Below are 144,179 nucleotides of genomic sequence, written 5' to 3'. Positions count from 1 at the left end.
CAATAGCTTTTTTATATTCTTTTAATCAAGATTTCTTCATAGTTTGTTATTAGAATACTTATCATCATATCCTCATTTAATTGTCTTAACAAAACAATATATGTATATTACCAGTAAAACAGTTTAGATTGATCGAGCCCCTGGAGTGATAACCACAGTATTTCATGTCACGCCCAGCCCCTTTCCCATTACGAAATCCTGGCTAAATGAAACAATATATGTTGCCACTAAAATAGCTTAGAATGATAGAGCCCCTGGTCTCATAACCACAGTATCTCATGTCACGGACCCACCCATTACGAAATCCTGGCTACGTGCCTGCGGCAGTACACATACCTTACATAGCATAGCAATATACTCTATAAATTTACGCAATCAAGCAAACCGGAAAATGAATTTCCTGTGATATTAAAGTGGGAAGTTCTAAAAGTAATCATTATTCATTGTCCATATTTCTATCAGTACTTTCGCCACAGACAGAGCTGCAAGACTAATAGAACTGGAAATTAGAGATTTCATTCCTTTTTTCTCTCAGACTAAAATACTTCTGCATTTTGATAAGATTGTCATTCTTTTAAATATAAGTCCCCTATCCCGGACTAATTCTGGCTGGGATCCTGCTTTTTAGGGATGAGCATAGGCAAGTTGGAGATAGTTTTATTTGAAACTTGACTCGACTCGAAAAATTTTCTCCAACTGAAGTCGAGCCTATTCAAAGCAAAGCAAATATTCGGTGTAGTTCTAAGTATTCTAAAAAAAAGACATGAGGACGTGAGGCACAATAATAATAATAATAATAATAATAATAATAATAATAATAATAATAATAATAATAGTAAGAAGAAGAAGAAGAAGAAGAAAATTGAAAAATTCCCTTCTTTCAGTCTTTTATCTTCATTACTGCTCTTTCATATATCCTCCTATTTTTTTCTTTTCTGTTATAATACGAAGTATAAACATGAAAGATGTTTTTTTTGTGTGTGAATACTAAGAAGTACAGTATTTGTTCACTGGTTGAATGCTCACCGAAGTCTAGGAGACAAAGATGTCATTCACGAGGTTCCCGGTTTGAGTTCCGAAGAAGCATGTATTCAGGCTTGTGCCAAAAATGGTTAAAAATTATCGTGCGCCGGTCATGCAGGTTCAAACCTGTTCGGCCCGGGTTGGACTTCGGCTTGAGGTACCTCTCTGCCTTGATACTAACGTAAGCAAATACTGATATTCACGCACACAAGACAAGTTTTGACGAGGCTGTCTTGTCATAAAAATTTATTCTCCTCTCGTTATGGAGATAAGACGAGATGCTAGAATCGTCCCCTCTCGTGAACAATATTAAAACTGTTCCACATTACTGCTTACGTTTCTCATAGCTTTCGTTTTCCAGCCACACTCTAAGCTACAAGACTAATAGGACTAGAAATTAATTTCACTCTTTTCTTCTGTCACACTAAAAATCTACAAATTGACATATTTTTTTAAAAAAATATAACTCCCCTATCCCGGACTAAAATTCTGGCTACCGTAGTTTCGAACTAATCCGTGCCTGAAAGCGTAAATCTTGTCGACTCTCAAATCTCGGCAGTTTGTTAAAAGAGATTTTACATTTCATGTTGTTATTTCTTTGTTACAAAAACACTTTTGGTTGCCTCTATTCATGGTGAATTACTGAGCTTTACATTTACAATTATTGAAAAATGAATAATTAGTTCTAAACGTAAAAAATCATAACAGTTAAGTAGAATGCGTTATACATGCCCAAAAGTAGGAAGGTAATGAAAATCTTGTTTATTTGTTGACACGTGCAAACTGAATGTAAGTGACAAATGCTTATTCAATATATGTTACCCTATCATGAAGTCGCGGTCGGAAAGACGGATTGCCGCAGTCGCCGGTGGCGAGCTGCCGGAGGCAGGCGGCACAATGATCTACTTGTTCAAAGTTGCCGACCTTTTGCCGAGGCGGCAAGCGGTCGAAAATCGTAAAATAAAATGCCTTCGCTGACTCTTTGCCGACTGTTCCCAACCGTCAGAGTTGGCAAAACAGTCGGAAAGGCCTCTTTCGGACCCTCTGCCGACTCCTTATGCCGGCCTCTTTTCGACGGCGGGGACGGCGCATTTACTGCGCCTTTACGACTGCTTGCCGACTTCTCAGCAAGCCAACTTTCCGACGGCGGCGCCGGTGCATTTGATGCTCATTTCCGACTGCTTGGCAAGGCAACTGTTCGTCGCGGTCGAAAATCGCGCGGAAAGACGTCAGTGTCCGCGGCATCTGGTCGGCATGGATAAATTGTCCGACTGTAGGCGGCAGGATCCTGAGAGACACCATATTCTTGTGCGGCATTACCGGTTCTGCTTTCTGGAGATGGGCATAGGCAAGTTGGAGCGAGTTTTATTTGAAATGTAACTGAAGTCGAGTCCACTCAAAACAAAGCGAATTCTGTGTGTTTTAAGTACTCTGGAAGAATGTGAGGCACAAGAGTACGAAGGGTCATACAGGACTTTATTGTTCACTGCACTGCAATTATGATTTCTATACCTCTAATAATAATAATAATAATAATAATAATAATAATAATAATAATAATAATAATAATAATAATAATAATATGAAGAACAAGAACAAGAAGAAAATTGAAACAAGTTTTTTTTCCTTTCTTTCAGTTTTTTAACTTCGTTTCTCTCTCTTTCATATATCGGGCCGCGGTGGCTCAGTGGTATAGCATTCACCTCTGAAGCATGTGGTCCCTGGTTCGATCCCAGCTCGCGCCAAGTGAAGTTTGTTTTCGACAAACACCATGTGCTTGTTTTTTCTCTGTGTTCTCCCGTCTCCTCCCACTTTCTTCATTCCACCTTTTGATTCATTTCTCATAATCACCGTTTTCTTTAGCCTAACTGGCATAACTTTGGGACGTAAAACTCAAAGATTTCATTTCATTTTCTTTCATATATTCTCCTGATGGGCTGCTTTTTTTCTGCGAATACCAAACAGTACAGTATTTGTTTACTGGTTGACTGGTGGCCTCGGTGGTCGAAAAGTCTAGGAAGCAAAGATGTTATTCACAAGGTTCCCGGTTCCGAAGAAGCATGTATTTCGGCTTGAACCAAAAAGGGTTAAAACCTATCGTGCGCCGGCCAAACATGTCTAATACTTATCGGCCCGGGTTGGACTTCGGTTTGGACTGAAACATTTGACCATTACCTTGCTAGTAAGTAAATACTGATATTCATGCACACAAGACAAGTTTTGACGAGGCTGTCTAATCATGATTTTCTTTTCTCCACTCCCTATCGAAACAAGTTGAGATGCTAGAATTGTCCCCTCTCGTGAACAACATTAAAAATGTTCCACATTACTGCTTAAGTTTCTCATAGCTTTCGTTTTCCAAATAATCAGGTGATCATTGATTTCAAAAACAGTGTAAACGATCTGCAGGGGCAAATTAAATATTGAACTCGATTCGACTGCAAATTTAAGCTCAAAATCAATGAATTGGCTTGGAACTCGAATCGGGTAAATTACCTCTAACTCGACTCGTGCTGATCCTTACTGGTTTCAGATGTTCTGAATTTGCAATCTCCAATTGTGGCAAGCTTGATTGTTTGTGGAGACAAGTATAACAGGTTAGAGATCTGCAGAGAGAGAGATAACTCTCCTATTGTTATATCACTTCTTGCTTGCTGTACATAGACAAGCAATAAGCATACGCTTTCTACGCGTCATACAAACACCTTCAAAATTACACTCTAGTAGTCGTGTTCTCGTTAGCGTATTGGTAAGGAAGTAACTTTTTACTTTCTGAATGTTCATAGTACCTTTTCGTAATTCAAAAAATTCTCTGCACTGATGTAGATTAACAAATGCCGAGAAATACTCGTATTATAGAAAGTAGCTAGATATGTGTAATGCCGTCGAGGTGGAAAGAACGAGTAATTGTTACGTTGTATTCGAGTGCAGACCTTATTATATCTACATACACACACACACACACACACACACACACATACACACACACTGTAAATTATTTGTATTTAATGTTGGTTTCGTGGCACAGTAGGTAGTGTTTCGGTTTACGAGTAAGAGGGTCGCTGGTTGGAATCAATTCTACCCCATTTCTATTTTCTAAAATATTATAATTTAGTATATTTTTATAAATATTGCCAGTAGATTTTCGTTTGTAATTATGCCTTATTTCAAACGCGCATACATTTGAGGATAGAGGTAAAGGAAACAGGAGATAATACTTGTTTCCCTGTTTTATAATGCTTTTTAAACTCACCTTAATGTAAACAAATCAGGCATGTAGACAATTTAACATATTTTGGGTGGAATAATATTTTGGTTGATTGGCGTTTCGCCGCGTCTCTGTCTCTAGAGGGCCACTGGTGGTATAATTTTCAAAACACAAGTGGCGCCACCCCGGATCGTCGCTGAGGAGCCGCCAATACTCGGCGAGCTGTCGCTAGTTCCCCATCGGTGGTCCACCGACGCTTACAGCATGGAGTTGCTTCTGAAATTTAATTACGTATCATGATATCACATATCTCATATTAATGTTGAGTTGATTTTGAGTTTAAGGTCCCTATCAGCAGCGAGGCTATATGAGACGTGGACCTACCGATTAACTTGGAATCCAAATCATATAAGCTCCCGCCGGGAATCGAACGCAGGTCTCCCACGCCAAAAGCGCGTACGTTAACCGCTTAGCTACAAAGGAGCTCTCTCATATTAATGAGTCAGAATGATTAACCATATATTTTCACTGGACACTGAGTGTGGCAAAGGGCGTAATATTGGATGCAAAATGTAATGGTTAACTTGTATATTTCCATTACTTGAAATTCCAAATGAAAGTTTTGTGATCGAGACTTCTTGTAAAAAATAGTAATTTTTACGCGAACAAGAATACGTGCTTCTTTGTAACAGTGAAAATTGGTTCACTATAAATTTGCAGTATTCTAACTATAAGCTTCGACTTTGTTTATTTCCATTAATTACATTGGAAATATGTTTGATCGTTGAAAACCACCCCACGCCGTAAGCGTCATTGGACCACGGATGGGCAAATAGCGACATCTCGCCAAAAATTGGCGGCCCCGCAATGGCCCCAAATACGTCTTGAAAATTATACCACCAGCGTCAGAGAAGCAACGAAAAGCCAATGAATCAGGAAATTATTCTCCCAAAATATGTTAAATCGCCTATATGCGTAATTTGTTTACACTAAAGGTGAGTCTAAAAAAACACTAAAAACAAGTACCCTGGGGTGAGCGTGAACCACCGACATTGTGATTACTAAGTGCGTGTTCATAAGACTTCGCCACTGTGGCGACGAAGAATAATTCGCCTGTAGAGGGATAAATGGCTGAGGTCTTTTTAATTTGGCCAATAAGAGCTCCTTTAATCGTATATATTCGACGATAACAGCTCCGGATTAGATAAAATGCGCTCGCCATGTAATTTTATTACAAAATGATGCGTGTCTGTTTACTTTATTTCATAGTTCTACCATATTAACTTTTAATGATCGGCGACAGTTTCCACTTAAATTCATACAATTATAAGCACTCATCTCAATATTTTTTACTTCATGATGTAGAGGCAGGGGTTACTCTTGACCCCGGTGATCACTTTAGGAACAATTCACCAGGAAAAATAATATATAATAATAACTGTCTGCACATGGCTGGTGATAGTTCGTGTTGATCCCTTTGCGATTCTACGCTACGAAACAAAGGAGCGCGGACCAAAATGAAGTCCTCGCTGTTACGCGGTGGTAACTTCAACACCCCGACTCTAGATATCTGTTTAGACCCGACGAACTCTGCCGCCAGTGGCACACTAGAGGCAATACTTCGGCACGTCTCTGTATCAACGATCAACATTTACCGGCATATGGGCCAATAGATGTCGATGTTTACGGTATGGGGTAATTAAACAGATCTTTTAGAATTAGCCCATATTTAAAGTTTGTTAGCATATGTAACCTACACTGTAAGAAATTTACAATGTAATTTTTTGCAATTGTGTTCATGTAACAGACAAATTATAAAGAATTGCACCTACCATTCAAATGTAACCCATGTCCCCATGTGCGTTTGATATGAAGTCTAATTCTGAGTGAGAAATAAAAACAATAAAGAGGATTGTGTTGTTTCACGCAAATAATAGTAATGAAAAGCATTATTATTATTAGTAGTAGTATTAGTATCAATCAATGTGATTTCACCAAAATTAACAGAGAATTACTCACAAAATTCAAAGAAGCTATGTGCAATGCTTTCTTAAAAGCATCCCATACCAGGATTCGAAACAACTATTTTTGGATTTAGAACACCATGCATTACTGATTTCACCGCGCAATATCAGACTGAGATTGTTATAATCTGTTACTTCGTATTACTTACTTTAAAGTACGGAATAGGTCTAAACGTTGAAGATAAAGAGAGAACAGAAAAGACAAAAACATTATAACATTATCTGAATTGTAAAATATTGTATTGAATAATAACAGTAAAGTAGAACAGTGTGCATCGTTTCTTATGTTTACTATTGATTTGAGAAAGAACTAAGAAAAGTGATAGAGTGCTAAACTAAAACGAAGGTTTAGTTTTTCATAATGTCTACTTTTACATGAATGTAGCCTTTCGTTCAAGAATGTTACTTTCAAGCTATTCCAATGTGGTCTTCCTAGACACAGGTAAGTAGAATATACCTCTGTCCAGTAAATCTTGACGGAGATGCCATGGATTAGGGGAAAGGCGCTGAGCCTCAAATCAAGATGTTTGCAGTTCTAATCTCCCCTATAACTGATATTTAAAAAAAACAGTTGAGAATGTTCCAAGAGACTTGCCAGAACGAACTTAAAAAGAATGGACAGATGCAGTGGGAAAGATAACTATCGTTGTTCCTAGATGAAAAAGTAAATCTTTCATCCGCACCTTCTTCTCTTTCTCGCAGAAATTAGCAAAATATCATCTCTCTATGACTTACACTTCTCGAGATATGGCTGCTTAAATATCTAGAAATTCGAACTTTTTGGCCAATATCAGAGGAACGGTGCCAAGTTGGCCAGTAGACAGTTAATCAGTGGCCACAGGTTACTATTTGGTACCAAAATATTTTATATCCTCTTAAGTATTGAACAACATCAATATCATCTCTCTACAAGTTATGGTTCCCGAGCTATGGCTCCTTAAATATCTAGAAATTGGCCATTTTTTGCCAATATCACGGGAGCAGTAAGTCATGGAGATATGATATTGGTGTTAATCAATGCCTAAGAGGATGGTAAACATTTTGGTACCAATATTAATTGGTGGCCATTGGCGAAACCAGTGGCCAGTTAGACAGTGGCTACCGGTTACTATTTGGTACCAAAATATTTACCATCCATTTAGATATTGATTAACACCAATATGAACTCTCTATGACTTACGGTTCCCGAGATATGTCTCCTTAAATATCTGGAAATCGGCCATTTTTTGGCCAACATCTCGGGAACGGTAAGAGTGACGCAAAAAATTGAATCACTTTCTTTGATAGTTTTTGATGCTCTATCAAATGCAGGATCCAAAATTGAAAAAATCGCAAATAACAGACAGACAGTGAGACACTTAAACATACAGAATTCAGTAATGAACTTTTAAGTTCATTCAGCATGGTTTCTTCTATATAGTAATTGAAACTTCTGCATTCAGATCAAGTTAAAAATCTTCTGGAATATATTTGTTAGCCCTGAAACGGGCTGTTTTGATTATCCGAATAGTAGGGTGTCCAGTGTCCATTGGCATTAATAATCGCCTGGATCCTTCTCGGCATCCCTTCAATGAGAGTTTGAAGGTAACGCTCACTTTCAGAAACTTCCTCCCAGGCATCAGAAATTTCATTCCACAATTCTGTTTCCGCAGTAGGTGACGGATTAGGCCAGTGTTCCTTCATAACGTTTTCGATCGGGTCATGTCGGCACCACGTGGGAACCAATCCAGAACATCCAGATTGCTCTGCTGCGCCAACCAATTCGTAACTACCCGAGACATATGGAAAGGTGAATGGGAGCATGACATTTCGAAGAATGTGCACATACTGTTCACCCATTAGGTGTCCCTCTACCTCACGGAGTACTCTTAACAGCTTTGATATCAAGAAACCCCAGGATTACACACAAACACGCCCATAATGCGGTCTGTAATAGACATAACGTGGGGTCATGCCTGGTTCCTTTTGGTCTACACGCGACAACTGGTCATGCGCTTTCAGGGACAAACACGCATTCATCTATGAAGATCACATCGTTTCAATTCCAATGCCTCTTCGTCTCTGCAAATTCAAGATGCTGTCGAATATGACCCTATGAAAGGACTTCCTTTCTTGCTGCATTACAAGCATGAAGTCCCGCTGTCCTAAGCCGTCTTCTAGCAGTAGATCGTGAAGCAATGAAATTCGCTACCGCTACCTGTCTGAGGAGCGGAAGGTCGTATGTGGTCTCTGCTGTGCAACAGCAATGAGTCGATTATTCTGCTCTTGTTCTGCTACACGTTTTCTCCCACTACCTGAACGTCTAGCAGATTCTCCAGTTTCCCGATATCGCTTTACCCATCGTTGAGCAGTCCTTATGGAAAATCCAACACTTATCACTGATTGTGCGACGTTGAAGCCGACATTTGCGATGGCTAAAATGCGATCTTTGGATTCTCATCCATTGTCTACAACCAGAGACGGCGGAACTGCCTGGGCTGCTTGCGCTATAGCCCGATCAATATTTAGGGAAATATTAATTGAAACATTCACGACGTGTTAAAAATGATAATAGAAATCAAATAATGAATAACCACTCTCAGTTTCTCCGTGGAATTAATTATTGATAGATGTAATAATAAAAATAACGTTCTAATTCCAAAGACTGTGTGCTGCTTTTGTTTTTCGTCCATGATCTTCATGGACGACTTTTTCCTTTTTTTCTTCCGCTTCCAACTACCACGCAAACACTGAAGAGACAACATTCTGTCAAATAAGTTAGAGCATAATAACAGGAGCATTGACAGTATTGTTTCTTTTTCGCTTTGTTGCTTCTCTGCTTCTCACGCAACCATGTTGAACTCAGTGTCCATCGAGTGAGTGACAACGAACAGATACTTAAATGTACGAGAAAAAAAACTTGATTTTTCGGCACCCTAGAATCAAATATAGTAGAACAGAGCTCTTGCTTGCTCCACAAACTTCTGCTTTTCTCTCCTGCACTTTGTTTAGGTTAACTAGAGAACCTCCTGCTTTGAAAAAAATATGGAGAACACTAAAAATTATAGATCTCCTTTGCTGGCGAAATATCTTTTCATTATTTCTAACGTCACTCATGATGCATATCCCACGAACGAACGAGTAAGAGAAAAAAGAGAATGAGCTAAGACAATAACAAGTACGTGTGTAATAGCATATATTTTTACATTTTCCTTGGCAGAACATTCATCCAAACAATTACAGGAAAGTAATATCAGTGATGAAGCTGAAGTGATGAATAGACGAGCAGAAGTAACGAAGCATTCCTTCCAGTCCAAATTTAACGACTTTGTTGTTTTTAAGATAAAGTTTTCAAGAATGCACAAGATTTAACTTTGAGTCCTACATTACGGCAGAGAAGAATCCCTAAAACGCTTGATACGGCAAAATACGACACTGATCATGTTCAGCATCGAAAGAATATTACCGTGAAAAATGCTTTGAAGCCTACGACTTGGTCTTAAACACCACGATCAGAAAATTTGAGAACTATATTTTCTCTGTTCCGTAGGATATTTAACAGTTGCTGATTAATAATACTAATGGAAAATCTGTTCACATATCCCCAAATTTAATCTAAATGTATTCAAAGGACATACATTTTGATATTTAAAAAGCACAGTTAAAGATGCTTTTCTCGCTTCACCGAAGCAAAAATGATTCTTTAAACGTCATTGAAGGTGTTCAAGATCTGGTTGTCTTATTGAAATCTAAACCAAAAGAGATAACTCATTATTTGTTTTCGGAAGTTAATAAGCTAACAATGCTTTACCTTACTGTTCCTATGACTTCAGTGACACCAGAAAGATTATTTTCGACTCTATGAAGAATGAAATCATCTTCGGAGTTAAATGACCCAACATAGATTAACTACTTGATGATTCTTCATTCCTACAAAGATCTTCAAGAAGAAGTTATGAAATAACCCAGTACCATTGCCAAGGAGCTCATATTAGTTGAGGTGGTTTTGAGTTTAACGTCCTTTCAGCAGCGAGGCTATATGAGACGGGACCTACTGATTAATCGTGAAATCCAAACCACATGAGCTTTCGCTGGGAATCGAATCCTAGTCTTTCACGCTAAAGGCGCGTACGCTAACCGCTTAGCAAAAAAGAAGATCGGAACTCATATTAGTAAAGAAAAAAGCACATTATGGGAATTTCAGTGCAAACAACTAAGTACGACGACTGTTAAATTAATATTTTTCATCTTGAATATATAGTGATAATGGTCAACCTTATTTGATAGTCATTTTTTAAAAATAATAGCATTCTCTTTTCTGTAACTCACTACAGTATACAAGTTAAATTTCACACAGTGTGCATTGAAGAGGGGAAGGGATTACAACGTACGATGGACTTTGCTTCCTACCCGATGAACAAAACCTTTTTTGTGAAATTCAGCCCGGGCAAAGGTTTCCATCTTCCGCCGCCACTCTCTACAACAACGTAGTTTGATTAACCTGTTGCAAAGAACCTGTGTGATTGACTGATAGCTACGCAATATATTGATAGAATGAAAGTCTTAATTTTAGTACTGAAGCTGCCCTCAGGCAAACACCAAGCTGCCCGCAGGCGTGGCTTCTGTGCCTTGTTACATCGTGTTAAAAAAAACAGACACAAGGTCAGTTGCTTAGTTCTTTGTAAAACAACGGAAAAGGCTTTCTTTGTTTTTTTATACAAATCATATTTGCCAAATTGTTGTTGGAAGCCTCTTTATTCCCTATAAAAACAATATTTCCAGATTCACGGAAGCCCACAGGAATTGTAATAGAAAGTTGAAAAAATATCTTTATCATTCAGATCCTATTATTATTATTATTATTATTATTATTATTATTATTATTATTATTATTATTATTATTATTATTATTATTATTATTATTACTAGTAGTAGTAGTAGTATTGGTATGAATATTATTATCGCATAATATTTTTCGTTAGTCCTCAAAGCAATTAATACTTAGCAGCACGGGAAAAATGTGTGGGAACGCGAAGGGACGCCGTCCCCCACCTCCAAAAATATGTACGGCGTCCCCCCAGTTCCTAAGAAATTCCAACGGGCAAAGATAGGCATGGGGGACGGCCTGGCGTCATGCCGCTACCTATCGTTGTCCTACCTTTTCAGATTCACTTTTACCCCAGCTTAGCAGGAAATCGATACCAGAGTTATTAGAGCAGCTTCTCTTTATTGATAAAAATTGTAATTTGGCAGTTATTAACAGAAATATTTCTGTGTTCAGAGGTAGAAGAGAGGGGACCTTGGAAGTTACTATTGCTTCGTATAACAATGAAACCTGCGTTCAACATTGACTACGTATAATTCAGGGAAATTAAAAAAAACAAATGGTTACACCTTTTCAAAAGTAAAATTAATATAATTACTCGTACTAAAAATACATTCATTGAAAAACTCATGGGTAGCAAGTGCACCCTCTTAAATCCGCTTAAGAGCGTTGGAGTCCAAATTGAAATAAAGTTAAAGCATGGAAGACCCAGGGATTCCCGGTGGGAGCTCATGTAATTCGGAATCGACGATAATTAGTAGGTCCTCATCTGATATAGCTTTGCTGCTGAAAGGGACGTTAAGCTCAAAATCAACTCAAGAAAAGTTAAAACAATGAGAAAGTTTTCAACTGTTCTGGCGTATGCAATTATATGCTAAATAAAACTACATACACTATTTGATAATGGAAGCATCGTCAGAAATACAGTATCCAATAAAGCAAAGTTTTCGAGGGGGGTTTGTCTGAAGATGCATACACATATTAAAAATAGTTTTAAAAGGTGCGTAATGCAGAAATACTATTTTATCGCGTGTGAACTTGAGGCTTTTAGAGCAGCGAGTTCTGACCACACATTAACATCCTTGATCATAATATTGAAACCCAGCTGCAGAACCAGGATATGATCAAGGGATGGGCTAAACCATAGTTTCCAACGTTATCCACTGTAAAGAAAGTAGGATTGAAATCCATTATATCCTGTGTATATCTGAGCGTCAAGTGTGGGAGGCTATAGCCCCAATAATCTTCTCCTTGGATCCGCGCCTGTTGAAACCAATTCATATTTCATAACTTCACACGCGGCACGGTCAAGCACTGAATCTACTGAAATCTTGCTACGTAATAATTATTGAGTGTCTGCACTTTTTCTATTAAAGCTCATAGTATATTCTATCATAATATAAATTGTCACTCATGTAGTGTGTGCAAATGTAACTCATGATAAAAATGTTTTGTTTTAAAACAAAATGAAACGGCTGAGGTCCACTCTGCCGAGTAGAAGATATGCTATTTATTAAATCGCCTAGCAACCCACTTGGCCACACCTTAGGTTACACTCTTCACCTTTTTTCATGCTATCTAAAGTATCGGTTAATCTTAAATTCGCATTGCCAATTCGAGTTTTCTAAAAAGAATTATTATGTTGCAACTTAATTTGGATGTAAAATCCTGACTTAATTAGCATTTAAGAACTTAGCAGTGTGCATTAAAACGATGACAGAAATATAGGGAAATCTCAGTTTCAAATTTCATGTCTACCTTGATTCCAAATACCTATGCTGTCATTTCTTTCAATGTTTGTAGGAGCCAAAAGTTACAATTGATCTAAATTTTCCGCTTGTATCATCTTAATTCCCACTATTTATTCATAAAATTTTAAAGAAATATTAGTTACTAACAAGTAACACTTCCGAAATGCAACACTCCGATTTTGATAACATTTGGCAGGTAGATACTACACATGAAATAAACGAATATGTGTTTTCTTATTTTCTGCGGAAAAATGGTTTTAAGGGGCAAAAGCCCCCACCCAAATTTTTGAAAGTTGATGCCCGAAAGGCAAAAAACAAGTGAACCGAAGTCAACGAAATTGTACACACATATTGCAAACATAAAATGAGGGAATAAGTGTTTCGTATTTTCCTGAAAAAAACGGTTAGGTGGGGCACGAACCCCTCCAAAACTTTCATCACGAAATAGTAAAAGTGCTAGTAACAATACGTCAGATGCGTGTAAATGACGTGAAAAATTGCAACGAAACTTTGTGTATGAACAATACGCAAAAAATAAACGAATAGGTTTTTTATTTTCTGCGGAAAAATGGTTTTAGGGGGCACAAGCCCCCATTCAAAATTTTGAAAGTTCAGGCCCGAAAAGCAAGAAGAAGTGCACCGAATTGAATGACATTGTGCACAAATATTGTAGACGTAAAATGAGATAATTGAGTTTAGCATTTTCTTGGGAAAAAAGTGGTTGAGTGAGGCAGGGACCTTCTAAACCGTTGATTACGAAATATCAAAAGTGCAAATAAGCATACGTCAGAAGTTCCTAAAGAGTATGGAGAATTGCAACGAAACTTCGTATAGGTACAATTTGCAAAACAATAAATGAAACGTGTTTTAATTGGTGCGGAAAAACAGTGTTGGGGCCTAGGCCCCATCCGGAAAAAAAGTAAATATTATACCCTAATAGTGCATGAAGGAGTGGACCGAAGCAAATGAAATTGTGTGTAGATATTATATAGACCCTAGGTAAAAAAAAAGACCTTTCGTGTTTGTCAAGTGTCCGTATCCGTTTTGCTTCAAATTTGGAACATCAACAGCAAACTGAAAATAAATCGACACGTGTTTTTGTTTATGCGGAAAAACATTGTAAGGGTTAAAGGTGCCTCCTGAAATACTATAAAATACGCTTGTAGTTGGTTTGCCAAATTTAAAGAAATCGGATGGAGACACTTGTGAAACACGAAAGGCCATATTTTACATATCCAATATCTACACACAGTTTCATTCGCTTCGGTCCACTCCTTCCGCCACTCAACGCCTCGGTCCACTCAACAGTTTCTTTTCTTTTCAGGAAAATACGAAACACGTATTCCCTCATCTTACTTCTACAATATTTGTGCACATTTCATTCACTTCGGTCCACTTCTTCTTGTCTTTCGGGGTCAAATTCCAAAATTTTGGACGGGGCCTTTTTCCCCCAAAAAAATAAAAAACGCATTGGTTTATTTTTTGCGTATTGTTCATTCACAAAGTTTCGTTGCAATTCTTTATGTCCTTTACACACACCTGACATACTGCTACTGGCACTTTTGGTATTTTGTGATCAAAGGTTTGGAGGGGTCCGTGCCCCACCCAACAGTTTTTTCCAGGAAAACAGGAAACCCGTATTCTCTCATTCGATTATTTTATGTGTAGTATCCACCTGACAAATTTTATCAAAATCGAAGTGTTACACTTCGTAAGTGTTACTCGTAAGTTCTTTCTCTTATGAACACTCAAAAAATGCATAACCAAAACAAAGTTATTGCGGAAAAGTGTAAGTTATTGTACTTCAGTTGGAGAATCTTTTTCGTATTGAGTCAAGTTTCAAATAAAACTTGCTCCATTTTGCATCTACCCATCCCTAGAAAGAAGGATGAGTAGCGCCAACAGCAGATACGAGCTAAATGTATTCAAACTCTGCTACACAAGAGCAGGGGCGGATCCAGGGGAGGCGATCGCCCCCCAGAAAAGGAAACTTTCTTATTTTATATATAAATAAAACCCATCCCAGAGTTTGGAGCTCTTGAAAGTCTATGTAGCAGTATTACAACCCACCCCGCCCCTAGAAGTCCATCGTAGATCCGCCTCTGGACAAGTGTGTGGGTGAATAAACACTTATTATTCACATTCGGTTTGCACATCTCAACAAACACGACGTAAACAATATTTCCATTCACTTCCATCTACTACTACATTCTACTGAACTGTAATGACTTTTTTGGTTTAAAAATAATTATTCATTTTCCAATGATTGTAAATCTTTAAGTTCAGAAAATCACCATGAATAAAGTCAACTAGAGGAGTTTTGTAACGAGGAAATAACAACACGAACTGTGAAATCTCTTTTCACAAACTGCCGTGGTTTGAGAGTCGACAAACTTTGCCGATTACCTCGAAACCCCGGTAGCCAGAATTAGCCCAGGATAGGGGGCTTAAATTTAAAAATGAAAATCTCAGCAAAATGCAGAAGTCTTTTTGTCTGAGAGAAAGGAATGAAATCTCTACTTTGTAGTTATGTTAGTCTTGTAGCTCTCGGTCCGTGTCAAAGTACTGATAGAAATATAGCCAATGAATTATGACTATTTTGTACAACATTCCACTTTAATATCACGGGAAATTCATCTTCCAACTTGCTTGGTTGTGAAAAATTATAAAGTGTATGCTATGCTAGGTAAAGTATGTGTACTGTCGCTGATTTATGATGACATTCAGAAACAGAAGTAAAAGGTAAATTACCGTAATAGTTTTCTGTTAATAGTTTTATATTAAAGGAGAAACGGAAAACCTACTTTTATTTTAACATTTTTGGCTTAAAATTTCTATTCGGGTTCACACCCTTTCCCCTCAACATTGGATACGGAAATGGAGAACATATTTAGAATTTGATTGTTGATTCCAATATATTTCAGGCATCACTTCTCGGACCTGGGCCTGTGTGATATGTCGATATATCGCTATCGTCGATATTTATATTATTATATATCAACACTCGATATCGCAAATATATGGACATGAATATACAATTCTGAATCTTCGATATCGATATTCGGGGTGCGAGGTATAGGGCCCCCTAAGACTTGCGATGGATGAAGAAATAAAATTTACTTTTTACAAAAACGTCTTCTAATAATTTCTTTATTCCCACAAACTGCAATGTAAATAAATTCACATTTGGAAATTTGCAATATTATATGGTGCAATTTCTTAGGCGCCAGAACTTTTCTGTTCCACCCCCCCCCCAAAAAAAAGAAACAAAAGAAAATCACTTCCCAAAGCAAGTGCTTCGAACTTTGAACTAGAATTTATCATAAGAAAGCTTTTTGTTTCTCTCTCGGAGATTTTCATCCCTTTTGGCCTTTGGGACCGCTCATTGACAAAACGTGCACACATGCTCTTAGGCAGTCAGAGATTTTGAAAAGTGAACGACTTTTTAATAATAATAATAATAATAATAATTATTATTATTATTATTATTATTATTATTACTATTATTATTATTATAACGATGGGGTTTACAACTAGGGTCCCATCTCTTTATCTTGCACAGAAGGGCCGCAAGTCTGGTACTCCAGTAGTGTCCCTTATTCTGTGTTTCTTTTTTTCGTTTCGTGTAGATGTTTGTTTTTGTGCTGTTAGGCTTTTATATTAAACCTTCACATTATGTATTTTTTCTTTTTTATGACGTTCTTTTTTGGGGGGAGGAGAGAAATGCTTTCCTCTTATATCTGTTTCTTGCCATTCATCTTGTTTGAACTGCTTAAGTAAGATTATTTTGATGTCATCCAACTCCGTCACGATAATAAAATTGTCATTCTTAACAATTTATTTTATTGTCTTATTTGCAGTTTGCCACACTGATATATTTGTGACAAAATTGAGGTTTGGTCCAACGCCTTTTGAATTCGCAACCAACCCAACCGCCGAGCTTTTTGGGTTGCCTGCTATTGCAGGAAAGGGAGAATTGCAGGTGGTAATGCACTTTTGTAGTCGTGTATACAATATACCGCTGTACGGAGAACGGATTTTTCTCAGTGTGAGTTATGCCGTATTGTCAGATGATTAATGAACTATTCATTTATAGAATATGAACAAAATCGCCTGAGGAAAGTACCCCTCATAAATTTTCTCAGAATAACTGAGTTACATTATATTGTCAGGTTATTAATGAAATATATATTTATGAAGGGCAACAAAATCGTCTGAGTAGCTTAAGAGAATCATCCGAAATAAAATATTCCCAAGAATAAATTACTTCTTGTATATTTTTTCAGAATAAATTATTTGTATCATACTGCCAGGTTATAACTCAAGTATTTATTTATGAAATATGAACAAAATCGCCTCAGTCATTTCCGAGAAAATCGTCCAAAAAAAACCTCCACCGCAAAAGAAAAATAAATAAATAAACTACTACTTCTAGATTTTCCCAGAGAAATGACATACCACAGTATGAGGTTATTGATGAAATATAAAATCGTTAGAGCAATTTTTGAGAAAAATTTTGTTTATACAGTATTTCTTTATTTTTAATATTTTCTTTATTTTGTGGAAAAACATACCCCATGCCGTAAACGTCGCCAACACCTAGTGGTCCACTTGCCGGTAAATGTCGATCGTCGCTGTAGCGACGCGTCGAAGAACTGCCTCTAGTGTGCAGGTGGCGGCAGGGTTTCGTCGAATCGAAAGAGATATTTAGAGTATTGAACTTACCACCGCGTAGCAGCAAGGACTTCATTTTGGTCCTCCCTTCTTCGATTCGTCGCGGAGAATTGCGAAGGGACCAACACGAACTATCGCCAGTCATGTGCATGCGGTTATTGTTATATATTATTTTCCTGACGAATTGTTCCTATAAAGTGAGCTACGGGGTCAAGAATAACCCCTGCCTCTACATCATGAAGTAAAAAATCTTGAGGTGAGACCGTATAATTGTATAAATTTAGATAACTACTGCAGCCGATCCTTTGGAAGTTAATGTGGGAGAATCATGAAATAAAGTAAATAGATGCGTGTACATTTTGTTATAAAATTACACGGCGAACGGATTTTATCTAATCTCAAACGGTTAACGTGGAGCACTCTGAGTAGCTGAATTAGAAATTGCTCAACGATTTATGCCTCTACAATTGACATTTTCTCCATTGCCTCCGTGGCCGAGTCCGAAGAGCACGCGCCTAGTAATCCAAAGGTTGGTGGTTCGCATCTACCCTGGGGCACGTGTTTTTTACTTTGTTTAAAGTGCTTTTTAGACTCTCTTAATGTAACGAATTAAGGATATTTAACATATTTTGGGGGAGTAATTTTGTTGTTCATTGGCGTTTCCTCGCGTTTTTGACAATGGTGGGCCGCTGGTCGTATAATTTTCAAAACGGAATTGGTGCCACCCCGGATCGTCGATGCGGGGCCGCCAATTTTTTTACGAGATATCTCTAGTTTCCCATCGTTGGTCCTCCGATGCCTACGGCATGGGGTAGGGTTTGTTTTCAGCAAACTACTCTTAGTTTTAGAGATAGGACGAAAATTCGAAAAAAAAACTTTGAGAATTACATGAAAACCTGAAGTGTAAAAGTTGGTTCAGATACGTTAAAAGATATGACCTCTGGACGAATGTACGTCGGGGCAAACACACGGACAAATGTCAAAACAATCACTTTTTTTCGGTATCATAAGCCATGAAATGTGTAAATCTGTTGGAATCTCGAATTCGATTTTTTTTAACAATCACCATACTTTCTTCACTCCTTTCGCCTCTCGAAAGTAAAACACCATAAATTGAAATATGGTACCATCTTGCAAACTGCAAATATTTTACATAGCGTTGCATACCAAATATAAGGTAGGTGCAGGTAAATACGCCATGTTAAGGATGTTGGATTTTTTATGTCCTTAATTTTCATGAAACAAAAAGAACAAGACGTGCGTTGCAGAGTACCTTTTCCGCGTCTAGAAAACATTGTGGCAATGAAGCTACTCACTTCTATTTTGTACCCAAGGTAAAAGAAAACAGTATTACGAAATGGCGTATTTACCAACACGTGCAGATAGTTACGCCAAGTCTAGGATACTACTAGAAATCTGTAATAAATCTTGCAGCTGCTTACAAAATCTGTATTATACGAACTCAAATATTACCACACAACATGGCTGAAGCAAAGAATAGAATAACCAAAGTGCAAGATGAAGATAAAAAGATAAATTGTAAAAACGATAATCTCCAAAGTTGAAATGAAACCCCAAACTGAAAAGTTTTATTCCATAAGAAGATAAACAAACAGTGTCACTGTACTGTCACTTAGAAAACTAAACTGACATTACATGGAACATATGGTACAAATGAAAACATCTTTGTCTTCTGCAGTCTGTCCTGCACAAGCCCTGGCGTATTTCGCTGCACCATGCTTGGTATTGATTTAGTAGCCATGGAATCACGAATACTGAAATTACACTTACAAAACAAAGTGTTCCTAGATGGACACGAAATAACTCGTACATTGCTGTAAACAATGGGCAATGTTCTGAGTAATCACGGTACTAATAACGGATTCTTATCTCTATGGAAATAATAACGTCCTTTCACGGAACCTTCCCGAAGCACACAACACTGCACAGCATGGCGGTCTCAGCGCTGTTTCTCAAAGTATTCATCAAATCGGACCTGTACAAGACCGTGGCACATGTTGGAGGCGCATTTTAGCGGGTCTCGTTGGAAACGTCCCACCAATGAACACTTGGTGTATTTAGCTGCACTGGAATATATACCTGCAGTTACCTTATAATTCACTCTATGGCTTATGGAACCCGGAGGTTCAATGCCGCAATTCACAAAAACTCTCCACTGTCTTCTGTCCTTAGCCAACTGAATCCAGTTTCTACTTTCTATTCCTATTTCTGCGAGATCCATCTTAAGAGTATTTTGAAAACATTTCTCTTTTCTTCAATTCTGGCTACCTGACACTCCTAGACTTAATGACCCTAACAATGTTAGGTAACCCGTATAAATTATGAAGTTTTCGCCATACCCTAATCCCATTCCTTTTGGGTCCGAATAGTTGCCTTAGGAATTAATTATCAAATACTTTCAGTCTACGTTCTTCCCTCAAAGCAACCGACAATATTTCGCAGCCATAAAACAACAGGCATAATTATCGTTTTACATATTCCGAGTATATATCCTTTATAAAAGTTATATATAAATTTAATCCATCTTTTAAAATCCCACTCATCGAAATTTTCTCTTAATGAATATCAGTATCCTTTCTTTTGAAATTGTAAAATTATTCAAAGTAAAGCTGCATATCTGCAGGTTTGTGAATATGTAGAGGAAGTGTGGGTACTTTGGACCCCCATTTTTTATTTTTAAACAGAAATTTGTCAATATACACATGTATTGAATACTATTAGCAGAAAACAATTCTTTGTTTATTTGTACTATATTTGAACACAACAATTTCACTTACGTTGCATTAGGTTTTCAGTTATTCCTTGTTAAATTAAAAAATGGTGAGATTTGCCCGTTTGCAAAATGGTCTTGTAAAGTAGACTCCCGGATCACAAAAACATAACTAATAAAAGTAGACGAACAATAATTAAAATAAAAATGTACTATGCGCTCTTTAATTACTTTCATGTCAGAACAATTAACAATTAAAAATTATTTGAGCACTACTTAGCTATCCCGAGCTGAGCAATATGTTATCTACTCTTTACACAAATCACAAACATAAAACGCTCAACATCTAATAGAGTGCATGTTTCATGCCACCACTCAAAACACTCTACACACTGTATCCACTTTTCACCACCACAATCTTTACTAAATATTATACCTTAAAGAACGCAAAAGGCATCATTACTCTCAAGTTGATCATCATTCGCAAGAGTAGAATGAGTGCTTCTTTCGTCGCGTCTGAACCGTGTCCGAAATTTAAACGTCGAGATGATTTTAAACATTTAGTTTATACTGCTAAAACTTGTCTGAAAGGGCTGGACGTAATAACACACGCAGACCTCGTAGCTCTGACACGTCCACCACGTATTGCAGATGGAAGACATGGTGGTCGTGGTAGCAAGACTTGGGAAAGAGGATCTCGAAATCCGGAGTTCGGTGACATGGAAGGTTGACGTATCGCATCAGAATCCATAGGCATCACTGATAATTTCATAAATTTTACGTTATTCGTGTAATAAATAGTACCACAAACAATAAAACACTCTACTGAAAAGATCGAGCAAAGTGCACGTTACTCCAGTTTAGCCGCCATATTGGGGCCCACTTTAGCCGCCAACAGGGATGTTACATGTTTCTTGAATAAATTACATGATATTCATTTTAAGGTCACACCAAGCAAATGTAACATACAGTGATATTTGATTCGTGATACAACATTGTTTATGTAATCCTACATGTACAGATTATAAGAAGAAAACCGTAAACAAACATACCTTTGAAAAATATTAGAATCTTCTTCACACATATAATAACATCTCTTGACTCGACTTCAATGGCCTCCTTAATGAAAATTTACGTAGATGACTGGGGACGAAAGTGACACCTTCTGATAGTATTACCAATTCGCTGTCCTTATTTATTCCGAAAAAAAGGGGGGGTCCACTTTACCTGTTCGGGTCCACTATACCCGCACTTCCTCTATGTATAGGAATATTTGGTTTCAAGTTAGCTACAGCCAGCATAACAAAAATAATACCGTAATATGTAAAATCATTTAATAGTAAACTGTTTCTCGTCAAGAATTGGCTTTTGTTACAGGGCCAGATTTAAGTTGTAAATGTACACTACTTAAAATGAGAAACAAACAATGGAAATAGTAAAAATTGCCGAAACATTCTGCCATCAGCTTTCCGTTTGGGGCTTAAAGAAAGCGGAGTATTGCAAAAGCAATAGTTTAAGTCGATTTTCTGAAGTTGAAGGAAAATGATTTACCAAGCAAAGCAATATAACATTTGTCAAGTAAGGATGAAAACAGAAGTCAAGAAGAGAGAAAATTCTTTTTCCTGCATACTACTTGCGATCCTCTAGATACGCCCTGGAAAGACACCCTCGGGTCGTTGGCGACCCCATGTGTGTTGACTTACGCATCTGCGCCTGGGCTAAATAATCTACATAGTTCACGATTTGTCTTTCAGCGCTTCAGTAGTGGTCAAAGTAGAAACATTTGATTGTTGGTTCCGCAGTTTTTTGTTTTTTTTTTAAGTGCAGCTGGGTCGCATACGACCCGAGGGTGTTATTTGTAGTACGAAAATAGCCTTGCTGGAAATTTTTATTTTTTTATTCTTTCGAACTCTTTGCGGCTAAAGTGCAACATATCATGGTGTCAATAAGTAAAAGACTCACAGTGGAAGAAACATCTGCAATATTGAGTGAAATAAGATGACTGTATTGCTTATGCAGTATATGTGCTCAACAGCGCATTGGAATTTATGACGACTGTAAAAGGTGTGAAACGACTTTTCAATAATGCTGTGAACAAATCAGAATTTTCAATGTGAATAATTTTGACTGTTATTGGAAAATAATATTAACATTTGTATGACTATTCAAATAATGTCACTAATGAACAGAAAATTCTGTATTCATCTAACTGGTGACCTACCAGGCTATGTCTATAATAATAACCTAACCTAAACTAACCAGTTGCAAAGATACCTGCTAGGTTAGGTTAGGTTATAGTTATAGATATAGGGCGGTAGGTCACCACTTAAAAGATTACCGAGAATTTAGTATTAAACCATTAACCCAATATTTGAGTTCAATTCTTAATCAATCAATTGTATTTATTAAAGCTGTGAGACTATGAGAAATTCCATATGTATAGGAGACGTGTACACATGTTTTGGTCTAATCTCGTTAAATAAATTAGCACATAGTACCAACTCTTACTCGACTAGTGTTTTCTAAACGTATACATTTTGTAATTGATCGTATATGACCCCATGGTGTTCTTTGTGTTGTGATAATGCTATGGTGTCCTTCCAGGGTTAAAATACCTTTGCCCTATGCATCACCGTTGTCAGGGGTAAAGAATATTGTTAAATGTCACTTTGAAGAGTTTCAATGAGATTCGTTATTTTGGTACTTATTGGTGCACCCCCGTCAGAAAATCCTCGATCCGGTCCTATATACAGTGTGTTTCAAAAAAACGCCGACTATGTTTGGGAGGTGATTCCTGACATTAAGATAAGATAAAAAAGTATAGACCAATCTGGGTGCACAAATGCTTCATTTAGGAATTATAGGGTGCCGAAAACATGAAAAAATGAACTTTAAAGGTCTATAGCTCCAAAACTATGGGACCTACCGTAGTCGGGTCAAAACTTAACTGAACGAAGTAGTATGTGACATATTCAAATATCCATGTTTCAGAATCCTTCGGTACTTCCACAACAATTTTGGTAGAGGTAGTTTCTGAGTACTTTAAATCATATGCCCGTAGCCAAACTCCCTCTATAAAAATTGTTGTGGAAGCACCGCAGGATTCTGAAACACGCATTTTTGGATAGGGCACATAATAGTTCCTAAGTGAAATCTTGATCCGACTATGGTAGGTCTCATAGTTTTGGAGTTATAGATCTTTAAAGTTCATATTTTTTTTCATGTTTTCGGCAGTCTATAACTCCGAAAGGAAGCATTTGTGCAACCAGGTTGGTCTGTACTTTTTGTCTTATCTTGGTGTCAGGAATCAATTCCCAAACGTTGTTGGTGTTGTTTTGAAACACCCTATATATATATAAATTTTTCTTCCTATTTACAGTACGAACAACTAAGTGATATTGCCATTCTTAGCATGGGAAGAAAAGCTTTGTACTAAATATATGAAAGGTGCATTTTAACCCTTTTTAACTCTTTTTCCATCTCCTTATCGTGCATATTTGTATCGAAATTAGAAACAGACACCCAGTTGTTAACTATCTTCAAAAAATCCTTTCAAACGGTGTGGTCTTTTGTTCACGAGAAGTCCTCCCCATCCCTCCCCGTAGAATATGCATTTCAATGCAAGTGTAGAACTAATTATGAATAACCAGATCAATCCAAGATTTGTTTAAAAATTATTTTAAACAGTTCGACCATGTTGTCACTTTCGTCATTTTATGAATACAAAATAGAAAATTAAAATATTACAGTAATGTTCCTCTTTTAGAGGCAGAATTTAGAAAAAAACTGGGACAAATCTCTACTTATTTTCAAATAAAAATTTTATTTACCTACCTTGAGAGGCTCGTAAGATACACATTTGAACGCCTTTCCCCTTAGGATATGAATTTTGGTCGAAGTGACAAAATAAAAACCAGGATCTAATTATGCTCAAAAATTCATCTCAAAATGGTTCACCCGTTTTCCCGTCATGATGAAACAGACAACGTCCATGTTATTGTTAGAATAGCATAGAAAGTGCGCTCCCGCCTTAGAAGTGGAATTTTCTAAAACGTTGCACCATATGGCCACTTATTCAAATAAACAAAGTTTCATCTTCCGAACATGAGGGTCTGGTGAGAAATTTTAAACCATCTCTTTCACTCCCTTCAGGATATGTATTTTAATGAAAGTGAGACGATAAAATTTGGCTCAATCCCAGTGGTAACTACGGTCAAAAATCATTTCAAATTGTTCAACCATTTCCCAGTGAGAGAGAACGTCGAATGCTGGGAAAAAATAGAAATTTCTCCCTCCCTCATTTTTGAAAATGCTAGGATACTTGTCGAATTATTTTTAATAACTAAAACCTAACTTTACGGCCTACGGAACCAGGAGGTTCAATGCCACGTTCGCAAAAGCTCTCCATTGACTTCTATCCTTAGCCAACTGGATCCAGTTTCTTTGTATTTCTATTTCTGCGAGATCCATCTTAATATTGTCCTCCCATTTGCGTCTAGGTCGTCCTAATGGTCACTTTCCGATTGAATTTCCTGTTCGACACGAACCACGGTGTGCAACTGGTGTGCGTGTGATAAAGTGATTTCTGGACAAATTTACGTGTGAAGTGTTGTGTTCTAGTGTGTGTGCCTTGTACCGTAGTGATATATACGCCTCGGTTAGAGGCAACTGTAAACAATGGCCGCCGCTTCGGGCGGGAATGATGTAACTCTTGATTCCACTACTTCACTTCCGACGACAATACCGATTACACCTTTAGCAGACCTGCACCAACCTCCTAGCCCCGCTATGGAAGTTACAGTTATTACCGATTCAACTAACCCCCCGCCAGTCGAACTCACCTACAAACCACATCATATGGCTCCTTACGTTATACACATTACATCCCAAGATCCCGCCAAGCCTGTGGGCAAAACTCATCCCATAGCTCTGGGACGGGCATTATTTAAGGCAAATGTGGCTGGAATACAGCATTTCGACACCATTGGGCGAAATTTAATTAAAGCTACTTGTGACACCGTCACAAATGCCAATGCTTTATTGCACCATGAGTTACTGACACAACAAGGATGGAAAGCGTATGTTCCCCGTTATGCCGTTACCTCCATGGGTGTGATTAAGGGTGTCCCCACGGACATCACTATGACGGATCTTATGGCGGACATCCAGTGTGGTGGAGCAAAGATTACTCATGCCAGACGCACGTCAAGTGGGATCTCAACAACCTGCACCTGCTTCTTCTGCTACAGCCGTCTTCACACCGGCGTCTTGTCCAACAACTACCCTCCCCTCGGCTCAATCTTCTACCAGAACTCCCACCACTACGGTCGTGCTGACGTTTGACAGCCAAATTTTACCTTTGGAATGTACTCTATACTACTATCGATTCAAGGTCACCCCATATGTTCCTATGACTAAGCTGTGTCGTAATTGCCTTCGATACGGGCACTTAGCCAGGTCATGTAAATCAGCCCATAGATGTCGCCAATGTGGCCAATCTCACGCCTCTGACAAGTGCACCAACGCGGTAGTGTGTCTTCATTGTGGTGCTGCACACACTGCTGATGACCCAACTTGCCCAGAACGGAAGCACCAACAACGCCTCCAGGAACTCATGGTCAAATCAAAAATATCCTACAATGAAGCTCGCCGTATGCTCACCCGCCACGCCTCTTATGCCCAAATGGCACAAGGGGCTTCTACCTCGGATGTTGCTCCTAGTGCATCACCTCGCTCTTCAACTTTTCACTCATCTGCTGCTCCTAGACAACCACCGACTTCTCCCAGACGATCTTCTTCTTCAGCAAACTCTTCTACAATAGCTGCAGGACGCGCAGCTTCCATGGGCATCCTTCCAGATGTACCGTCTTCCAAAAGACGCAAGGGTCTTTCCTTCTCCGCAGCCTTGTCTCCTCCGCGACAAAGCGCAGCATCTCAAGAGCAACAAGTACCACGTAAAGAACTTGCACGCACGGAGCGCTCTCCTCGTTTGGATTCTACACCTACTACACTTATTACTACGAACCATTATAAAGCCATTCGCAATGTCCTCTTTCAACAACTAGTTACTACGAATCTTCTTACTGATGCCGATCTACAACCAGCGTTGACCACCATATCTCATATTCTAGGATGGCCAGACAACAACTGATTAAAATATTACAATGGAACATTCGGCAAGCACGAGGAAAAATTGCGTCTCTGTTCTATGTATCAACCCACAGTCATTATGCTTCAAGAAGTTTGGTCCTTCCAGAAATTCCACCTTACGTTACCTGGTTACAACATTATACAGGAAAATCGTCAGGATTGTTATGGCGGTATAGCCTTGGGGATCCGCAGAGGATTGCCATATACGTCACTTACGGGGTTTCCCCGACTACCTTCTTTGTTCAACCAAATCCAGGGAGTTCGCATTGGTGCAATCAATTTCCTGAATATGTATGCACCGCCTGACCACCCTCTTCCAGCGTCATACTGGATCCAACTGTTCGATAAATTCCCAAGGAACACTATCATTGGTGGCGATCCTAACACCAGAAGCCTTCTGTGGGATGAGATCACTAACGACGCGGGTACGGAGCTGGTCACTGCCTTAAACCTTAGTTCTTATTTAATAGCAAATGACGGTACCTATACTCGTTTGCCCTCACTACATGAACGGCCCAGCGCTTCTGATGTCACACTCCTCAGCCCGCATCTGTACCTGGTTCATACATGGCAAGTCCACGGCTATACCTACAGCAGTGATCACTTTCCTATTCTCTTGTCTCTTCACCTGGCACAAGATCTTTACCAACCGCTCGATATAGAACATCTGCTACCGAATGTCCTGCCTCATGTACCTCGTCAATTTCAGACAACTACGTACGCTCAAAAGATCCAAGAACACCTACGGAACGAGAATCCAGCTCCTTTTCCACAGACCGCTAGGAGTTTGCAGGTTGCAATTACCTCCGCAGCGCGAGCTGCGTCTGCGATCCCGACGTCTTCGTCGTCTCCGGCTCGTACACGCCGTACGCCTCATCGTGATCCACCCTGGTGGGATGTCGAATGTCAACGCCAATGCAATTATCGGCGACGCTGCCAACAAGAGTACCTTCGTCATCGAACCAGAGACTCTTATATCCAATACAAGGAAGCACACGCCCTCTTTCGTCGGCTCCAACAAACCAAGAAAAAGAACCATTGGGTGCAGTTTTGTCAACGCCTCACATTATCTACTACTCCTCGACAGTTATGGTACTATATCAAGACTAAAATGCATGGGAACTCGACACCTCTCTTCCATTCGACTCTAACGCCGGACTGGCTGGACGCCTTTCATGCAATGGTTACGCCGGTTACTCCCCTCCCAGATCGTGCCATCCATCAGTCACGCCTATTTCCACCTGTTGAGGACCACTCCATCTTACGTCCCATCACATCTCCAGAACTACATCGGGTCCTTTCTACTGCGCCATCGACTGCTCCTGGACATGATAACATTACCTATCAACACCTTCAAGCTCTTCCTGCCACAGGATTGGATCGACTTTTACAACTATATAACAACGTTCTTCGCACCTCCCACGTTCCGCTTACTTGGAAACACTTGGTCATACCCGTTCCGAAACCTCATATTCCCTCTGGGGACCCAGCTAGTTATCGACCCATCACTTTACTTCCCTGTATTCTAAACTATTCGAGAAAATCCTGCTTCAGCGCTTACTGTGGTGGGCTGAATAGTACGACATTTTTCCTCCGACCCTTGATGGCTTCCGTCAAGCACGTAGTACACATGATGCTCTCACCAGCCTTGTCACGGATATCTGGTCTACTTTCCAACGACGAGAATATCTCTTGGCAGTACATATCGATTTAGCGCGTGCATACGATAGTGTCCTATTGGATGTACTCATTCACGAACTTTCTGCTCTCCACGTTCCAGCTGGGTATCTTCGGTTTCTTCACAACTGGCTCATTCACCGCCAGGTGTCGGTGAAGATTGGGCACCGTTCTACTCAACCCAGGACAGTATCGCAAGGACTTCCACAGGGCTCGGCTCTTTGTCCCTTACTATTCAACCTCTTCACCGTCACCCTGCACAGAGAATTACGAATGCAACTACGTATTAATCAGTATGCTGATTATTTTTTATTATATGTCCGTACTCCGACTGTGACACACGGAACTCGTACCCTTCAACACGCTCTTCTTACCCTCAACACCTGGTGTACAGACCATGGCCTTACAATTAACTGGACGAAGAGCAAGTATATTGTGTTCACTCGCAAACGTCGCAACGTCTATGAACCTTTGCATCTTCCAGAGGTAACGCTTACTCCGGAGACTCACATCACATACCTTGGAATGACCCTGGATCATCGACTCCATTGGAATCTACAGCTCGCTTCGCTGGTTACCAAAGTGCAACCCGTCCTCAATTTACTGACAGGATTGAGTACTAAACAGTGGGGCATGGATATACGGGCCCAACTATGCATCTATCATCAATGCCTGGAGGGAAAAATTCTTTACGGTAGTCCTGCCCTATTGCCCATACCCCGAAGACTCAGAGCTACGTGCCTCCAGCTGCAAGCCAGGGGACTCCGTACTATATTCCGACAACCTCGTACCGCCCCGACCATGGCCCTTCTCGAAGAAGCAGGTATAATTCCATATCAAATCTATGCCTTCCATATAGCTAAGCTATTCCTCTTGAAGCGTATGGCTATGATAACCTCGCCGATCATTCCGAAAACGGAATTATTATACTCCTGTAATCGCCAGAAACGCTTACCTTACCGCCACCAACTTCCTTGGACCTACTTTGCCTACGTCAAACTTCAACAATGGTGTAACTACATTCATCGAGGACCTAAACTTCTTTATTATCAATCTCCCTACCAGCTCTGTTTAACTACCTGCCAGGTGGAATATCCCTTTTGTACGCCTCATGGACAACGCACCGTTCCTACATTCCTGATAGCGCCTTTATGGGAGGACTACATTACTCAGCACCACCCAGAGTCTGTCTTCATATATACAGACGCCTCTAAGCAGTACCGAGCAGGACAACCATATGTAGGTATTGGAGTCTACATTCCTCACATTAATATGCGCATAACCCAAGCATTACCTGGCTATACGTCTATCTTCCTCGGAGAAGCAATGGCGCTTCGAACTGCACTCCTCCATGTGCTTCGTCTACGCTTAATTAATGCCTGCATATGTAGTGATAGTCAGAGTGTTCTACGATGCCTCCAAACCAGTGGTCGCCAGCTGCAGGACAATTGGATCTTCCATAACATCTTTCAACAAGTACATCAATTACAAGAACGGGGATATCAGGTAACCTTTTTATACTCTTATTCTCACTGTAACATTCCTGGCAATGAAACAGCCGATGAACTCAGTAAACGCGGGGCTTTACTACAGCCTCTGAACCTCAAACTCCCGGCCAGTAACTTTCTACCACAACTAGAAGAGCAAAGACACCGAGAGTGGTATAATTTTCAACGCCAGACACGAGGAGGACCAGGAAAATATTACTGGCAGATTGAACCATCTCCTACTACCCGTAAATGGCCATATTCCTCCTCCTGGACACACGCACATCATATTTTATATACTCGCCTACGGCTACATACCGCCTAAACTCCCTTATAGAAGTACCGCCAGGGCCTTCGGGATACTCCCCTCTGTTATTGCTTACAGGAGCTTGGTACCCTAGAACATCTCACTTATTCTTGTCCTTGTACGACACGATATCGTCCTGTCTTTCTTAGCTCCCTGTACGCTCTACTTGGTTATGGACCTTTTCTTATCAGCACCATACTATCGCTGAAAAATACTACTGTTATCTATCATCTCCTACAGCTTTTCCTCCTCAACCACCTCGACCTCTGATTTGCGTCCTGTGGTCCCAGTAAAATACATCTACGCCATGCAACTAATCTAACCTCGTTGTAGCAAGCATATGTACCACCGTGGCTTGTTCAAGGGATTCCCAGGAACATTGAAAGGGAGGAACCATGTTTCCCCCACGAGAGAGAGAGAATTTCCTGTTAAAACTTTGAAAGCGTTCCTACTTTCTTCCATTATGTCTACATGACCTGCCCATCTGAATCTCCTAGACTTAATAACACTAACAGTGTGTCAGTGTTGTCAATTTTGGGGGAAAAAATCGCTAAATCTAGAGATTCGACTTCTAGATAGCGTAATTTTTTTTTTTTCCGATTGGCAACTTTCTTGGTGATTTTTAAATGATTACGAATCACTTACAAATCTAGCGACTTTTTGTGCTACCAATAATTTGTCCTGCGACGAAGCTTTGTTAATTCAAAGCAGTTATAATATCATTGTTTTCTTTTTATTTATTTAATCAGCACAAGTATCGACAAGGAACTCCGCTTTGTTTCCTATTACCCCTTGCCCCGTAATGAGGAACATTTCGAACCTTTAATGACCTTTAGTATGCAGACCTTCCTTTAACAGGCACAAATATAAGCATTATCAATTGGATGCCGGTTAGGTATAGAAGCGTTTTTTTGTTTTGTTTTGTTTGTTTGTTTTTCACTTTCGTGCATTTTTTGAATTTAATTTTAGTTTAATTGAAGTGAAATAGATCGTAAAGTAAGAAATATATATCGTAGTAAAACTAAAATTATTGTTAAAGTAGTCTAATCTAAATGTCATTGTTAGTAGCATATAATTCAATTGATTGCGTTTTTACTTGTACATTTACTTGCTCTGTATCTTACATAGCAGTATGACTTGAAATTAATTACAGATCTAGTGTAAGAAAGAGAGAAGTGGGAGGGAATTTTATGAACTATTTTTGGCGACTCTTCACCGAGAGTTGGAGTCTTCTCATATTCCATTTAGCAACTCTTTGTGTCAATTTTTTGGCAACATGCAGTGTTTGGTAAATGGTGTAAATTATGTAATTCCTCGCCATTCCCCATTCCCGTTCCTCTTGGGTCCGAACATTCGTCTCAGTATCTTGTTCTGAAACACTTTCAATCTGCATTGTTCCCTCAGACTAAGCGACCATGTTTCGCAACCACAAAGACATGATTATCGTTTTATATATTTTTTAAGCTTCAGATTCCTCGACAGAATTCACGACCACAAAAGATTTTGAACTGAATAATAACATAAACTGCCTGCTTTTGGTCATTTAATTTGTTCATGAATATGGTTTTGGTCTGTTAATACTGATCCTAGATATTTGAAAATATGCACCTTGTCGAAAGTATTTGATATTTCTAATGACGAGTTTATATGCCAAGTTTCATTTTTCTAACTTAAGAGGCTCCTGAAACACGCTAGTTTTGTTTAATCGAAGTGACATGACAAAAACACAGTTTGAGGTAGGTAATAACTATCTTCAAAGATTCATTTCAAAAGCTATAGGCCATTGTACAGTAAATGTATGTAAATATTGCAGTTACAGTAAATGAAATGAAATGAAATCTTTAAGTCCTACAGTTATGCTGGCTAGGCTAAAGGAGACGGTGATGATGAGAAATGAATGAAATGCTGGAATGAAGAAAGTGGGAGGAAATGGGAGAACCCCGAGAAAACCCAAGCACACGGTGTTTGTCCATCAGAAAGCTCACTTGGTGCGAGCTGGGATCGAACCACGGATCCCATGCACCAGAGGTGAACCCTCTACCAGTGAGCCACCGCTGGCCCTCCAGTTACAATAAAAGGCTACGATATGCATTAACACGATACGTATAATTCTGAACTAAAAATTGTGAGTATTGAATGTTAAATGGATTCAAGCTCTTTCCTCAAGTCACCTGTACAATATGAAATGATTAAATCAATTCGTCAAAATTGTTGGCCCATGAACTATAATCTCAGAAAAATATACTTTGTTTAAACTTACTAAGATCCTAACACATATGGACTAAGATGCAAGTTTCTGACTTACATTTGACTAGTCTCAGGATAGTCAGAAATATTGCGTTTTATTTCTGTTTTAAGCACAATAAATTTGATTTAAATCACAGATTTAAATATATATATATATATATATATATATATATATATATATATCATTCGCTTTAAATCGTGATTTAAATCACTTTCACTTAAACCAATCAATCCTACTTATCTTGGTTCTTTACCAGATTATTGCTGACATCTTGGTACAAACATGTAACTTATTTATCGCATGATACGTATTATATTTAAGTGGCAGAAAAATAAGTATGATGTAGACTGAACCACGTATAAAAATAATAGTGAAAAAAAAAAAATTCTTCTGTATAGGAACAGTCTCTAAAAATCATGTTAATTAGATATATGCCATTTTTTTTAAAATTCTTTTAAGCATGGTCCTCATAATGAATACAAAAGAGGAAAATTACTTTTTCTTTAATGCACTAAATGAACATATTGAAATCTTCGGTAATAAATATATCACCTCGCTTCCAAAGTGAATTGTACGACCACAGTAGATACAAGAATTTATATGGGATTGAACGCCCTTACCATAATAAAATATCATTATTTAATCTTTTGGGGGAAAGGGTTTACGGAAATAATACTACATCAGTTGATACTATGCATCCTAGTGTAGCACACAATGAGAAAGGTTTAGAGTTTCGCGTTTCAGAGTACAAAAATGGTTATTGTTCTTATATAAAGAGAGGAACAGCGCACCACAATACCTGTTCCAGCATATGTATTTTAATGTTGTAACTGATTCCTCCTTTCATTAATATATATGAAATTACAACCGCCAAAAAATGTTCTCAATATATGGACACTGAATTGTCCAAGCACAATAAGAGGTTGTGGTACAAGCCATGTGGTCTGAGTGGAGAGCACAGACTTCAGAAGTGAGAGGGTGTGTGGCTGTTCTGGGCAGCTCAGTGGTTAAGGCATCGGCACGGCATACCTAAGATACGAGGCTCGAGTCCTGGTTCAATCACTGACTTTTTCACTCTCTCTGTGTTATTGAATTAGCACCTACAGAGGATCTGATGTGTAAAATCATTCGGTTGTTTCTTCATTTCATTAACATATACGTAAAACTAATGGCCTATATGATATCTCTATAGCCTACAGAACCCGAAGTTTCAATATGAACAAAAACACCAGAGGTGCAAAAAGTGCAGCCAAGTTCGTCAGCCTCAAAAGGTGTTGAGATGAGGATGGATGAGCCAAGTTCTTTGGACACTGCATCTGAAAGGAACACTGGAACTTGGCGCGAGGTGTCTAACATATTCGAATACATTAAGATGTCTGTTCCTAGTTTCACGGCCGGGACATTTCAGCCCTAAGGCTAGTGGTGACCCCCAAATAAACCACGCTCACAAACACCATCCCTAAGGCTCGTTAACATCATTTACCATGACACTTCGTGGAGGAATATAAGTTTTCCTTATCTGGGTTTCGATATATTGTATATGTGCCTTAGCTAAGTTGATATTCCTAAGGTTGGTGGTGGTCCTAAACCCACCACCACTATCTCTAAGGTTCCTTAACATCATTTTCCTTGACACCTCGCGCCAAGTTCCAGTGTTCTTTTCAGATGCAGTGGCCAAGGAACTTGGCTCATCCATTCTCATCTCAACACTTTTTGAGGCTGACGAACTTGGCTGCACATTTTGCACCTCTGGTGTTTTTGTTCATATTTCACTTCTTTTTGTAGTTCACCATGTCAATGTCGTATGTTGGGATTCTCAATTGTGGCATATTGCTGGATTTAAATTTAAAATTGTACATTTTTAAAGGAGTCATAATGTGTCACATGCAACATTAGTTCCCAAGGGCTCTCCCACCGGGAATCGAACCCAAGACCCTGTAAAGAAAGGCGCACATGCTAGCCGCTAGCATAGCGGGGAGGATTTATTCTATTAGATATCTGTCAGAGTGTTATGTCCAAACGAGATTCTAATTCATTTACCCGAACTACAAAATCACGATCGCTAACATCTCATTTTTCATTACCTAACTACGAAGAGTATCAACAGGGCCCAAAATACTTGATCTGATCCTCGCTGGTACATCACTAGACATGGCTGGTGTTTCCATATACTTAATTTTTCTCTTCCATTCCACATTGCGAAATTACGGAGTTCAATACATAACGGAATCGTTCCCGATTTCTGATTGTAAGTTTTTTTTTTTTTTTTTTTTTCAATGAAAAATGTTCCATAGCAAATTCATTCTCAAGCCGTTATAGGGTACCTTCATGGAGAATTTCGCATCTTTATCTCATTAAGAAGTACCTAATGGCTATAGACAGTTTTTCGCCCATAAAAATTCCCATAGTACATTCCTTAAATTTGGAACCTTTTACTTACACAAATCATTACGTAAGGTAGGTACTATTATGCAAAGTTTCAATTCTCTATCTCATTTGGAAGCACCTAATCAATGATGAGTGAGTAAATGAACCGATCTCTGTTTGAGTAAGGACAGCTTTTCGCCCATAGAAAATTCCATAGCACATTACTTAACTTTCGGACATTTTTCATATTCAAGCCATTATAAGCTACCTTCGTAGACATTCACATCTTCATCTCATTGGGAAGTACCTAATGGCTGCGGACAATTTCTCGCCTATAAAAAATTTCCCGTAGCACATTCGTCACATTTCGGACTTTTTCCATGCTCAGGTCATTATAAAATACCTTTATGCAGAGTTTCACGTCTTATGTCATTGGAAAGTACGAAATCAAGTGATGAGTGAGTGAACCGGTTTCTGCTTGACTAAGGACAGTTTTCACTCATAAAATTTTTCCATAGCACTTCCTTAAATTTCGGACCTTTTCCATACTCAAGTCATTATAGGGTACCTTTATGCAAAGTTTCACGTCTCTATCTCATTGGGAAGTACCTAATCAACTTGATGAGTGAGTCAGTGAGCCTGAAAACTGCATATTTTAGGAGTCCAGTACTCGAATATGGTTGAAGGTATGAATGTGAGATTTGGCATATGAGTACATCTCTCGGATATCTCCTTAAATTCTAAATTTCATGTTTCTACCCTTAATAAAATCGTTTTTACAAAGCCTCGAAATCGGCGATTTTACCCAAAACTCTTGTTCGTGTATAATATGCTTACGGCAGTGCAGGCCAGTTTTCAATTTCTTCGCGGAATTTGGCTGCCATGCACTGCCGTGCATGTTGATACCACAATCCAAAACACTTTCAACTTATTTGTCTTTAGCCAACGGAATCCAGCAAATAAATTAATTAACGACCGAAGCTTCAGCAAAGTGTAAATAAATGAAATCTTTAAGTTTAACGTCCCACGGTTATGCCGGTTAGGCTAAAGGAGACGGTGATAATGAGAAATGAGTGAAATGGTGGAATGAAGAAAGTGGGAGGAAACGGGAGAACCCCGAGAAAACCCACGAGCACGGTGTTTGTCCACCACAAAGCCTACACGGCGCGAGCTGGGATCGAACCAAGGACCCCAAGCACCGGAGGTGAACGTCAGCAAAGTGTAATCAAAGAACACAGACATCATCTTTTTTTTTATTACACCGTGCGCGTAGGTTTTCTCAGAGTTCTCCCGTTTCCTCCCACTTTCATCATTCCACTATTTCACTCATTTCTCATCATCACCGTCTCCTTTAGCGTAGCCAGTATAAGTGTGGGACGTAAAACTTAAAGGTCTTTTTTTGTTAAGATTGTTTTAACAAGTATTATCTGCTTTTACATAATCTTTCTTTGGATTTTTAAATATTTTTTTTCTGAACACCGAAATGTACTTATTTTACATTTTTTTTTAAAAGTTTGATGACGGTAACGTGACAATGTTACATTATCGAAACAATTACGTAAGTGTTGTTAATACATTTAGTATTTTGGGTCAGTTCTGTTTTATTAACACACGTTGACTTCGCAAAGCTATTTATAAAAACAAATATTCAAAAAAAAAAAAAAAAAAATACAAAATGAAAACATCACAAACCAATACGATTAAAACAGAGTTGTAGTTGACAATTTCAACTGTCTTCATTTCAAATACATAAGCAAAGAAATTTAAGTTTCAAGCTATCTCAAAAATTCCACTAGAGCACTAGAACCACTAGAGCTCATCGTAAATTTATACAAGCAACGAACAACGCGAACAGATTATATGAAAAAAAAAAAAAAATTACAGGTTCATGTATCCTGGGAATGAATTTTTACTTTCCTGTCTTACTGGATAAATTACTACTGTCTCCTACAATCACTTGACTTTCTCACACACCAGCTTCTGGATTCTTTGCCACACACTCTTCTTCTGAAGTTGTTTCCCACCTGAGTGTAAAATCTTCATCTTCTTCACTTCCCTCCTGATTCATTTCTGGAGTTTTTAACGATATTCTATCGAAAGCACATTTTATACCTGATACATCCACTTCAGTTTCGTCTTCTAGTACCACATCAGAACAGCGTAATCCAATCTCAACTTTTTTTTCTTTCGAAGTATCAATATCAGAACTGATTTGTGAGTCCCACTCAATCGCCTTAGTGTAAGCTGACACAGCTCCTTCTCCTTCAGACGAACAAACTGCTACGTCACTGTCCGGTGATTTAAGACCTGGTTCACTGAATGTCACTAGTGGCGATTGTTCAACCTCATGTTTTGATTCAATAGTGTATTTTAACTGGTCTGCCAATTGCAAAGAGCTCGTTGAAGGATCATTGCATATTTTACAGCGTGAGAGTGCTTGATAGCAGAAACTGCCGATCTGGAACAAATATGAAACAGGATATTAAATGTAATGTAGTTTAAGACTAAATAATCACTAATAATAAAGATTAATACAATGGATTAAAAGAATCAATCTCATGATCTACATTACTCAGTACTATGATTAACTCTTTCGCTGCCACCTTGATTTCACCTAATGTGCCACTTTTTTTCTGCATTACTTCTCATACTATGATGTGCAATCGCTATAATAATATTCATCAGAAAATGATAGAGATACATCTCCATCATTCGAAGGTTCTTCTAGTAACGACAAAAATTCTTGGGCATCATGTAATTAAGCATTAGATGCTCGTTTACGTTGACAGGAACGTGAGCATAACGGCCAGTCTTCCGCCATCTTGGCAACAAACTAGCTATATCTAGCGGAAACCAAGCGCACTACAGAAAATGACCAGGCAAACACTGTGTGCCAGCACAGTATAAAAGCTATATATCTGCGTGCTACTCTACAGAGGAAGTCTACAATGAGAACTACCTCTTGACGCCAAATGGCGTCAATGGCACACAGCAACAGGTATGAATGACTCCATATGGTGTCAAGTGGCAGCGAACAAGTTAAGAAAACAATACAAAACTTGCATGCGGAAACTACCCCTCACTCACTGCAAAGAAAATTGGATTATAATGAACGTACACTCAAAGCACGAAATTTACATTATTTGGAAAAGTAACATCAATAAAAGTAATGCGTATGAATAATAATAATAATAATAATAATAATAATAATAATAATAATAATAATAATAAGAAGAAGAAGAAGAAGAAGAAGAAGACATGATGAGCTGAACTCTCAAGCTTCTCAGTGTGCAAAGCTGTAGAACGCAGTCTCAGTTGTTAAGCCGAGCCTCTCCCTGGCCACCAAATATATCGACCTTCATTTCCCTGGCGATGGGCTATTTGTCTATCAAATTTCGTTCAGATCCGTCCAGTGGTTATTGAGAAATAAAGTACCATATACTAGGGATGGCCAGAACCGGTTCCTGGTGGAACCAGTTTTCGGGTCTGAACGGATCCGGTTCTAGAAGATCCGGTTCCGGCACCGGTTTTTCGGATCCAGGTCTGGAACCGGTTCTTCGAATCCAGGTCTGGAACCAGTTCCGGAACCGGTTCTGAAAACCGGATCTCCGAAACTTTGTGATCATCCTTATCATAAACCCGAGCTGCTGGCAGGCTGTGAACAGTGTGCTAGATGAAATGGTGAAAGCGACAGGCAGGCGCCCAGGCGGCGACAGCTTGTCTCATTTGGCTAAATAAACTGGGTAACTGGCAAACTTATTGGCTAAACAGGCGAACTGGCCAACTCATTTGGATAAACACCCACTGCTTTACCAAAATTTTTTTCTGGGGGCACAAGCGGGTCTGGGCGGGGAAGAAACAAGCGCATGGTCCTCTTTGCATTTTTTTTCGGGTCTTTGGGGGCTTTCGGATCCAGGCCTGGAACCGAGTTTTCAGATCCAGATATGGAACCGGTTTTAAGATCCGGTTCTGGAACCGGGTTTTCGGATCCAGGTCTGGAACCGGTTTTTCGGACCCAGGTCCGGAACCGGTTATGAAAACCGGATCTCCGAGAACCGGTTCCTCGCGGAACTGGAACTTTGTGGACATCCCTACCATATACAAGGCGGGTCAAGCCAAGCTGAGCCTGTCCCTAGCCAAGCCCGGCCAATAAATATAGCATTTTTTTTCAATTTCCTTTAGCCATGGATTATCTGCCTACCAAATCTGATTCACATCCAGTCAGTAGTTATTGAGAAATACACGACGGGAAGAGATGAGTCAAACCTGTTCCGCAAAGTGATTTGCGCAACAAAATAAAAATGATGATGAAATATGACCAAAATCCGGTGAGTCGTTTATGACAAAGAAGTCTGAAAAGAAAGATAAACTACACCTTGTGAATTTTCTTCATAGGAATAATTTACATATCATTATAGACTTAATGAATTATTTACTTATGAAATATAAACAAGGTCGCTTGAATCGCTTTTGAGAAAATCGTCCGAGGAAAAAAAAAACCAAGAATCAACTATCCCTCGTAGATTTTTTCAGAACAAATTAGTTACATCATATTGTCAGAGTATTAATGAAATTTGAACAAAATCGCTTGAATTGTTTTTGAAAAAGTCATAAAAAAACTCATCCCCCAAGAGCAAACTACCTCTTCTCGAAGTTTCCCGCAGAAATGTGGTATACCACAGTACGGGATTGTTATTGACAAATTGATTTATGATATATAAACAAAATCGTTAGAGCTGTTTTTGAAAAATGAAATGAAATCTTTAGTTTTACGTCCCACGCTTATGCCGGTTAGGCTAAAGGAGACGGTGATGATGAGAAATGAATGAAATGGTGGAACGAAGAAAGATGGAGGAAACGGGAAAACCCCGAGAAAACCCACGAGCACGGTGTTCGTCCACCACAAAGTCCACACGGCACGAGCTGGGATCGAACCAGTGACCCCAAGCACCGGAGGTGAACGCTCTACCACTAAGCCACTGCGCCCCCTAAAGAGCTGTTTTTGAGAAATTCTCGTTTTTTATTTTATTTTCGCCATCCAGTAAATTATCCTTACTCTTAGAGGTAGGGAAAAAGTTTAAAAAACTGGAGAACCACGATTAAACCTGAAGTTTAAAATTTGGTTGAGATAAGTTGAACGGTATGGTCTAAAGGCGAGTATACATCAAGACGAACGGACGGACAATGTCGAAAAATCACTTTTTCGGTATCTATAGGCTATGAAACGTGTAAATCCGTTGAATTCTTGAATTCGATTTTCTCACTATCAATATACTTTCTTCCCTCTATTCGTCGCTCGAAAGAAAGTTTATTTCTTCAATAGAAGTGCAGTTTGTATATAAAGGATCCCGCCTTCTACGTGTGGTGACTAGTGCCATAAATAAGTCATCGTCCGCCGGAACTTGTGGAAAACACCCCCAATAAATAAATGGCCAACCAGAACCCTAATTTCAAACATTTGACAGCCGCTTGTCAACTCCACGTGGACACTTGGTTGCCACAGTTCCAAACGCTGTCCTTTCCAGTCAGTGATTAGAAGATTGCTGTTTAACATATATAGTTTTCTTATTTTATGTATATTATATTCGAGTGTAGCAAACTGTGGAGGCCGTGGGAGCAGAGGAATCTGTTCTTCACAGGTTATTCACATCACATATTAAAGAAAAATTATAGATTTGCATTATTTTCCTTTTTAAAGGAAATGCCTGTTCCCAAGATTATAAACATAACCAAGAATGTTCTGTCGCTTTTTCACCCACCACCTTCGAACATCGATATGTCACCTAAGACGTACCTGGAAGATCAAAAATAGTCCCCATCAGCATCGACGACTTTCTGCCAACGTTCTGGAAGGCCATGGATTCCATCGCGGTAGAACTTGGTGGGCCATGAAGCGAAGAAAAGTTTCAAGTGCATTTTGCACCTCTACTAGGGATCTGAACTAGCGTCTTCGAAGGTGATTGTCCAAAGAATGGACCAGGTGATAATCGAACGTTGCGATGTTCGGGGAGTATGGCGGATGCAATAGTGTTACCCATCCAGGGCCTAGAATGGTGTCCCCGGTCATTCTAGCACGTGGGGCTTAGCGTTATCCTCTAACAGGAGACCCCTTTGCGATTCACAAATGCTGAAGTTTGTTTTGAGTTTTTCTTGAACACGGCTCAACTGCTGACAGTACACAGTTGCATTGATGCTCTGACCATCTGGTAGCAGTTTCCGATGCATGATGTCGCGAGCAGTCCACCAAACACACAGAAAGACCTTCTTCTGGTGCAGTGCTGGTTTCGGCTGTTTTGGAACCGGTTCATGGGTTGCTAACCAATGAAGAGGGAGCTGTGGAGCTTCATACAGGACCAATTTCTTATCACATGTCAACACACTGTCCAGAATTGGCTCCTTCCTCAGACGAGACATCAAAGAAACACAAGTGTCTGCTCGCGTTGCCTCCTGGCCCGGAGTCAAATCATGTGGAACCAATCGACCAAACATGTAGTGCTTCCCAAGTTGATAGAGGTGTTGCCGAATGATTTCTCCACTCACACTGAATTGTAGTCCCAGTTCCTCACATGTCTGTCCATTGTTCGCCTCAATTGCTGCCTGAAGATCTTTATTTTGTACAGGTGTTGGTCTTCCGGGTGTTTCGAGGCCTCTTCGAGTGTTTCGTCACCACCATCCTTAAACCACCGCTGCACTGTCCGCGTAGCCACGACACCCTCATCAAAGGCCTGGCATATCTTCCGCTCCACTGCAGCGGCGTTTGACCCCAGTTTGAAGTCGTACAGCACACACGCCCTTATGACACTCTGTTGAGGTTCCATGTTCACTCTGTCCTTACGCAAGTTCACGGTGTAACTGAACTGCCACAACTACGTAGTATGTTGGATATACTCACACCAACAACTGTCCTTCGCCTTCAACTCACGGTGTGAGGGCTAATGGAATACATACCTGCACAAAAAGCAAAAGAACTTTCTTGGTTACCTTTATAACTTCCTTATTCTTACATTGCTTTACATCTGCTTCTCATTAGCCATAGTATTGGGACAGAGAATGAGGGATAGAGACACAGTGGGTGTTGAGACATTGCAACCCCGCAAATGCGGTCAAAAAATGGATGGAGGGAGGAAGAGATACTGTTGCCAAAATCCAGCATGGGAATTCAAAGAATTTTCTGAACTGCACTCCTATTGAAGAAATAAACTATGAAAAAAAAAGTGGCCCACGAAAGGATTAAATAAAATTTATACCACAACATTCTTTTTTTTTAACTGTTTGGCACTGCTTTAAATTTAAAGTACTAGTTATTCTTCACCCTATTTTATTATTATTATTATTATTATTATTCCTTCGTATTTGAACCTATTCAGGTAACTACTCAAGGAACTGAACTGACGAATGATTACAAATATTAATTTAAAATCCAGTACACGTTGGTGTATCATACATAGTATGTCGGAAAAGTCACGGAACTTTTTCTTTACAGATAACCACTAGCTTCATCTATTGAAGGAACATATCATTAAGAAGTTGGATATCTGCTCAACAAAAAGACACCACAATCATGAGACCCGATTACCGGAGTGTCAAATTGTAGCAAGAAACGTGAGTGTATCTGGTGTCACCTCGTCACAAAAACACAATGGAGCAAAAAGCCAATATTAACTTTTGTTTTAAGCTAGGTAAAACATTTACACAAACATTGGAAATAACGAAAAAAGTGTATGGTGATGAGTGCTTATCTCGTACGCGTGTGTTCAAGTGGTATATACGATTCCGGAACGGTCGCAAGTCCTTGGAAGACGACCCAAAGCCAGACAGACCGAAAAACGAAAATTGCGATGAGTTTGTGGAACAAGTGCATGAAATGATCGCCCACGATGCGAATTCAACTGAGATGGATGATGGAGGAATTAAATACGACGAAAGGCATGATTCGCGAAAGTTTGACAAAGAATTTACAGAAACGGAAAGTCTGTGATCGATTTGTTCCACACACCTTGACTTTTTGGCAAAAAAAAAACTGTGTATTTCCACATCCTCTGTTTTCGCCTAATTTATCACTGTGTGACTGTTTCCTATTCCCAAAATTAAAATTTGCCGTGAAAGTAACATTTTACGACAATGTTACGACAATGTCCAGTCTGCTGTAACGAGAGTCATTTAGGCGATTCCGAAAAAGGACATTAAAAACTCTATGCTAGCATTGGTTGAACGTGCCCAGCGGTGTGTTGATGCGGAAGGGATATATTTTGAAAAAAAAAAATACAGTTGGTAAAATCCCTAATTCTTTTTTCTTCTAATTTAAAAAGTTCCGTTATTTTTCCGACATACTGTGTATGCAAGAAATTTTGCAAGAAATTTCAATTTGCATTTCATCAGCAGCAATTTTTATTTCTCACAACATCTGCCCTTTCAATCGCACCCATTTTACACCAATCATATTTTGAGAATTTTACCGCTACAGACATGTTTACAATAACATTCATAAAGAAAATAAAAATCAACATTTTTATGGATAAGTGACAAAACACAGGAAGCTCAAATTGCTAAATGATTAAAACAATATTGCCACTCCACCTGAAAATTTGAAGTAACATACGCAATCTAGATTAAATTTCTTGTTATTTTGCCAAATTGAAATATATCCATTAAATTGTGACCATTTTTGTAAAGCTCAGGCATACTGAACTTCATCTGAACTTCCCTTCAGCTGACCAAAATGGCACAAATCACCGCACGATAACAATCTAATGATGGAATGACAATAATAATAATAATAATAATAATAATAATAATAATAATAATAATAATAATAATAATAATAATAATAATAATAATAATAATAATAATAATAATAATAATAATAATAATAATAAACGAACGCTCCAGTGCGTTGAACTCCACTTAAAATTTGCTTCTTTTACCAAATTAGTGTTAGCTTCTTAATAAGATATACCAACAAACTTAAAGAGGTGATTACTGTGGATGGTGGTCCTCAGCGTAAAGGAAACCACGCATACACAATTCAAAAGTACATATTTCGTCAATTTTCAATAGGTGTACAGGGTGTAATTCTCAGATATGATCTCAATAGAGTTTTCAGATATACCCTGATTTCAAGAAGGATCCGAAGTAGGCAGGAGGTAAGCCTTGACAACAATGGACATCCAATGCTTCGGAGGGAAGTCGGAAGTGTTAGGAACCGGCAGCTCCATGTTCTTTTGTGTTCGGAATAACGTGTGATGTGATGTATTTCGTCACGGTATATTTCACGTTTCCTTCACTTACAAACGTGAAAGAAAACATTTTACTTTCGTTTTCCCGAGTACGAGAGACCGTGCTGCTGACGATCGTTAACACTTCCGACATCGCGCCAAAGGATTAAATGTTCACTGGTACCAGGGCTTATCGACTGCCTACTTTGGACCAATCATAAGTCAAAGCATATCTCAAAATTCGGTTGATGGCATGTCTGGGAATTTCATCCTGCATGGAATACTCTGTACACCTATTGAACATTAATGAAATATGCATTTTTGGATTGCGTATGCAAGACTTCCTTTACGCTGATAACGACCACCATCCACAGTTTCTCGAATTCGAAATAGGGTCTATTGAAATTTGGCTTTTTCACGATTTTGGACAGCCCTAGCTCTGAAACTACGCACTTTTCCCCACAGATCCATATGAACATTTTCTCTTATTTTGATGTAAGGAATCATCTCTTACAGTTTGTCTGTATAGTTCATTAACACCCTGTATACAATATCCAAAAATGTAATGTGTAATGGTGAGTGCAAGGGATTCACCATACGGAATAATTCCCAAACATGCTCCAAACAGAATTCCCAGATATACACGGAATCAAAAGTGGGTCCAAAGTAAACGGAAAGTAAGACTTGATGACAGTGAATACGGAATGCGACGAGAGGAAGTCAGAAGTGTTAGAAACCGCTAGTTGCACGGTTCCTCGTCTTGAAAATAATGCATATTACGATGTATTTCTCATGACTTGGACGGCCCTAGCTCTAAAATCATGCACTTTTTTTCATACGACCACATGAAGTCTTCCTTCCTTTTTTCTGATGTAAGGAATCCCCTCAAAGTTTGTCAGTATAGTTTATTAACACTCTGTATACAGGATGAAAACTGATGTATTTGCGATTGGGTTATTTAGTATTAGAAGAGAGTTGGCAGGTCTTTACTATATTGGAGATACACCGATTTGATTAGTATCTGCACCTCCACAATTATGACAATAAGTAATGCAGTTTAACTTTTAAGAGGCCTATCCGGTAGCAATGGTGTGAACTGGCTTTCCGGGAGATGGCTCAAATTCAGCTCAAATGTACAGTCACGAACATTAATAAATGGAGGCTGAAGCCATTATTTCTTATGGCTCCAACCTCCATTTATTAATGTTCGTGACTGTACAAGAGACCACATACACATAGATTGTATATTCCAAAAGCAAATTGTCCTTAAATGGATAGAAAATAGTCAAAGAACACGAAACATTAATATCAATGGAAAATCAATGAAAAACAAATAATTCTTCCACTTATCTCAAAAACTAAAAGGAGATGGCTGAAATATAGAAGAGACCATGTAGATTCTATATTCTGAAAGCAAATTGTCCTAAAATGGATGGAACATAGTTACACACACACACACACACACACACAAAAAGAAAAAAAGAAACATGAACATTTAAGTCAATGGGAAATCAATGAAAAAATTAAGTCGTCCACATATCCCAAAAATTATAATAAGGAGATGGCTAATTGAAAGCTTATTGCAAAGACATAATAAAGAACTTAAAAACGATGTATAGCATGTAAGGTAAATACGGATAGTAAAATCAATAATAATGATAAAGTATATGCATCTTCTTTGAATTACCCAGAGAGCCCCACGCGGAGATTGTGTGCTTGAAATATTTCACATCTGGATTTGGAATCACCACACTCGATTTAGCACGCATCGTGACTTGTGACCTGTTCACGTGACAGTCTGATCCTTATGGCAAACAGGATAGGCCCTTTGCAGGTTACCAACCGAGAATTACAGTTATATAAATTTCTTGATTCACAGACATTTTTCAAACACTTACTACTCAAGCATCTAATTACGTTATAATACTTACCTGAATATTGGCATCGTGCTGTCCTGAAGAAAACAGTGCCAATGCGTACTGTAAGGGGGTTGGTCCTTTAGGATGAGCAAATATCACAGCAGCTTCCAATGTCTTATATAATTCAAGACGACACTTTACGTTTTTGTACGGGATGATTTGTGAATTCGAGCTTCTCTGAACGTCAATTACTAATGGCACTATAACCTCCTGAATCTCCTGTAATTGAATAGAATCAGCTAAAATATTTGTTCTAAATTTCAAGTACTTCTTTATTTTTTGAATCCATTTCTACTCTACACTGACACTTGCTGTAACGGAATTATATGAATATTATTTTTGGATCAAAAGATGCAATAGATTTCAAGCAAAAATTTTCTTGTAGTATTCTATTTCATACTTAACTCAGTATGATATGTTTATTCCGTAAAAATATATGAAAACTCGATTTGGGGTCCGTTCAAAATTTTTGTGGCACCTGATCCAAAACCTCCAATATATTTCAAGCAAAAGTTTTCTTGTACGTCTTGTATGTGGAGAACTAGATATAGTGCAGCCAAACTCAAACTGTCACTTAACTCAGTATCATGTACTTATTTCGTTAAAAAGAAAGAAAAAAAAATACGGAACGTTCAAAAATTTTGTGGCTCGTGATAAAATATATATATTTCAATCAAAAATTTTCTTGTAGGCCTTATATCTGGAGAACTACATACACTGCAGCCAAACTCAAACTATCACGTACCTCAGTATGATGAGCTCATTCCATAAAAGATACGAAAACTCGGTTTAGGAGCCGTTGAAAACTTTTGTGGACCCTGATCCAAAAACTCCAATATATTTCAGGCAAAAATTTTCTTGTACGCCTTGTATCTGGAGAACTAGATATAGTGCAGCCAAAACCAAACTATCACTGAACTCAGTAAAATGTACTTATTCCGTAAATACGAAAACTCGATTTCGGGGCCGTTCAAAAATATTATGACCCCTTATCCAAAAACTACTTATTGGTCAAGATCGCAATGTTGTGATTTTTTTTTCCTGATCATTCCTACAATTATTGTAATACCAATAAAGAAGTTTTGTATATAAATGAATAGACAAAACGATTATTTTAAGGAAGAATTACATACAGTGATAAAAGTGAAAGTATCTGTAAGACAAATGTTCCTACGAATACTACTTTCACACCTTAAAAGTGAATGAACATAGTTCAAACCTTAATGGTTAAGATTTCTTTTAGTGGTTTTTGAATATAGGACCTAAAACAACATAACGTTTCAGTAATTTTTTTCAGTTTGCAGTAGGAGTGTTTGCATCCATGGCCCCAGCGCGGACCGGAATATTGAATATTACAGAATTTTAATAGGGATACAATAGCACTGAATGTTTTTTTTTTCCATAATGGATGTATTTGTTGTAACCCTTTAACGCGCAATTTTTCCAGTCAGACTGATTTTTTTTTTTTTTTTTTTTTTTTTTTTTTTAATTTGGAGTGGTTTGAATACTGAAATTGACTACTGACAATACTGAAATTCGCTTACGAATGGCGCGCGAGCGCAATGTGATATGAGCTGTGAGCGCCACATGTACGCTCAGTCAGTTTTGTGTGGACTAGCGTATTGTGCAGTTGGCGCGAAGAAATATTACTCACAACAGAGCAGGTGTTTTATTGTCGAGCACTTTTTTTGCTCATACGATGTGGGACAGCGTCTCACTGCAGGAAATGAGCGCGCATGTCTAGTGTATTTCTGTGTAATATTATCTATGGCATATGAATATGAAATTTCATCAGCAACATATGATTCAGTGATGAAAGCCATGTGTACCTTGATCGCAACATCAATCGACAGTTGATTACTGATCCATTCTTGCATGATTTCCGCGATTTTTGTCTGGCAAGACTGTCATTACAACAACAATGAATGCAGCAAGACGAAGCTACTGCCCATACTACAAATGAGTCATTTGCCCTTCTCCCACAAGACTGGACATCGCTTGGTTTCCCGTGGAACGGATTTTCTACATTTTTCCCACTCCCCTTACCTCACGGCTCCAGATGCCTACATATGGGGTATGCTGAAGGAAACAATTTTCCGAACAGATAACTCCCTACCAGTATATCGGAGTTAAGAGAGAAGATTCGATCATTTGTTTTGTCGTTCCAGCAACCCGTGTTCACTAGCATGCTCGTCGATCTACAGAACCGCTATGAAGAATGTATGCAACGTAATGGTCAACATTTTGAACACATGATGTACAGGCGCGATTCCTCTTAAATTTACAATATGAGTTGAGTAACATTCAGCTAACATCCCATTGACAACATTTTATATGTTTCATTATTTTGTATAACAAATAAATAAATGTCAATAATGTGATTTCTGAGCTCCTTCGTGGCTAACCGGTTAGCGTACGCGCCTTTGGCGTGGGAGGCTCGGGTTCGATTCCCGGCGGGAGCTCATGCGGTTCGGATTCCACGTTAATCAGTAGGTCCACGTCTCATATAGCCTCGCTGCTGAACGGGACGCTAAACTAAAATCAACTCAACTCAACAATGGGATTTCTGTACTGTTTGTTTTGCCGCGTACTGAACTTTTTTCAAGGAAATTTGAAATGAAATGAAGTCTTTCAGTTTAACGTCCCACGGTTATGCCCTTTAGGCTTAGGGAGACGATGATTAAGGCAAGTGAATGCTGGAAAAAAATTGGCAGAATGAGAAGGTGGGAGGAAATGGGAGTACCTCAAGAAAACCCATTGACATGTTGTCCACCACAAACTTATTTGGCTGGGGATTGAACCACGGACCCGACGCATCAGAGTTAAGAGCTCTACCACTGAGCCATTCGTGCCCCCCCTTCCTTTCAAAGAAATTTCATCCGAGGAAAGTAGATAGAATATCTGAATTCACTCTTTTCCTAACAATGGAAATTCAAAGTTTTAATATATTTACCTGATGGAGCTGAGGTTTTAGAAAAACTCCGCTGGCCATTAGCAAAGACTGCGTAGCACGCAAGGCTTCACAACATGTGGTTCTGTTTGCATTCCTATTGACTTTCTCGACACTTCCTTCTGTTTTGCTACTTTCGTTTTCTCTGTCTCTTTCCTAGAAAATAAAAATAGTACATTCGCACTGATTAACAACCAGATTTTAACACCTTAGATAAACAAAACTATGAATATTAAAGTAATTTCTTACCAACATTTTAAACGTTTAACTTACCATTTATTTTTCATAAGTCAGTAAAAATTAAACTATTTTTTTGTTTTAAGACTTCACGACGAGAGTTACACATTTCTCTCCAACCTGACAGTTTTAGAGAGAATAACCTCAAAACCTTAGAGAGGAAAAATTCAACTTTTCAAAATTATTTTTTTTATTGATAAAGTTTTAATGGTTTTTGTCGTCTTCGTTCAAAAGGGTCTTTGCAGCCACAGCTTCCTATTTTCAGCAGTCTTTTTCACTTTATAGGAAGTACGTCCCATCTCATTGATCATATTTTTAGGGTAATGTTCTCGGTCGTCCTCTCGTCTTCTTCCCTAATATCTTCCCTTCGAAAATGTTTTGAAGATAATGAAAACAAAAAGCATCATGTCTAAGTAAATGATCAATGAGTTTTGCTTTTCGTATTTCTATTGCTTTAACCCCTTAAGAGGGTGGACCGCTTATAAGCGTCACGGCCGATATAACGTTTATTGGGTAAACCGCTTTTAAGCGATTTTGAAGCTTGTTTTCCTATTTTCTCATAGTGTAGACTGCTTATCGGCATCAAGTTGGCTGAAAACAACCTGCCACTTATTGACAACATTCCTACTTGTTTACTAGATGGAAAATTATCCAACATTCCTACTTATTTACTAGATGGAAAGTTACCCAACATTCCTACTTGTTTACTAGATGGAAAGTTAACCAACACGTGATAAACGTACGATTGAAAATTCCCCGCTTAAGGGCTTAATTAGTTGTCTTTTCTCATTCACTTCTTGCAGTACCATCTTACTGCACTTCTTTTCGGTCCAGCTAGTTCTGGTGATTCTTCTCCCAAACTACATTTCTGCTACCTCAAGCTGGACTTTCTCCTGTTCAGCTAACATCCAGATTTCGCATCCCTATGTCAAAACACTCCACACAATGTTTTTTATAAATTTCTTCTTCCCATGGTCTTGTCAATGGATGTTATTACCTATTATAATTTTCAAGGTTATGCCCAAAAATGCCAGTTATAGTGCTCTAAAAATAAATCATTTTAAAATATATTCATTTTATACAGACTCGAAAATAACCTTTAAAGTGAGTACTTTACATGAACTTACCGTTGAAAACTCAAAAACCGTGCAGGAAAATACACATTTGATATCATTTCAACGCTTGAACTGTAGCGAACATGCAGCCGGAATGGACTAAATTATACGTTTATTTTAAAACAATTTTGTTATTAAGAAATTAGTATTTCTTGTTTGAAACAGTAAACATCCGGACAGCGTTGTGATTTTACAATAGACAGCTATTCTAGGAAAACAATGAACCTAAATTCAGAAATAAGCACATGGATGTCACACAAAAACATACTTTCACCAGCTTAAAATTAAATATCCAACTGAGTAAACAAGGATGCTCATCCATATAAAAACTAAGTTTTAGAAAGTTTACTCGTCCATTTCATGTCCATTCATTGAAGAGTGTATGCCGCCTACTCTGTGCCGTGCATCCCTCAAGAGGACCCGGCGCCTAACTCTGGTGATGTAGCCGTCAGCACCCGGAGTCCAAGTAGCTGAACCGGCAATCGTCCAAGTCTCAGAAGACGTCAAGTACTAAACGACCTCCAAGGGAGACTTCCAGCCTTACAAGTCCAGAACCATATAGGGAGACAACAAGAACAGCCGTCGGCGAGAGCGAACAAAGGACCACAACGTCCCGTGCTGAGCAGCGTTGAGACTGCACGAAAAGACCTCCGGCGGGTTCGATCCAAGGACTACTACAGTCGACTCCAAGCTTACCAAAAAAAAAAATAGTAGTGCGTCGTTAACATTCAGTTAAAGTGACATCAAGCCTCTAGTGCCTGTGGACATCAACGAGCAGTACACGTGAGTAAGCAACACCATATTTTAAATGTTCTCAAAGAGGTTTATTTGAGGAAAAAGGAAGCTAATATTCTATTTAACACACATAGCCTTGCATTGGCATGTTCATAATTTAATAGTCTCATTTGGTTAGCCTTCAGCTAACGAGACAACCGATCGAAAACCGAGACCCTTCAGGTCAAAGCGTTGATCGGCATTTCGAAATTCTATTGATCCCCTTTATTAAATTGATAACCCCGGATCTTTCATAAATTTCACTCCATTAATTCATCGTCATCATATTTTTATAATAAAAGACAAAATCCAATTTCTTGTGTTTTATTCAAGTTACCCGCATCATCCTGATGCGTAGTTTATGACTTAAGTAAATATTTAAATTAAATAAGTTAGTCTCTTGTGTGACAATAGAATTACCACGTTGCAGAGATCTGTTATACAACATAAGCCACTTTAAAATCCCGAGAATGTTACTTTTCTCACTACCGCTGACAATACTCTCACATTCCGATTCACTGTACTCTAGAGGTCTACATCAATAAAATGAAAATTCTTCTAAACAATCAACAAAAATAAACCAGGAAATACAGCTAGCAATAAGCTGTTAATCATCTATATTGCGCTCTTAATGTTCCGCTTAAGTAACACTCAGTTTGTTACGAAAGCGAACATTATCAGTGTACCGTCTTTAAGATACAAACAGAACGTGCAACTTCATGATTTAAACAAAATTTACAGACTATTTCAAGATGCCCGTATATTCTCGGGATTTTAATAAGAACTAGAAACCTGAGATAATTTGGGATTCTAAGTTAAGTGGTTAATACAAATGCAACTGTCGATGTAACATTGCAGATAAGCTGTACCGTCCCATGATGATAAGCTGCGTTCATCTTTACCTTGTTCTAATGGAATATTTCGGTGGAAGTACACATGTTTAAATTCTTTGAAAAATGCAGGATCAATCTCTTCCTTACACCATATTCCCCACAGGTAGGAATTCGATAAAGTTCAGAGAGTGAAAAACTGCTACTGGGTCAGTAGTCAACTCCCTGAATTTTAGTGTTTTAGTTTATTATTTCTCGTAAACATGTGATTATATATTAGATGGTTTCATTAAGGCTTCCCATTCATACTGTACATTGCAATACCTCTTTTCATTTTTCTATGAACTTTTCACAGATCACCCTTAATAATCAAGTTGCGTCTCTTGAACCCTTACCTCTCCTGAACACGAACTGTCACTCGTCAACTTTTTCATTTGCTTTTCCATACAACATTCTGTTCAGAATTCGAAGCAAAATTTTTGCTGCATGAGATATGAGACTAATAGTGTTATAATCCTCACATCTCTCTGGGTTCGATTTCTTTGCCATCGATATCATGGTCGTCTTCAGGAAGTCTTCTGGCCACTGTTCTGTTTCATATATTGCATTGCACAGTCGGAACAATTCTTTCTTGCCCTTGTTTCCAAAATTTCTAATGAATTCGATTGGTATCTTATCTATTCCGGTTGCTTTTCCATTCCTAATCTCGGATAAAGCTTTTCCAAACTCACCCTGAAGAATACTAAACCCACTATGATCCTCGCCTATTTCATTTTCCTCTTCAACATCTAAGCCATATGGTCCATCCCTACTCTCATATAAATTCCCAACATTTTCCTTCCATCTTCCTCAGACTTCACATCTCTCGCCGACTACTATTCCATTATTATTTTCTACTGCCATCATAACACCCTCTTATTTCCCTTGAAGTTAAATAGATTTCACCTCCTTGTACATTTCCTCATATTTCCCAATTCTTTCTAATTCTTCTATGTCCTCGCATTTTCTTTTGTAAAACTCTTCTCTTGCTCTGTACGTTTCACTTCGCAACCCCCTGTACAGCTTTCTGCCCTCTTACGTATCAACCTGCTTCCACGTCTTCCTTTCCTTCATTTTCTGCAATATCTGTTCTGTAATCCATGGTTTCTTAGCCATTTTGTGATTGAGGTAATCTATTAGTTCTTCTGCAATCTGCTGTATACAAAGTTTAATACGCTCTCACCGTCTGTTACTACCCACACCTACCCTCTCTCGTTTGAGTATTTTTCTTCGAATTTCTCAACGAAAAGATTTCTTACTTCCTCGTTTTTCAGTTTTTCAGTATTCAACATCTTGTTGCTTAGTTTTCTTCTGTCTACATTTTTCAGTTGAATAACCACTTCGGCCAGTACAAGGTTATGACCACAGAAAATGTCAGGCCCGGGAAGGATCTTCACGTCTTTCAAGCTATTTCGATACCTGTCCTGAATCATAACATAGTCTATCTCATATCTTCCGCCGTCTATTGGGGACTTCCATGTACATTCATGTCCAAAATTATTGTCGCATGTCTATAAATATGTTGTTGTAGGAATACAATTTAATAACGAATTTGACCGGTATTTCTTATAATGTTGGTATGTGTATAATCGGCAAAGACATGTATGTGGCAAATTTCATGTCAAAAGAGTAGTAAATAAGAACAATAAAACGAAAGTAAAATTTTCTCGTCCATTTAGCAACATTTTATTTTACTCATTCTAATTTTCGTATTTATAATTCTTTTCTATGAAATTTACCACAAATATACATTTTCCGATTATACACATAGTGTCAGTATTAAAAGTACCCTGCAAAATCATTATCAAATTATATTCTTACACAAGAAGACAGTTATAGATATGCGACAATCATTTTGGACATGAGTGTACATCATCTCTTGACTCCAGACTTGACTTTGCATGGAAAATAATTAGTAGCTGCATTAAAAATGCCTATTACGATCTACAATAGTTTTAATTTCAAACAATATTTTCTGCAATTTGGCCAACTGTTTAAGTTGGTCACTTTCAAATGGAACCAATCGTGGCCAACATAAGGATTCACTGTACTACAGCATGTTCTGAAAGTTACACAACCTTATCGAGAATCTCGTGAATTGTTTTTATTTCATTATAAATGCTCAAATAACTGAGCAGAAATGGGTTATACATTGCAACAGCCTATATTCATTCTGACAGAGTACATCTGCATCAGCGGTTATGCTTCCATCCAGAGAGCATACACAGGGAAGTACGGAACATATGTTCCAAACAAATCCTCTATTAAGCGGCTGTACGACAAGTTTCAGGAGAAAGATACTGTAGTGGAGGCACCAATAAGCGGTCGACAAGGTTGTTAACAGAAGAACAAGTATAGTGATATTTCTTATGAACTAATTTTTAAAACATTTGTTTTATTTTGTGCAATGGGCTTGGAGAGGTGCATTTTGTTTCCATTTCTGGATTTTCTTTCATTTTAGGTTACAATGGACTCTCTATTCGCGTTTAAACCTCAGCCGGGGAAACCGGTATAAATTAATCTCATAGACTTTGCTTTATACGTCATAATAATGTTCCAGCCAGTGAGAGTACATGTGCAGACGAAATGAATAAAAATTTGTACGAAATGAGGTTTCGAGATTACTTTTTACGCCTGGGTTCTAGACCCGTGGAGAGTGCTTCATCGGAGAAGCGGGAAGAGCAACAGGTAATTGCAGAAGATGGTAACGAAAGAAACGGATCTGCATAAATTGTAATCAATTATTTAGTTGTGAATATTTTTTCATATACTTTTTTCCTAACCTGTTCCAAATAAGTATGTAGCATAAAATTATTAAGGAATTAAATACGAAAGTTCGATCATGTCTGTATTTGATTCAATAATTTCCTCGTTGTTTGTTACGTGCGTAGTTCGCCTATATTAGATTTCTTTATATTATGTCCTCTACAGTGAACTCATATTGTTGAAGTTATTGCTTTCAATATAATTATTAATATTGTTATTTATGCTGTTGTTTGTGGTAAGATTGAAATAAAACTTAGTTTTGTTCGAATCACATCATAATTTGCATTAAACAGCGTTTTTGTGAAGATAGTTTTGTATGCATTCAGGTTCCCATTAGTGAAGCTATCAATGCACAGGTACTGGAAGGATTCCAAGTTCGATTCCTGAGCTTGGTTATCACGTTGGTTTCTTCTCCCCCTCCGCAGTAATCATAATGACAGTTGATCGATATGCGAGATCTATAAAAATAAATCTGACGACTTTCAAACAAATCCACGCTCTCCATTGGCAGTGCACACAAAGCCTTCCTCAATGTTTGAGATTCTACCCTTATAAGGTTAGAGCGGTCGAGCAATTGCTGCCTGAATAAATGGATGTTCGAAAAAACTATTGCCGTTGGTTTATGAAATCTGTAACCAGAAAGGGAGAAACTCGATGAATGGTTCCGGACTGATAAGGCACGGTTCCAGCTGGATAGGTATATTAATGCCCCAAATTTTGAAGTATGGACCAATGACAACCCATATGCGCTAAAGGAGTTACCTCTGCACTCTCAATAAATTGGTTCATAGTGTACACTTGTGTGAAGAACAAAACGGCAGTCACTTCAAGCATTTAACGTAGAAAATGTACAAAATAATAGTAAGAAATGTTCTTCCTTAAGGTTGCGTAACTTTCTGAATACTCTTTATTAAACTGTATATAACTAACTAACTCTATGGCTTATAGAACCGGAAGGTTCAATGCCGCGTTAACAAAAGCTCTCCATTGACTTATCTTTAGTCAATTGCATCCAGTTTCTACTTTGTATTTCTACTTCTGCGAGATCCATCTTAATACTGTCCTCCCATCTGCGCCTACGTCTTAATAATGGTCGTTTTCCGATTGGTCTTCCAGTTAAGACTTTGAAAGCGTTCCTACCATATTCCAATCTGGCCATATGATCTGCCCACTTGAGCCTTCTATATTTGATGACCCTAACGATGTTCGGTAAACCGTATAAATTATGTAGTTACTCGTTATGAAGTTTCCGTTAGTCCCCATTCCTGTTCTTCCTGGGTCCGAATATTCGTCTCAGGATCTTGTTCTCAAATACTTTCGTCAGAGCAAGCGACTATGTTTCGCAACCATACAGAACAGCAGGCATGATTATCGTTTTATATATTTTAAGCTTCAAGTTCCTCGACAGAATTCACGACGACAAAAGATTTTGAACTGAATAATAACACGAATTCCCTGCTTTTAGTCGACATTTAATTTCTTTGTGAATATATCCCTGCAAGCGTTTAATAAGACCTCTATACTTCTTTCTATTGTTTTCCTATTGAATTAGATATTCTTACTGTAAATCATGCAAAATTTACCTGGACTTTCACATCTTGAAGAATAAGTGTTACCAAATCATCTGCAAAAATCTCTACACAACTTGAACCACGTGATACTTCCATCCAGGTACAAAGACAACTATACGCCACTGATCGAAGGTCACTACGAAAGAAAATAACAGTAAGCAAAAACATATTTTTCATCAGGTACAGAGATAAAACATGGTGCTCATTAACTAGTTGGGGCCTACTGATTCGAAAATATAATGTTCTAGGTAGTTTCCCCCTATTACACTCCACTTTTAAGTTACAGCACTTAGAATAGCCATACCTAAAAAGAAGATAGTGCAGTATATAACCCTATAGTAAACTCTTACAATTACTACTTACCTCATGCTATAAAAACATAAAAACACTACTGTGGCCTAACATTGATTTATTCAATCGTATCATTTACTGAACGGTGGTGCAGCAGTCGAAGTCTCTTTGATGGTGGTTCTCTTCTATCAGAAGTAGAGCCTTCCCACTTAAAAAACAAACAAGAACACTTAACATTTTAGTATTTAGCCAACTTTTAAAGCAACTTTCCATTCGCAATATGTCCTGATGAAACCTTTTCTCATGTTAATTACGTGTAAACAAATTTTCCACTTTGCTCCTTGGATAAGTATAAATCACGAATTAAATCATTCAACTCTATTTACGAGGTATGATTTAAAAAAAAAAAAAAAAAAAAACGGTGAATAATTTGATTAGAAACGAAGTAATAAGTTTACATGAAATTTGATTTAATCTCCTTCAAAGCACTGTCCTTGGCTAGCAATGCACTTATCTCAACGTTGAATTCATGACTGGAAGCATTTCTGGAAGGCTTCTTTCGGAAGGGCGCTCATCATCTGCTCTGTCGTGGCCTTCTCAATGTAAGGAATTGTGTCAAAACGTTTTCCTTTAAACACGGTTTTAATTTTGGGGAAGAGCCAGAAGTCGCGTCGTGTTATATCTGGAGAGTACGGTGGACGTAGACAGACAGGAATACTCTTTCAGCCAAAAACTTCTGTTCGTCAGTCAAAAGTCGGGGAACGAATTTCGCACTCACTTTTCTCATTTCCAAATCGGTGGTTAAAATGCTTTGTACGGACCCGTACGAGAAGTTTAGTTCTTTGGAAAGCTCTAGAATAGTTATTCGCCTATTTAAACGAAGAATTTTTGCCACTTTTTGCTCGCTTTTTTCTGTTTTTCAAGTTAATTGACGTTCCGAAAGTTGCTCGTTTTCTAGCGACTGATTTCCGCTTTTAGATAGTTCATACCACTTCTTAACAGTCTTCGGAGTTATAGCATTATCGCCATACACCAATTTCAACATTTCATGAATTTGTGCAGCACTTTTTGAAACAGAACTTAAAAGTTCACGCGTCGTGTTCCAACTTGATGCTGTCAGTCTCAATGGATCAGGCTATCGGACAAATTACATCAAATAGTTGTATCGCAAGCAGTTGCCGCTAAAACAAAACAAAACAAGAAAAAAATCTCATTCACTGTATTTTTTGATCACACATATATTACTAAATCTGGTATTTGCTTTGGAAACATTTTTATTTGTTTGTTTGTATAAGCTTAGCATCCATTTTCAGCTCTGAACCTAGAAAGGCCGTAAACTTAAAGTGAAATTCTGACTAACGTAATGTGTTAAAATTTCACTGAGGTACAGCAAAGTAATTTTGCGCATAATGAGTGCCAAATACCACCTGAAACTATAAGTCCACGTCTTATATAGCCTTGGTGCTTAAAGGAGACACTAAGTTTCAATAAACAACCAAACTAACTAACGGGATGTCTTCTTACATGGAGAGAGAGTAGTGCGTTCCTGGTGAGTGTTCTCCATGAGGTACACATCTAATGCTAATAACAGGTTGGAATTCCCAATATTCTTCATATTCTTGTTTGAGAGTTCGGTAACACCGCTCAAACAGATGTACGAGGGAGAATCAGAAACTAAGGTTACAGAGCCGATATTTCTGGAGTTTCGTCTGTTATAGAGGAATGAGGAGTGGGCGGTACTTGTAATACAAGTACTGAGCTGATAACTTTAGAGTGCAACCTACGACGATAGTTGTAGGTAAACACAAATGGTGACTCGTTTGGAAAACTGATCTCGCGAAGAAGTCAGCTCAGTTCTTCGATTTCTGTGGCCGAAACATGAAACCGCGGCTGAAATTCACCGGAAGATGGTAGATGTTTACCGAGAGACTGTAATGTCTCGTCAGTATGTCGCAGAATGGTGTCAAAAGTTTGCGGCCTTTAAAGTTGCGCAACCTAGAAGACCATCACGCTGTTGAAGCAGCTGGTCATCATCGACCACTCTCCCTACAGTCCGGACCTCACTCCATGCGACTTTCACTTGTTCCTACACTTGAAAGAACACCTCGGAGATCGTCGCTTCGCTTTAGACGAGGAGGTGAAACACTTCGTGACAATGTAGCTGAACACGCAAGGACAGAATGTTTACCAGGAGGAAATCTTCAATTCATCTCACGTAGTGCCTCAACCGTTATGGTGACTATGTCGAAAAACAACCTAATGTATGTACTATCTGTTGGCTGTGTTGGTCGATGCTAGCATGTCGTCTTCTATGCTAACATGTCGATGGCCAGCACCCATTTCAAACAGTAGCTTCATTCACTTATGTTGTGGATCCAGGTAAATGGCAACGTTGCATTTTCATTTAATACTGGGCGCATAAAGAGTGTACAGCCCAAACGGTTCGTCCGATTTAAAAATATTCCTTCACTTTAGACTGAAAACATCATAGTTGGAGATAGTTTTTCCTCTTACATTTTGTTGTATCTCTGATAATAAAAGAGTTACCCTATGTCAGGGGACTTTTGAGACACCCTGTATATATTTGCTGTTATTCTTTTTCGACTTTTTTGTAATCATAAATACACATAAATAGGGAAAATTGCGATTCACATCCTTCGACACACACAATCTTTCCTTTTCCCTTAGTACATTTACCAACCAATCATCCCGTAACTATTCTTCCTCCAAATTCATATTTTTGCTGAAGCCCAAATTTCAGCTATACCGGCACTTCAGCTATTTTATGTTTATCCCACTACTTCATAATTTGTATTTACTCTCCAATGATAATTATCTAAGCTACGAATCCAAACTAGAGAACCAAAAACACTGAAAATTTTATTTGAATTGATTTTCAGTTCAGCATTTCTTTCAGCAGCGCGGCTATAGGAGATGTGGATCTACGTCTTAATGTGGGATCTGAACCACAGGAGCTTCTGCTGGGAATCGAACCCAAGTCTCCCACGCTAAAGGCGCGTACGCTAGTCGTTTAGCCATGAAGGAGCTCACGAAACATTGAAAAAATATCCTACATAAGTATAATGAGGAAGAGCCAAGAGTTTGCTTTTTCTAAATATTTTAGGAAGTAAATGTTTAGTCCATACTACAAACATACGACTTTTCTAAGCACTTAGAAGATACCAGCATTTATCTCACCTGTATGGCTTTTCAAACCCATAAGTCCATTCGTCGGTACTCGTCCATTTCAGCGTCTGAAGCGCAAGGTGTACAATTTGTGTCCCATACGGTATTAACGATGCTTTACAGCTACGAAGAAGAATGACTAAAAATTAGTTACAACGTGAACTTTCGATTGATTAATTGTATTTGAAAAAAAAAAAATCACATCCACATATGCAAGATAATTTTTATAACTTTTCAAAATCCTAATTCTATCTGCTGTGTATATATAAAACTACATCAACTGACATAAAATAAATGGGTACTTCCGGTTGACGTGGAAAGTTGAAAATTGGCACGATTGTAGCTTCCTGAGACTAACCCACAAGAAAATTGCCAAAAATGAATATTTTTCATTTTTAGGGGGGTCTAAGAGGGGAACAAAAAAGTCTCCCATGTTATTAAATGAACCTTCATTTGGACATATAATATCATATTTTAGGGAGTCTAAAGGGGAGATGAAGAATTTCCCCATGTTATTTAAATGGGTCTTTTTTCGGACCTATAATCTCATGTTTTAGGCACTCAGAATTGGAATAAAAACTTGAAATTCAATATGTTTGTACGTTTTCGTTAGCGTTACCAAAGTAAATCACAAAAAATAAAAATTTTCAATTTTAGTGTGGTATGGGAAACTGAAAAACTTTTCCCTTGTTATTTATATGGGACATCTTCTACACCCCACAATGTTTAGAAACTTCCTCAAGGATTAGAATGACGAAATTTGGCATGATTGTAGCCTTCCGGGATTAACCCACAGAAACATTGCCAAAACTGAATATTTTTAATTTTTAGGGGCTCTAAAGGGAGTGAAGTAATTTATTTATTTATTTATTTATTTTACGTATAATGTCATGTCACGTTTTAGGTACTTGGAATTAGAATTAGAATAAAAACTTGAAATTCGGTATGTTTGTACGTTCCCTATAGGATTGTTTAACAAAATCACTAAAAATAAAAAATTCAGGGACCTGAGGGCGGGGCCCCCAACCGGCCAAAGACTAGTTTAATTATAAAATTACATTTCTTTTTCTAACTGATAATCATTTGCATTGCTACGTAAGCATTAGTTTTACAACTTACTACACTGTATTAATTATTTGAGTCATTTAAGGTGCAAACTTATATACAGTGGACTCATGGATCACAAACTTAATCCGTCCCGTAATGTTGTTTTCGAACCGACATTATTTTTCCCATTGACATTAATGTAAATACTATTAATTTATTCTAGCTACAGACAAATGGTAGGTACTTTTAGTGGTAGTAGTAGTAGTGGTAGTAGTACGAGGAGGAGGAGGAGGAGTTATTTTATTATTATTATTATTAAGTATAGTATGTATTAAAATGTGGATTCATTGCGAAGTATTACTAATTATGACTACGTTTTTAATTATTGCTACATTTTCTTTATTACTCCAGGGTAGAGTAACAAACTGAATTGAAACAGTTGTTAGGGAACAAAGGTGGCTCTGTGGTAGAGCACTTACCTCTGGTCCGTAAGGTTCTATCCCCAGCCAAGTAAGTTTGTGGTGGACAACATCGTGTCCGTGAGTTTTTTCGAGGTACTCTCGTTTCCTCCCAGGGGGCGCGGTGGCTCAGTGGTAGAGCGTTCACCTCCGGTGCTTGGGTTCCCTGGTTCGATCCCAGCTCGCGCCGTGTGGACTTTGTGGTGGACAAACACCGTGCTCGTGGGTTTTCTCGGGGTTCTCCCGTTTCCTTCCACTTTCTCATTCCACCAATTCTTCCATCATCATGTACAGTTGACTCCTCCTCGGTTCGCGAACAAATGGATTTACCAACAACTTTTGTGAACCCATTTTTTTTTTCTCCGCTTACGAACAGCATTTCATTTTATATCTTTCATGATGGATATATGTAAAACGCTTCTTGTCTAGTAAGTGTCCAATGTTAAAACGTTGAAGCTATTTCGACAACATATCTTATTGTATTCTACTGGCCTTATCTAATGTTTTGAAACAAGTATACAGTACGGTTTAATAAAAAAGCATGAATTACTTGTTGTAGAGCATTTATATTTATTAATTTATTTATTTATAACTAGCAGCGTTCACCCCGCTTCGCTGCGGTCACCCCGGAACGCAATAAACTTTGTTACTTAGATAATTTTTACTTTTTCGCTTTCAAGTGATATGATAAAAACCATAGAAGATTGCAGTAAATGTTAACATTATATCGCCTGTCATTTATGTTAACCCGCCCCGCTTCGCTGCGGTCACCCCGGAACGCAATAAACTTTGTTACTTAGATAATTTTTACTTTTTCGCTTTCAAGTGATATGATAAAAACCATAGTAGATTGCAGTAAATGTTAACATTATATCGCCTGTCATTTATGTTAACCCGCCGAGTGACACGGTCATGCGGGTTGCATATAAATACGTTTATTTTTACCTATGATGAACTAACAAAGGATTTGTACGTTATGGACACTTGAATGGTCAATTATCTCAAGACACTGGTAATTGAAAATTAAAGTGATATGATAAAAACCATCTAGGGTCCAAATCCTAATAACCCCCCAAAAATGAAAGAAATCGGTTCAGCCGTATTAGCGTGATGAGGGAACAAAGGATTTGTACGTTCTCTTTTATATATAAGATAGATTTCAGATACAGCACTAGGCCATTTTACACTGAAAATATTTTAACATTTATGTAATATAAAAATCGAAAAACAATTTGAGCTCAAGATGGTACAGCACAATGGCAACATTACAAAGATAGCTTATTTATAGAGAATCTGAAAGTATACTCATTTGAAAAAACGTCTACAGTTTCTGGTAACTGATTACACGTACTAACAATTCGGTTTAGAAGGGACCTTTGGACAATATTTACCCTCGCAACTCGAGTTTAAAAGAGATCACTAGACCGTGTTGTTCTAGCAGGTACGCGAAAATTGATCTGCCCTAATAACTGTTCATATGATATATGGCCATTTACAATTTTATGCAAAAATATTGTCATAAATTTTGTTTCTCACCAGGGGAAGTTTGATATTGAGGGATTTTAAAACGTCATTTTTTGGAAGTATTCGGAGGTGAGGTACTCAGTAGGAAAATTAAATGAAATCTTTAAGTTTTACGTTCCAGGATTATGCTGGTTAGTCTAAAGGAGACGGTGATGGTGAGAAATGAATAAAATGGTGGAATGAAGAAAGTGGGAGGAAACGGGAGAACCCCGAGAAAACCGACGAGCACGGTGTTTGCCCACCACAAAGTTCACACGGCGCGAGCTGGGATCGAACCAGAGACCCCAAGCACCGGAGGTGAACGCTCTACCACTGAGCCACCGCACCCCCAGGTACTCAGTAGGATACAATGGGTAAAAAGAAACTAATTACAGATTTTTTTTTAATGAGATGGGGAGGCCATAGACCAGATAGGAGAACAGTACTCAATAGTGGGAGCAACATATGACATAGAACAAGCTTAAGGAATTAAGATTTTTCATGTCAGTGAAGCGATAAAGGAATCCCAGTTTTCTCATTGCACTACAAGACATTGTGCTTATATGAAATGAAATCTTTAAGTTTTACGTCCCACGTTATGCCGGCTAGGTTAAAGGTGACGGTGATGAAAAATGAATGAAATGCTGGAATGAAGAAAGTGGGAGGAAACGGGAGAACCCCGAGGAAACCCACGCATACAGTGTTTGCCCACCACACAGTGGATCGAACCAGGATCCCCTTGCACCAAAGGTGAACGCTCTACCACTGAGCCACCACGGCCCCTTGTGCTTATATGATCCGCAAAAGTAATCTTACTGTCAATAGTAACACCAAAATCTCTGAAAGAGGAGACAGGATTTATGTTCTTATGATTAATTTTGTGGCTTATAGGTTTCCTTCTTCTTTAGAGAAATCGTAAGAGAAGCACATTTTTCGATGTTTGTATTGGCGATTCATTGTTTTTGTTAGCTATTTGTTAATTCATGGTTGCCCAACTACCCTTACTGTAAATGGGTAATTTACAAACAATTCTTTTTAAGTTTACACTTGGATACATTCAGTAAGTAGAATAATCGTAAATTATTCTCTAAATAACAAAATAGTATTCATCATTTGTCTGTCCGAAATATTCAATACGCTTCGAGTTTCAGTGTAACACGTGTGGTATATTCAGCAAAATACACAGGAGGGTAAGAACTATAGAATCCGAAAAAAAAAAAAGAAAGAAAAAAAAAGAAAAAAAATTATCTAATCTGAAGTGCAAAAAGCTTGAGAATATAACGGCACGACAGTATAATAGTCGATCTAAGAAGGTGCATAACAACAACAACAGTGCCTACTTTTAAATGGTACAAGATAGGTCCAGCACCAAGATTTTGCTGCCAAGATATTTACCCTGTCGATCTATTAAGCCATCGACACAATTTACCTTAATATTTAGTTAAAAACTTACCCATAAGCGTCAAACGGTTTCGTTCAATCGTCGACTAATTCCATTGTTTTTATTTGAACTATTTCTCATGCTTCGGTCAATAGTTTTGAAGATTCTCCCATTTATAATCTGCGAAATAACAGAATTTTACGCTACAAGAAGCATAACTACTACTGTTTTCTCCTTCAATGTCACACATAAGCAACAATTTTGTTGGAAGCCTTTTAGTGAGAAAATTAACCGTCGCTTCCTTCTTCAGCAATTACTCATAATACAAATGCAAGTTTGGCAATGTGCTTAATTATATATACCGAACATTGCTAAATTTTTAAATGATAAATATAACCGTTCTTTCCTTCTGAAGTGAACACGCTTTGTGCAAGTTCGATCACATGTTCACTTTTTCTTACGTTTAAGGAAACAGGAAAGTAAACATTTTCATCTGTAAATACCGTACTAAGGATTCATCAATTCCATTTATATATATCATTTTCCATCATATCTTAGGCTGGAGGCAACTACGCAATGTGACGGATTAACCAAATAAAATTTTTCAGTTATACCGAAGAAGTCGACAATAGTCTAACAAAACAGTCAGTAGCTTACTATAAAATTTTAAGGACGCTTATGGACATTTTTTTTAACTAAGTAACATACGTCCAATAGTATCCTTAACCCCTTCCACTACGATTTATTTACTGAATTTCCTGCCCCTCCTTCCGTTGCACCAATTTTTTTGAAGTATAAGGTATAAAAGTGTATTATAGATGGTTTACCATTATATAACTTTCAAAACATCAATATAGTAACCCTACGTGATGCTATAATAGTTTAAATTTTATGACGAGTGTAACTCGTCATTGTGCGATTTAGCACCGGGAGGCCATGACAAGCTAGACTCGTCATTTCAGTGCAAGGGGTTAAAGCCATTTTAGATTAATATTTATTGAAATTTCAACTAACGAAAAGTTCAAATACATACCATAATACCAACGCACGCAAAACTTTTAGCAAACTTATATGAATATCTGGAAGTAATGATCTAAGCGCCAGAACTTCAATTGAAGCTTCTTTCCCTTCATTCTTACAGGTCACAGCCAGGCCTCGACGAATCAAATTGAAAATGCTATCTGGAGCTATACCTTTTGCGACAGGATACTCATTGCTGAAAATAAAAGGAATACCAGTACTCCAACTATATTTCTTCACAGATCATTAATTGTTAATATTTAGACAATTTATCTGCTTAGAGTTAAAATTAACAGGAAGCCATGGTGGCTCAGTGGTAGAGTGCTCACCTCTGGTGCGTGATTCGATCCCAGCCTGCAGTAAGTGAACTTTGTGGTGGACAAACACCGTATGCGTGGGTTTCTCGAAGTTCTTCCTTTCTTTCTACTTTATTCACTCCACTATTTCATTCATTACTATCATCACCGTCTCCCTTAGCCTCGGTGCATAATCGTGGGACATTAAATCCTAAAAACTATATTTGTAGCCATAATGACAGAATTGCCATATACAGTAGTTTACCCCTAGGTTCATCTAATAACTGTAATTTTACACTTTCTTCTCAACGATTTTAAATCCTAAGTGGTGCGACGAATATGCTCTTAATTCTATCCGCTGATGGTGCTTGCTTGATTCAATCAGAGATATGCAGTTCATATAAAAATAAGTAGGGTACTGCATTTATCCACCTTGTACATTCCATAAGATAAATACTGCAGTAGGCATCCCGTTACACTAGTCTATTATAATCGCAAAATACAAAATAACGCTGTGTTACTGCAAAACTCAAAATGTGGTAACTCACCAGCTGCAGTGAGCTTCATTTTGTCACGCGATAGTAACCACTAGATAAAAATTAACAATAGATAATCTGTTGAAGGTATATGTCAATCACTAGTAAACATTGATGGAAGAAAGCTACGACGTCATGTATTTGGAACATAAGTCCAGAATAATCATATTTATAAGACATAAAAAGAAATGAAATGAAATTTTTGAGTTTTACGTCCCACGGTTATGCCGGTTGGGCTAAAGGAGACGGTGATGATGAGTAATGAATGAAATGGTTGAATGAAGAAAGTGGGAGGAAACGGGAGAACCTCGAGAAAACCCACGAGCACGGTGTTTGTCCACCACAAAGTCCACACGGCGCGAACTGGGATCGAACCAGGGATCCCATGCACTGGAGGTAAACGTTCTACCACTGAGCCACCGCGGCCCCGTCATGTATTTGGTACATCAAGTGGAGAATAATCATGTTTATAAGACATAAAAAGAGAACTCATGAATAACCTGAGTACAGTACTTTTAACAGAATGCGAGAAAAAAAAAGCTCATCTCCTAAGTTCATGTTACTTCAAAACCAGATATGCCCTGCATGTTCATTTATATCATTTATTTTAAAAGGATTGTAAGTATTGGCAGCGCTCTTCCTTTTAACATCACAAGGATTTTGTAAAAGTTTACGAATTGGTAGGAACCCTTCGGATATATAACTTCATCTTCCAAAATTCCTTGCATCGCTATCACAGGTTTCACAAACAACTTGTGCTAGTTTGTAATTTATTGAACTATTTGTGCTGATTCCATAGTTTCCAAAGTAGAAAACCTAAAAATACTATCTCTTTTAAACTTTCGCCAGCTTGTAGTTCTAAAAGGACTTTTTTCGACCTTATGTTTGCACCTCCAAGTTTGTGGTGTTAATTTTCCGCCTGATCTACATAAGTAACATTTACACTTCTGTTAAACAAAATTCTAAAATGTTGAAAAGAACTTCTTTCTTTAGCAAAAATTCGCAAAATTTTCAATGTTTCAGTTTAATTCCCATATAAGAGACAGACGGACGGAGAGAGATCAACATAAACCATCGTATATAGAAGAATTCTTGCGAAAGCTTTGTATGATTTGCTATAAATTCTCTCTCTTTTTGTCAGTAGTATACTTAATTTTTTTTATTTATTTCTTTATTACCATTAGAGCAGGCTATCATTCGTCCAATTTCTGAAGCCATCTGACTGTCAAGCAGTCTTCTGCGCTACCTTGAAATATCAACTTGCATGTTAAAGTATCGAGTACCACCCAGGACGTGAATGGGTAGTTATCTATTACCATTTTACTTTCAATCTACGAAACAACGTATATTGGAATACGTAACTACTCTATACTAAAATGAAATGATTTGAAATCTTTAAGTTTTACGTCCCACGGTTATGTCTGTTAAGCTAAAGAATACAGTGATGATGAAAAATAAATGAAATGGTGGAATGAAGTAAATGGGAGGAAGCGGGAGAACCATGAGAAACCCACGAGCACGGTATTTGTCCACCACAAGCTTCACACGGCGAGAGCTGGAATCGAACCAGGGATCCCAAGCACCGGAGGTGAACGCTCTACCATTGAGCCACCGCGCCCCCTTACTCTATACTAAATATGTGCAAAATTTCGTTTCACTGCCTCTTAAGGTTTCTGAGATATTTACTACTATCATTATAAATGGACCACCCTATGTATATATATTCACTGAAACCTGTTTATGTTGGCCACCATCGGTTCCATTGAAAAGTAGCCAACTTAGACATGTAGCCAACTTACAGAAAATAAGTGTGATTGGTGTATTTTTAGAAGAGGATTTATAGTATTACTTGATTGTAAAATTTTAATAAGGAATGACACGACAGCTACTTCCAACAATGACAAATATTTTGTGTAGATACCTTTCGAAAACTAGTGAATCAGTTATTAATAACAAATTTAGTCATGATGGTTTATTCTAGACGTATTACATTCATTCTTTTTGGCACATATACACATTGTAATTTTATAGCTAACTACCTCTTGTTAATGAGCTACAAGTGTTTCCCTCGGAATAAAAAATGTCTCAAAACCTCCGCTACTTTTCGACAAGCAGTCAGGTGCCAATAGTTGACAACTGAGATGGTTAGCTTTAACCTTGAGAATTTTCCAGAATTATCAAAGTTCCCCACTGATGAAAGGAGCCGATCAGTTTACCAAAACAGACAGGGTAAACAAATACAGTACAACCATTTCCTGAAATCCTGTACGTGCTTTTTCTTATTCACATCTTCCTTCACCACCTTTTTATTAGAGTAATGTTCTGGGCATTGACCTCCAAGAACAAATCGTGGGAATCCATGCTTCTTTGTCTCCAGTCACAAATACAAAACATCTGCCTCTCATATGGGAATATGAAGGAGTTACGAAAAATAACAAAACTGTATTTTGCGTGGTCAAGATACGCTGGCAAATTTATCATTATCATCATAGGATAAACATTGCTTCAATGCGGCCAACTTCCAAGATAGGTAGTCAGCTTAAAGAGGTTTTAATTATATATATCTTAAAGTAAGTTGACAGGTTTTACTTATATATATATATCTTAAATTGTTATGCAATAAATAATTATATGTGCCAGGGTCAAAAACAAAATTTTGGTTTCTTTTACCTGACTGCCCCAGAAGAAAAGAAAAAATACTATCCTAGAATAAATTGCCCTAACAACTGACGGGCTAAATTATTGTTAAATCAACTAATATTTGTAAATTTGTAATGAATTCTTCTTTTTTACGTCTCTATTATGAAACAGAAAAATTATGCGTGAAAAAAAAGCCATAATGCGACCTTCCTAACATCGGTCCACTTTCAACGGCAGTGTACTAGTTCCAATACATCACTCCAGCACTTAAGACAACACCTAATAGCGACGCCGATTTCATGGTTTTAGGGTAACTACACAGGTGATAGAGAGTCAAATCGGTCGTATATAAATCGATCAACCTTCTGTATACTTATGACAGTAAAAGAAATACTTACACTAACAATGCTTGCAGAAATTGACATAAGTTTGACAGCTGCCGTACTCTTCCTTCAATAATAAGGAACCGATTCTGATGCGTCACCTCAGGCAAAACCAATTTCAATGGCGGAGGACTGTAATTCTGAAATAACACGATGAATACATACTGAATTTATTAAAGGTATTTTTATTTATCTAATGATATATCAAAAGAAATAAACCAAATATAAATGATAATTATATGGAGATATTCTATAATAAATACTACAGAAACTTACATTTCACAACTGTCATGTTCACCCAACTACAGTTTTTCAAGTATATTGCAGGGCTCTACACCTGCTCCCAACACCACGTGCTGGGTAAAAACAACTGCAGACGACAAATACGAAGAACAAGTCGTTGATTGTCGTCAACAATCGCCAAATAAAGATCAATAAAGTCATTTCAGGATCAGCTAACATTTCAGGATAAAAGAAGCCAACACACCGTAGAAGGCATCCTTTAAGGAGTTCCACTTTTTGAAGTAAGTTTTAGACTTTCAATCAAACAGCTACTGCTTCCTTACTATTTATCGTAGGATCATGGTTCATACTTCGATTTTTTTTAAATTATTTTTTCATTTTTAGAATAGAGCATCCATTCCAACGGTACCACTCGCTTGTCCGTATTATACACCAGAAACGGGAAAATCGGAAGTTTTTCGATTTTTTTTTTTTTTCAAAAGTTTTGCGCCCCTTTGATCCGGCCTGTGTTCAGATAGAAATCTGAAAATCTCTTTAAAAATGTGTAGTAACGTACACAATGCGTGTGCAAAATTTCAATCTAATACCTTGAAAACAAAGGTCAGATTTTTTTTTTTTTTTTTAAATCTGAAGGTGACCCACTTTTATATATAAATATATTCTAAAATTTCCTACATTACTATTTGGCCTAGGATCATGGTTCAAACGTCATTTTCTTCAGCACATCTATCATACACTTGAACCGGAAAATTCGGGGAAACCCGGAAACCTTTCTAAAAAAATCACCCCCTTGGAATATTTGCGCCCCTCGCGCCCGGGCCTGGATTCACGTAGGGACCTCAAAAAAATTGAGAAATACTCAAAGGTCCACACAATCCGTACGCAAAATTTCAATCTGATATCTTGAAAATTAAGGGTGTGAAAATTTTTTGAAATTTGCTTTAAAAAAAAAAAAAAAAAAAAAGAGAACAATGTCACGCTTCTCCGACCCCACTTGGCGTCGCCAAGTTAAACCATCCGGTTCCAAAACAGGTCTGTAGTGTTTTTTGGTCCATGATTGACTTGACTAATAAAAAATCCGGCTTAAATGCCTGTTATAGGACCTAAATAAGAGGTTAAAGACAACACTACGCTATGGTAACAAAAGTTACCATAAATTCTAAAAGGGTTCCACCGACTGATCATCACCTTCATTCTCTAGGACCCCTGGTCTCTGTGAGAACTCCTTTATCCTTAACACTCTCTAGAACGCCTGGTCTCTGAGAGTTCCTTTATCCTCCTTACCACTCTCTAGAACGCCTGGTCCCTGTGAGAACTCCTTAATCCTTACTACTCTCTAGAACGCCTGGTCTCTGAGAGTTCCTTTATCCTTATCACTCTCTAGGACGCCTGATCTCTGTGAGAGCTCTTTATCCTTACCATTCTCTAGGATGTCTGGTCTCTGAGAGTTCCTTTATCGCTACCACTCACTAGGACGTCTGGTCTCTGAGAGTTCCTTTATCCTCCTTACCTCTCTCTAGGACGCCTGGTCTCTGAGAGTTCCTTTGTCATTACCTCTCTAGGACGACTGGTCTCTAGGAGGAACCTATACACACTCCTTGGCCGCAAACACCCTAGGATCCTGTCATCCTAGGAGGCTTGGTCTCTGTGTTTCTACAAACTCATCAACAAACCACCAAATATCCAAGAGGAAATTATATTTAAACTGTAATTATTATTATATTGTTTTTAAGCGTCTTCGCTACCATAATTTCAAATTGGGCGACGAAAGTTTTGGGGCTACTTTTAATTATCTACAGGCTATGACTTAACAATACGCTACTTTCTTATTTTCATGTATGAAATCACAAATTATTAGTTTTATGTAATAAAAAAAAGTTGTGTTTGTTGAGTATTCCATTCACAATGAACAATGGTTTTACTAAAATTAACTTTTCGATACAAGTTTAATTCTTGTTTTAGAGCATTTCTATCTCAACTGTGCTCCTTAAGTACCCGGTTATTTGAAGCGGTCGCAAAGCGTATTTATTGCTCATGCGTACGCTTGAAATACGCTGACCATGTATTTAAATGTAGATGGCTAATCACAAACGCGAAAGCAATAAAAACGCGGAGAAAACGTCAGGTCGAGCGTATTTGGTGCATTTCGGAACAATAGACCGCCTGCTGTTTAAAAGATTTCAAAAGGAAGGAAAGACGTGTTGCCAGGCAAAGGGATTGTAGCAAGAAACAGCTGCTTGGAAGATGCTTTGTGCAGAGTATTGGAACTCTGCTATTACACACCTGGACCTGGCAACAAGACCCGGAAACCCTGACTGGCTCTACAACTCTGGTGAAAGTAAAATTACTGAGTAGCCACCTTGGCCGCGTTCGCTACAAGGGGTAACGCTTTCTCAAATAGCCTTAGTCTAAGGCGTTGCTGTCGATGTGTTTTTTCCCATATCTCCTTCGAGGATACGGGGAGCGACAAGCAGCTGCGGCCGAGATCTTTCATCAATTGTCGGATGCGGAAGCGTCGCCACAACGAATTATTTCACGAACTTCGCTGTGCATTGTCTTCTTAGCCATTTTAAGTAGCCTACGATCTTCACTCGTCGAGATCAAACGACTGAATGACAAATCGGCAACAAGGCTGAGGTCATTCACTTTTTTTTCCCTAAACAAAGGGAGGGTTTTTAGGGAGCATATTTTCCAAGAGCACACCTGAGATTGACAGGCTCTAGTACTTTTAAATGTCCAGGTCTGACAACACTATACTTTTGTTGAGTTTTGAGTTGTTGCAGAGTCACTGATCGTCTTGCTGTCTCAGTTAATGCCTAGGCCTAATGCTTGTATGAATCTGTGTAATTGTGAACATCGGAAATTTAATTATGTTTCTGTATTACCTATATTAATGCAATGAGTAAGTAGAGTTATAATAAAAACATCTAAAATTCATAGCTCCCCCACCCCCCAAAGAAAAGTAAATGAATTAAGAAGTGTGGCAGAACAGTGAAAAAGTGTACTGTAAACATTGTAATGTGTATTTCAGAAATGTAGTGAAATGAAATCTTTAAGTTTTACGTCCCACGCTTATGAAATGAAATCTTTGAGCTTTACGTCCCACGGTTATGCCGGTTAGGCTAAAGGAGACGGTGAAGATGAGAAATTACTGAAATGTTGGAATGAAGAAAATGGGAGGAAATGGGAGAACCCCGAGAAAACCCACGCCGATGTTTGTCCACCACAAAGCTCATTTGGCACGAGCTGGGATCGAACCTAGGACCCCCATGCACCAGAGGTGAACGCTCTACCACACCGCGGCTCCAAGTGTATTTCAGAGCCCATAAAACTGACTTAAGCAAACATGTCTCTTTGGTAATCAGAAAGGTAGTATACCCTACGCACTGACACGCTTTAAATCTGGATTTTGGCAACATTGATAGAATCTGGTTACCTACCTGTAAAGCAAATTTTGGATCTGGCAATAATGACTTAACGTTGACATCGTGCTTCCTTCAACTCAGCACATTCTTTCGCACTGTGCTCTGCTCGTAGTATTTTAGCATCCTTTACGTGTATTTGGTTGTAATATTCCTCTTTGCACACCTTTTTTTCCTTTAACCCGTTTCTATCCTTGTTACCTGACCACTAAAGACGGAAAACTAGCTTGTTGTTCCGATACATATGGATAGTGTTGTTGTTTAGTTTTCCCACGGGAAGATCCATCAGTAAGTTACTAACTTTTTGTCAATTTCAATCATCCTCTCATTCATGTGCCTGTATAATTTTAATCCATAAAGGGTACTCTTTTTTTCTTTTTTTTTCTTTCTTTCTTTCTTTTTCTTTTTTTTTTTTTTTAATGTGCGTGTGTTTTTGTGTGTGTAAAATACCACTTTTTCGGTTTTGTTGTTATTTTGTAAAGAAATATTTAATTAATAATCCTAACATATGACATAAGTCTCTTCGTTTGGAAAACTCTCCAAGAGTTTAGTTTTGGGGATGAGTTTACTTTGGGTGAAATTTTCTGAAAACACCTTATAATGTTGTTTGTATTTCAAACGAAGATATTTCGTTGATAACTGCAGCACCGTTTGATACAGTTTAACCCTTGGATGCATAGAAAATGAGGTTATCGATTAAAAATAAATTGTCTTTCAGAAATTTGAAAGAAATTTGAGAAATGCCCTTACATGAAAGAAGAAAGCATTGTAGGAGCAAAAGTAATCAAATCTAAATTTCCTGTGCCATATAACAAGGGAGATCTGAAGCAAGAAAAACGGCTTGGGGTCCAAGGGCCCTCACGTATGCATCCAAGGGTTAAAGAATTGCAGCGAGAAAGTTTAGTGCGGTGACCCGTAGCTCTTATTATAATACGTCAATTGGAAATGAAATGAAATGAAATAAATCTTTCATATTTCCGTCCCACGGTAATGCCGGTTAGCTTAAAGGAGACGGTGATTATGAAAAATGCATGAAATGGTGGAATGAAGATATGGGGAGGAAACGGGAGAACCCCGAGAAAACCCACGAGCACGGTGTTTGTCCACCACAAAGTCCACATGGCGCGAACTGGGATCGAACCAGGGACCCCAAGCACCGGAGGTGAACGCTCTACCACTGAGCCACCACAAATACGTCAATTGGATCTTCAGCTTTCTGATGTGATCAATAACTTGAATGGAATTATACAGGGTAGCCCAAAAGTAGGTATACAAGGCTGCACTGATCAAGTATAACATTCTAGTTTATGGATTTATTTGCTTCGACTGCTCCGGGCTTAAGTTATAAGTAAAAAGACGTTAAGAAGAAATATTAAAGAAACTAGGTCTACCTGTTTGATAACAATAAGAAATGATATAAAATACAGCGAGTTGATCAGTACGGGACTGTATACCTACTTTTGGGCCACATGCTCATTTTTATTAATGAGTGAAACTACGAATAACCAATTCCGGAAATTTTACATTCCGGAATCCGGAAAATAAAATCTGAAAAATTCCGAAATTCGGAAATTTAGAAAATTCTGAATTCAGAAAAATTCCGGAATTTTTCCGAAATCCGGAAAGTGAAATTTACGTCAGATTCTGGAAAATTTTGACCATCCCTAGAAGGAACACTACAGGCCGTTTTCTTCTCTCCCTTTTTTCCATTCTTTCTTTCTTTCCTGAAATGGTTTTTAACATATCAAAGGGAATCAATATTATTTAAAGCCAAGTTCAGAAAATCAACCCAAATTTTCAATTGCTACGTCTTGCTGCCTTCCCCTGAATCAAGAATACGGCGAAGTAGAGTCACAAAGTTTCACAACTAAAATGTATTTTGGAATTGAAGTACTTAATGTTTGAAACCTGTCACAGTCAAGTAAACGGTAAGTTGCCAAAAATTGCCAACCTATCCAACCATTAAGGGGTAACAAACGTAGCAATTGAAAAAGAGTCTGATTTTCTGTACTGATCATTTGTTGTCAAATAAAGGATCCATTTCATGCTGGAGATGTATCCATTGCATCATATGGCTTTCGAAATATTTCCAGGCTTAGTAAGATGAACATTAAATATTTCTTTGTATAACTGAAGTATATGTTTTCTTTCTTTCTCTCTCTCAGCCACACACACACACACACACACACACACAGAGAGAGAGAGAGAGAGAGAGAGAGAGAGAAAGAGAGAGAGAGAGAGAGAGAGAGAGTGAATGAGTGAGTGAGTGAGTGAGTGAGAGAGAGAGAGAGAGAGAGAGAGAGAGAGAGAGTGTCTGTGTGTGTGTGTGTTAGTTAGTTAGTTAGTTAGTTAAACAGAAATTTAAAAAAAAATGGTTGCTGACTACCATTATCTACAAGTCAGATGGGTAGGTGAGTGCAAGTTTTATTTGTAGAAACAACCCTGTTTCATTATCCAACCAATTTCAAACCATCATTCTTGACTATCCTTCATCAGTATTTACTTAACGATACGTAAATGAACAAACATATAAGGTGCTAACTCAATACAACCTTGCACTGGGCATGTACACTCATGTTCAAAATTATTGTCGCATGTCTATAAATATGTTATTGTAGGAATATAATTTGACAACGAATTCGTCCGGTATTTCTTACAATGTTAGTATGTGTATAATCTGCAAAGACATGTATGGGGCAAATTTCATGTCAAAAGAGCAGTAAATAAGAACAATAAAACGAAAATAAAACTTTCTTGTACATTTAGTAACATTTTGGTTTACTCATTCTAATTTTCGTATTTATAATTCTTTTCCTATGAAATTTACCACAAATATACATTTCCCGATTATACACATAGTATCAGTATTAAAAGTGCCTTGCAACATCATTATCAAATTATATTCTTACAAGAAGACAGTTATAGATATGCGACAATCATTTTGGACATGAGTGTACCAATCAGAAAAAAGGATAATTCCCGGATGATTATTTCATAGGACCAGCATTCAAAAATAACGAGCAATTTCGATCTTGCAATTCCACATCAAACGCATTAACACTTCTTGTGTGAAGCTCCCATATGTTGTGAATACTCAAAATGACCCGCCGAGTCTCTCCGAAAATTGCAATATAGCTAAACACTTTTCCTAGTGTTTAGAAAAATCAGAAATTTACAATGTTAAATAGTTATAATAGAGAGACAAAACTTTTTACGTTAATGCGATATGTGCGAAGCGTTAAAAAAAATAAATGCGTATATGTTTCAGGAAACCCCAAACTTTTCGTTTCAAAGCCAGAAATCACGTTTATATTATTACGAATTTTTATGAAATTCGGCATTACTTGCGATAATTCCGAATGAAAACGAAAAAAACGGAATTCTTGTTAATTATTACTAATAATAACTAAAAAGTTTATTTTCAATATTATTTAACTTTTAAAATAATTGCATTTACGAAAAAGCTCTGCGTGTTATTTGATCCAGAAACTGTTTCACTCTATAAAGAAGTAGACATCAATAAAGCTTAACTGTTGTTTAAATTTTTGACTGTGTTTTATGGTGAAAATATTCATAATCTGTTGGTTGCTTACCGTGACTTTAAAACTAAAGTTAATGAAGTTCCCAACAGTCAGGATAAGAAAGTTGACATTGTATCATTGTGAAACAGTTTAAAAGTTAACTACATGTCTTTCGCTGTCAGCTTGTTACGTTTAATATGGTTGCCAGTCTGGAGTGGTGATGTCGAGAGATTCTTTTCCAAGTATGATATCATCGTCTGAGATTCAATACCGCGTAATTAACATTTCACTAATTTTACGGGATAAAAAAAACTGTTTAAAAGCTAGCTTCAGCTTCAATATACGCGGTATCACTTTGAGGGAATAAAAGAGCCATCTGTCGTGATATAGGTGTACTACTTAACCAGATTGCCCGCCATCCTATACTGATTCTAATGGTATCAAAAACTTAAATTTACCAACATTGGAGATATGTGGTGTTGATTCTCAAACAAATGATTGTTACTGACAGGAGATCAAACTTGAAAGAAGAATTGGTGATGTCCTGCTGCATGTCATCCTTTTAACTACGGATGACGTTAGAGGAAGTGTTTAAATTTTTGCATTTTTTTTTTTCTATATTTCAGTGAATACATTAGTTAGAATGTGCACTTAATCAAGGTATAACCTCATTTTGTATTAGATATATAAATTACTACCAAAAATATACTGTTTAGAAATTCCTTAATTAAAAAAAAAAAAGTGCTACATTTAAAAAAATAAATGCGACATAAATGCGAAAATTGTGATAATTAATGCTACAAAATATCAAAATTGTTGCGAAAAAGTTTCGTCTCTAGTTATATACTACTTTGACTTACCTGGACTTCTTCAATGCCGTCAAATAAGTCATCTAACACACTATGTAGTGTACCAATAAGTTTTTTTAACAATGAAGTCCATTCCATCTTATAGTTCTCTCCATCTGTTCCTCCAGTTCCAAGCTGAGGAAGTAGAGACATGCAGTCGGCAGCAGAAGGAACAATATCATCGCCACGAGTTAGCTGATTTAGCAACAAAACCTCTATCTTGTCCTAAAATAAAATTATCAATTTCAGAATACATTCAAAGTACTTAAATTATGCACGTATAGTTTAGTTTTGTCTTGGTTTACAGATATATTTAGTTTTTAAAAAAGTACTTAATGTCACTTGTTTCACCTTCCTATCTCTTCTCGTTCCAGAGTAATGGAGCAATCTATGGCATTCAGTGGTGACGTCCGGTTGATACACCGGACTGTCATTGAATTTCTGACTGCGGAAGGTTGTGCGCCCAGAAACTATTATCGCCAGCGACGAGTCGTGGGTACACTATTACGTTCCGGAAACGAAGCGCCAGTCGATAGAGTACCGCCACACGCTCTCTCTTCCGCCAAAAACTTCAAAGTTGTCTCATTCGCTGGCAAAGTGTTGTTGATATTCTGTCTCATTCTGCCATTATTCCAGATCTTGAACCCTGTGACTTTTGGCTCTTTCTCAAACTTAAGGATCACCTTAAAGGCTAACGCTACAGTTTTGACGCGGAGGTGGAAGTAGAAGTACGGCAATAGTGTCGCCAGCATCCACCACAATTCTTTGCCGATGGCATGTAAAACCTTGTCTCGCGTTGGCGCAAGTGTGTTCCTCGTAACGGGGACTATGTTGAAAAATGATGACAACATTTGTAGCTGACAATGCAAGCTTTCCACTGATACATGTGTCCATTCTATCTGTCAAACACAGATAAAGGTATCATCTCGGAAGCATTACTTTCTGAATCACCTTCGTAAATTGATGAATATTTTTCAATCACGCCAGCCGTATGGGCTTCACACTGGTAATGCGACGTTAAATGAAAAAGCAACGTTTCCACATCAACAGCCTGTTCGAACGGAATGTAAGAGTCATGGGGGAACGTGCACATTGTTGTGTGAGGAGGAACCTAGAACACCTCAAATCAGTTTCCCAATAATGCTGTATTGTTGGTATGGTGAGGGTTCAAGAAAACAGTAGGGTGGGCCGATTTTTTTTTTTTTTTTTTTTTTTTTTCTCTTTAAGTCGTAATACCACGGAAAAGTTGCAGATTGGGGAGATTAAAAAGCATCATAAAAACAAATAAAAGCAGTTAACGTCTTCCAGTCATGCATGTGCCTAAAATTTCCCGAAATTTGGAAAAATTAACATTTTCACGATAACTTTTTCTTACTAACTTGTAAATATTTAAATGTAATAGCTCTAGTCGGATCTTACTTGAACCGATATGATTTAGACAAAAGAACTGTTTAAAATGGTGCACGTATTCGCTCTTGCAACGGCTGTCAATTCTAAGAAATCTTTTGACTTATACGTCCCCGATTATGCCGGTTAGGCTACAGTAGTGATGTCAACCGGCTCGGCTCGGTTCAACTGAACCAACAGCTCGAGACGGATCGATTGGAATGACCCACTGGCTCGGTTCAGGTGAGCCATCGGCTCGAGCTGTCTCGGTTGCGATGAGCCACCGGCTTGGTTCGGCTCTTCTGAGGTGAGCTAACGGCTCGGCTCGGCCCAACTGAGACAAGGGCTCAAGCCGGCTCGGTTGGGTGAGCTGTTCGCTCGGCTCACTTCTCAGTTCGGCTCGGTGGTGACTGAGCCGTGAGCCGAGCCGCTCGAGCTGTTGACAACACTAAGCTACAGGAGACGGTACATTTCTAAGAAATTCAGGCGCTCGTTGTAACTCGTGCGGGTCAATGACCACGATGCTCCACCCACACATAAATCAGATTTTAATGTAACTTCAGCTAAGAATGAGTGAAAACGAAGATGTTCAAATGTTCAACATGAGTTTCTTGGACTTACGACTTTTCACAGAAAGTTTTGTCAATAAAAAAATACGTTTATAAATATTATTAATGGTCTAAAATAATTTGCTTTTAAACATTTAAACTTGTATTCAATAATTAAAAAAAAAAAAAAAAAAAAAATATGTAAGCTGTATTTTTTTAACCTTGAACTGTAATCTACCTTATTTTCTAAATTTTGTTTCAAACTTTCATTAATTTTGAAGGCAATGCGCGACCGGAAGGTGTTGATAGGTTTCAATAAATTTAAACATTATTTTCTGTGGTTCTAATACATTCAGGAAGAGGCTAATAAAAAAATCGTAAAAATGTGTTTTTTTCCTAATTTCGGAAAATTTTAGAGCACATTCGCAACAGGAATATGCAGGGTGTAACATAAATGCATGGCCAAAAGTGACGAGGTGATTGCGGACATCCAAACAAACAAAAAAATGTTCCTATAAACATGGGTTCGATGTCGCTTCGTTTCCGAGATACAGGGTGTTCACATGTCGAGTCCCTCCAATGGTTGACTATGGGAAAGTGAATGGAAATGTTCATTATTACAGGAATAATACAATAAAGTGGAATTATGCCTGCGTAAATACATTTACACTAACATAGAGAATGAAACTAATCAACACTTGAGGTTATTGGATTGTCAAGTGTTGCGAACCTGGTACAAAGTGTTAAGTTTTGAAGTAACACTAGACGTCCACTCGTTAACATATGATTGCTGACATCAAAACGTTCTTAAACATGGGGCAGATTCCGTTTTGTTTTCGAAAGACAAGACTATTTGAAAACATAACACTTCAATCACTGTTTGGCAACACTGTGGCAACACTGACAATTCAATAACCTCAAATGTTGATTACTTGTATTCTCTGTGTTAGTGTAAATGTATAGGCATAATTCCACTCGATTCTATTATTCCGATAATATTGAACATTTCCATTCACTTTCCCATCGTGAGCCATTGGAGGAACTCGACATTTGAACACCATGTATCTCGGAAACGAGGCAGCATCAGACTCATGCTTATAGGAGCACTTTTGCTTATTTGGATATCCGCAATCAACTCATCATTTTTGGCCATGCATTTATGTTACACCCTGTATAAACTGATTTTAATTTATTTTATTATTATTATTATTATTATTATTATTATTATTATTATTAGAGACCGGATGTTTAAGCACTAAAAACCTGGAAAATAGGCAGGCAAATAGTTCTTAAATTTTAAAAAATAGGCAGTAAAATAGGCACTAAAATGTAACTCGAAATAATGAAGATAAATACTCAATACCATTAAAAAATAGGTTCAAGTCATAGGTAATGTTCAAAGAATATAGAAACATACTTGTTTGTTAAATAATATCTTCTTTTACTGTATATGCAAAAACGAGGCATGTGGGTGAATCTGAAAGATGTGCACATACTTCGGGAGGTGGTTCGTGACATGAAAAGAAGACAAAAAGTGCTGTTGCATGTTGTCGAATTCTGCGTCGTGTTCGAGTGACAGGGGTGCCAAATTGGAATCGAAATCGAATCCTGACAATTGGAACGGGACATAAAGGTGCGCACATCTTCAGATGATGATTTGTGAAATTCAAGAGGACTTTAATCTTCTTTCCATGTCACGAATCACCTCCCGAAGTATGTGAACATCTTTGAAGATCATCCTATATATATATATATTGTAACGTACCACGTGCTTGTGTTTATAAACACACAATATAAGTAAATATGTGTGTATTGTGTTACGTAAATTATATATTTTCCCAATGAAGGCTTATTTTGAAGAAAATGCATTGAATAGGCAATATTAGGCACTAAAGCAATTATTTAGGCAGTAAAGGGCAAAATAGGCAAAATAAAATTGGCTTAAATCGAAACTATAACCCCCCATATAAATTTTAAAACGTCATTTTTGATCATATCTTTAATATTAAAGAATAGGCATTTTGCCTAACATCCGGTCTCTAATTATTATTATTATTATTATTATTATTATTATTATTATTATTATTATTATTATTATTATTATTATTATTATATACTTCCTTTTAGTATACCCGATTCGCAACTTTTCCGCGGTATTATGAGTTGAAAAAAAAAAAAAAAAAGACTTTTTTCGGGCCAAGCAAGGAAACAGTTTGCTGAACCAGCAATGCTGATTTTTTATTTAACATAGGAGGTCTTAAAAGTATAGAACCCAAACGAGTGATGCGATTGCAAAAATCCATCATTTTAGATAGAAAACGGCCTATTTTCAACAACTTTGTTCTCTTTCTATTTTCTTAAATCTTCACTCATAACGGTGTTGGTCTATAGCCCCATACTTTTGATACATTCGGTATAAACGTAATTTAAATAAAGAACGAGATTTATTTATAGGAAGTTTTTTTTAAAAAAAAAACACCATGGTACTTACATATTTTTATAACAATAATTATTTCATCACAAAAATGGCTGCTTCTGCTTTTGCAAGTTTCGCTATTCACAATTTCATAATCTGTCAACACTGAATCAAAATGTATATATAGCAAAACAAATATGATGGAATGACATGTAGTAGTACTAAATATTACAAAAAAAATCAAGATTCCTAAACAATTAAGGACCAATTTGTGTTCTCTTAGAACAAGATACATTTATTTTTGTAATTGTACGAGGTATGATCAAAATATACGGTGAATAATTTTATTTGAAACAATGTAATAAGCTTACATGGAATTTGATTTAATCTCCTTCAAAACACTGTCCTTGCTAGCAGTGCACTTATCCGAACGTTGAATCCATGACTAGAAGCAATTCTGGAAGACTTCTTTTGGAAGGGCGTTCAGTTGCTCTGTCGTAGCCCTCTCCACGTCAGGAATGGTATCTAAACATCAAAACTCGTTCAAACTCGACACTAAGTGTACCAAACGTTTAGGCTACCAGGGTTTACTACTTGAAGTGGATACGGCACCGATAGATGGCACTGCGCAATTACATTCACCGTACTTTTCGATCACACCTTGTATAATATCTCAAATTTCCCAATCCATCCAATTCACTGATGAACGCTGCAGAGGAAAGAAGTTTAAGATTATCAGTAGGAAAAAAAAAAAACTTAAAACATGACAAAACCCAAGTGGTTTATATATCTACATTACCTTCTGAGAACCACACGACCCACCATAATACTTCATGCACATGTTTAAACATTTCAAGGCTTCACAGGTAACCTGGAAAAGGTATGTAAAAGAATGTATACGAGCAAATAATTTCTTCAATATACTACGTAATGGACTATCTATTAGCTTTGAGTTAAGTGTTTTAATTATAATTGCTTTTAAAAAATAATATTTAGTCTATACAAATTAAAACACTATTGTCAGGTAAATATATAAAATAGTTGTATCATATATAGCACCCGACATCAAGAATTCTGATAAAGTTCATGGTTTCATTTTCTCAAAAAATCTATTATTTATAAGTAAAAAACAAAAAAAGAAAAAAAGCAAGCTAAGTTTTAGTGTATTTTATTATTATATTTTATTTTTTCTTTATTTTCTTAAATTTAAAATAACAAAAAGCTTCCAATATAATTAATTCCACTTACTACATTTTGTGATTATTAGCTTATGTTGCATTTACAGATATACAATGGAGTATATATGTATCGTTTGTGTTCTAAAAATGGCACCCCGGACTATGGAGCACTATTCTATAAGTCAAAATAAAGAGAAATATATATATATATATATATATATATATATATATATCTTTTGGGTCCTCGTATGGGAGACATGAATTACACTATGTGCCAACGTCGCATATAAACAATCATAGTGTAGATTTACCAATCTGTCAAATAGTTACATCGATTCTTTCCAGATGGCAGTTAAAGTTGGTACACGTTGACACTAGCACCATCTGTTAGCATAACAAGCGATGTAACTGCTTCATGGATTCGTAGAGTAATGCTATTGGTTCCAAGTTAATCTACGACGTTGCCGCACAGTGATATTTTGAGTACTCATTGCGGCTAAAGAAGAGCCCGGAAGGTATACCATTATATAGGATTTTCCCTTTATTTCGACCTGTAAAACAGCCCTGTTGTCCGTGGGTGCCATTTTTAGAACACCCGATATATATATATATATAAGGATTAATTCTCGCTATTCCCTAATACGAAGTCAGTGTTGTGTTACTTCAACATAGCGGAAAATAATACTAAACGCATACAAAGGTATTATCAATAGGCTTTAATATCAATGTGACTTTACGATGGAGTGAAAAGAACAAACAATTATTTATTGCTTTTAGAATATCGGGTTTTGTACACCCCGTCCCCCTTTAAAAAAAAAAAGCATTTGTGGTAAGTGCTTTCATCTCAAGAAATCTGCTCCTGGAAGTCATCGTTTGCTAGTAGAGCCGTTGAAATGAAAGGACATTTTTGAGTTTTACGTCCCACGGTTATGCCGGTTAGGCTAAAGGAGACGGTGATGATGAGTAATGAATGAAATGGTGGAATGAAGAAAGTGGGAGGAAACGGGAGAACCCCGAGAAAACATACGCACACGGTGTTTGTCCACCACAAAGTTCACTTGGCGGGGGCTGGAATCGAACCCGGGACCCCAAGCACCAGAGGTGAACGCTCTACCACTGAGCCACCACGGCCCACCTAGTAGAGCCGTTGAAGAGCATGCTCTATCTGAAACAACTTGCAGAGACTGGTCTAGACGATTCAAAGAACGACGTTGATATGAGTAACAAAAAGGTGTTCTGGTCAGCCAACTTCATCTCAGACGATTAAAGAGTTGTCAGAAACAGTAAAATGTTGATGCGTCAAACGTTAGCAAATGTTAAAAAAAGCAATGGGGATAATCCAGAAATTAGGAAACTGGGTACCACATGAATTGACAGAAAGAGACATTGCGAATCGCTGAACGATTTGTGAACTGCTACTTCAAAGGTATGAACTGAAGTTACTTTTGCAACGAATTGTGACTGGCAATGAAAAGTGGATTTGTTACAACAATACGTAAGCGGAGAAAATCACGTGTGCGTCCCGACGAACCATCAACATCAAGCCACAACACGATATTCATGGAAAGGTAATGCTGTGTGCATTTGGTGGGATCAAGTTGGTTTAGTATATTATGAGCCGCTGCAACCAGTCAAACGGTTAAACGCAGGTCAAACGGTTAACAGTGAACGCTACCGAACACAATTACTAATTTGAAAATGAAATGAAATGAAATCTTTGAGTTTTACATCCCACAGTTATGCCGGTTAGGCTAAAGGAGACGGTGATGATGAGTAATGAATTAAATGGTGGAATGAAGAAAGTGGGAGGAAACGGGAGAACCCCGAGAAAACCCACGCACACGATGTTTGTCCACCACAAAGTTCACTTGGCGGGGGCCGGGATCGAACCCGGGACCCCAAGCACCAGAGGTGAACGCTCTACCACTGAGCCACCGCGGCCCCCAATTACTAATTTGAATCGAGCGCTCAAAGAGAAACGACCTCAATATACCGAAAGACATGGCAATGTCAGACTACGTATTGGAAACCTACTGAAGGCAATTTTGAAGGCACTTCGATGGGATATCGTACACCACCCGCCCTATTCACCAGGTGTTGCTCCTTCAGATTATCATTTGTTTCGGTCGATGCTGCATGGCCTTTCTAAACCTCACTTCGTACCTCTTGAAGATATCAAAAAATGGCTCGATGGGTGGATATCCTCAAAAGAACATTTTTAAACCGTGGAATCCATGTTACCCAAAAAAAAAAGGGGGGGGAGTTGTAGCTTCCGCAGAATAATACTTTTCAAAAAGATACAGTGTACCATTCATTTGAAATAAAAGTAAACACGAGCTTTTGTTGCAAAAAAAAAAAAAAAAAAAAAAAGCGAGAATTAATTATATATATTTTAACTTCCAAATGTGTCATTCACCTGCCATCAGTAAATGGCACCCAACTGTAAATATAAAACACAAACTATACTCGGATCAAAAATAGAAACAAACTGCCATCTCCAAAACCAGGTGAAAATTTGTGTTGAGATGGGAATCTACGTCACGAGTAGATTAAGATCATTGACAGAGGGGGAATCATAAACGTCGTGATGATAATTACAAGAGACGGACTTCTGTAGAAAGGAATAGTAAAATTATAATGTTGCCGCCTTGTAACACATGTTCAAAAGTCAACCGAAACAAAGGGAGCACAAGGGATGCCCCTGCAGAATACTCGCAACAGAGCAACACGTACTCCGCCAAATGCCAATTCGTTTATTATTATTATCCGAGTATAGTAGAAAATAATTTCAACTAACTACCAATTTCCTAATCACCAATTCTTCTAAAATAAATAAATAATGTACATCTAATTTAATGCTACAAATATTTCCACACCACAATTAAACTATTATAAAAAAACATCTGCTGATAACCACGTACACACACTACGAAAAACTATTTTAACCAGAATTTCATGTGATTCAACATTGTCTAATAATTACAACAACAACAAAAATATTTATAAAACCATTTCTCCATAATTCTCATATACCCAGTGTTAGCAAAAAATAAATGGCAATAAACTGTTCCCTATTTGCTACCACCCAACCAAAATCACAAAAGCGCAAACCTCTTTTAGTTTTATGGCAAACGAATTCATCTAAACTGGCTGTGTTCCTTGTAGCAAAATGAAGGACTGTGTACGTGGCGTCAACGAACACTAAAATCGGACATAAAATACTCCACATCGATTTCGTCGTATTAAAATTCATTCTTAAGTGTTTACGTTTACACTTTAATCCATTTACTGAATTGCAAATGTGTGTAAACCACATCAAACACATGAACTTTCATATTCAATGTAAAAACATTTGAAGGGTAAGGGGAAAAAACAAGGAATGTCCATGTATGTGCTTTTTCGGGTGCTTTGCCCTATGTGTTGGTAACTCTTGGTACTATTTGACTGTATATGCCATGCATGCCTAGATGTAGAAATGTTCATGTAGATTGGGCAAAAGATTTAACTAACCCTATTCTTCTTACGCGGTTTTCAATATTAAAACGCCGTTTACTCGGAAATGCAGTTTTGTGACATTCCTTCTTTTTTCCCCTTACCCTTCATTTGACCTTTAAATACCCATTGACGCAACTGCTGCGTCGGGGATTTAAACTTCCATAGCTCAGCCCCTAATTAAGGTAGAAAGATGATTTTGGTACCAATGTATTCCTGAACGGTGCAGCTTTCCGCCGATGTGCATTTTATGTATGTGTGGGGGTACCACGGCGGAGAAGGAAGGTAAAGATCTTTTTTTTTAACAGGATTTTTGTGGGGATCATTCCCTCCCTTGGGGGCACAATCATAAAAATTGGTATGTGAAGCAATGAAGTAGACCACTACATGGTAATATCCTGTATTTGTACTTGCTTACATGGGAAAGTAGGGAGGGAGCAAAGTTGATCAAACTTTTACATGTTGGGCTAGGTTAAGAAATAGTGCGTGTGTTATTGGTCTCATAGTAATTCGCATCGGTTGAACGCAGCCGAAAGTATTGGTGTAATGTGGCGTGTGGAGGACTCGCGTTGTGAGTCTACTCCTCATCGACGGAACCTTAATTGACGGTGGGTTATTAACGCATGCTAAAAAATAAATAAATAAAATAAAATAAAATAAAATCTTGTCATCGCTGCTGTCGGAGAGTGAAACAGTCCCTAACTTTTAACAGCACAATGGTGTCCCACTCTAACTACGGTACCTGTGTCCATAAATACCTCGATTAGCAGTTTCCTAATGCGTGGAATGGTCGGAAAAATGTAGTGAAATGAGAACTCAAGAGTGCGTCTGATAATCGATCGGAACAGGACACATTGAAAAAATGAAATGAAATCTTTAAGTTTTACGTCCCACGGTTATGCCGGCTAGGCTAAAGGAGACGGTGATGATGAGAGATGAGTGAAATGGTGGAATGAAGAAAGTGGGAGGAAACGGGAGAAGCCCGAGAAAACCCACGAGCACGGTGTTTGTCCACCACAAAGTCCACACGGCGCGAGCTGGGATCGAACCAGGGACCCCAGGTACCGGAGGTGAACGCTCTACCACTGAGCCACTGCGCCCCCTACAGGACACATTGAACACGTCCTGTAACAGTGAGTGGTCACTAGTGTATAAGTAACCTCTTTTGTTGGAGACAGAACAAAGAAGTAGTCGTAACTTCGTAATGATTAACACTAGAGGAAACATAACAGTGCCATTCAATTTCTACGAAAATGTATTATTAAAGTGGCATATCGCATGTAATGCTTTCCATTATGACAATTGCGGAAAAGTTTAGATGGTGGACGTCATTATTATGTGTCCTCAAACATCTTCCTCGTCCCTATTCCCCACTCACATTGTTACGGCAGTTATACTTTGCGACATTCACCACTTATTAGGGTGTTTACACACTTTTGGGCCATCCGATATATACAGGGTGATCAGGGTGTCTACTAAAATTCTAAAATGAAATTTCGTGACTTTTTCATGACCTTTTCTGTCCCAAACCATAAAATTTAGTAACATTTTCAAGAGCGAAAATGAGTGTGAATTGGGCCGAATTTTCATGCAAGCGATAGAAGCGTGCTCTGATTGAATTTGGTAGCGTCTAAAGCTGACCATAGACATTTTTGGCGATGAATTTTGACCTTTTATACAACAAAATTTTCCAGTATATACTTATATTTGTACAGATTTTCAAAAAATCGTGACCCAAAAGCTAAATTTCGTGACTTTTTCTTGACTTTCATGACCGTTTTCTGATTTCATGACTTTCGTGACCGATAGACAACCTGGTGATTCTTTTAAAACTCACGGATTTCATTTGGGTCTAGAATTTCTAACTGAAGTCCATGCGGTTTGTGGCAAATGATCAAGGAAGGATGGGAGATTTATGCAATTATGCTTACTGGTTTAAGTTCATCCCGGGTAATATTGGCCACGCGTCAAGATACAGCAATTATTCACCAGAGTACCTTACAATTGGAATGAGGTGCGGTACAGTGCAGGACACACAATAGTATTTAGCACTTCATAATCATACGATTATTAATATATATATATATATATATATATATATATATATATATATAAGAATTAAAACTTACTTTCCTTGAAAGCCTACACACTTGAAGAGTAAGATTCGGCACAACGTTTGCAATCTGAGTCTTGAGTTCAGGGAAATTAATACTGGCTTCAATGATTTCACCTATAAAACAGTAAATGCGCTACGTAAATGTTAAGTTTCAGAAGTCTATACAAGTATGTAATTATTCTCAACGATTTAAATAATGAGCATGTTCCATTCTATCTATATTAATTTAACAAATATGAAAACAATGACTCAACACTAATGAAAATATTACCTCTCGGATACAGTAGACTCTCGATTATCCGGCTTAATGTGTCGGAATGGCAGACCGGAGTTACATAATTACCCACTTCTTGCCCCATCCATATTGTAAGGATTCCCACACCACGACAAAAGGACATGTCAACACACGTGTTACTGATTGTAAACAGCATAGCAGACGAGAAGCCGACACGAAAGACACCGAGGAACGCCGAAAGAAGACGGACCTCACGAAAGGACCCGAAGAGGACAGATAAAAGCCCAACCACCGAGAGACCTGGCATCAGCCGACCAACTGATCGTAACCTATCCTAAACCCTGGAGGCTGCTGTGAAGCTACGGGGTCATCCTAACCACAACTAATCCCTGGAGGCTGCTATGAAGCTAAGGGGATCACCTTAAATACCATACCTCGTGGGGGCTGCTATGAGCGGAGGTTTCCTAGAACCGAATCCTTGAGAACCCTGGAGGCTGCTATGAAGCTAAGGGGTTACCCGTACAGAACGTTATAACCTGTATACCTTAGTCATTAAAGAGACACTTTGTTGTTAGATCTTTTGTAAGAACAAAAGACTTAATTTTATAATAAAATTGGTGAAGGTATAAAATCTCAGTCCATTATTGACTCTACCTATAAGTCATTACAATATGATTAAAAATATTTATAAAGAACGTCTCGAAAAGAACACCGGATTTGAAAAGCCCGTTATTTTTATTTATTATTGTTGGCAACATTGTTTTTGCATGTTTTGTTATCACTTATCATTGAGGCTATGTTTTGATACTGTACTTTTTTTTTTCCAGGTCAGTGTTTGTGGAGTGTCGTCATGGAAAGATACAGTAGGGAACAACAAGTGTTGATTTTTAAATATCAGTACAAGAATGGTGGAAGTTTCGCGGAGACTATTCGGAAACTCCGTACGATTCTTGAACACAACAATGCACCAAATGAATCCATTGTTCGTAGGCTGATCAAGAAATATGGACAAACCGGTTCAACAGTAGACATCAAAAGCCCTGGACACCCGCGAAGTGGCCGAAGTGAGGTAAATATTGTTGCTATGCGTGATTCTGTTACTGTGAGTCCGGGAAAATCATGTCGCCGTCGCGCTCAAAAATGCGCATGTGTCCAGCAACAATACACAAAATTTTAACAAAAGATTTGCACTTATACCCCTACAGAGTTCAGTTGACACAGGAACTTAAACCAGAGGGTCATGGAAAACAACAGTAATTTCTGCAATGGATCCCGGAAAAGGAACGAGAGAGGAATGATTTCACAAAGTGCATCATTTTCTCAGATAAAGCTCACTTCCATTTACACGGCTTTGTGAATTAGCGTTAACAAGTATGGAGATCAGAGAACCCAAGAGGAATTCACGAAAAAGGCATGCATCGTCAGCGTCTTACGGTTTGGTGTGGGATTTGGAGTGGGGACTTAACCGATCCTTACTCTTTTGAAGATGAACAAGGAAGGTCTGTCACGGCGAATGGAGTTTGTTATACCACTAAATGAGCGTAACGTAAAAAATGGGAATTAAAAGTAACAAACAGACCACAGTGGAGAAAAAAAAAAAAAAAAACACACTTCATACCGGACATACTCTCTTCTTGTAACTTTTTTGATTCTCTAATGTGTTCTTTAATTCAACAGTTAATATTGAAGCTTGGTTTGATCTATATATGACGATTTACCTTCACACTGAGCATAATAAACACCTGACTTATTTAGTGGATCAACAAAGATGCTTTTAAAGCCGGTGAGATGCTTTCCTAAACTTTTTCGGGGGGATACTTGAAGCTGATATGTTATGCTATAAAAGAATATGAAGAATTTATGTCGATAATTGTGGAAAATAAGGAATTTCTATCTAAGTTTTTGCTTCTTTGGGAATAACTCTTCTAGGAACTTGTACCAACTTACGTGTTTGATTAAACCATTTTTGTAAGGTACGAAACTTATAACCTAATTGATATAAAAAAAACTGTACTTCATCATTGAGATCATTTGGACGATCAGAAATTAGTAATGCCCTACGAAAGAAATTATTCTAGAATATTGGACTTGTGGTGGTTGGGCTGACTGTTGATGTATGTAAGTAGTGCCTGCAATGGGGTTTCGATATACTTTTTTTATAAATTTATTATGTGATCGGATAATCAGTAAATCTAAAACAGGAAGACAGTTATCACATTCACGCTCGAAAGTGAACTTCAACCTAAACTGTTGATTATTGAACTGCTGAAATGTTTGTAAAAGAGTATTTCCAACACGTACAAGTAGTAAAATGTCATCTGCATAACGATTATATCTTATATACATAAATGTATTCTGTTGTAAAACTGCCGTCCTAAGCGAGTTGAGTCGATTTTGAGTTTTACGTCCCGTTCAGCAGCGATACTATATGAGACGTGGACCTACTGATTAGCGTGGAATCCGAACTACATGAGCTCCCACCGGGAATCGAACCCGGGTCTCCCACGCCAAAGTCCTAAGCGAAAAAATCCTTAACTCCACATTTTTCGAAAATCGAGATATTGGTATGGGAATGTTCGTAGTACAATTCTACATCTATCTAAAGTGAAATTGACGTGGTTTGACCAATACGTAGGGGGTAATGACGTCATGAGTATTTACCTTATGTTCAAAACTGTAACTGAAAGTAAGCAAAAAGACCTTAAGTGATAATTCATAAGCAAAAATATTTAACTGAATTACCACACAAATTTTAGATCGTGAAAATATATTTAATAAAGTTTTACTGAAATACAACAAATTTGAACGTACAACCTAAGCCAAAACAAATTTTGCTTATTTTCTTGAAAGTATGTGAAATTGAGATAAGGCCTTTTCGCTTAGCAGGGCAGAAAATAGATGTTTCTATCTGACTTAAAACAATGTTTGACAGTATCGTAGATAGTGTGTATCCTCATGGCTAGACCATCATTCTGGGAGAAGCAAAGATTTTCAAATTGAAATACATTTGATTGTTAAACACAGAACAAGCTGCTCTAATAGAAGAAATAACCAAGATCGTATGTTACTGATAGCAAGTTCCTACGGTACTACGAAAGAAATTCTTCCAAATATGAACAGGTACATATCTACAATGTCTATGGATACAACCAAAATAGCATTTAGCATTTACAAATGAAGGCAACTGTTGTTTAATGACAGGCTATTTTTAAAAACATATTTGAAAACACTGTTGTAATCATCAAGTTTTTTGTATAATCATTCGGATGTAAGTAAAATCTGGATGGTTGAAACCTGATAGAATCGGAAGAAGGGGAATTTCCGGGTTGTGATCTTTAGAAGGTCATAAAGAATGAGCAGGCAAGATGCGTGTATTTGTATCTTATTTTTTTTCACTCAGACAAAAGTGAAGAAGAATCAGTTATTGATTGTACCGTTTATATGGCCTGTAGCAATGAGATCCACGGATGTGAATCAAAATTGAATTACTACTAGTTATTTTTAAAATGCCGGAAGCGTATCTCTGTTTCGAAATAATAAAATACTGATTTCCTTTGTCAGCATTTAAACACAAAACTTCATGTTTGTTAAAAAAAATTCTAGATTGTGTTAACAGGTCACATTTAGGAAAGGCATATTACAAAATTGTACTAAATCTTCAATACGTATTTTTTCTTTTCTTTTCTTTCTTTTATTTGTTTATTTCTTACTCTTACTTACAGATTAAAGACCCCAGAATTAGAAAATTTTAAACGTAAAGTTAAGTACTTGATATCTATAAAAAGAAACACTTTCCTGCACACTCGGAAATTAATAATGAGGGAAAAATGAAATGTAAATTCAACTGGTATTTCACACAATACATAGCATCTTTTACGGCTGATGTTTAAAACAATAATTATTTCACACATTAAAAAGGTAACCAAGAAAGTTGTGTCACTTTTTCACCCACCACCTTCGAAAATGGATATGTCATCTAAGACGTACCTAGAAGATCAAAAATAGTTCCCATCAGCATCGACGACCTTCTGCCAACGTTCTGGAAGGCCATGGATTCCATCGCGGTAGAACATGGTGGGCTGTGAAGCAAAGAAGGTATCAAGTGCTTTTTGTACCTCTACTAGGGATGTGAACTGGCGTCCTCGAATGTGACTGTCTAAGGAATGGACCAGGTGATAATCGGACGGTGTAATGTTCGGGGAGTACGGCCGATGCAATAGTGTTTCCCATTCAAGGCGTAGAATGGTGTCCCGGGTCATCCTAGCCACGTGAGACTTAGCGTTGTCCTGTAACAGAAGGACCCCTTTGCGATTCAGAAGTGCTGACTTCAGAGTTTTGAGTTTTCCTTGAACACGGATCAACTGCTAACAGTACACAGTTGCATTGATGCCCTGACCACCTGGTAGCAGTTTCCGATGCACGATACCGCAAGCAGTCCACCAAACACACAGAATGACCTTCTTCTGGTGCAGTGCTGGTTTCGGTTGTTTCGAAACTGGTTCTTGGAATGCTAACCAATGATGATGGCGCCGTGGAGCTTTGTAAAGGACCCACTTCTCATCACATGTCAACACCGTGTGCAGAAATGGCTACTTCCTCAGATCAGACAGCAAAGAAACACAGGTGTTTGCTCACGTTGCCTTCTGGCCCGGAGTCAAATCATGTGGGACCCATCGACCCAATATGTAGTGCTTCCCAAGTTGATGAAGGTGCTGCCGAATGGTTTCTTCACTCACACTGAATTGTAGTGCCAGTTCCTCACATGTCTGACCACTTTTCGCCTCAATTGCTACCTGAAGATCTTCATTTTGTACATGTGTTTGTCTTCCAGCACGTGGTGCGTCTTCAAGTGTTTCGACACCGTCCTTAAACTTGTTAAACCACTGCTGCATTGTCCGCTTAGTCACGACACCCTCACCTAAGGCCTGGCATACATTCCGCCCCGTTGCAGCGGCGTCTGACCCCAGTTCGAACTCGTACAGCATACACGACCTTATGACGCTCTGTGGACGTCCCACTTTCACTCTGTTCTTACGCAAGTTCACGGTGTGAATGCACTGCCACAACTAGGTAGTATGTTGGATATATCCACACTAACAACTAGTCTTCGCCTTATCTCCATTCGCATTCAACTCACAGTGTGATGACCAATGGAGCACAGACCTCCAGAGAAAGGGACAGAACTTTCTTGGTTACCTTTATATCTCCATACCCTTTCGAAGATAAATGCAATGGTCTATATGTGATTACTGCAATTTTGTACAGATGAAGGTAAAGGGAGATACAAGAAATATTTCTATAAATTATACTCTTCATGCAGATTGAGAATATTCCGGCACGTATATATTAAGACTACAAATGTGATATTTCAGTGGTGATATTACTATGACGAAAATTGGAACTGAATATAAAATTACTTATATTAATGCATGTGTATCCTTTTTTTTATTTCCTTGGTACGATACATTGTGTATCGTCTACCAAATAATAATATTTACTTATATTACGCATGCATAAGTATTAATTATATATGCTTTACCTATATGTTTCTAACTTACGATTGTATGTTGCAAAAAGTGCACGGCCTGGCATACCTTCAATACAGGGTGGTCCAAAAGTAGGTATACAGTACCGTACTGATCAGCTCATTGCATTTTATATCATTTCTTATTGTTATCCATCAGATAGACTTAGTTTCTTTATTATTTGTTCTTAATATGCTTTTACTTATATCTTATGTTCGGAAGAGCCGAAGCAAATAAACTCATAAACTAGAATGTTATACCTGATTAATGCCGGAGTGTAAACCTACTTTTGGGCCACCCTGTATTTTTGTCCATCCATTTACTTTATCTTCCTGTGTCAAATCAGTATAGAACGCGCTAAACTAAGTATCTTTTGAAACTCTTATCACATCTAAAATATTTAATTTCGATTATGTTATCATTATTCTCAAATGAATTTACTAGCACTATAGAAAATAACCAAACCGGCAGCATTTCATATAGTTTTTGATTTTCCACGTGTTTATGAAATGACTTGTAGCTTTAATCACGTGACTAATGAAAACTCTGTTCTCTTAACAAGTTCTTGTAGAACTTTTGAGAAAGGAAAATTAAAGAACTTGTGAAATTGAGACTTGTATCTTGTACACTAATGTCCAAAATGATTGTCGCATATCTATAACTGTCTTCTTGTAAGAATATAATTTGATAATGATTTTGTAGGGTACTTTTAATACTGACACTGTGTGTAATCGTGAAATGTATATTTGTGGTAAATTTCATAGGAAAAGAATTATAAATAACGAAAATTAGATTGAGTAAAACAAAATGTTGCTAAATGGACAAGAAAGTTTTATTTTTTTTTCTTATTTACTGCTCTTTTGACATGAAATTTTCCACATACTCGTCTTTGCCGATTATACACATTCTAGCATTATAAGAAATACCGGGCAAATTCGTTATCAAATTATATTCCTAGAACAACATATTTATAGACGTGCGTCAATAATTTTGGACATGAGTGTACCTTTTGAGGCAGTAGACAAATATTAATGAAAGGAAGAAAGAACCTAATATTTTACACTGCCTAACATTCGTAGGTGCGAATTCAATTACACACAAAGAGTGACTAGATCGTGACCCGAACCTGGGAACTTTGGCATACTGTGCGATGCGTTTACCACTACGTCAGTCAGTCCGCTTCCCAGAACAGCCAAATACTCTTTCATTCCTGTAATCGGTGCTCTCTACTCATACCACATGGCTTGCAACACAGCCTGCCTATACTATACTTAGACAATCCAGTGTCCATATATTGAAAACACATTTTGACGGTTGTGATATATCATATACTAGCATGAATTACCCGCTTCCTGGGGTAAATTAAGAAAAAAAATATGTTTCGTTAGTCAGTCACTTTTTACTATTATTAAAACGGTCTTTGATGTCGGTCATTTTCGATGAATTTTATATATACCTCTTCCCTCTTCATGTTGCGGGGCATGGTATCGAATGTGTCACTGTTCATCTCAGCGACCCCGAAAACTATGAATTCAACAGGAGTGACATTGGTCATTTTTATCATTTTTATATATCTCCCCCTCCCCCTCCCCAAGCTGTGGGACTCAATTTTAATTTAAACGGCATAAGAAGTGTCACTGTTCATCTCAGTGACCTGGAAATCTATAGATTCGGCACTAATATCGGTCATTTTCTATCATTATATACATAGAGATATACAGTTGCGGATCCAGGATATGATCAAGGGATGGGCTAAACCATAGTTTGCCATTTTATCCAGTGTAAAGCTGGATTGAAGCCCATTTTATCCAGTGTAAACCTGAGTGTCAAGGCGGGGGGCTATAGCCCCGTATAGCCCCCCCCCTTGGATTCGCCACTATATATATATACCCTCCCCCTCTCCCAAGTGCAAGGCTGAATTTGGATTTAAACAACATCGGAAGTGTCACTGTTCATCTCAGCGACCCCAAAAACTATAGACTCGACACTAATATCGGTTATTTTCGATCATTTTTAAGTGTCTCTCCCCTTCCCTTAAGTTACACCGTCAAAGTGATATGATAAAAACCATCTCAGGTTCGAACTTAATTAGGTTGAAAATTTGATCGAGATCGGTCCGGTGGTTCAAGAGTTATTAAGTTTTATTTATTTTTATGTATCTTCCACTCCCATCACCCCTCCCCTAAGTTCTAACATCAAAGTGAATAGATAAGTATCATCCCAGGCCCGGACCTCATATATATGTTGAAAATTTGGTCGGTCGAGATCGGTCGGGTGTTTCAAGAATGGTGAAGTCACAAAGGTAGTCACTTTCATTTCCATTTTTTACATATATCTACCCCCTCCCCTTCTCTACGTTGCACCGTGAAAGCTAATGATAAAAATAATTGCAGGCCCGAACGTCATCTATGTTGAAACTTTGGAGCTCCTCCATGGCTAAGCGGTTAACGTACGCGCCTTTAGCGTGGGAAGCCCGGGTTCGATTCCCGATGGGAGCTCATGTGGTTCGGATTCCACGTTAATCACTAGGTCCACGTCTCATATGGCCTCGCTGCTGAACGGGACGTTAAACTCAAAATCAAGTCAAGTTGAAAATTTGATCGAGATCGTTGGGTGGTTCAAGAGTTATTAAGTTTTATTAATTTATATATATATATATATATATATATATATATATATATCCCTCTCTCCTTCCCTCCCCTAATTCTACCGTCAAGATGGTATGATAAAAACCACCCCAGGTGCGAACCTCATCTATGTTGAAAATTTCATTAAGATCAGTCGGGTGGTATAAGCGTGATTAAGAGACAGTCACTTTTATTTTTATTTTTTACATATACCTCCCCCCTCTCCCCTCCCCTACGTTGTAACGTAAAAGTGAAATGACAAAAGCATCTTAGGCCTGAACCTTATCTATGTTGAAAGTTTGATCGAGATCGGTTGGGTGATTCAAGAGTTATTAACTCACGAACATAGTTATTTTTATTTATACGTATATTTCCCCCTCCTTCTCTGCCCCTACATTGCTATGTCAAAGTGAAATGACAGAAACATCCCATGCACGAACCTCATCTATGTTGAAAATTTGATCGAGATCGGTCGGGTGGTTCAAGAGATTAAGAGTCACGAACATAGACACTTTCAATTTTATAATATAGATTAAAGGATGGAAAGAGTTGAATGTTAATGAATTCACACCAACAGAGAATTTGGTGTAAAAAAATAAGTTTAAATCGGTTGTTTCCTTCTTTTATTAATACATATGATATTTCAACCGTATAAAGGTGTTTTTAGTATATGGACAGTGGAATGTCCAAGCACAGCAGCTAGGGTGTGGTACTAGACATGTGGTCTAAGTGGAGAGCACTGACTTCAGGAGTGAGAAGGTGTATGGCTGTTCTAGGTAGCGTAGTGGTTAATGCATCAGCACAGTATGCCAAAGATCTCGGGTTAGAGTCCCGGTCTAGCCTTTCACTCTTTGCATGTGAGTAGGCGAATAGTTTTGAGAAATGGGTCCCTGGTAGTTCTTGAGGTTTTTGTTTGTTTGTTTGCTTCCCGGACGAACGAACAGACACACACACACACACACACACAGTGTAAATATATACAGGAGTTTTAGTAAACCCAACTCCTTAGTTAGTCATTCATCACACGAAATTTAAATGTGGCCTTGATAGAGTAAAAAATTCACGTCGCCAATAAACTATATACAACTCACCTATAATCAAATATGATACCCTTTTTACTTCAATTTTACTGTCTTGTTCTATTCCTTTCAAACACAGGTTTAACCAATCCAACGCATATTGAGAAAATACCTCGGCTGAACATTGTGGCACCAAAGTTTCTAAAAGACGTAGACCTTCCAGCCTGGGAAAGAAACGAAAAACATTAAACTTAGAGAAAATACTCGCTTCTTACTAACATAAAGATTATATATTTACAAATAATGTTTAAAATATCATACAAATACTACAGGAAGTCATGTAATTGTTGATAACTCGAAGTGCTTAAAATAAAGTTTGAAGCGGACTTACTAATTCCTCATTTTAACAGGTAAAAAGAATTTTACGAATGATCAAAAAAAAAAAAAAAAAAAAAAAAATGGAACAAAAGATTGCTATCTTGGCCAATAATTAGTTTTTTGATCAGGGCCCACAAAATTTTTGACCGGAACGACCCCTAAATCGAGTTTTCGTATTTTTTTACGGAATAAGCACATCATACTGAGTTAAGTGATAGTTTGGGTCTAACTACATTATATGTAGTTCTCCAGACATAAGACGTACAAGAAAATTTTTGATTAAAATATATTGAATCTTGAATCAGAACCCACAAGATTTTTGAACGGCCCCTAAATCGAGTTTTCTTATTTTTTTACGGAATAAGCATATCATACTGAGTTAAATGATAGTTTGGGTTTGACTACACTATAAGTAGTTCTCCAGATATAAGCCCTACAAGAAATTTTTTGCCTGATATATATTGGATCTCTTGATGCAATTTTGGATCAGGGGCCAAAAAATTTTGGAATGGTATCTAAATAAAGTTTTTTTTTTTTTTTTTTTTTTTTTAACGGAATAACCACATCATAATGAGTTAAGTGATAGTTTGGGTTTGGCTACACTATTGCTTTTAATTAAGCAATATCCAATCTGACAATCTAAATATTTCCACACTGTAAATTCGTACTAGAATACAATAAACTAATCACTAAGTGCAAGATAAAATCAAACTAAAAGGCTGCTCCGGGTGTTCTGACATCCTTTAAAAGGGAAGTCCGTAAGACCAAAGCATGAGTATAATTTTAGTTTCTCTCATGAAATTTATTTTCTGTATGTCCAAACACTGCGAAAAAAAAGAATTAAAATACAAATAAATACAACATATAACCATGATCGAGGTACAAGCACACTTGGCTTTGTACGACACGATTAAAGTATTGTTGTCCAATACAACACTGTCAAAACTGTCCGTAATTTTAGTCAGCATCTTCCACACATTTCGCCTTGACTTTTGGCTACTAAAAGACCTGATAAGTGTAATAAACATGACGAATCGCAGACGTAACATTAATTTCTGCAAGACGCAAATGAGCGGTATTGCGGAAAGTGAGCACGGGAGAGAGAGAAAAAAAAAAGAAAGTGTTCTTTACGTTCTAATATGAGTAGCGACTGTGGGTTTTCAGAATATTTTCATTTATGCATATATAAGATTCGCGACTGTTCCCTACAGACGCACCCCCAAAATAACCAACAGCTTCGCCCTGTTCTGAACCGGGGCATATTAAAAAAAAAAAAAAAAACTTTCACTTTTCTTCCTTCAAATGATTCTCTAATAGGGTCTGAACTTTTACTATTTTCGCGCATGCCCAAATAATTATACAGATTGATACTATGCATATGAACTGATATGCCTTCCTTTGCGAGTATAAATACGTGTGCGGACAAATGCCATGTAAAACACTGTGCAAAACACTAATCAACTTCTGCTAGGTTGCAATTAAAAGCGAGAATTATATCTAACGGAGGCAGAGCAAAAGTGCAAGAGAGGGCCCACACGGTAGCGCTGGGGTGCGTCCGCAGGGAGTAGGCCGTCAGTGACGGAGGGTAGACGCATAAACAAGGATAGTGCAAAAAAACACTCGATATTGCAGAAAATGACATACGTTAGAACACTTGTAACGGTTTCACAATAGTAACTATACTAGTAAACATACAATACAGGTTTTTTACACCGTATAGAAATACTTTCTCTAAGGAAATTAGTGTGTTTAACAACCGTCTTTGATATACCCTCATTCATTTTAATCCTAATACGTTAGAACGCTTGTAATGGTTTGAAACTAGTAACATTGCAGTTATAAACACAAATTACTAATTCCTACATCCTGCACAGATGCTTGGACAGAGAAAATCAATATTCTAGACGATCCTTTTTCATATGCACTCACTCATTTAAGCCGTACAATTACCACTTTTATGGTGGATTATTCTGCACCAGTTCCCCAGAATATATACAGTTCTTGCTTGTAGTTACACCCTAGTACAGTAAAACATTCCTCATTTTGAGATTTAAAAATAATAATATAGAAGTACACAGTTAACGGATCAACTCTAAGTTTTTAAAACAATATAGGAGAGTGAAAACATCTTAAAATAAAACTAACAACATGTTTGTGGGTAACACGGACAAATTTAAAAAAGTAAAAACAAAAACAATTTCAGTTCCGTAAAAAAAAGTACTATAAAAACCATAAGCAATTCAGTCAGTGTGCAAAAAAATCTATCAACCTCCTAGTTACCACTCTTACTTCGTCAAAAAGTAACATTAAAAAAAAGTAGTGCAATTTCTAATTGCAATAAACATTAAAACACTATAAATACGCTCTCAAAGAGCTCTATTAATAACTCTAATAAAATACACACATAAACAATCATAACATATAAAACAAAAATATAAACCCTTCAAATATCATGTTAATATCATTCATTTTATAAGCTCCTTTAATAACGGTTTAGTTTATATTCACTTTATTATATATAATTATAATAAATTATTTTTCTTCATATAATACCTATAAAAATAATTTTTTAACCCTATACTACCTGCCCTTTGGCAATCAATCAATCAACTATTCAATCATATTATTTTTTTAATTATTTGTTAACAGGTTGGTGCGTGTTTTTCGCATCAATAATCGTTTTTTAAGGCATACTAGTTTGCAGGAACGTTATTAATCTGTACGCATTTATTTGGGCATGTGCCAAAATAATAACACTGTAGAATGTATTAGAGTATTATTTTAAGCAAGAAAAATGAAATGAAACAATTTTATAAAGTAGATAACTTGTAAAATTGCACACCATGCTGTTTAAATATTATTTGAAGAAAAACGAAACTCTGTTATTCATAAAACTGTAAATAAACAAATAAAAATTGAAAATTTTTAATGTTAATTTGTTACAATTAAATATACGAATTACATATTATTCTTCCACCAAAGAATACTCCACAATAGATGCCACTTGTTCTCATAGCGCATTAGTTCGTAACGCATGCAAATTACATTTTAGACACAAGTTAAAGTAAAGTTATATAACTAACACTGTGGTTTGCCTTATACAAATTTCAAGGTACTGTGTCGAGAGAAGCACTTCTTAGCTATTGCTACGCCAAGTTTAATTCACTAATTAGCTTCGACATAATACACTGGGGAACTGCTGAAAATAGTTTAAGCACTTTCCGATTGCAAAAGAAAGCGATTAGAATAATTTTTGGATTACCCACAAAATTGACATGTAAAAAGGTTTCCGTAGTAGCAAAAATTTTAACACTTTCCAGGTTATACGTTTCCAAAGCTACCCGTTTATTTGTTAAAAAAAAAAAAAAAAAAAAAAAAACAGGCATCTCCTTAACAAAACTGTTCATAGCCAAAGTACAAGACAAGGTACTGACATATTTGTGATGCATCAAAAATATGCTAATATAAGTAAAACCGTGTATATGAATTGCGTCAGGTTGTATACTTGAAGATTATGACTAATGTTTCAGTTTTTCGTAAGAAGCTACCTAACCTACTTGCTGTAAAGTGCTATTACACTATTAAGGAATATCTAAATCGGACGGCGGTAATTTTGTCACCGGAAAGTTCGTCACGGTAATTTCGTCACCAAAATATTAGCCTTATAGGTAATTTCGTCACCGAAAATTTTGTCACGATAATTTCATCACCAGTGTCTTTTAGAACATAATACAAGCACAATAAATGAATCGAAAAAGTTTTTGAAATTGCTTTCTTTAATCTTCAACTGAAGCAAATCAAAATATAATAATAATAATAATAATAATAATAATAATAATAATAATAATAATAATAATAATAATAATAATAATAAATAGTTACATATTTTACATATTGTATTTGAGATAAGAGAGAAAAGTTTCCAGTAATTCTATCACAGAAATATTATCATATAGGAAATTTTGTCACGATTATTTTTTCACCTTTCTTGAACTAAGTAGAGGCAAAGTAAATGACCCAAACAGCTTACATTATTTTAATCAAACTTGGAAAACAATTCGGTTGGTGTTGAATTCTGCAAAATTTAAGTTTCGGGTACTCGACACAGGAGCAAGCACCGGTACAAGAAAATAGTGTCAGCTTCAGCAAATGTTAAAAGCAAAGGCAACGTGGGGAACTAATGGGTTTATATATCACTATTTACAAATATTAAGTTTCGCCAATATCAAAATTTCAGAACAGAAAATTGCAAACAAAAGCAACTTTCGGAAACTCAACTCGTGTTCAGCATTGCTTTTTTCACCTGAGTCACTCAACGTGGAGAAAAGTCCAAGAGATTGGATTCACAGAACGGTACAAGAGCAATGAAAATTTTCGTCTATTATGCGAGAAAATGAACGGATTGGCATTTCTTCCCGCAGCAGATGTGCATCAGAAATACAAGAGGCTTCGGAGGAAGAGCTGGAACTTCTGGACTATTTTGATAGTACTTAATTCAAAACGTTAAAGAAACAGTTTCAACTGTGCTACATCAAGATGCTGTGAGTCAACCGCCAAAAAAGAAAACTAGAAGAGTGTTTCAGATTTTGCAGAAACGGCCCCAGTCTTTGTGCATAACGTATAACACTGAAACTAAATGTCTGAAAAATTTTTTGCTTGTTGTTTCCTATCATGTTATGAATAGTAGAAAATCAACATGTAAAACACTTATTGCGTTACAACAAGTTATATTTTTTTTTTCTATTTTCTGTTCTGAAATTTTGAAAACTTAAAATAGTGATATATAAATCCATTAGCGGCCCATTTTGCCTGTGCTTTTAACATTTGCTGAAGCTGACATTATGTTCTTTTATTATTGTTTGTTCTTGCGTCGAGTATCCGAAACTTCGATTTTCCAGAGTCGAACACCAACTGAATTGTTTTCCAAGTTTGATTAAGATAAGATTAGCTGTTTTGGTCGTTTACTTGTCTCTACTTAGTTCAACAAAAGTGAAAAAATAACCATGACAAAATTTCCTACATTCTAATATTTTGGTGACAAAATTACAGGTGACGAAATTACTATGTCAAAATTTCCGGTGACGAAATAACCTACAGGCTAATATTTTGGTGACGAAATTACCTAAGTTCATCTATATCAGTGCTATTCAACCTTTTTTTTCTCACGTACCACTTGCCACAGTTTGCCATTCAATTGTGTACCCCTGAAGCTGTTTTTAAAAAATCAAATCGAAATGAACTTACTAAACTTAATACTCATGTTCTGTTGATTAAAAACAAGGGGGGGGGGGGGGGGGCAAATAGAGACCTAACAAAAAAAATAATAAATGTGCTAATCAAAGGACTACAGGGGGATAAAGTGCACATCCAAAAATATTAACATGGGAAATTTAAAAAGGTATGGGAGACAATCAGCTCTACTGAGGGGATTTTTCCCCACATCCTCCGTGATAATTCGCACACTGAGTTTTTTTTTTAAGGAACTTCAAAACTAACTTGTTAATAAGATGACTGAGCTTGTTTTCGGGACGTCAACTCCTTGATTCTTTGTCCAATCTTCGAGCGTGTGGAAATCAGAGCTGCTTCTGGATTCAAGCCATTTCTGTGCTTCATTTTTTACTGATGTTAACACAGAGAAACCCTATTCACATAAACATGCTGATGGAAATGGAAGAAGTTGTGAAATAGCACTGATAATTCAATAAATTCTACAACTGTTATCATTCAATAAATATTGGAAGTATGCACGTACCCACAGAAAACTTTTTGCGTACCCCCAGGGGTACGCGTACCTTCGGTTGAATAGCACTGGTCTAGATTATCCACTAAATGAAAAGTTGGTAAGAAATACTTACTCGTGAGTACATGCCTGGTGTGGTATAAACGGTTACCTAATTGCAATGTAAATGTTCATATTTATGTCCTGTTTTTATGGTTTTGTATTTTAGAAAGAAGTATAGGTACAATATGATGAATTCCTCTGCTACTTGACACCATTGTATGTATGTATTTTTCTTTTTATTATTATTATTATTATTATTATTATTTTGACAACTGTAATGCTTACATGAGAATTTCTCGTGTTTTGTAAGCTAATGTAACAGGCAACCTGAATTTCAAAGCCTCTTTCAACTGACCTGCCAAACATTCCAACACTTGAAAGTCTATACGTCAAATATTCCGTTACTACACAAAATACGTTTAAATTATCTTCTGAAAATATTACTTTAACTTTGCTAAGAAATAATAATAATATATTTTACAGTTGGGTTCGTAGCTGAGCGTGCTAAATCATGTTTATTCAGGGCTTATTTTCTAGATTTAAGAGTTCGCTTTTACCTGGTTCAAATTTCACTGTATTTTCCTTGTATTTTATCTCTCCCATCTTCTTGTATCATTAATATATTCATCTCAAATATCTGTATCACTTTTTTTTTTTTTAAGGAATATTAAAATTTAAATGTATATTTTGAGATTTCACTGAGATATTGGATTGCAGGAGGCAGTATATATGAACAACTATGTTACAAATCAAATTTATTTATTACTAACTCACTCACTCTATGGCCTATGGAGCCCAGAGGTTCAATGCCGCGTTCACAAAAGCTCTCCACTGACTTCTATCCTTAGCCAATTGGATCCAGTTTCTACTTCGCATTCCTGTTTCTGCGAAATCCATCTTAATATTGTCCTCCCATCTGCGCCTAGGTCTTCCTAATGGTCGTTTTCCAATTGGATTTTCAGTTAAAACTTTCAAAGCGTTCCTACTTTCTTCCATTTTGGCTACATGACCTGTCCACGTGAGCCTCTTAGACTTGACGACCCTAACAATGTTGGGTAAACCGTATAAACTATGTAGTTCCTCGTTATGAAGCTTCCGCCATTCCCCATTCCCGTTCCTCTTGGGTCCGAATATTCGTCTCAGGATCTTGTTCTCAAATACTTTCAGTCTATGTTCTTCCCTCAGAGTAAGTGACCATGTTTCGTAACCATACAGCATAAACATGCATGATTATCGTTGTATATATTTTAAGCTTCAAATTCCTCGACAGAATTCGTGGCGATAAAAGCTTTTGAACTGAATAATAAAACAAATTTCCTGCTATCAATCGACATTTGACTTCTTCGTGGATATGGTTTTGGGTTGATAATACTAATCCTAGATATTTGAAAGTATCCACTTTGTCGAAAAGTATTATTTCATACTTTGATGTATTCATAATTTGCAGTGTTACGATCCAGGCGAACTTCCATGTATTTAGTTTTCTTTGTATCTACTTCTAAGCCTAGTTCCTGCAAGCGTTTAATAAGACCTCTGCGTTTCTTTCTTGTGTTCTCCTATCATCCCTCATCAGCATACGCCATAATCTGGTATCACTCAGCTCTAGGCCTTGGTTGCTATCTTTGATTTTTCTTTTAGCGTACTAGAGAATAAAGTTGAATAATAATGGCGACAATGTATCTCCTAATTTCAGGCTATTCTCAACGTGAGAGCTCGTGGACAGGAATTTTCTTACTCGGACTTTATTTTGGGATTTATTTAAATACGTCTTAATTCATCGATTTCGCCTAAAACTGCACTGATAATCTCCAATAATTTCACCTGAGTATGGGGTCAATCTTGCTAACAGGATCCTTGAGAGGATTTTATAGGATGTTCACAGAAGAGGGATGCCGATATAATTATTGCAATTAATTTTGTCGCCTTTCTTGTGAATTGGAACAATGATTGATTCCTTGGCGTGGGAGACCCGGGTTCGATTCCCGGCGGGAGCTCATGTGGTTCGGATTCCACGTTAGGTAGGTCCACGTCTCATATAGCCTCGCTGCTGAAAGGGACGCTAAACTAAAATCAACTCAACTCAATGATTGATTCCCTCCACTCTTGCGGCAATTTCTCCTTGTTCCAGATAAGGATATTGAATTTCTGGATTTTATTCCACTATTTTCCCCCTTCGGCTAAAATTAACTCAGTCGAAATTTCGTTAACAACCGGAGATTTGTGCTTACAGCGATTTCTATTTCTGTTCGGTTAGGCTCTGAAATATCCGGTTCTGCTGTGTCGATTTCCCTTTCTCCACGAATATTAGCTTTTGGCTATGTGTTAAGCAAATTGTCAAAGAAATCTTTCCATCTATTCAGGATGCTATCTGTATCAGTAAGAATTGTTCCGTCTGCTTTCTTTAATATATGAGCGCGAGGCTGATAGCCTTGCTTAAATTCGTTGATGTCTTTGTACATGACCCGCATGTTTTTGCTCTTAATATTATCTTCCAGTTCATTAATTTTAGGTTTTAAAAAATCGCGTTTCTTTGTTCTAAAAGTTTTGGAAGTTTCCCGCCTGATATCAACGAAATTTTGTGTAGTTATATTTTTGAGATTTTCCAGCCAACGTAGTTTTGCCTGTCTTCTCTTTTCTGGTAGTTTAGTGCATTCATGGTCCAACAATGGATTGTCTGTTCCTATGTATTTCCGCGTGCACTAATTTTTCTTTTTGCTGAAATTTTAATGCTATCCCTAATTTCAACCCAAGTATCCTCAACACTAGTGCCTCGAAATTTTCTAAAACCAAGAATCTATTCGATACTTTAATCTGGTATTACGCCCTCGCCTGGCTCTCATCAAATTTCTTCAAATTAAATTTCTCTATTTTCAGATGTTGAATATTTCCCTTACTCTACGATAATGTCTCTCTTATTATCGCTGACACTAGTGTCACCGTCAGCTCCTCTGAAAAAACGAACATCAAATTTGATAGACTGTTCTTCTACTTACTAAAACGTTTAATTATGTTTTTTCTATCTGGTGAGGTCCAAGTATATTTATGAATGTTACAATGAGGGAATTTTGTACCCTTCACGATAAAGTTTTGGGTGTTGAAAAGTTCACGAGTCGACCGCCGTTGTCATTACTTTCCTCATGCAGACTTTCGTTCCCTATAATCGGTTTGAAACTATAATCTCGTCCTACCTTCGCATTGAAATCCCCTAATAGAATTTTCATATGGTATCGCGGGAGTTCGTTAAATACTCGTTCTATTTCTTCGTAAAAACCGTCTTTTTTTTTTTATCGTCATCCTTATCTTCTGTTGGGGCATGTATACTTAGAACAAAAATGAAATGAAATCGTTGACTTTTACGTCCCACGGTTAGGCCAGGTAGGCTAAAAGGAGACGGTAATGATGAGAAATAAATGAAATGGTGGATGAAGAAAGTGGGGGGAAACGGGAGAACCCTGAAAAACTCACACACACGGTGTTTGTCCACTACAAAGTTCACTTGGCGCAAGCTGGGATCGAACCAGGGACCCCATGCACCAGAGGTGTACATTTAGAACAATATCACACCACCGACCCATACGAGTAATAAAAGAAACTCTATCATTAACAAATTCAGCCCGTTTAATTGCTGATATTATTCGTTTGTAAACGAAAAACTCTGTTCCTAGTTCGTGAAAAAGAACGTAAAGTTTTCGGATTTTACTGCTCTCTTTTCTTTCCATCTAACTTTCTGAATTCATACTAGGCTTATCGTGTATTGCCTAACTCATTCGTTACGATTTTGGTTCGCCTCCACTATAAAGACTTTTTATATTCCATGTTCCAAATCTCATCTTCCAGGAGTGTCCTGGAAAATACTGCCGTACACTGGTGTAATTTATTCTAGAAAGAATATTAATGACTAGTCCCATTATTATAAAACCTATTAATCGATTAACTGATGTCCTTACAAAATGAAGCAGAAAATGCATCTAAATGTACTTTCTGAAACTAAACACATTATGCACAGATTCTTCCTCTAGTACAATGGTTCTCAACCTAATTACTATCACGACTCCATTTTATCACATCCTCTTGGCACCAACCCCTTATAATTTGTGGTTTGTAATAGGCTTGTATAGAATTTTTAATATACCTACTACGGAGATCTCATAATAACCATCTATTTCTATAATAGTAAAATCCATTTCTTGTATATAGTGGATAGAGTAACTTCCTAAAAGTGAATGGATTAAAACCAAATTTGGTCAGTTCATTCATATTACAAATATCGAATACGATCCGTCATATTTATTCAAGATAAAGGCCGTTTGAAAATTTTAAAATTTCATAACTCCCTTTATTTTGGGTCATATGATAAAAAATAAAGTGATTTCTGATTTTGATTTAAAAACTTGAACAGCTGTTAAAAAAAAAAAAAAAAAAAGTTACTGAGTATTTTAAATAACTTAATAATGTACGTCATGAAGATTGAACCGGACATTGCCGCATTAGTGACATCACACCATGCTTAGGTATCTGGTCAGCTTTCAATTTTAATTGTATTTCAATTGAAGGGTAAGGGGTAAAAACAGGGAATGTCCATCTACGAGCTTTTTCGGGTGCTTTGTCTTATCTATTGGTGACTCTTGGTGCTATTTGACTGTATATGCCATGTATGCGTAGATGTAAAAATGTCCATGTAAAAAGAGACAAAAGATGTAACTAACCCTATTCTTTTTACGCAGTTTTCAATATTAAAACGCCGTTTTCTCGAAAATGCTGTTTTGTGACATTGCTTTTTTCTTCCCCTTCCCCTCAAGCTCAAGTGGTAGAGCGTTGGCTTCGCATTCGGGAGGTCGTGGGTTCGAATCCCGCTGTCGACCATCCTGACTGAGGTTTTCCAGGGTTTTCCTCAGTCCTTCCAGGCAAATGCCGGGATGGTACCTACTAAACAGGCCCTGGCCGATACCTTCCCAAATCCTTTCCATTGTTGTTGTTGTTGTTGGATATCCAGTGTAAAATGGCCTCTGAGCTGTATCTGGTGATTGTTAAATAAATAAATAAATAAATAAATATTTGTATTTTTTTGCATTTGTATTTTTCTGGTATTTCAATATGCACTTCTCATTACATTCATGTTGCACCTCTTTCATTTAAATTGATTTTTAAACAACGCTGCACCTGTTGAAAATGTTTAGTAAACCTATTTTTTGTTGTTCTTAACACTATGTATAAAAATAAAAATATGCCTATCAGAACAAAGTTCAAAATAATGTCTAAAAATATTTTCTGCTATTGGATTCTAATTATATTTATCTCTTCCGCTTATCTTACCGACCCCCAGGTTAAGAAACCCTGCTCTAGTACTAATGAAATAGAATCAAAATCTGAAACTGGACCAAATGGTACTATTAGGTATTTAATGGAAACACTTAAAACAACAGCTGTTTCTACGCAAAAGTATTTGTCGATGAGAAATTCAGTAAATGTCAGGATGTAACAACTAAAGTGTGTTACAAACTTTCGAAACTTCACATATGATTCTTGCAATCAGTGAACTGACATCAGCTTTCTCGTACCTACCTTGAAGTGGAGGACTCGAGAGACTGTTTTATGTGATCCAACACACTTCGTATATCCGATGCACTCTGTAAAGAGATTAAAAATAAGAGGCTTGTTACATATACATTGAATTTATTAAAACTACTCAACGACAGTTTATTTACCTTTGACACATCACAGATGATTAAGAAAGTATGCTAGCATTTAACTAGCTAAAGCAAAATAACGTTATACAAATATTATATTTAAGTGAATAGTTACTTTCGGCACTAATTAACTAACTCTATGACCTATGGAACACGGAGGTTCAATGCCGCGTTCCACTTCACTGACTACTATAATAAGCCAACTGGACCCAGTTTCTACTGTGTATTCCTATCTCTGCGAGATCCATCTTAATATTGTCTTCCCATCTGCACCTAGGCTTCCTAATGGTCGTTTTCTGATTGGTCTTCCAGTTAAGACTTTGCGAACGTTCGTACTTTCTTCCATCCTGACTACATGACCTGCCCACCTGAGCCTCCTAGACTTTATGACCCTAATAATGTTTGGTAAACCGTATAAATCATGTAGTTCCTCGTTATGAAGTTTCCGCCTTTCCCCATTCCCGTTTCTCTTGGGTCCGAATATTCGCCTCAAGATCTTGCTCTCAAATACTTTCAGTTTGCATAAATTCCAAATTCTCACTCCCATACTTCAATCTCAGGCTTCTGCCTGTTGTAGCCTGTATGCCTGTATCAGTTTGTAAAGAAGGGTGAGTTACAATACAATATTGCAATTTCTTTACGATATATACTATTAATTACAAAATATTATTTTAAAGGAGTTAGTGTTCTCGAGCTGGTGTTTATCATTGAGCAGTTAAAGTATATGAGGTTAAAACTTTCCTTCACAATAAGGTAGTGTTTCTCAACCCTTTTTATCTTTTGGGGCACACCAAAGTACGTTTTAAACTTTCGCGACACTACTGCATGTGATTTTTTCCTAGATGCAAAACAAGCAAACATTAAAATACATACAATAGATTTTCGACGAACATAAAAAGTTCGTTACTGAATTCTCTATGTCTGTGTGTCTATCTGTTATTTGCGATTTTTTATTTATTTATTTGCGATTTTTTTTTTTTTTTTTTTTTTAAATTTTGAGCCCACCATTCGATAGAGCATCAAAAACTATCTGAGAAAGTTATGGAATTTTTCGCGTCATTCTTACCGTTCCCAAGATATTGGCCAAAAAATGGCCGATTTCCCAAGATTTAAGGAGCAACATCTGGAGAACCATAAGTCATAGAGAGATGATATTGGTGTTGATCAATACCGAAGAAGATGATAATTATTTTGGTACCAAATAGTAACCGGTGGCCACTGTCCAACTGGCTACTGGTTTAGCCAATGGCCAGATGGCCACCAATTAATATCGGTACCAAAATTTTTACCATCCTCTTAAGTATTGATTAACACCAATATCATCTCTCTATGACTTACCGTTTTCGTGATATTGGCCAAAAAAGTAATTCCGATTACGGGAGATTTAAGGAGGCATATCTCGGGAACCGTAAGTCATAGATAGATTGTATTGGTGTTGATCAATACCTAAGAGAGTGGTGAACATTTTGGTACCAAAAAGCAAATGATGGCCACTGGCCAACTGGCCACCGTTCCCCAGATATTGGGCAAAGAAGTTCGAATTACGGGAGATTTAAGAAGCCATGTCTCGGGAACCGTAAGTCATAGAGAGATGATATATTGCGAGAAAGAGAAGAAGCAGCGGATAAAAAGATTGTCCTTTTAAGTTCATTCTGGCAATGCTCTTGGAGCATTCTCAAGCGTCTTTATTACGGAATGACTTACATACAAAACGTGAGAGACAAGTGCGAAATCAAGTTGACGGGCGATAAATATTTATTTTCTTTTAACGATAATTTCTTTGCGGAAGATATTAGAAGACACTAAAAATCTTACGACACATCTGACATGTATTCGCGACACACCAATGTGTCGCAACATGGCGGTTGAGAAACGCTGCAATAAGGTACAGCTTGAGAACATTAAGAATTTTACTAAATATTTTGCAACTAATATTTGTTTCTACCTGATTACGCATCAGGAAGTAGAATCTGCTTTAACACAAAATGAAGGCATGAACCAGGAGGATACTGTATCGGCAATGATTAGAAAATTATACAGAGGCTATTTTACAGTATTAAAAAAAAAAAAAAAAAATGAATAGGTATAGTAAACACATAATCAGCAGAGCAACATTGGCTTTGCTAAATTCATAGGCAAATGCTAAGATATATAAAGACGCAAAGCATCTCCAATTTAAAATCTTCGATTGCTATATGGAAAAGTACCGTAAGTGTCTGTACCTTGAAACTTAATATATATAAATTTAACACAACGTTTATGCTTCAAAGCTAAGGAGGGAGACGGTGACGATATTGAACGCATTGATGGAATAAAAAATGGAATAATCCCAAGAAAACCCACGCATATGGTGTCTGTCCACCACAATGCCCACTGGCATCATATCATGGACCCCACGCATCAGCTGTGAGCGCTCTAACTTTTCTTAAAGCAAACTCCAAAATATTTTTACTACACTACACATACTAACTACGAAAGCTCACTGACCAAAAAAAGACAAAAGACGAACGGTATACAATAGTAACACACAGAGAAAGAAAGCAAGTTAATAACATTCTAGGTTGAGTTAATAGAAGAAAAAAAAACACAATACGGATACAAAGAACTAAATAGACAATGAAAGTTATTTATGATGGGTACCCCAAAATACACGCAGGATTTGAATTTTGCCCCATTTGTGTGGTAAGGTGTTACCAACAGGAAAAAAAAAAAAAAAAAACGGTGTTGACTGACAGTTCAGCGTTATTAAAAATGGAGCGCTACACGGAACAACAACGAATTTTCATTGTTGAGCAATATTTGGAAAATAATGAAGGTTTGGCAGCTACAGTTAGGAATATGGTCGGAACAGTGATTTAAGTACATAAATTGTGCAGAGATTAATTTTAAAAATTAGGGAGACTACATCAATTTGTGATCCTAAACACTCTGGCCGTTCTTCAAAAAGTCGTTCAACACAAAACATCGAAGCAGGGCGTGAGGGTGTTGCTGAGATTCCAGGAACATTATCGGACCATACTTCTTCGAAAATGCGGCTGGTCAGGCAATAACTGTTAATGGTACTCGCTATTACGACACCAAAACTCACCTTTTTGTGCCTAAATTACAAAATATGGATGTAGACGACACGCGGTTTCAACAAGACGGTGCAACATGCCATACAGCCCGAGAAACGATTCAATGACTGCATAAGTCATTACCTAGTTGTGTAATTTTCAGTTTTGGTGATCAGAATTGTCTGCCCAAATCATACAATTTAATGCCGTTGGACTTTTCTCTGTGGGGTCTTTTGAAACATAAAATTTATGCCGTCAAGCCCACGACCACTCACATCTTGAAGGAGCAAACAAAGCGCTATATCAACGAAATTCAGCCATATTTACGTAAAATAGTCATATAAAATCTCAGCAAAAGAGAGGGATGTACCGATATATCGGTATCAGTGATATCGGCCACTTCTGGGAGTATCGGTATCGGCAAATGGACACTGATATTTACCGATACATTTTCCGAACTGTTTCCAATTTGTTTAATATTAACAGTGTCACTTATATTTCATCGGCTTCTTTTAGACTTAAAAGTTAATCTAAATTATTATCAACTAGACAATCGATTTCTTTATGCATGTGAACAGTACACGGGATAATACTAACAACTATTTTTTATATTGCCATCTTGGAGTGACACTTCTAAATGTCAGTCACATCTACCAACGGGCGGGGGAATACTTTGTGCCCAACAACTTAAAATAGAAAATTTATGGCACACACAAACGTTCAATTTGCACCGCCGTAAGGTATATGCTTTACCTAAACATGTTAAGCAATAACATTTTTTTCTTTAATTACAATTTTAAAGAAACGATTAGAAGAGTAATTATAAGAAATATACTGTGGTGAACCCAATGTACCCAGTTTTGTAGTGCGAGGGTTAAGAGTGGTCAGGAAGCAGACTGAGTAGTATAATAACTAAACCATCAGTATAGTAACTCGAATATCCTATTTCGATTGTCGGTCCAGTCGTAGATTTTCCAGTTCCTGAATTTCGTGTATGAACCCCTTACTTTTACTTTCACTAATAGTGTTCACTCGCGCTAAATGGACTGTGTGGTGGACTAGTACTGCGTGCGTGGGTTTATTCAAGGCTTTTCCGTTTCGTCTCACTTTTTTTTCATTCAATCATGTAAGCAGAGAGGGCTTAGAGTCCCGCGAAAGCTTTACTGCAAGCTAGGCAAGTACAGTGAGAAGGAATTTTTAAATGTTTTATTGAAAACAGAGAGAGAGGTAAATTCTTTTATAAGGCTTTATTGCAAAATAGGAGGGAAAGAAGGCCTAGAGCTTTACCGCAAGCTAAAGGCTTGGGTTGGGTAAGGCATTTTTAAAGCTTTATTGCAAGCTAAGGGAGGTAGGTGATTTGACTTGCCGAATACTGGCACCCGTTTCTGAAATTTTTTGGTTATATAGGTGCTTTAGAGCGGCAGTGACGCTGGTGACTTTTCGTTGTGACATAACCAATAGTGTAACTCCTATTATTTGCCACCATAGTAATTTGTAGTGAGGCGTACATGTTTGGTGTTTGTAAATATAAGCACACGTTGTTTGTAAACTAAACCATGTAAGATATTACAATATATATATAATCTGTCTTTTGGCAGGTCCTGGAACTGAGGGATTTCTTTTTTTCATTTTAGGTTTGCGTCTGGAAATGTTTCTTCCACGTTTCTCGATCTTCACCTTCCTCCTTTAACTCTCAATAACTTCTTCTATTTTTTAAATCATCGATCACTTGTGCCCTTCTTCCTATTCCTCGCTTTCGTGCGTGGTTTTTCCTCCTTCAAGCAAAGGCACCTGGGAACCAAAAAGTATTTCCAGATGCGTCAGTGATCCTTCTGCCTCATCCACTCAACATTTATTCATGTATATGTCACAAAAGATTCACTAGTTCGTGAATTTCTAAAATTCACTAGTTCGTGAATACCAATAATTTCACGTTGTGGGAGAGATTTGTTTCGGAAATATAATAATGTACACTATCTACCAAAAAGTCACCGGTCACCCTACAACTTTCGGAATGAAGCAAATCATGACGTATCTAATATCGGGTACGGCCTCCTTTCGCCTGGATCGCAAACATGTATTCTCCGAGGAGGGCTTTCCAGCAGTTGCTGATAGGTATCAGGTGGGATGGCAGCCCACTCCTCCTACAAGGCAGTTCCAAGTGCGGTATGTGAATTTGGACGAGTTGGTCTGATCCTTAAACGCCGCTCGAATTCATCCCACAGATGTTCCACGGGGCAAATCAGGCGATTGGGCAGGCCACTGAAGTCTTTACACATTGTTTTGGTCATACCACGACATAACACTGGCAGCTTATTGGCAAGGGGCATTATCATGATAATAGTAACATGGGTCCATTCCAAAGAATTTCCACAATGTGGGAAGCACTGAATTGTCCAATATGTCTAGATAATTTGCACTCGTCATGTTAGCAGGCACAACAATAAGGGGGCCTAGGCTGAACCAATAAAATTCACACAACAGCATTACATCACCACCACCAAATTTCACAATGCAGTTCGGTAAGAAGCGATCCCTGGGATGCCACACCCACACCAGACCATCTTACATGAAACACGTGTACCGTGATTCATCACTGTATAACACATGTTTCCATTGGTCTACGGTACAATTTCGATGAGCCTTACACCATGCCATCCTCCTGGATAAGTTCGTTGGAGTGATTTGTGGCTTGTGGTCAGTTGCTCTACCATGGAAACCAAGTGCACGCAGTTCTGTCCAGAAAGTGTTCAGTGAAAATGATGTTCCCGATGCACCGTGGAACTCGTGCTGGGTGGCAGATGCAGTTTCACGGCGATTGCTGGATAACGTTCGTTTCAGCACTCTCTGGTCCCTGTTCGTCAATATCTTGGGTCGTCCGGGCTGTTTAAGGACACTGGTGATACCGTGTGACGTTTCGATTTAAGGATCACATAACCCACCGTTGATTCTGGGTGGCGTAATTGGGCACTAATGGCACGATTCGAAAAACCCTAATATGACAGCCGATGAAGACTCCCCTTTCAAACTCTCAAAGATCTTGTCTGTGAGCCATTCTCAGGCAAACGGACTCCTTGCCTGACGCACGATCACTGATAATGCTTTCTGCACCCAAACAAATTACTGGCGTCGTGCAAGTTGCTCTGGTTTCCTTACGGCGATGTCCTAGCAGAATGACCAGTGACTTTTTAGTAGATAGTGTATGTTAGTGGTAGTTTCTACTGTAACTGTGGCAATAAATGTAGGTATTGGAAGAAGTCTATCATGCAAATTACAATAGCATCTTTTTAATGTATAAGCTGGCAATACTACCTGCCATTGAGTAGAAAGGAGAAGCTGTCTCCTGATCAGGTTTGCGAGAGATCTTCTCAACCGTATCAGAAGGAAATTGTCTACAAATACATAATACCATAGCACAATACAGTTAGTAGTCAGTTTATGAACTAGACCACCGCGATTTACAACGATCCACACTTACGACCAGTTGTACGGGTTCGGTTTAGTGGTTATATCACTGATATAGAAGTACTGTCACTATGATTATAGAAATATAAACATTTTTCAGCATAGAAATCAGTGAAATATAATACAGTGTAGCACACTAAATTATCGGCTGACAATTATATAAAATACTAAACTACGTACAGATTTACAATAGGGATCCATACAAGCGTTCAATGCATATTGACTCCTTTTTTACATTCGGGGGCGCGGTGGCTCAGTGGTAGAGCGTTCACCTCTGGTGCTTGGGGTCCCGGGTTCGATCCCAGCCCCCGCCAAGTGAACTTTGTTGTGGACAAACACCGAGCTCGTGGGTTTTCTCGGGGTTCTCTCGTTTCCTCCTACTTTCTTCATTCCACCATTTCACTCATCTCTCATCATCACCGTCTCCTTTAGCCTAACCGGCATAATCGTGGGACGTAAAACTCAAAGATTTAATTTTTTCCTTTTTTACATTACATTTACCCCTTCTACCCTTCATGTAAGTGGAGCTGTATTTCTCGATGCACAGCGTTATGAGTATAAATATAAAATTTGCATGTATGCCAGAGAGAGTATAGTGAAAAAAATAATTAACTTGTGTGCGGTGGCCACCGAAGGTGAGAACACTACGTAAGCCACTAACAGCAAGAAAAACAGAAGCGGGCCCGCGCGGATGCACAGGGGTGCGTCTGTAGAGAGCAGGCGCGTCAGCGACGGTGCGCGTACAATTTAATGAGGATAGTTGTAAAACACTTCATTTGCGATAAAAAAAAAAAAATGCCTTAGGTGTCTTCATTTACACTTTTACTTAAAAATCTCTTGTATATAAAATTGTTACCGCTATTACTCAGAATTCTAGTATCAACAAAATAAATGTTTCAGTGTACACGTCATTACAACAGCGACAATTCAGCGGTTCTGCTTCATTACAACACATGCTTGCATCACCTTTGCCTACCCTATATTATGAATCATTTGTGGAAGAGTGACTGCTTCAGTTACTCTATTTTTCGCCGTGCATTCATCCAGAACTACGATTCTCACAGGTAAGATCACAACATATCTCTATTACTAACACACTGATCTATCAACATGCTACTTCACACTCGTCTTGTAATTTTAAAAATATGTGTATCCGTACTGTAAATTGTTACCCTAAACCGTGTAGTAGGCTGTCATCTAGTCGAAAAACATCCGGACAGTAGACAACTAACTGTACTCAGTCAGAAATATTTATTTACCGGAAAATGCTATGGGATGCATCTTGATTAATAAAATGACCAAGCTTGATGCAAAAAGCAACAAATGGTTGTGAACATGACTCCAGCGCGAGTCGAAATAGCAACATAAACTAAAGGAAGTGGATCCAGGTGCAAAGGTAAGCTTTATCATTTTGTAGCCCTGTACTCCCATCCATGAAGGTTTCGGTTTGGACCAGCAGGGGTCCTAGAGGGAGAAAACGCCCTAGCAACGGTGTTACTGTATAAAAAAAAAAAAAAAAAAAAAAAATAATTAAAGAACAATGGGTGCATTTCTTTATTTTCAATTTCAATGCTGCTTTTCTTTCTACACAAACCATTATTGATCGAATATTCCAGAACGTTCTAGAATTATCAACAATCTTGGAAATTGCAGACTGTTATAGAAGTTTCCCAAAGGTTCTAGAATTTTCAGGATGCTCTAGAACCTTTTAGAATGATCCAGGAAGTTCTAAATGTTGCAGAATATTCGAAATTATAGTAGAATGTGCCAGCATGTTATATTACTTTTCTATAGGTTCGAAAATGTTCAAGAATGTGCACCACTAGGAAGGTACACATTAAGAATACGGGGTCACTTTTATTAAAGTTTATCATTATGCTCAGGTTCTTCTCAACCTATTAAATGTTTTCAAAGGAAAATGATGGGGTTATGTCTAGATGATGGGAGCCAGCCAACAAAACCTACCTTAACCTAATCTAACCGAATTCGAGCTACTACTACTACTTGCTACTACTACTAGCACTACTTGCTACTAATACTACTACTGTTTTACTCCTACTACTACTACTAATAGTACCACCACTAGTACTACCAACTACTACTATTTGCTCTACTATTACCAATGCTACCACTATTACTACCAACTACTACTATTACTATTTGTACTAATACTTCTACTAAAGGCTGCCCCCATATCTAAACACAATTATCTCTGTGGTGTCCCTGATGTTTACCTGTTCCAGGTTGAGTATCGCCATGCGCCAACACAAGACGAGTCTATATAGAGTAGCGACACTTTTTCCTCAAAGAAACAAGTTTCAGAGTTACGGTAAGAATTACTTATTCAGAAGCATAATTAAATAAAATTGTAGATTACTGAGAAACAACCTTTCTGGGAGATACATTGACAAAAAGTTAAATACATGAAGTTTCATCTTGAAATTACTTAATGCTCTTTGGCACCAGTGTGCTCAAATAGCACCAAAGAAAGTTAACTGGTAACGATGGACCGGAGTCTGAGCCATTACATTCATTTACAAATGCATAATACAAGACAAGCGTCTGATCTTCATGTAGAGTCCTCACGTTTAAAAGTACATAAGAATAGTACATTTCCTATGGCAGTGAATATTTATAACAAGCTTCCTTCCACTTTAAAAAACAAAACATCTGGTTTCAATAAAGTAGTCAAGTCCTACCTACTCGAGTACTGTTTCTATTCTGTAGAAGAATATCTCGCCTGTAATAAATAAGGTTTAAAGTATATATATTTTGTATATCTATAATGTAAGGTTTTATTAACTGTTTTCTTGTTTTATATCGATGTATGTAAATTAGAATAATGAAAAATTGTACCTTTTTTTGTACATAAATTCACACTATTTTAATATTGCATATAGATCTAAATGTATACATATGTACACATTCAGTGTTCTTATGACGTGTCCAACTCATACGTTCACGTTGTGAACAATTTGTATGAAAAAGGATGAAAATAAATGAAGATAAAACGTCTACAGACATGAAGGTATTTTATAAGATCCTTGACACACATCGTTGAAAAAACAATGATGGTATCAGAATCATCACAAAGTACCTAAAATGTCCGTTCTTCGCACAAGGAAAACACATTTATAAGAAATGAATAAGGCTAATCTCAATAAATTGGAAATTAAATATATGCCTGGAAAGCTTTTAAAATATAAAATCGGATCAAGGAAAAGAGAAATGTGAGACAGTAAATTGTATGCCAGTGATATGTTTAAAACGTAACAAGTGAAAGTAAATTACTAAAGGTAAAACTTAGTGAACAGTGCATATAATGGAATTTTAGAGTGTTAAGTAATAATAACGTTAAACAGAATGCCGAAACGTAAAAGAGGAGGTAATCTAGCCACTAGATGACACATGTAGTTTATAAGCAAGTATTGTAATAAAACAACTTAGTTAAGTATGAAATAAAACGAAAATAACATTAAATATAAACCAGACTTTCCTTTCACTACAATTTTCTTCATTCGAATTTAATAGCAGTATTGTTGCTTTGCTTTTGAAATGAATTTCCGTTCACCAAAGTTTCCATTCTTGCATAACCGTGCATTTCTACATAAAAGTACGAAACTTATTAAATAGTAACAAATCAATTTATAGCGAGTCACCTATCTCCTATAAACATATTTCCCCGTGCGAAGAACGGACATTTCAGCTAGTATCAATACAAAAGGAACGAATGCTTATCAAATAATCACTGCAAACGTGCTTTAATAAGTATAATGGAAAAACCCTTTACTTGCAATAAAAAACATGTCTTAAGTGTCTTCATTTACACGTTCACTTACAAATCAGAAGAAGAAAAGTTAGCCTGTACTATTTTGCAGCATTACCACTCTTGTACACAATATATGTTACTTCCGCTTTACCTAGAATTCCAACATCAACACAATAAATTATATTTCAGTGTACACATAAATACTTCTGTGACACTTCAACGGTTCTGTTTCATTAAATCACACACTACCATCACTTTTACACACAGTACATAATTTGTTATTTATGTAGGAGTGGGTGCTTCAATTATTCTACTTTTCGTTCCGCAGTAATCTGGAAATAAACTTCTCACAGGTAAGATTACAACATATTTGTATTACTAATACATTGATCTAACTGCATAATATTTTATGTTCGTCCAGTAATGAGAATTCGTATTGTAAATCGTTACCCTTCTAGTTGACTTACGTCCAGACTCAAGACGATTAACTGTACTAAGTCAAAAAAAAAAAAAAAGTCGACTCAATGATAGACGTTATGGATGGCATGTTGCTCGATAAAACGACAAACCTCCTGTAAAAAGTAAAAAAAATGGTTGCGAACATAACTCCAGCGCAAGTCGAAATAACATAAACTAAAAGAATCGAATGAGGAATGCAAAGGTAAGCTCTCTCCAGCGCAGTATGTAAGATTAATGGAGGGATACATATTCCGAACCAGTGTGCCACACACCTGCTTGCGCTTCCAGCGCATATTGAGGACATGGATCCACAACCAAATTCGTTGCATATATATATTTCTTTTTCACTAAGTCAACCATTTATACCTTAAATAACCATATATGGTGTACGGACTTGCATTTCTCAGGGCAAATTCACTGCAGCAGGGCGTAAATGTACGTGTCCTGTAAATGCTATAGTGTAAACAACACTAATTAACGTGTGCTAGGTTCCTACTAAAAGTATAAATGCTACCAGCTGATTCAGGGCAGGAGCGCAGTAAGAGGGAATGGAGGCAGCGCACGGCTGCGTCCATAGGGGGCATGGCATTAGCGAGGGTAGGTATATATCAGGGTGGATTGATTTAAATCAGTCTGATTTAAATCACGATTTTAATCAAGATTTAAATCACTTGATTTTTTTAATAAAAATCGTTGATTAAAATCAAATTCCGAAATGAATTAATTTAAAGTGAAAGTAAGTAAAATCCCGTTTCTCTTCTGTTATTCCGATTATGGAAGATAATAATCATAATACAGTGAGACTCAAATGTATGTAAGCCCAGCATGAAACGAGTATCATGTGGGAACTATCAGGGAAAATCCCGTTTGAACGGGTTACGGGTGAACCCTGCTTTCTTCTCTTTGTAACACAGGGTTGTAAAATTTCTGTTCTAACGGGGAAATCACCATGGACATTTAAGATGAAAGCTCTTTTGTGTTCATGTCTATTTGTTTATTTCCAGATAATAGGGGCGTATTTAGAGGGTTCGATCCCCTCTCCGAAACAAAAAAAAAAAAAAATTAGATTTTAAAATTTTGGGCGAAATTTATGTACTAAATACATAGAAGTTCCCAGGGTGCGAATTACCGGGGGGATGAGGGGGATTTTCCCCCTCAATCACATTTTTCCCCCCCAAAGAAGTCAGCTGAAGTATCCCCACCGGGGATGATCACTTTCCCCCTCAAACTATGCTTAGTATAACTCCAAATTTCACTGATTTTTGTTATTTCTTGTAAATTTAATCTTCTAGCTGTATTTCGAAATGATCGATGTAAACTGTTCAGTTTTGGTCATTTCTACTTACCACCTAATTACCCACTATTTTCAACGTTGTTTAGTAGAACTATATTATTATGACTACGGTTGTTACTTGCAACTGTACCTTCGTATCCTTCAGTTCGTCATCGTTTGTGAATTTGAATGTACCGGTACTAATTGCGTATAACAAAGCCACATATAGATTTATAAATGTTCTTAGCGGTTGGCCAAGAAGAAGTAAACAAATAGCTTCTTCTACCATACTTGGCGAAGTTCGGATATGTCATATTCATCCTCTATATTTGTATCGATTATCATCTTATTTTAATTTTTGTTATAACATGTTATTTCATTTTCCAGTGTACTCTTTGTTAGCACATGGTCTTCATTCCCTAGTAGTTTGTGTGTATGCAACTCAAAAGTCGCATTTAATTTGTGATAATTAGCATAGTAATCACTGACTTTTACAGTTTACAGAAATGAACTTTTGAACATGTACTCAAAATATGAGATATAGGTATTCTCTCGTAAGTATGTGTTAACGTACACGCTGGGGGATACGCTCCTAGTGAGCAGACATGTTAATGAAGATTATTTTTAGGTGAATAAGCAAATAATTCAAGATTTGCTTCAGCATTTGTTAATACGACTGGTTCTCCGTGTCATTGTTCGTGTCTGTATAAGCATTTCAACTGGAGCGGGGTTTTTTTAAAGTTAACTCTTGATTTTTCCATCTTTTCGCTGTACAGTTTGCTGTCCACGCAATTAATGTTGTCTGAAAAACTTCAGTGTAATGTTTTACTTTATTTGAATAAAGTAGCCCATAGTGAATCAACTCATCTTCAACCTAACAGTAAAGTAATTTTTAAGTGTTGACTTTCTGTGCCCATCACGGAATCGATATTTGGAGAAAAAAAGTCGTGATGAGCACAGCTTTAGCGGGAAGTAGAAGCACAAGCTCGAAATTTGAATTCAGATATTTTAAATATTTGGCCTTCGATTTGACCTTGATGTGAGAAATCGGGACCAGCAACAATCCATTTCTTATTTGATAGGCTAATATCTAAATTTTCTTAAAATAATAATAATAATAATAATAATAATAATAATAATAATAATAATAATAATAATAATAATAATAATAAAATGTCCGGTTTAACTGATAATTTTAGTGATTTTCACAAGACTGAAGTAGATTTCTTTTCGCAACCTGTATGTATTAATGCAAAGTGGAAGCTTTCAATATGAGTGGAAAAATTAACATATGCTTGTGATCATGGCTATCGCTCGAGCCGAATTATTAACTAAATAAACCTTAGAGAGCTACGGGGACAAGACTGAGTACAACATTAAAACACGTTCAGAAAGGTTTAGTGGGATATGTGTATGTCAGACAATATATATGTGCATAGTTATTGTCGGTAGATTTATTAAATTAATAAATCTCTTATTTATTACAGATGTCACACACACACACACACACACACACACACATATCTATATATATATATATATATATATATATATAACCTTCAGACTATGTCCTTTGGCCTAATTTTAATCCCCCCAATATAGATTATCTAATTCGCACACTGGAAGTTCCTCGGGATCGTAATACGACAAATTTTGGATGCGTTAAAATATCGAATAATACTTTTGATAAAGTGGATGCTTGACCCCATTGCAGAACATGCCGCGATCTGCGATGTGATCGCAGAAAATCTGCCGCGCCTGTGCAGGAAAAATTGTAAGAGGAAATAAAATAGCCAACAGAAAAGTATAAAAACGTGCCTGCTATGTATAGATGTCTTAAATGCACGGACAACTCGCATTTGAACTGTTTTTCACGTCACATAAAGCATATTTTTAACAATCACAAGTGTTTCTTCTTCTGGAACTGAGCATCTTGATTTTTTATTTTGGAATTCCTGCAGGGAATTCGTGTTATTATTCAGTTCAAAATCTCTTATCATCGCGAATTGTGTCGAGGAATTTGAAGCTTTAAAATATATAAAACGATAATTATGCCTGTTGTGCTGTATGGTTGTGAAACATGGTCGCTTACGCTGAGGGAAGAACGCAAACTGAAAGTATTTGAGAATAAAATCCTGAAGCGAATATTCGGAACCAAAAGGAACGGAAATGAGAAATGACGAAAACTTCATGATGAGAAACTGCATAATTTATACCATTCACCAAACATTGTTAGGGTCATTAAATCTTGGAGGTTCAGGTGGGCAGGACTGTAGCGAGAATGGAAGAAAGTAGGAACGCTTTCAAAGTTTTAACTGGAAGTCCAATCGGAAAACGACCATTAGGAAGACCTAGTCGCACATGGGAGGGCAATATTAAGATGGATCTCGCAGAAATAAGAATACAAAATAGAAACTGGATTCAGTTGACTAAGGATAGAAGTCAGGAGAGCTTTTGTGAACATGGCATTGAACCTCCGGGTTCCATAGGTCATAGAGTGAGTTAGTTAATTTTAGGCGAAATTTATGTACTTTATATGTATTTCGTGCCGCTAGCTAGTTCCAATTGTTTAAAAATATGCCCCTGCCAAATATCAGTAACTTTCGTGAAAAGAAAAGTGTCATGTTGATATACATTGCTGTACTTTTTCCTTAATGCTTAAGAAACATTGTTTGGGATTGAAATAGGTTAACGATTGGGATTTAATTCAAAATTAAAACCCAATACTTTCACTTAAATGACATAATTAACATTTAATACTAATTCCTAATGTTTTCTCTTCAGTTCGCGACTTGTATCATACGAAGAAAAAGATTTGATTTAAATCAAAAAAATCGATTTAAATCAAAAAAATCAACAAAAATGATTTTTTTGAAAAAAATCATGATTTTTTTCCACCCTGGTATATATACAAAATCGAGGAAAGAGGAAAACACTTTATATAGGATAAGAACATTTACTTACGTGTTGGATTATTAACTTGTGCTTTATTACAGATGTCAAACGTAAGATCCAGACATGCAGTTACTGCTCCTACATTGTAGTTGTAAAATAAAATAACACATTACTTACGCAGATTACAGAAATAATGCGAATCTCTTCACACTTGGAAACTGCTCTGGTTACGCACCATGAGTTGACATACTGCTTCAAAACAATTAACTACATCTTACTTCACTTTCTATACAACGGTTGTTACCTTACGGAGGAATCCGTGCTTAAGCGGTTAGTCATTAATGTATTTCAAATGTTACTTCATGCTTCGCCCAATACCTCAATAATCTCCTCTCATTTGCGTAAGTATCGATATAAAAGGAACGAAAGCCTATCAGATAACCACTGCAACAATCATTAATCGTTCACTTCTCTGTTCTTTAACTTCTTAATATAAAGGTTCTCAAGAGAAAAAGGTTGACGAACGTAGCCCAACAAATATCAAATACACTACATAACTCCTAAACTTCCCAATATTTTTAAAGCATATACGTATTACATTACATAAAAAAAAACATAGCTTTCCTGTTACATAGATTGCTTCTCCGGAAATTTTATTTGTCCCGTCCCTAGCGGCAGAACTTAACCCGTAACTTCAAAACGATAACAACAATTGAAGGGCAAGGGGAAAAAACAAGGAATGCCACAAAACTCCATTTTTGAGAAAACAGCGTTTTAAAATTGAAAACCGCGTATAAAATGAACAGGGGTAGTCAAATCTTTCGCCCATTTCCTTGGATATTTCTACATTTACGCATGCATGGTATATACAATCGAATAGTATAAAGAGTCACCAACAGATAGGGCAAAGAACCCGATAAAGTACACACATGGACATTCCTTGTTTTTTCCCCTTACCCTTCAATTATTAAAATTACGAATAGCAGTACGATGCATTATCTTCTCAGTTTCATTTATCTGAAGGAATCTGCGTGCAGATTAAGAATACCCCACCCAGCACAATACAGTAAGTTGTCGACTCATGATCTAGAGCAATGAAACTTAAGATCATCCACACATATGACTGGTTGTACAGTTTCGGTTAGGTAATTATCATAACCATCGAACTATAATCACAGTAATAACAAGATAAATACTAGGGTTAAGCGCTGTATTCCCGGACCGACTTTAGGAAATGCACCGGGTGAAATGCATAATTTAATCTGGTTTGTGAGGAAGAGTGAGTGAAAAGTCAGGTGAGGAGAATACTTGAAGTTAAGAAAATGTTCGTTTTTGCTGCTAATTTTTGACCTAACTGGCACTGCATGTGGACGCAGAAGGGCTTATTTTGGCAGAGAGGTACACGTATCCTGATTCAATGGCAAGAAAAGCAGTGTTGAAATGGCGCGTACATGTCAAGCTTGTGTCATATCGTGTTTGAGGTTTATCGAATTATAACCTAATCTGCCAGGTGGCCACTAGTATGAAATCATAACAAGTGTTATTGAAATCCGTATCGTTGTCAGAACCCACATGCTTGCACTACCTCGCTTATGCGTGTACCCGCCGTTGCCAACGCGCCTGCTTCCTCCGGACGCTATGGCGTGGGCTATCATCCTTTCGGAGCCCTAACTCGCTTAAGTGCCATTCGCACTTTTAGAGAGCACCTAACACAGGTTGGTTTAAGTATTTTGCACTGTAGATGTTTTGCCATACATCGAGACACCGTATTTGTACGTAAATAATAACTTTCTATTACAAATTGTAAAAGTTTACGCTCCTTTGTTTTGAAGGTAACTGATTTGTAACTCAACCTAACATAACCTAATGTAACGTAATCTAATCTAACCAAATGCATCATATTTTCGTTTTTTTCTTTCTTCTTCTATTTTCGTGGTCCGGTGATACAACACAAATGCCAATCACTGCTATAGTACTATGTACTGTCACAGACATAAACAAACAATTTTGAGCACGAAAAATTAGCGAAATATGATACAATACAGTGTAATACATACTAAATCATCAGGTTACGATTTAGCAGGTTAAGTGCCTCGTGAGACTAGTTCGGTCTCATATAAATTATTTTCTCACGGCCACGTGATGCCAGATTGGTCTCAAACAACCTCTAGTTATCTTATGGCCTGTGCTGACTCACTGATCTCACTTTTTACATTAAAATCTATTGCAGTGTATAGTAGTAGGTCTGGTGGTATGTGAAATACCTTGGCATGTGAAATTATGAGTCCAACGTGGTCTCACATGGTTCTAGCCAAAGTGGCAAAAATAGGTCGTGCTTTCTACATTACTCAAAGATCAAAAATGTATTATCCATGACACTCAAAACTGAGGCAAGACAACAATCATGTGGAGTAAAGTCAACAAAGGCAGAAGCCAAAGCTATACTAAACTCCTTACAAATTTATGCATTCGTATTTTCCCGGGAAAACCTTACACAATCGGTTAAAACTTGCGTGATGACATGGTCTCACGTGGCCAATAAACCTATTCCAGGCGTCGGCCCATTTCGGCTGCGTGAGACTAACGTATCAAGAAAATATCAATAGTGCATAGTAGCGTTACTACATAATTACCTAAAATGATAAATTACTATTTAGAAGGACATACAGAAACCAGAAATAAAGTCGTAAGGGACTTTTTTTTTTTTTGCGATATAGGTGGCACTTAACCTGCTAATACTAAACTCGGTACCGATATACAATACGGACCCATACATATTAATATATTCATCGTATATCAGGGTTGGCAAAAACCATGGTTTATATTGAAATAAAAACAAAAAACAGGCCTTCTTGGTTTAAACCAGGTTTTTTTGGTTTAAATAATTTGCTCTATATATTCATATCATATATGGACAGAAATAATCTTGTTTCGCCTTGATGTTATTATGCAACAACCGGGTTATGCTGGAAGGGGTCACATAAGCTTAAGGCGGAATAAAACCGCTTCTCGAGTTACATCCGAGAGAAAATGTCCTTCATTTGAACTCGGAACCAGGACTAATTGGTCACAAATGCGATACGTCTGCCGACTCACTCACGAAGGAATCCCGATAAAAATACGTTGTACTGATCTTTACATACTCCTTAATATAACTGTCATTTCAGAAGGACAAAAAGATAAAAAGTCGCAAAAGTGAAACCATTATACAGAATTACATATGAACAATTTCAAAGTACTACGGAGTACAGAAGAACCAATTTAGTTCAAGTTAGTTAACAACGACTTATATTGGTCCAAATTAAAGAAACACAACGACTTAATTTGCATATCAGTAAGAAAAGTGAATAAAGATACGAATTATTTGAGTTCACTTTGGCTCAGACTTATTTATACATAAACAGACACCAAAGATACTTCTCATTTCACCAAATGCTTCTCGTGTATGACCCCACCCCCTACACACACACACACACACATATACAGACAAAGTACGGCATTTCGATGTATTTTATCAATAGCAAACATTGAAACGAAACAATATTTAGAATTTTTCTTTGATTGCAATTACATATCAATAATAACAACTACAAAAAAATCACAAAACAAATATTTACAAACATATAAAATAAAAAGTTGCTTTTGTAGTAGAATCTTTTTGAGTAATGAATGGGGAATTTAGGTCTGAATATAATACGAATAATATACGGGAGTGAAACGTGATAACCCACAAATGTGTGTTCATCAAGATTTTACAAACACTTACTCTTTTACGAACATTTGTCGTTTTTTGGTTTAAACCAGCCAACCCTTCCGACGCCAGAAAGACTATAGTGGATATAACGTTAACCAAATTCTGCAAGGTGTACACTGAAAGTGAGAATACTATAGAAGCGACATAGGTTAGAAGCACAGCAAACGAGACCGCGTGGAAACACAGGAGTGCGTCCGTAGAGAGCAGGCGCATTAGTGACGGTGGGTATACACTTTCAGGATAGTGGAAAAAAAACTTCATTTACGACAAAAGAAAAAACATGCCTTAGGAGTCTTCGTTTAACCTTTCACTAATAAATCACAAAAAGAAACGTTACCTGTACTACTTTGTAGAATTATCGGGTTAAGTTCCAAAGTTGGGCGTCTGTTTCCAGCAAAATTTTTAAAATTTACAGGAAAGATATGGATAATTTGATCGTTTGTGTGCTTGATAATATATAAGAGTCTCGAAAAATCTGTTTATTTGTTATATATAAGCGGTTGTAAACGTGGGACTATACGGCGAGCGGAGGGAACTACTTGGCGCAAGGTAACAAAACAGTTGTATTGTGGGAAAGAGATGAGCATTTATGTTATCAACATGGCGAATGTACAAGGGCAATGAAGTAACAGTTTTAACATTTTGTGAAGCAATACGTTGATAACGAACAAAATCTTTTAAAAGTTTGTGAAGAGCACGGATTAATGAACCTAGTAACAAATTGCAGAAAGTGTGCAAAGGAGATAACAGCGAAAAAACGTGGCGAAAGCGGACGCCCAACTTCGGAATATATGCCGAATTATCACTCTTCTGTAAAATATGTCATTTCCTTTAGAAAGTTTAAAAAAAAAATGGTGGTTGCAAACATGACTCTAGCACGAGTCGAAATATCAACATAAACTAAAAGGAGCAAATCACGGATGCAAAGGAAAGATTTGTCATTCTACACTCAGTTGCTCTAGTCAATTGAGGGATACGTGCTCCGAAACTGTGTGTCACTCATCTGTTTTCGCGTCCAGTGCATATTGAGAATACGGATCAATACTTAAATTCGTTGCAGATAGAATACTTTTTCCACTACGTTAATGCTAACTGAGTCAGGGCACACGAGCAGTAGGTAAGGACGCGACGTAGCGCAGGGGTGCGTCCGCATGCGACGGTGGGTATAGACATAAATGAGGATAGCGAAAAAACTCTTACGCTATGTATATGGCACAAGAACACTTACCTTACATGTTGGATTACGTATTGTACGTTGTTATGGACATCAGATGTAAAATGCAGATATGCTGTCATTGTTTCTACATTGCATTGTAAAATGACATAACACATTATTTACGCAAATTTCACAAATACGTTGATCCTTTAACTGTACGATACTTTATACGTATCATGAGTTAGCACACCGGCATCAGATACCCAACTTCATCTCATTTCAGTTTGTAGATTGTGGTTAATAGTTACCTTATAGAGGAACCGTGCTTTAAAAGGTTACATTTTAATTAACGTGTCTCTACGCAGATATGCATCTTAAATGTAAGGAAACAACATATTTCGATAAACAGTAATATGTAAAAACATTATTACCAATTTCTTCTGTAAATTTTAAAATTATGTGGATTCATATTCCAATTGGTACTGCGCTTTCTTCAACGTTATTTATGTTAAGGGGTTATGATAAATTTCACTAGTGGCAAAACCTTTGCAACTACAGTCTCGACCTGAACAAAAAACAATAATAGGCCTACTGTATAGACCTTCTATTTTAACTTGAAAAATCTGCCTTGCACTTGGTATTCAACACCTCGGTCTACCGTAACTCCAAAAAAGTCGTCAATATAGCATGCACTTTACTGCAAAGTACATAATCCTAAGGAGTATGTTTAGTACAAGGGGTCCAGAAGCACGTAAAAAAACACACAATTTACAGGGGAAATGAATGATGCAAGTACTTAGACGTAACAGAACGTAACCAAATCTAACTTAACCTAACCTAATATTAGTAGAAATAAGCGAAATTCTATTATTTGTTGGAAAATTATGCTGGACCCATACACTAATGTAACATAAACTAATCTAATATAAACTAACCGAACCTAACCTACCCTAGTGTGAACAGAAATTGCCAAAACTGTAACATTTTTTAGAGAAAAGAGCTGGAACCCTTCTGCTAAACATAGGCCAATTCGAATTTTGTTAGAAATTCTGAATCAAGTTTATTCTGGAAAATAAGAATTTTAATAATGCTCGCGACGTTCGAACTCAAATCCCATAGCAAATTCTAAAGATCAAACACAGTTCATCACATGCGATATTACATTAAATTACCTTGAGAGCAAATGCCTGCTGGGAAGTACACGCCTGTAATAATACAGGCAAATTTTGCTCGCGACACGTGGACTCCATAACATTTTGAAATAAATCCATAAATCTTGCCATAATTCACAAACACATGGACGTGAAACACAATGTAAAACTTCCCTCAAAGAAACTTAGAACGTCCCACACAGCAATGCACAAGTATTAAAGTTGCATCCTCTAACTGTCAAATTCAAGAAACATGCACGTGATACACAGTCTAAAGCTTCCCTCAAAGAAACTTAGAACTTCCCACACGGCTGTGAATTTTCCCTACACAGTAAACGATTTCACAGAAACCAAACAATAAAACTCAGTACTTAGAGATCTAACAACTAAACATGGAAGTTCTGTAAGCTCATCTTTAGGAACATCCTATAATTCTAAAATAGACATAAAAGAAATCCCATCATTAGCACAATTTGGACCAGTTGTCGACTGGAACGAAATGGGTGCCATGCAGCTCGTTTTCAGTTTAACGTACCACGTAATGTCCTTTAGGCTACGGCAAAAGTATTCGGTTCGTATTGACAAGTAGATTAATAATTGAAATGACACTTTCCCGAAAATTCAATATTACATAGAAAATTAATAGAAATCAGTGAATTTGGGAAAAGTAGCCCAGTTGTCGACTTCAACGAAATGGGTGTAGGAAAAAATCCAGGATTATGGGCAAAGCCATAAGCTGTCGATACGAATGAATTGGCTGTCGTATGATTCGTATTGACATAAAGATCAATGTTTGTATTTTTGCCGAAAATTCAATTTTAGTTGGGAAAATTAACAAAATTACTGGATTTCAAAATTCGGACCAGTTTATCGACTAAAACGAAATTGATGTCTTTGTATTCTTTTTGACAAGTAGATAAATCATTTATATGACAGTTTTCAGAAAATCAATCAGGGAAATTTTAAAAAATCCCGGATTTACTAGTTGTCAACTGCAGCGAAATCGAGGTCAGTCACTGAGTGGGAATTACCGATCTACTTCTTAATACAAAGCGAACGTCAACAGGGTCGTCATTTCAGACTTTGCTTGGGGTAAGAAAGAGAACCACCGACATAAGAATTTCACGTTTTGTACTAGTATATTAGTAGACAATCCACTAAAGTCTATGTATTCCTCAAACTTTTGAGGGGGCAATTGGCCCTCCTGCCTTCCCAAATGGCGCCCCTGAACGACAACTGATCCGCATCGCCCGAAATCCCGGAATTATTAGCTTCCAGGGTTAAAATTGAGTTTTCGGAAAATATCAAATCACTTGTTGATCTACAGAAGCGTACTTGTCGATACAAATCGAGAACCCCCATTTCCTACAAATCGAGAACTTGTCTGTATTTCCAAAAATCTGGAGCTTTTATAATTTCCCGGATCAAAATTGAATTCTCGAAAAGAATATATCAATTATTGATGTACTTGACAGTAAGAATCAAATGATATCCAATTTGTCCCAGATTGATTTTCCCAGTTGTTTAATTTTCGGGAAACGTCATACTTAATTATTACTATTATTGAAATTTAGTTGCCACATTATAATACAAAGCCTTCAAAATTGTGATAAGCAGTGGCGTATTTAGGGGGGTGGCTTCCGGGCTTAAGCCCCCCCACCGAAATCTTACTTAGTATAGTCAAGTAAATGAAATATCTTGCAGAATTTTCACATTTCCAGGCAAAGCCCCCCCGAAACGTAGCAAAGCCCCTCCCGAAACAAAATCGTAAATACGCCACTGGTGATAAGTATTGAGGTATGTAACTCTTGTCTTGTATGTATTTAAATACGTAACATATTGGCGTATAGAACACTTACATAATAATTATTTATGTTAGTTTTGAGGTTAGCGCTATTCATGAATTACGAACAAGTATACACAACAACACCGGCGAAGTGAGAAAAACTCACCCATCCTAATTTGTATGAACAAGCTATAATACTAATTTACTACACCATTCCTATTGCTTAGCACTCTCACAGCCAGCGGCAGCGAAACTGGTATTAGAGCTCCCCAACGGAAAAGAGAGAGAGAGAGAGAGAAAAAAAAAAGCCCTATGGAAACACATTTTCGTAAATTTGAGGAGCTTGTAAATTTCCTACTCCGGCACCGTCTGTGGGCTGCTTAGTGGCGCCACTGATCACAGTAACCTTATGTGTATATTATTATATAAATTAACTTCAATACTTACGATCTTTTCTTTCTAGAGAATTTTCATTCTCCAACACATATCCAAATATCAAAGGTATATCTAATTTTCTTCTGTCTTTTTTGGTCTTTACGCATATTTGTGTTCCAAGTTTTTGCCGTCTTTTCTCCATGATTTTCTGCACGAAAACAACTAAAATCGTAATCCACAGAACTAAGCTCAATGCTATATAGACAATGCGAGACTTCCTCGAAAATGATACCGAGCACCGTACTAGTGCAAAGCAATATTATTCATTTACGTATAACCAATAGAGCACTTCGCTTCAAACACTAGACACAATTTTGCCCTTTTCACGTTGTTGGAAACAAACTCTGGTTTCAAATCGGTTCAGTTACTAATCTTCAGCTGGAATAAACACATCACCATTTATACATTTTCCACTTTTTGTAGTGTTTACTGTCTGCTCTGATGTTGATTGTATAAATTTTTTACCAGTAGGTGGCAGGCGAATTAGTCGCTTAGAATACGATCAAACTGCGACACACAAATCGTAAATATATATTTTTGAGAGATGAAAAATAAATTAATAAAACTAAGTGTGTGAGATAACAATTGCTAGCATCTAAAGAAATTAATAATATGGTGCTATACACCAACAAAGTTGAAACTCCTTTTCATTTTGTGTTGTCAAAAGTATAAATTAACTCAGTCACTGAAAAAGAAATTCTATATTTTACCAAAAAAAAAAAAGACGCAGCCATTGCGTAAACGTAAAAAATAATAAGTTCCATAAAAATGAAAAAAGAATTCTTATTGCATTCATCACTTATTAAGTAACACTCCCGCATTCCCGCTCCTACACTGTTTTTTAGAATTTTTGCTTTGTGTATACATAAAAAATTTGCTGAGCAAAACAATATAATAACATAAAAAAACTACATGTAGCTTTTCATGTGAATATATTGTTTTGTTCAGCAAATAGTTTGTTTGTGCTTTTTAGACTTCCAAATTATGTTATGCATGAGTGTCGGAAATGTAAGTGCTATGGACGTCCAACCGTTTGTCGGCAGGTATAAGTGCAAAATAGTAACATATATCGAGAAGCTGTTTTTCTGTAATCGATTTAGCGTCCCAAGATAAGATTCCATCCTCACTATTAACCCCCTATTCAAATCGAAAATAGTATAAACATTCCGGTTTCAAAGCTGGCTGCCATAAACCAAAAGTGGTATGAAACAGGGGCGGCTTTAAAATTTTCATTTTGGGTAGGCCCGCTCCCTCGCTAATGGATACATTTGATTGGTTAATGACAGTAGGAAATTACTTTTACAAAAGTGCAGTGGCGGATCCAGGTGGCAATCGCCCCCCCCCCAGAAGAGGAAATTTTTTAATCCTATATATAGTTATTCATGTGTCTAGTGTTACGTGTTTTTTCTTACTTCTCCCCTGCATATTATAGTGTTGTTAGTGTTCTTCCAGTGTATGTTTGTGTCTGTAACAATGCAATGGTCCTCAGCGTCTCCTCACAGTTACAAAAGCAAAAGCAGCGTTAGTACAATTATTTTCTTTCACATTATTTTTTCTGCTATTTTCAAATCAAGTTATGTGAAATGCAATGTATTTAATGTCATTAATTTTCATCATATAAGATCAGGTTCAATTCTAATACGTGGTAGAAAATGTCCTGCTTATTCAAAGACCTCACTAGAAAACAGAAAAACTCATAAACAGCGTACTTTACTGTCGTCGCTAATTACAGAATGCAGAGGAACAAAGTAGATAGATTTGAAACACTGAGGGTCTTCATTTTTTGGGGAGTTGTGCGGCATCGAACTTGGTGTCAATGACCGCACTCTTCCCTCTCTCTCCAGCCCTTCTCTCCTCACCACCAGTCTTTAGTCAACCAGCGAAATCCTCAAAAACGAGATGGCAAAGCAACCATATGATCTTCAGCTTCTGCACTTAAATGCACAAAGTGCCATAAAGCACCAAGATGAAATTACAGCCATTCTTAGCCCTCTCTCTGTGCATGCTTTGCTAGTTTCTGAATCTGGGCTGAAACCTATCTTACCAGTAACAAGTAATGTGTCAAAAGCTGACACTTTTACTTTAAAGAATGTATGGATGACTCCAAAAGTGCATTCTTACCTTGCAATTCTCCCTTTCCTGCAATAGTAGGCAACCCCAAAACAAGATCGTTGAGGTTGTTGAGAATTAGAAAGGTGTTGGACCAAACCTCAGTTTTGTTACAAATAAATTAGTGTGGCAAACTGCTAATAAGAAAAGAAAACAAATTGTTAAGAATGACGATTTTATTATCGTGAGGGCAATGGATGACATAAAAAGTTAGAAAAAGATCTTACTTAAACAGTTCAAACAAAATGAATAGTAAGAAATAGATATAAGAGGAAAGCAGTTTCTCTCCTTTTCCCAATCAGAAAACTCTGGTAAACAAGGTTACATAATGTAAAGGTTTAACCCTTTGGGGATCTCATGGTACAATTTGTACCATACGGGGTGTTTCATGGTACATTGCGTTATAACTCTCCAATTTGAGCTTTTTCGTCCGTTTTTTTTTTTTTTTTTTGTTTTTTTGTTTTTCAAGTCCAGAGGCATTGCAGAAGACATTATGGATGGTTTCACACCTTCTTGTGTCGAGACATAGGAGGTGATGACGTCATAAGTCTAAAATTTATATTTTCGTGTAATATTTTTGGGGGGGGTTATGTAAAGTATTTTTGGCGGGCTTATTTTTGCACGTAGAAGATTGAAATTTTGCACAAACATGCAGTCCACCGAGTAGTATTTACCAGATTTTTTCTTCAGATTTCTGCGTTAAAACAGGGGGGATCTAGAGGGTCAAAAAGTTTAAAAAAGGGATATTTTTACCCAAAAATCCCGTTTTTCCTCATTTTCCCGCCTTAGATACATGATGGAGACAAATGAATGGTACCATCTGAAAGGCAGTTCTATTCTGAAGAGAATGATGTGCGACATATGGCCCTAGGGTAATTAGGGAAGTGTCAGGGAATTTTTATCAAAATATACTTCTGTATAGGGGAATTTTGGATATTTTCGGTACTATTTTTGTGCTGGCTTATTTTTGCACCTAGAAGATTGAAATTGTGCACAAACATTCAGTCCACCGAGTAGTATTTACCAGATATTTTTCAGATTTTTGCGTTAAAACAGGGGGGTACAGAGAGGCTAATTTTGAAAAAAGGAAATTTTTACTAAAAATCCCTTTCACGGGATTTTCCCGCCTTAGATACATAATGGGAACAAGTGAATGGTACCGCCTGAAAGGCAGTTCTATTCTGAAGAGAATTATGGGCAAAACATGACACTAAGGTAATTAGGGATGTCTCAGGGAGTGTTTAAAAATTTCACTCTGTATACGGGAATATGGGACATTGTCGGTATATTTTTTTTGGCGGGGTTACTTTTGCACTTGGAAAATTGGAATTGTGCATAAACATTCAGCTCACCGAGTAGTATTTACCAGATTTTTTCAGATCTCTGCGTAAAAATAGGGGGTCCAGGGGGGCTAAAAGTTGAAAAAAGGATATTTAGACCCAAAAAATCCCGTTTTTCCTCATTTCCCCGCCTTAGATACATGATGGAGACACGTGAGTCGTACCGCCTGAAAGGTAGTTCTATTATGAAGAGAGTGATCGGCGAAACGTGACCCTAGGGTAATTAGGGATGTCTCAGGAAATTTTTTACCTGAGATCATGGTGTTTTACGGTAATTTGGGGCATGGTGGGAATTTCTGATAAAATTTCTCCCGCCCTTGGTATTCAAGATAGAAACTTGAAATTTAACACACACATTTAGTATACCAAGTACTATTTATCATATTTTTTTTAGATGGGTACGTTCACACAGGGTTGCTCCAGGGGGGCCCAAAGTGCGAGAAAAAAATTTTCCTTCCGAAATTTTCCCTTTGACATCATTCTTCCCGCTCCTGGTATATGGTATGAGCATACAAGTGGTACCGTTTGAAAGCCATTCTGAAGAGAATGATGTATGAACCATGATCCTAAGATAAATAGTGACGATGCAGTAGCTGCTTGACTGAAAGTCTAAAAAATAGCCACAAAACCCCGGATCTCTTAAGGGTTAATACAGAAGTCTAACAGCACAAAAACAAACATCCACACGAAACGGAAACAGAGAGAAACACACACTAAGGGACACCATTGTCGTAGCAGAATTCCGGGATTCCCAAGCAAGTAAAAAGATGGCAACCTACTTGCAAACATTATTATTATTATTATTATTATTATTATTATTATTATTATTATTATTATTATTATTATTATTATTATTATTATTATTATTATTATTGTTGTTGTTGTAAAAGTTTTTAACTTATATATGAGACCTTCAGATAAACATATTTATATGAGTTACTAAAATTTATATGGAACATTACGCACTTGTACCAGTTGCTGACACACACACAAAATACCAGTGATTCAATATCTGACAAGTAATATGCCAAAAGCTGACAGTTTTACTTTAAAGAATGTATGGATGACTCCAAAAGTGCATTCCCACCTGCAATTCTCCCTTTCCTGCAATAGTAGGCAACCCCAAAACAAGATCGTTGAGGTTGTTGAGAATTAGAAAGGTGTTGGACCAAACCTCAGTTTTGTTACAAATAAATTAGTGTGGCAAACTGCTAATAAGAAAAGAAAACAAATTGTTAAGTATGACGATTTTATTATCGTGAGGGCAATGGATGACATAAAAAGTTAGAAAAAGATCTTACTTAAACAGTTCAAAAAAATGAATAGTAAGAAATAGATATCAGAGGAAAGCAGTTTCTCTCCTTTTCCCAATCAGAAAACTCTGGTAAACAAGGTTATATAATGTAAAGGTTTAATATAAAAGTCTAACAGCACAAAAACAAACATCCACACGAAACGGAAACAGAAAGAAACACAGATTAAGGGACACCATTGTCGTAGCAGAATTCCGGGATTCCCATGCAAGTAAAAAGATGGCAACCTACTTGCAAACATTATTATTATTATTATTATTATTATTATTATTATTATTATTATTATTATTATTATTATTATTATTATTATTATTATTATTATTATTATTATTGAAAACTCGTTTCCTTTTCAAAATCTCTAACTCTGCCTAAGAGCATGTCTGCATAAGAGCGGTCATGTGTGTCAGTCTGTATGAGCGGTCCCAAAAACCAAAAGGAATAGAAATCTTCTAGAGAAACGGAAAAATAAACTTCCGTATGATAAATTCTAGGTCAAAGTCCGAAGCACTTGCTTTTTAAACGTGCTTTCTTGTTTCTTTTCTTTTCGGGAGAAGAAAAGTTTTGGCACCCAAGAAATCACGGTATATAATATACCAGATTTGCAAGTGGAATTATTTACATTGTAATTCGCGGTAATAAAGAAATTGTCATTGGAAGACATTATTGAAAAAGTTGTTTATTACTTCTTCCATCGCAAGTCTTAGTGGACCCCTATATCTCGCCCTTCCTTTCTGCCTGAAGGTCGAAGTCGAAAATTTAGAATATTCACATATCAATGTTGATATACTTGCGATATCGAATTTTGATATATGTCAATATCGATATCGACGATATTGATATATCGACATATCGCACAGGCCTAGATCAGAGAAATGATGCTTGAAATAAGCTGGAATCAATAACCAAAATTTAAACATATTCTTGCATTTCTGTACCCAAGGTTGAGAGGGAAGCGGATGACCCCGAACAAACGTTTTAAGCCAAAAAAATTGTTACAATTAAAGTAGTTATACTTCCCCCTTAAGGGAAAACAATTACTCTAATTTATCTTTTACTTCTTTTTCTTATTGTGATAAGAAATCAGTGACAGTACACAAACTTTACATAGTATAGCAATATACTCTGTAATTTATTACAACCAATCAAACGGGAAGATGGAATTCCTGTGATGTTAAAGTCGAATGTTCTACAAAATGACCATAATTCATTATTCTTATTTCCATCAGTAATTTTGACATAAATTCAGAAATATAAGACTAATAGAACTAGAAATGAGAGTTTTAATTCACTTTTCTCTCAGACTGAAAGACTTCTGCAATTTGCTGAGATTGTCACTTTGTTTTAATTCTGTCTACCGGGGTTTCGAGGTAATCGGTACCAGAAAGAGAAAAGTTTGTCGAATCACAAATCTCGACACTGTAAAAAGAGATTTCACATTTCATGTTGTTATTTCTTCCTTACAAAAACACTTCGGATTGAGTATATTGGTGAATTACTGAACTTATACACTCCGCATAAAAAGAGACAGCTAACATCTTGCAGCTAGGCTATGAAATATACATCTCCTTTTCTCATGATGGTGTCTGGTAAAGAGACTCACTCTCTCTCCTCCTTTCCTCTCTCCCATATTAAAATCAGTAACAACGTGAACACAATTCTAGTTTCAAAATATACATGTATTAGTGTCAATAAACTGAAAGAATAAAAATGAGACAAAACGAGATTCATAAGTTGATGTAGGGAGAAACTTAAACATATCTTAATGAAAAATTGAAAATAATAGATATGTCAGAAATGAGACAGCGAGAGAGAGAGAGAGAGAGAAGAGAAGATAGAAGAAGAGAAAGAAAAGGGAGTATAGATAAAAATATTGGATTTAAACGTAGTAAGAAGAGAACCTAATATTATAAAATTCCGTTTCCATTAATTCAACAGTATTATAGTAATAATGTTTATTTGTTGTATTTTTCAGAACTATTTCAATATACAGAGAATGCTTAAAAAATTCATTAAGTCACTTTCAAAATGAATATCAAACTCGGTGGTCAAATTAAATACTCAATTTCCAGTGAAACTTAAAAGTTTCGAGACACATCTAGGATCATGCTAAAAGTTTAATACATTCTGTCTTTCCGCTTGGTTGTGCTGCAAATTCGGTAGTGTTCATTAAACGTACTGATTGGAAATAAATTGTAATAAACCTAGTAGCTAGTGTAAGCCATAAATTCCATTCCAGACTACTAGTGCAAACTGAACAAAAAATAGAAAAAAGGGAATAAAGAAAAGGACAAAAAGAAAAAATGAATGAGTGCTACTTTACTGCAAAATTTCTATCAGATAGAGCCTACATTAAAAGTCCAAATTGTATCATAATGAAAAGTTACAAATTTTTAAAAGAAAAAATGGATGTTGGTTCCTTATAGACGTAGCAAATTATGCTTATTTCACATTTCATAGTGGATAAAACAAATTGAATTATAGGATGGAAACAAATTTTGTGTCAAATTAATATAAATAAAATGTCTCTTGAAATAACAAAGAGGGGCCATTTTCAAGTCATTTCTCAACATTTGTCTTTTCCAAACATCCACTCTCGATTTCACCTATTGCAGATATCACATTGTAATTGGCAATGATAGAATGAACACGCTAGAGCCGAAACGGGTCATTGTAGTGACTCGGTAATTCGATTGGGACGCGGTATCCCACAGAAAAAAGACTTTACCTATTTCCTTGACATAGTGTGTTTGTGTGGGGGGGAGAAAAGAAAAAGATGAAAGACCTGGTAAGGAAACGCTAAAAAAGATGGATAGAGAGAGAAGAAAAAGACGAATATAAATATGAAAACTACTTATCATTACTCTGTATGATGAAGAACGCACAGACTGTTTATTCAGATTCTCGCCAGTGATGCCTTGTAACTTCTACAACCAACGTTGGTAGCGAATGTTTTATGGGAAAAACGATACTATTTGTTGGGGATTCGAACCGATACTTTCCGTTTGGAAGTCTAGGACGGTACCATTAATCTACCAGTTACTCTATGCGAAACATGTTTAACAAATTGAATAATGTTTCTTTCTAAGAATAATATGAAAAGTGGATACTACAGACCAATTAGGTGTTTCGAATTGTCCTACTAGTCCCCATAGTTATTATTTGCTCCTTCAAAACCAACATTTGTAAATCGTCTCTATCAAGATATAAGTATTTGCTTCCCCATTCTTACGGATTGCTCGTTTAGTATGAGACGTCACTCTTCGATTGTTCACGATAACTTTGTGAAAAGATAACCTTTGGCTTGACCAGATCTTGAACCTAAGATTTGAAACCTATGATTTGAACCTATGCTACTCGTAAATCCAGAGCGTTACCCCTACACTATCCTACCAGTTAAAGCTATAACTCGAATCTTATTAAGTCCAGTTTTCTTCTTTGAAACGAACCAGTTTCTTCTTGTAAGATTATTTACAACAAAGTACACACAAAAATTATTTATTCGACGAGAGAGACAAATTAGTGCCCACTAATAAACGAAATAACATACAATATAGGAAAATCAAGAAAAATAGCATACTATGTAGTAATTTGAGCTCATCCGTGGCTAAGCGGTTAGAGTACGCGCCTTTGGCGTGGGAGGCCCGGGTTTGATTCCCGGCGGGAGCTCATGTGGTTCGGATTCCACGTTAATCAGTAGCTACACGTCTCATATAGCCTCGCTGCTGAAAAGTGACGTTAAACTCAAAATCAACTCAACTCAACTATGTAGTAATTTCGCCGCGCAAGTTCAAAAGTACGTTTATAATAATAATAATAATAATAATAATAATAATAATAATAATAATAATAAATATCTTTACTGTATAGCTGTCATTTCAACGAATAATAATATCAATATGTGGAGTTAATTTAACAAACATTCTTTGAAGATTAGGCAGTTGTTCCATAGTAGAAGAGGAGGATATTTTTCACCAACATGGTGTTGCCAAACCCTATAGCTAAATTGTCTGTCTTTATACTGTTTTATTAATATTTACGAGTTTTATCCGATTTTTTTCTACAATTTATGGTGATTTTGTATTGTTTTATACTAATTTATAGCATTTTTATTGTGATTTTCTTACATTTTAATCCCTTTTTATAGTGATTTTTAGTGTTGTCTTCTAAATGAAATTGTTGTGAAATATTTTTTGTTAATGTACATTGATATTTAAGAGGCTGGCACAAGATGGAGAGTCTAATTGTCTTTTAAACATGTAACAGATTGGAAAAAAAAAGTTTACTTACTCTTGTTCCTATACCTCTAAAGAAGCTTGCTCCTTCCGTGGTTCTTTTGCTTACGAATCTCTCAACCATGAACTGCTATCTCTTGTTAAGAATAGCTGAATGAACTTGAGGGGATGCGGAGAGAGGTTTATGTTTACTACATTTAAAAGTTGTTTAACGTTAGACAGGGTTGATTTTCTTTGTATTCAAGAAACTAGTTGGAAATGGCGGGGAGGAAGGAGAGAGACATTTGTGAAAGAATGTTTCGGTTCTAAGGCCAGGTGGGCAGTGAGGGAAAGGAGGAGGCAGTGGTTAGGGAGTAGTAAGATAGAAATAGTAGTAGTAGTGAGATAGGGAGTAGTGAGAAATGTCAAGAAAACGGGGAAGGTAAATCCTATGGTTACTATAGAAGCCCTTGTAGAGGTTTGACCCAGTAAGTACGCCAGAAATTTTTATCTGGGGGGTGTTCAAAATAAAAGGGGGTGCTCTCAGAATAGTGATATAATTTTTAAACAAATTCAAACAAGAAAACAGTATATTTTGTTACGCAACCATTGCAATACTACTACTACTACCACTACTACAACAAATAATAATAATAATATAAGCTCTTTGCAGTGGTAGGTTCAATCAAGTAAGTTCAAACACTTGAGCATTTATTATTATTATTAAACTAAGTAATACAGTGAAACTTCTCGAAACGGACGTCGGTGGAACCGATTATTTGTCCGTAAAAGAAAGAGTTATCTCTCATAACACCACACCACACATACTTATGGCATGGAAAAATAAGAAAGTTTGTCCTCTTATGAAGATGTCCATTATTGAGAGATGCCCATTAAGAGAGGTTTCACTGTATTAGGAATTAACCTCCACTATTTTACCCAATAATTACATGTGAATTGATTACATACGAATTATTGTAACTATTTTGCAAAATTCTGCTATTATTTCAATTTATTCACCCCCAGCAAGTTTTAGTAGGTGATTTTTTTCCAAAATATTAATTAAAATTCCCTCGAACCACGTTGAAATCACATTCGTTTAGTAATTAATACTGTACATAGTTAAAATTTCATTATTTTAATATTCTAACCTTGTTTCTAACGTTAATTGTTGTAATATTATTTGGTCTTCTAATCTCCATTCCCGCCCTTTCCTGGTACGTTATTCGCTCTGAATATCTTTCATAAAAAATATTCGTTGATTAAGTTGTTTTCCAGAAATCCAGTTTTTCAATTTACAAATATTTTGTATCTTTCTGTTTTGTCTTCTTTAATATACCCTAACTTTAATAATCCCGGGGCTCATAGTGGTCTGGTCTCTTGTAAATAGTTGAAAAGTGACCAAAAATGGCCAAAATCACACGAAAGAGTGACCAAAATCTCATCATGCACCTTTTCTCCTTTGTCAATTTCTCCATCACTTCTCTCTTTCTTTGTTGTTTTGTTTCTTCTTTACTTCGTCTTTTTGAGCTTCCTTCTTTCTTTGGTTTTCAAAGTATGCTTTGTAGTTACGGTAAGCAGACTTAGCAGATGTAAAAAGCTTCTGAGTAAGTGGAACCAGTTCTGGTCTACTTCCGAATTTCTTCATCCCAGATATTATATTTAACTTCGCATTAAGAGTTCTCAAAAACGTGAAATATTCAAATTCATCACCTACTCTTAAGAACATACAAGAAGCATAATACAAGACGAACATGATGAACCACACACACACACAACGTTGAATGGAGCGTTAACTATTACAAGAGAAAACTAAAAGATTATTATGATAGAAGAAAGAATAGACACAGAAGGGTTCTCAACCCCACCTTGAGAGCTTAGGCATTCACCAACCGTCCACTGTGCTTTAGAAAGAATAAAAGCTGAAGTGAGAATAAAAGCTGACTGTTTCATATGTGGCAGCAAGTACTGAAGCTTTCAGAAGAGTAATGAGTAACAAGTTTCTGTCTTTTTCCATTTGTTTTTATATTTTTCTTAGAAAACTGCCAATGCAAAACATAAATCACACGAAAAAATCACTTTAACTCTCAAAAGAGTAACTTTTAGTGACAAATTTGAAAAAAATAACTTTTAGTGACCAACTTGAAAAGAAGTAAATTTTAATTAAAAAAAGTGACTCGCTATGAGCCCTGTTCCACTCAATGAATTTAGATGAATAAAAATATACTTTACAAAAAATTAAGCTAGCGCCAAATGCGTTCCAAACACTAGACTCAGTCTAAAATATATATAATTCTCACTTAGACCGATCTCTTCATTTCTAAAAACGTTTTGACAACACCCTCCTAACGTCCGTCCGTTGATACACCACTTTCAGAGCAGGCTCGAAACCAGCCACAGAGCTTTGGGGAGCCATGAATATGTTAGGAGAGGCCAAGACATTAAAATCTCTCTTACAAATATCTAAATTGTGCATTTTGTATTGAGGTCTGGAGGGAACATGAAAAATTTAGGGAGGGCCAGGCCCTCCCTAGCCCTCCGCTGGTTGCGAGTCTGTTGCAGAATAGCACTTACCAACTGAATCTGGTATAATCTTATTACTATATTGTCACATTTTTCCTTATTGAGGAGGAGGTAGGTAAATGACCGCTCAAGACGTTGTCAATTTCAGTCATTTGCATCTGTCCATCAATCTCTTTTCTCGGAAACGACCGTGGAGCCCAGGACGGTAGGTATCAGCGGTCTGTTTTTTCAATTGTTTCGATCGAAACACCGCCCGAAACAATGAGGTCGTGTGGTTCTCGAAACCGTACATGAGAACGAGGTCGCTTCATATTTTGAAGTGAAATAAATAAATAAGAATATTGCCTTCTTTCCTCAATGCTAAACCTTTTTTTAACATGATGTAATAAATAACCTATATGATACTGATTGATACAATTGGATTTTGGGGAGTGTTCCTTTTCCATCCAGGGG

General features: G+C 37.2%; 2 protein-coding genes across 3 annotated transcripts; one reads left to right on the top strand and one right to left on the bottom strand.

Moving 5' to 3' along the window:
* Positions 1 to 28,315: 28,315 nt before the first annotated feature.
* LOC145674226 (uncharacterized) lies at positions 28,316 to 29,854 on the top strand. Its single transcript, XM_081744061.1, has one exon. It carries the CDS (start codon positions 28,316 to 28,318, stop codon positions 29,852 to 29,854), a length of 1,539 nt encoding a protein of 512 aa, XP_081600187.1.
* Positions 29,855 to 36,021: 6,167 nt separating this feature from the next.
* Positions 36,022 to 130,232, bottom strand: LOC145674451 (proline-, glutamic acid- and leucine-rich protein 1-like). Of its 2 annotated transcripts, XM_081744519.1 has the most exons (13): positions 130,031 to 130,231; positions 108,907 to 108,971; positions 97,257 to 97,408; positions 87,792 to 87,892; positions 81,792 to 81,863; positions 76,655 to 76,867; positions 68,624 to 68,748; positions 64,767 to 64,949; positions 59,357 to 59,467; positions 55,880 to 56,003; positions 48,539 to 48,691; positions 45,598 to 45,804; positions 36,022 to 36,909 (listed from the first exon to the last, which is right to left on the bottom strand). In XM_081744519.1, exons 1-13 carry the CDS (start codon positions 130,139 to 130,141, stop codon positions 36,418 to 36,420), a joined length of 2,109 nt encoding a protein of 702 aa, XP_081600645.1. In that variant the 5' UTR covers positions 130,142 to 130,231; the 3' UTR covers positions 36,022 to 36,417. The 2 variants fall into 2 exon arrangements, with proteins under 2 accessions (XP_081600645.1, XP_081600646.1); XM_081744520.1 differs by lacking the exon at positions 81,792 to 81,863 and having other exon boundaries at positions 130,031 to 130,232.
* Positions 130,233 to 144,179: the final 13,947 nt, after the last annotated feature.

Source organism: Thermobia domestica, chromosome 17 (assembly GCF_964235325.1).
Source record: "Thermobia domestica chromosome 17, izTheDome1.hap1.1, whole genome shotgun sequence".
Taxonomy (NCBI): domain Eukaryota; kingdom Metazoa; phylum Arthropoda; class Insecta; order Zygentoma; family Lepismatidae; genus Thermobia; species Thermobia domestica.
Note: the sequence above shows the minus strand (reverse complement) of the source record. Positions and strands in the feature narration are given on the sequence as shown.

Coding starts and splice junctions, on each gene's coding strand:
- LOC145674226 (XM_081744061.1), top strand. CDS start 28,316: ATGCAACTACGTATTAATCAGTATGCTGATTATTTTTTATTATATGTC.
- LOC145674451 (XM_081744519.1), bottom strand. CDS start 130,141: ATGGCAAGATTTATGGATTTATTTCAAAATGTTATGGAGTCCACGTGT. Junction 108,972..130,030: donor AGCAGGCATTTGCTCTCAAG/GTAATTTAATGT, acceptor ATCTCTTTACAG/AGTGCATCGGATATACGAAG. Junction 56,004..59,356: donor GGGTTTGAAAAGCCATACAG/GTGAGATAAATG, acceptor TTTCTTTCGTAG/TGACCTTCGATCAGTGGCGT.